Source organism: Gopherus flavomarginatus, chromosome 3, assembly GCF_025201925.1.
Source record: "Gopherus flavomarginatus isolate rGopFla2 chromosome 3, rGopFla2.mat.asm, whole genome shotgun sequence".
NCBI classification, from domain to species: Eukaryota; Metazoa; Chordata; order Testudines; family Testudinidae; genus Gopherus; species Gopherus flavomarginatus.
This window is the reverse complement of record NC_066619.1, coordinates 3,211,482-3,351,115: the sequence shown is the minus strand read 5'-3', so window position 1 is coordinate 3,351,115 and position 139,634 is coordinate 3,211,482. Positions and strand designations below refer to the sequence as shown.

General features: G+C 57.7%; 2 protein-coding genes across 7 annotated transcripts; both read left to right on the top strand.

The window, feature by feature from the left end:
- The first annotated feature begins 6,171 nt into the window (after positions 1 to 6,171).
- Positions 6,172 to 36,827, top strand: DCTN3 (dynactin subunit 3). The gene is given in 9 exon segments (XM_050943707.1): positions 6,172 to 6,598; positions 6,600 to 6,628; positions 7,773 to 7,859; positions 11,068 to 11,151; positions 12,148 to 12,206; positions 13,294 to 13,371; positions 17,114 to 17,229; positions 35,225 to 35,306; positions 36,569 to 36,827. Coding segments are annotated over 9 exon segments (672 nt in total). The 5' UTR covers positions 6,172 to 6,509; the 3' UTR covers positions 36,617 to 36,827.
- A 12,929-nt stretch (positions 36,828 to 49,756) lies between these two features.
- IL11RA (interleukin 11 receptor subunit alpha) lies at positions 49,757 to 127,259 on the top strand. 6 transcript variants are annotated; one of them, XM_050943628.1, is made up of 13 exons: positions 49,757 to 49,857; positions 111,301 to 111,400; positions 114,225 to 114,285; positions 114,667 to 114,854; positions 115,243 to 115,357; positions 119,611 to 119,643; positions 120,953 to 121,119; positions 121,351 to 121,514; positions 121,597 to 121,738; positions 122,453 to 122,548; positions 123,234 to 123,333; positions 125,239 to 125,321; positions 126,791 to 127,259. In XM_050943628.1, the coding sequence occupies exons 2-13, from the start codon at positions 111,301 to 111,303 to the stop codon at positions 126,805 to 126,807; spliced, it is 1,266 nt and encodes a 421-aa protein (XP_050799585.1). In that variant the 5' UTR covers positions 49,757 to 49,857; the 3' UTR covers positions 126,808 to 127,259. The 6 variants fall into 6 exon arrangements, with proteins under 6 accessions (XP_050799585.1, XP_050799588.1, XP_050799590.1 ...); XM_050943631.1 differs by lacking the exon at positions 49,757 to 49,857 and adding an exon at positions 79,923 to 80,119 and having other exon boundaries at positions 120,956 to 121,119; XM_050943633.1 differs by lacking the exon at positions 49,757 to 49,857 and adding an exon at positions 79,924 to 80,119 and having other exon boundaries at positions 114,688 to 114,854; positions 120,956 to 121,119.
- The last annotated feature ends 12,375 nt before the right edge of the window (positions 127,260 to 139,634 follow it).

Sequence of the window (139,634 nt, the reverse complement as noted above, 5' to 3'; positions counted from 1 at the left end):
CCCGGAGTCCCGCTCCGCGGCGGGTAATACACCCCGCGCTCTGGGCCGTGTCCGCGTGGGGAATTTCTGTCCCAGAGTCCCGCTCTGTGCCGGGTGATGCACCCCACGCTCTGGGCTGTGTCCGTGCGGGGAATTACTGTCCCCGGAGTCCCGCTCCGCGGCGGGTGATACACCCCACGGTCTGAGCCGTGTCCGCGGGGGGAATTACTGTCCCCGGAGTCCCGCTCCGCGGCGGGTAATACACCCCACGCTCTGGGCCGTGTCCGCGCGGGGAATGACTGTCCCAGAGTCCCGCTCTGCGGCGGGTGATAGACCCCACGGTCTGGGCTGTGTCCGCGCGGGGAATTACTGTCCCCGGAGTCCCGCTCCGCGGCAGGTAATACACCCCACGGTCTGGGCTGTGTCCGCGCGGGGAATGACTGTCCCCGGAGTCCCGCTCCGCGGCGGGTGATACACCCCACGCTCTGGGCCGTGTCCGCGTGGGGAATTTCTGTCCCAGAGTCCCGCTCTGTGCCGGGTGATGCACCCCACGCTCTGGGCTGTGTCCGTGCGGGGAATTACTGTCCCCGGAGTCCCGCTCCGCGGCGGGTAATACACCCCACGGTCTGGGCTGTGTCCGCGCGGGGAATGACTGTCCCCGGAGTCCCGCTCCGCGGCGGGTAATACACCCCGCGCTCTGGGCCGTGTCCGCGTGGGGAATTTCTGTCCCAGAGTCACGCTCTGTGCCGGGTGATGCACCCCACGCTCTGGGCTGTGTCCGTGCGGGGAATTACTGTCCCCGGAGTCCCGCTCCGCGGCGGGTGATACACCCCACGGTCTGAGCCGTGTCCGCGGGGGGAATTACTGTCCCCGGAGTCCCGCTACGCGGCGGGTAATACACCCCACGCTCTGGGCCGTGTCCGCGCGGGGAATTACTGTCCCCGGAGTCCCGCTCCGCGGCGGGTGATACACCCCACGCTCTGGGCTGTGTCCGCGCGGGGAATTACTGTCCCCGGAGTCCCGCTCCGCGGCGGGTAATACACCCCACGCTCTGGGCCGTGTCCGCGCGGGGAATTACTGTCGCAGAGTCCCGCTCCGCGCCGGGTAATACACCCCACGCTCTGGGCCGTGTCCGTGCGGGGAATTACTGTCCCCGGAGTCCCGCTCCGCGGCGGGTAATACACCCCACGCTCTGGGCCGTGTCCGCGCGGGGAATTACTGTCCCAGAGTCCCGCTCTGCGGCGGGTGATAGACCCCACGGTCTGGGCTGTGTCCGTGCGGGGAATTACTGTCCCCAGAGTCCCGCTCCGCGGCAGGTAATACACCCCACGCTCTGGGCTGTGTCCGCGCGGGGAATTACTGTCCCCGGAGTCCCGCTCCGCGGCGGGTGATACACCCCACGCTCTGAGCCGTGTCCGCGGGGGGAATTACCGTCCCCGGAGTCCCGCTCCGCAGCGGGTAATACACCCCACGCTCTGGGCTGTGTCCGCGCGGGGAATTACTGTCCCCGGAGTCCCGCTCCGCGGCGGGTAATACACCCCACGGTCTGGGCTGTGTCCGCGCGGGGAATTACTGTCCCCGGAGTCCCGCTCCGCGGCGGGTAATACACCCCACGGTCTGGGCTGTGTCCGCGCGGGGAATTACTGTCCCCGGAGTCCCGCTCCGCGGCGGGTAATACACCCCACGGTCTGGGCTGTGTCCGCGCGGGGAATTACTGTCCCCGGAGTCCCACTCCGCGGCGGGTAATACACCCCGCGCTCTGGGCCGTGTCCGTGCGGGGAATTACTGTCCCCGGAGTCCCGCTCCGCGGCGGGTAATACACCCCACGGTCTGGGCTGTGTCCGCGCTGGGAATTACTGTCCCCGGAGTCCCGCTCCGTGGCGGGTAATACACCCCACGGTCTGGGCTGTGTCCGCGCGGGGAATTACTGTCCCCGGAGTCCCGCTCCGCGGCGGGTGATACACCCCACGGTCTGGGCGTGTCCGCGTGGGGAATTACTGTCCCCAGAGTCCCGCTCTGCGGCGGGTGATACACCCCACGCTCTGGGCCGTGTCCACGCGGGGAATGACTGTCCCAGAGTCCCGCTCCGCGGCGGGTAATACACCCCACGGTCTGGGCTGTGTCCGCGCGGGGAATGACTGTCCCCAGAGTCCCGCTCCGCGGCAGGTAATACACCCCACGCTCTGGGCTGTGTCCGCGCGGGGAATTACTGTCCCTGGAGTCCCGCTCCGCGGCGGGTAATACACCCCACGCTCTGGGCCGTGTCCGCGCGGGGAATTACTGTCCCCGGAGTCCCGCTCTGTGGCGGGTGATACACCCCGCGCTCTGGGCTGTGTCCGCGCGGGAAATTCCTGTCCCTGGAGTCCCGCTCCGCGGCGGGTAATACACCCCATGCTCTGGGCTGTGTCCGCGCGGGGGATTACTGTCCCCGGTGTCCCGCTCCGCAGCGGGTAATACACCCCACGCTCTGGGCTGTGTCCGCGCGGGGAATTACTGTCCCCAGAGTCCCGCTCTGTGGCGGGTAATACACCCCACGCTCTGGGCTGTGTCCGTGCGGGGAATTACTGTCCCCGGAGTCCCGCTCCGCAGCGGGTAATACACCCCACGCTCTGGGCCGTGTCCGTGCGGGGAATTACTGTCCCCGGAGTCCCGCTCCGCAGCGGGTAATACACCCCGCGCTCTGGGCTGTGTCCGCGCTGGGAATTACTGTCCCCAGAGTCCTGCTCCGCGGCGGGTGATACACCCCACGGTCTGGGCTGTGTCCGCGGGGGGAATTACTGTCCCAGAGTCCCGCTCCGCGGCGGGTAATACACCCCACGCTCTGGGCTGTGTCCACGCGGGGGGAATTTCTGTCCCCAGAGTCCCGCTCCGCGGCGGGTGATACACCCCACGGTTTGGGCCGTGTCCGCGCGGGGAATGACTGTCCCAGAGTCCCGCTCCGCGGCGGGTAATACACCCCGCGCTCTGGGCCGTGTCCGTGCGGGGAATTACTGTCCCCGGAGTCCCGCTCCGCGGCGGGTAATACACCCCACGGTCTGGGCTGTGTCCGCGCTGGGAATTACTGTCCCAGAGTCCCGCTCCGCAGCGGGTAATACACCCCACGGTCTGGGCTGTGTCCGCGCGGGGAATTACTGTCCCCGGAGTCCCGCTCCGCGGCGGGTAATACACCCCACGGTCTGGGCGTGTCCGCGTGGGGAATTACTGTCCCCAGACTCCCGCTCTGCGGCGGGTGATACACCCCACGCTCTGGGCCGTGTCCGCGCGGGGAATGACTGTCCCAGAGTCCCGCTCCGCGGCGGGTAATACACCCCACGGTCTGGGCTGTGTCCGCGCGGGGAATGACTGTCCCCAGAGTCTCGCTCCGCGGCAGGTAATACACCCCACGCTCTGGGCTGTGTCCGCGCGGGGAATTACTGTCCCCAGAGTCCTGCTCCACGGCGGGTAATACACCCCACGCTCTGGGCTGTGTCCGCGCGGGGAATTACTGTCCCCAGAGTCCTGCTCCACGGCGGGTAATACACCCCACGCTCTGGGCCGTGTCCGCGCGGGGAATTACTGTCCCCGGAGTCCCGCTCTGTGGCGGGTGATACACCCCGCGCTCTGGGCTGTGTCCGCGCGGGAAATTACTGTCCCTGGAGTCCCGCTCCACGGCGGGTAATACACCCCACGCTCTGGGCTGTGTCCGCGCGGGGAATTACTGTCCCCGGAGTCCCGCTCCGCAGCGGGTAATACACCCCACGCTCTGGGCTGTGTCCGCGCGGGGAATTACTGTCCCCAGAGTCCCGCTCTGTGGCGGGTAATACACCCCACGGTCTGGGCTGTGTCCGCGCGGGGAATTACTGTCCCCAGAGTCCCGCTCCGCGGCGGGTAATACACCCCACGCTCTGGGCCGTGTCCGTGCGGGGAATTACTGTCCCCGGAGTCCCGCTCCGCAGCGGGTAATACACCCCGCGCTCTGGGCTGTGTCCGCGCTGGGAATTACTGTCCCCAGAGTCCTGCTCCGCGGCGGGTGATACACCCCACGGTCTGGGCTGTGTCCGCGGGGGGAATTACTGTCCCAGAGTCCCGCTCCGCGGCGGGTAATACACCCCACGCTCTGGGCTGTGTCCACGCGGGGGGAATTTCTGTCCCCAGAGTCCCGCTCCGCGGCGGGTGATACACCCCACGGTCTGGGCGTGTCCGCGTGGGGAATTACTGTCCCCAGACTCCCGCTCTGCGGCGGGTGATACACCCCACGCTCTGGGCCGTGTCCGCGCGGGGAATGACTGTCCCAGAGTCCCGCTCCGCGGCGGGTAATACACCCCACGGTCTGGGCTGTGTCCGCGCGGGGAATGACTGTCCCCAGAGTCTCGCTCCGCGGCAGGTAATACACCCCACGCTCTGGGCTGTGTCCGCGCGGGGAATTACTGTCCCCAGAGTCCTGCTCCACGGCGGGTAATACACCCCACGCTCTGGGCTGTGTCCGCGCGGGGAATTACTGTCCCCAGAGTCCTGCTCCACGGCGGGTAATACACCCCACGCTCTGGGCCGTGTCCGCGCGGGGAATTACTGTCCCCGGAGTCCCGCTCTGTGTCGGGTGATACACCCCGCGCTCTGGGCTGTGTCCGCGCGGGAAATTACTGTCCCTGGAGTCCCGCTCCACGGCGGGTAATACACCCCACGCTCTGGGCTGTGTCCGCGCGGGGAATTACTGTCCCCGGAGTCCCGCTCCGCAGCGGGTAATACACCCCACGCTCTGGGCTGTGTCCGCGCGGGGAATTACTGTCCCCAGAGTCCCGCTCTGTGGCGGGTAATACACCCCACGGTCTGGGCTGTGTCCGCGCGGGGAATTACTGTCCCCAGAGTCCCGCTCCGCGGCGGGTAATACACCCCACGCTCTGGGCCGTGTCCGCGGGGGGAATGACTGTCCCCGGAGTCCCGCTCTGTGGCGGGTGATACACCCCGCGCTCTGGGCTGTGTCCGCGCGGGAAATTACTGTCCCTGGAGTCCCGCTCCGCGGCGGGTAATACACCCCACGCTCTGGGCCGTGTCCGCGGGGGGAATGACTGTCCCCGGAGTCCCGCTCTGTGGCGGGTGATACACCCCGCGCTCTGGGCTGTGTCCGCGCGGGAAATTACTGTCCCTGGAGTCCCGCTCCACGGCGGGTAATACACCCCACGCTCTGGGCTGTGTCCGCGCGGGGAATTACTGTCCCCGGAGTCCCGCTCCGCGGCGGGTAATACACCCCACGGTCTGGGCCGTGTCCGCGCGGGTAATGACTGTCCCAGAGTCCCTGGCTCAGGCCGGCTCCCTTCACACTCTGACCTCACGGATTCTGCGGCTTCTCGCCCAGCTCCGTGGCTGCGTTGGGGACCAGACCCCAATAACTCAGCCCTGGGACAGGAGCAGAGCGCGCGGCCCCCCAGGAGCTCCCCCCGGCCCAGGCCGCAGAGCTCGGCCCCTGAGGTGGGGTCTGGACTGAGAGCGCAGGGCAGGCAGCAGGCACTGTTGTCATAGCAACACTAGGAGCTGGGGAGCAGGGCAGGCTCGGACATATCATCTCCATGGCAACACTAGGCGCTGCGGAGCAGGGCATGCTGGGACATATCTCCATGGCAACACTTGGCGCTGAGTGGCAGGGCACGCTGGGACTTATCAGCGGATTTAACCATCCCCCTGGCCTTGCTTCTTCCGTCACTTCCGCAGTGGCCTCGTTTCATTGGCTCTTTTGAGAACTGCCGCCCCCACTTCCGGCTTGCTGGTGTTGACAAGATGGCGGCGACCGCGGGGCTATAGGAGCGGGTGGAGGCGCTGGAGCGCCGGGTGTTCGGGGCCAGGGCGGCCCGCGGCCGGGCGGGCTCCTCAGCACCCCCCCGCCTGGCCTGTGTGTGACCCACCCCCCGGGACCATCCAGGGGCCCTGGGCTGGGCCAGCGGGGCCCGTTCCCTGCGGCTCGGGGCCGAGTGCCGGGGCAGGTGGCTGCAGCTTCCGCATTGGGGGTAGGCGCGCGGGGGGCGGGGATTGGCCCCCGAAGGACACACGGGGTGAGGCGCGGGGGGGGGATTGGCCCCCGAGGGACACGGGGGGGAGGGAGGCGCGCGGAGGAGCGGGGATTGGACTCCCGAGGGGTGCGTGGGGGGCAGCCAAGCTCTGGCTGTTTGTTCTTTAAGTCGCCAGGCCCTGTTCCCCCCCCCGGCTGCGGTTCTTCTCCAGCGGGCCTGGCTCGCTCCACTGCTGCCCTGAGCGAGGCTCCCCGGGGCACAGGGGAGCCCGAGAATAGTGCGAAGCCTTTTGTCCCAGTGCCCCGGACGGGCTGCCTAGCGCAGGCTGCTTCATTTACTTCTGAACTGCAGCCACCTCTGGGGTACAACCTGGGCTCTGTTTAGCAGCCTGTGGTGACGTTACGGAACCGTTCAGGCTGCTAGTTGAAATATGTTGTGTGTGAATGTCAGTAACTGAAACAGCTTTAAATATACTTTTTATCTTCTCTTCTTGCTGGCCTGTTCCTGACAGTTGAGTTGTGGGATCCTGGTTAGAAGTGTCACTTAATAATGGTTTGGTTTATAATACCATCTCTTTCCTTCCAGGCAGCAGATGGCTTGGTGAAAGTTCAGGTGGCTTTGGGGAACCTTGCAGGCAAAAGAGAGAATTAAAATTTTGTACAAGAAAAGTAAGTATTCATCCAGCAGTTGTGTTTTGTGTGTGTTTTTTACCCCAAGGGTTTAGATCCAAATTGAATTTTACACAGTTGTCTTCTTGGGTGGCCTGTCTGAGATCATTTGAGTTTGGTTTTGGAGTGGGTTTAAAAACAGCCCTCATCATTAGCTCCTTGGGAGGCAAAGGACTGAGTAGACAAGCTGGCATCTCTCAAGTGCAGTGCACCTCTTGAGAGGTGAAAGTAAGGAATCTACTTTGGTTTCTGTTTCGGTATCAGAGATCTAAAACCTAAAGATTCAGCTTTATTCCTTCCCTGGGACTGTGTGTGCTCTCCACTGTGATCAGATCCCCCTAGAAATCTGCAGCCCATCAGGCCTGGTGTCATCAGAAGGGAGTCGGACATGTTCAGTGTATGTCCACCTGCAGAAAATCAGGGGCTCTGATTGCTCAACAGGGAGAAATAAGTTCCAATGCCAATCAAGGACAACTGAGATTGCAAGCAACCTTGGGGTTTTTGTAACAGATGTGAGATGTTGCAGGAACAGCATGCTGTGCTTGGAGGGGACAGAGTGGTGGCACTTTAGCACACCCTCAGCCAGCTTCAGAAGGCAAGACTTGGGTGTGCAAAGGAAAGACATTTCAGAGGGCAGGGGAACTAGCAGGCCACATGATGGAAAGTGAGCACTTTGTGCCCTTCCTTTAAAGAATGGACTGTGAATTCTGCAGTTGAATTTAAAATTTGGCTAATGTGATACTTAGCAGGTTAGTGGCACCTTCTATAAATAATGGGTGTCTATTGGTGTTGGGCCATGTGTGTACGCACTTTAAATAAAACCAAACAAGGAAACTTAGAGGGGGTTGGTGCAGCAACAACTTTGTACTGTTAAGCTAAGCCATTCCTTTCTGATCCCCCACTGAGGATGCCTCTGCATCTTTGTACATTTGAATTGTTGTCTAAAATAGTTAGCTGGCTCAAATTTATAAGCTCATTCATGTGGTCTATAAAATGCTGTGAACGGTCATGGTACTGTAGAAGTAATGTAGCTATTGATTCTTTTTAACAACATCTTGTAGTAAGTAGGAAATTGTGACAAGCAGTACTTCCAGAACTAGTCACTTCTCCTCTCTCCTTCTCTGTCACCTACTTCTGATCTTAGTTGAAGATTTAATAAAATATCTGGATCCTTGGTACATTGATCTAATGGCTGTTCCTGATGCCATGAAACTGCAGTTCATCTTAGCAGGTACATCATGAAGGAGTATGCTCATTCCCCAGAAGCTCACACGACAAGTTGGGGGGTGGGATTTTAATTGAATGCAATTCATTTAATCTCTCTCAGTCATGGGCTTAGGACAGAAATGCCTCCTTTGGTGTCTAGTCTTCCTCTGTAAGCTGGCTAATGTTTCAGTAAAAGATCAGAAATGGAGAAAGTACAGTATGAATCGTACAGAGAAGAACAAGCGTGGTTCAGTCCCCAGGCTCTGGCTCCTGGCAAGCACTTGCCATGCAGCTGGCACAGTGGAGCCAGTGCCTGCATGAGGAGTGCTTTTCTCGCTATTGAAGGCCTTCCCTTAATGAGTGACCATGACTCATAGACTCTAGGACTGGAAGGGACCTCGAGAGGTCATCGAGTCCAGTCCCCTGCCCTCATGGCAGGACCAAATACTGTCTAGACCATCTCTAATAGACATTTATCTAACCTACCCTTAAATATCTCCAGAGATGGAGATTCCACAACTTCCCTAGGCAATTTATTCCAGTGTTTAACTACCCTGACAGTTAGGAACTTTTTCCTAATGTCCAACCTAAATCTCCCTTGCTGCAGTTTAAGCCCATTGCTTCTTGTTCTGTCATTGGAGTCTAAGGTGAACAAGTTTTCTCCCTCCTCCTGATGACACCCTTTTAGTTAGATACCTGAAAACTGCTATCATGTCCCCTCTCAGTCTTCTCTTTTCCAGACTAAACAAACCCAATTCCTTCAGCCTTCCTTCATAGCTCATGTTCTCAAGACCTTTAATCATTCTTGTTGCTCTTCTCTGGACCCTCTCCAATTTCTCCACATCTTTCTTGAAATGCGGTGCCCAGAACTGGACACAATACTCCAGTTGAGGCCTAACCAGCGCAGAGTAAAGCGGAAGAATGACTTCTCGTGTCTTGTTTACAACACACCTGTTAATGCATCCCAGAATCACATTTGCTTTTTTTGCAACAGTATCACACTGTTGACTCATATTAAGCTTGTGGTCCACTATGACCCCAAGATCTCTTTCTGCCATACTCCTTCCTAGACAGTCTCTTCCCATTCTGTATGTGTGAAACTGATTGTTCCTTCCTAAGTGGAGCACTTTGCATTTATCTTTATTGAACTTCATCCTGTTTACCTCAGACCATTTCTCCAATTTGTCCAGATCATTTTGAATTTTGACCCTGTCCTCCAAAGCAGTTGCAATCCCTCCCAGTTTGGTATCGTCCGCAAACTTAATAAGCGTACTTTCTATGCCAACATCTAAATCGTTGATGAAGATATTGAACAGAGCCGGTCCCAAAACAGACCCTTGCGGAACCTCACTTGTTATACCTTTCCAGCAGGATTGGGAGCCATTAATAACTACTCTCTGAGTACGGTTATCCAGCCAGTTATGCACCCACCTTATAGTAGCCCCATCTAAATTGTACTTTCCTAGTTTATCTATAAGAATATCATGCGAGACCGTATCAAATGCCTTACTAAAGTCTAGGTATATCACATACACCGCTTCTCCCTTATCCACAAGGCTCGTTATCCTATCAAAGAATGCTATCAGATTAGTTTGACACGATTTGTTCTTTACAAATCCATGCTGGCTATTCCCTATCACCTTACCACCTTCCAAGTGTTTGCAGATGATTTCTTTAATTACCTGCTCCATTATCTTCCCTGGCACAGAAGTTAAACTAACTGGTCTGTAGTTTCCTGGGTTGTTTTTATTTCCCTTTTTATAGATGGGCACTATATTTGCCCCCTTCCAGTCTTCTGGAATCTCCCCCGTCTCCCATGATTTCCCTTAGATAATAGCTAGAGGCTCAGATACCTCCTCTATTAACTCCTTGAGTATTCTAGGATGCATTTCATCAGGCCCTGGTGACTTGCAGGCATCTAACTTTTCTAAGTGATTTTTTGCTTGCTCTTTTTTTATTTTATCTTCTAAACCTACCCTCTTCCCGTAAGCATTCACTATGCTAGACATTCCTTCAGACGTCTCAGCGAAGACCGAAACAAAGAAGTCATTAAGCATCTCTGCCATTTCCAAGTCTCCCGTTACTGTTTCCCCCTCCTCACTGAGCAGTGGGCCTACCCTGTCCTTTGTCCTCCTCTTGCTTCTAATGTATTGATAAAAAGTCTTCTTGTTTCCCTTTATTCCCATAGCTAGTTTGAGCTCATTTTGTGCCTTTGCCTTTCTAATCTTGCCTCTGCATTCCTGTGTTATTTGCCTATATTCATCCTTTGTGATCTGACCTAGTTTCCATTTTTTATATGACACCTTTTTGTTTTGTAGGTCACGCAAGATCTCGTGGTTAAGCCAAGGTGGTCTTTTGCCACATTTTTCTATCTTTCCTAACCATCGAAATAGCTTGCTTTTCCCTCCGAGTCTGTCTGGCCTTTGGTCAGAAGTTTTGGGGGGTGGAGGGAAAAGAGGTGTGTTGCATTGTTGTCCTAAGTCTAGCAACAAAACGGCTCTTATGAACACTGAAGTGTGTATATACTGTGAAATTCGAACCCTATCCAGCTCTCACACAGGGGATCTGAGTCGCCCCTCTCCTGTGGTAGGTGTGTGTAACTCCATTGTCTCCAGTGGTGTTTCCCCCGATTCAGACTGGTGTAAGTGAGGGAGACTCGTGGGCCGTGAGGTTGACTTTTAATGGGACTCAACAACTGAGCCAATGAAAGAACAAAAAGCATGTGCTTTTTCCATCACTAGCTTAGTGAGGAACATCCTGGCTTCTGCTCCTGGTTCTTCCCTTTATGTACTGTGTGCCGCCTTTCAGCTTCTGTTTCCCTATCTGATAATACCTACCCCAGAAAAGGGTGGGGAGGTGTTTGCGAAAGGCACAGAGATCCTTGGTTGGAAGGTGCAGTAGTAATGTAAAGTATCGTTGCGGTGAAGTCTTTCTGCTGCATGTAGGTTTGATTGCCTTATAAGAAGGGGAAGCTGACCCAGGCCAAAATGGATAGCTCAGTGGTTTGAGCATTGGCCTGCTGGGCCCAGGGTTGTGAGTTCAGTCCTTGAGGGGGCCAGTTAGGGATCTGGGGCAAAAATCTGTCTGGGGATTGGTCCTGCTTTGAACAGGGGGTTGGACTAGATACCTCCTGAGGTCCCTTCCAACCCTGATGTTCTATGATATTTTTTTTTTCTCATCTGTGAAAAGCTGAAATAGTCTTTGACTTAAACTTCTCCTGTCTTTTAAACCAGAGGAGCAGTTTATTCTTTCCCAAGTTGCCCTTCTGGAGCAGGCGAACAACCTCCAGCCGTTCTTGGACAGTGCACACGTCAAAGGTAACGCATGCTCATCTGCAAGCTGCCTTTTCATAGCTGCTGTCCTGCAGTAAGTGAAGACAAGTGGCCTGTTTTGTTACCCTGGGCACTAAGAACAATGTGAAAATGCTGTTTTTAGAAGTTCTCTAGCTGTCTGCCTCAAATAACTGGAAACCATTGTAAGCGTTTCCAACTCTGACGAGTTTGCAATCTAAGAAGGCTGTGGGTGCTAAAGCAGTGCAGCAGCATGCAGAAGAAATGCAGAATGTGGCATGGTCATCATCTTCAGCAGCATGGGCGTGAATGTATCCTTCTGGCTACGATACTGCCACTGTACAGGTAGGCTGAATTTAAGTGACCCCAGAGCCATGTTATACTGGCAAGGCTGTTAAATATTCCTGAGAAGCTGGTCCAGTGAGCCAGTGTAATTGTGGAGGGGGGGGGGGAAATGGAGGCCAACAAATGCACACGTTACTCTACACAATTCTTAGAATCTTATAGGGGAAAAACTCAGTAGAACGTCTCCTTTCTAAGGTGTAGGTTCCTGTTCACTGAGTATCTCTGCCCCTTGCATGGTGAGGTCTCTGTAGTCTCCATGCAGTTGCTTACCAGTAATAGTCGCACATAGTAATCCAGTTGCCTGCTTCATACAAGTCTCTTCTGCATCTAATCTTCTGCACGGGACCCACCTCTCATGGCCCCAGAGGCAACAGAGGGGTGATCTTGGAACGTTGTTTTCAGTTGGTTCTGATCAGTGTAAACACAAACAACTAAAATGTTGGCATTTCACTTACTTAGCAGTAAAGTGGCAGTAAGCACTGTTGGTCCGGTGGCCAGCAGTATTTATCTTCAGGGCATTTCTGAGCTGTAATGTGCTTCTACTGACAAGAAATGTATTAAATTAATCCCAATAGAAAGATTTTAAATATGCTCTTAGACAGTCGTCTCTACTTTGGGAACTGCAATTCCTGGATGTCAAAACTAAGCCAGGACTGACTTTTGTTCTGTACTTTGCAGCTGCTCCTGACCATGCTGCCAAACTGCAGCGACTTGCTCAAATCCACATACAGCAGCAGGTAGAGTGAATATTCATCATGGTTAATCTTCAGTGGGCAGGGATGGGGCCTCTTGTTAACCGTAGGTAATTCGTGGGCAAGGATGGGGTAATTAGTAGCACAGACTAAAACCACTCTAGTTACGATTATCAGTATTTCTTCTTTCCATTACGTTGTTTTCAGTTTGTTCCAGGAGTCAGAAGAGATCTCTGCTCTGGAACATCTCAGTGTACAAATAGCTTTGGGTGGCTTTTTAAAAACAGCAGTGGGGCTAACTGCTAATTCCCCCAATACTAGGCCGAGATCCTGACGGCCTAGCAAGGCAGTGTGGCCTCCCTCCGACACAGAGCGGGAGAGACCACCACCACCACCCGAGTACAGTCCCCTTCCCAGTTCAGGTGGGTGGGAATTTGAAAGTTAGTTCACATAAAAAGAGCAGCTCAGTTTACAGCACTGGGTAAAGGGCCTGCCTCAAGCCGAATCCACTGAGCATATTGTATCTGATTCCAAGGAGAGAAAGGAGCATCTGCCCTGCCTTTCTTGAGACATTGTCACTGAGGCTGTGCTAGTGGCTAGTATATTTGGTTGCTTTTCTCTGACAGGAACTGATAGAACTGTTCCAAACAGAGCTGAAGTCACTGCGGTAAGAAGGATTTCTTGATGGTGAATTGATTCCCTACTTCAGTGGAGTTGTCACTGCCACTCTCTGGCTAAATGTGCATGATTATGTCCCCTTTTGGTACTGGTCCACCTGCAGGATTAGAGCTGGCTTACTCCGCTAAGAGAGTAACTCCTTCTACTGAAGCAGCACAGGGGCTCTTGCGGCTGAAGGTCCTGGGTTCTATCCCTAGTGATGACTGTGGTGTCCACACTAATACAGCCTCAGGTTAACCACAGCACTCCCAGTGCATGAATGCAGCAGGGGTCCCAGACACACAAGAGGTGGCCTGACAACTGGTACCAAGGAAAACTCATTCTCCTAAAAACGGAGACGATGGGGCAAGCTTGTCCATCCAAACAGAAAAGAGAGGCACAGGTGTATTTGCAGTCTCCTATTCTCTTTGAATGCTGAATGATGTCTAATATCTAGTTTTTCCAAATTTTCAAGGCAGGCAGAGTTGATTACAAGCAACAAGTCCAAGATAATGGAACATCAGATGGATTGACATCTGCACGCAGACATCAGGTCAGTGTTTGATGGCCTGCTGCACACAGTTAAAGAAATCGTGGGGAAGAGCTACACCCCAGGAGAGATGTAAGAGCCTGGAATTGTATAATTAGACTTTTCTGTAGCTCTCTCCATTCCCTCACACTGCTTCCTGCCATACCCTTCCTTGCCAATGAGGTCCTGTCACCACTTGCTATAGGCCTTTACTGATGGGATTTTTCAGAAGCACTCAGCGCTGCCCTGACACTGCCGCTATTGAAGTCAGGGGGAGATTGACCATAGACTTTGCTAGGAGCAGAGTTGCACCAGTGCAGAGCACTTTTGAAAATCTTACCCTGGGAACTTTCTCACTGCTGTGCCCTGACAGGAACTGAACACTCTTAACATTACCAGATGGATGGCACTATACCAAGGAAATGTTTAGGTTTTCACTTGTTTCTGGAAATGTATAATCTGGAGTTCCAAAGTCCTGCAACAGTTGGTCCCAAATTACATCTAGAGGCCTGAGGTGTCCCTTACAGGATAGCAACCATAATTACAGAGGCAGTGTGGTGTAGTGAATAAGGCATTGGATTGAGAGTCCGGAAAGCTGAGTTGTATCCCCAACCCTGCCACTGACTTGCTTTGTGACCGTGGGTATGTCACTTAACCTCTTTATGCATTTATGGTTCCATTTGTACAACTGCGATGACAATACTTCACTTTCTCTATGAAGTGCTTGGAAATCTTTGGATGGAAGCACTGTATAAGTACATCTTATACTAAGTGTTAGTGGGCTTTGGTTTTTAAACTTAACCCTCTCTTCCCATCACGGAAATGTGATCGTATGGATTCCTTAGGCTTGAAAGACCAATGTTCCCTCTAAATTTTTACATCTGAGTGCAGAATGAGTTTTGTTATGTGATGGAGGTGAGGTGTGATGGGGGAGTGGGCGAGGGGTTCAGAGTGTGGGAGAAGGTTGGGGTGTGGCCCCTCCCACTTGAATTCAAGTGGTTTGCATGAGAGGTGCTGAGGCGGCACACCTTGATTATGTAGAGTGGGGTATTTTTCAAAAGCAGCCTGCATTGGCTTAACTCTGCTCCCACTGAAATTTTCCCATTGACCCCAGTGGAGGGGAGATAAGTAAATGCCAAGTGCTTCTAGAAATCCCACCCAGAAACTTTATTCCTTCCTCAGATGCAGGTTTACTGACACAAATGGGAGTAATGGAATCAATTGTAATTTGAAAAGAACTTTGTCATACCTCCAACACTGAAGCTGATTATTTAAAAAAATAAATAACCCAGACAACACCACTGGCATTTGCTTTTTAACTCTTTAAAGGTGCCTGTGTAGAATTTCTGTTCATAATATTTGCTGTTACTTTGAACTAGCTTATCTTACTAAATCTATCTTCTTTTGAAAACACAGCTGTGTGCTATCACCCGCTCTGCCTAATGAAGCTATGTTTTATCAAAGGTTCTCTGTTAACAGCTTGTTTGATTGGGCATTCCTACTTTTGATGTCAGGATATGCTCGGGGACAGAGCATTGCTGGCATAAAACCAGCAGAGGGAGCTACAATACTTTTCAGGTGGTGGAAAGGTTTTTACTAGAGATGGTCAAAATTTCATACTTCAGAATTTGGAAAGCCTTTTTTTCTTGAAGTTTTTTGACATATAGGAATAAAATTGTGCAGAAATTCTGTTTTTTCTCTCCCCTCCTCCCCCCCCAAATTTTTTTTACTGGCTTATTTTTATACCAGACTTGTGCGCATTTGGTCCATGATGAGATGGAATTTTGCTTGATTATTCAATAGAAATCATTAAATCAGAGTACATTCCCCACCGAATTGAAGGTAGCACAGCTTTTTATGCTCACACTGTTTGTTTGATACTATTTCTTATAGCTGAAAACTTTGCATCAGAAGCAGTCATTTAAATTACACACCCCTTTGTGCTGGTAAAAAAGTGGCAATAGTAGTTACAACTAAATGGCAGCTCGAGGTACAAAACCATATAAACCTTGACGTGTACGCGTCTTTTACACTCCCAGTTCTTTTCTAGTAGACCGCAGAGATGATTGCCTTTGTAATTAGTGACCTTAAATAGGTTCTAATGTTTTAACCATTAGTAACCCTAGCACCCATTCCCAGGAGTGTGAGCGTCATAAGAGCCAAGTTTTACCCTGACTGACTTCCTTCGAAACTAGTTGAAGTGAATGCATGGCAGCTTGGAGCTGCTGCAGCAGGGAGAGGTGCCTGTCCTCACCACAGTGCCACATGTCCCAACTTGCTCCCTGCCCACCCCCTGCCTCTGTCCTCTCCAGGCCCTTGTGGCTGCTGTAGGGAGAGGCGCCTGTCCCCACTACAGCCCTGCACGCCCCAACTTGCTTCCCACCCACCCACCTCCTCCTCTGTCCTCTCCAGACCCCTGTGGCCGTGCGCTTACGCAGCCCTTGATAGCCTGCTGAGCAGCCACCCAGCTTAGAGGGAGCTTAGATTGTAGCCTATTGTCAAGGCTGCACAGCAGGCTATCAAGGGCCATGCACGCCATAGGGGCCTGGAGAGGACAGAGGTAGGGGGTGGGTGGGGAGCAAGTTGGAGCGTGCAGGGCTGCGGTGGGGACAGGTGCCTCTCTCCCCACCACAACTCTGGGGCAGCCTGCACCCCAAACCGCCTCCCACACTCCAAACCCCTCATCCCCAGAGCCTGCACCCCCAGCCAGAGCCCTTACCCTCCTGCACTCCAACCCTCTGCCCTAGCCCTGAGTCCACTTGCTAACCGCTCATCCCTGGTGCCATCACAGAGTCTACACTCCCAGCCAGAGCCCCCACATCCCAACCGTCTGCCCCAGCCCTGGGCCCCTTCCCACACTCCGAACCCTTGGGCCCTACCACCACCACACATCCCCTCCATATTGGTGCACATAACAATTCATTCTGCACATGGATGTAAAAAACTAGAGGGCACATTGGCAAGGATACAAATAGCATTGTGCACTTTTATGTAGTACCTTTACAAAGCTCAGTCTAATTACTCCTCCTTACTGACTATGTTCAAAAAGGATGTCGGGGATATAACCTATGGCTACATTTGGAATTTCAAAGCGCTGCCCCGGCAGCGCTGCGGGAGCGCTGCCCCGGCAGCGCTTTGAAGTGTGAGTGTAGTCAGAGTGGCAGCGCTGGGAGAGAGCTCTCCCAGCACTGCATGTAAACCTCATCCCTTACGGGTGTAGCGTGCAGCAGCGCTGCTGCCCTGATTACACTGACGCTTTACAGCGCTGTATCTTGCAGCACTCGGGGGTGTTTTTTCACACCCCAGTTGCAGTGCTGTAAAGTGTGAGTGTAGCCAAGGCCTAAGTCAGCAGAATCCCTGTCCTCTCCCCGACCACTTTGCCATGATGTGTCTGGTAATGTTATAACTTTTGAGAAGTATCTTTTTCCTCTGCGCTGATTTGACACCCTTGACCAAAGGTGAATGATGAGATCTTGATTTTCCTTACCAGTGTGTGACATCAACCCGCTCTGTATTTTTATCCATCATTTATACCATGCTAATCTCCATATGAGATTATCATGTGATGTTCTCGACATCCTGTTGTGAGATGAATTCAGTCATAAGATATTGTATCCACTGTTTTTCTTTGACTCCTAGGCACTCATACCACCATGAGGAACAGAGGATGGATAGACTGATGGTCTATCTGTGACATTAGAAATGCCTTGTGATCTGCTTGTTGCAGGGTCTGGCCTCTGTTAATCTGCTGATGTTTTAATTGCAGGTGCCACTGCTCATTCAGTCGAAATGTCGAAGACGTATGAACTTGGCAGAACAGAGGGGTATTGCTGGAGCCTATCATTCTTTTCCTTTGCAAACCTTCCAGCTACTATTTCACAGGTAGAGCACATCTGTCCACTTTGTGGATTCTTTTACACTGCTTTCAAATGTCCTCATTTAAAAACCTTCTCAAGAACCAGTTCTTCAGTGATGGACCTACAGAGTTAGCCCACTACCTAAGGATATGTTGAGGGGCAGTCAGATATAGATAATATGCATTTAGATATGCTGTTCTGCTGTGGATTAATGAGTCATTGGAGCAGGGGACTGGACCCAGTGTCACTGTGCCTCAGTGGGTTCACTGCTGACAGTGCCGAATTCAGGACAAACTGCTGTGAAATAGGGTAGACTCACCCCAAACTGGTGGTGGTTCTTATTGGATCATACCAAACCAGTAACAAAAGTAAACTTCTGTCTCGCCACACTGGTCAACAAGATGTCAAAAATAGAGTCTCCAGGCACTCCAGCCCTTGTCTCACCACCCAGATACTGGATTCTGTGATGAGTGGTTACCGAAAACCAATTTAATCAAATATAGGGTTCTTCTAATCTCAAGACACCAAGAGGAAGGTCCTGTGGTGAGGATAAAGGTGTTTGGAGGAGGCTATGGGGCAGTAGCCCAGGGAGTTTTAGCTGTCATGCAGCTATTACAAGAGGCACTATAGACAGCTGCAATCCACAGGGCCCTGGGCTGGAACCTGGAGTAGAGGGCGGGCCCGAGTTTCCCCGAAACCTCCCAACTCCTGATCAGACACAGGAGGAGTTGATCCAGATTGTGGGGAAGATCACTGAGGTGAGAAAATCTGCCAATAACCACAGGACCCACCAAGGTAGAGGAGAAACTTTGTCACTATATATACACATACACACAAATCATTGCCAAGTCCTTATATCAGATTTGTAGCAGTGATGGAATAGACTGCTGGCCTGTGATGTCTCTCTCTGGTAACGTCAAAAAAATTGGTAGGGCTTCAGTCCATAGTTCAAAATACTCCTTTCAGTTGTAAATCCACAGTCCAGAGAATCAGGGCAGGAAAGAGACAAAATGCAGATAGCTCGGGGGTCTTTTATATCCTTTGCCACATGCTTGGAAATGTACTGGCCTAAGATGGAGTCCAGGATCACATGAGCTTAACACATGTCCTTGCATAGCTTGATGACTCTCAGGGGGTAGCCATTGCCCATATTCTTGCTGAGGTGTCCATATGCCATCCATCTGAAGTGAGGTTTTTTTTACCCATAAAAGTTTACGCCCAAATAAAACCATTAGTCCTTAAGGTGTCACTGCACACCTTTGTTGTGTTTGTAATTACCTATACTGAAATTTCACTAGGACACTGGAGGACGGATAAGTACACACACAAGAAATGCTTTAGGATCTTCAGTAACCACAACTGGTTTAACATCTTGTCCAAAAGACAGCACCTCCATCAGTGCAGCACTAGAGATGGAGAGTGGATCGGTGTTGAATCAGAGAGAAATTCCTCTTAGGGTACATCTGCACTGAAAAACAAAACAAAAGCTACAGCGAATCTCAGAGCCTGGGTGTGACAGGTTCCCTGAGGTACAACCTGGAACTGAAGTACCACTAAGCCTTCTGTCCCATCAGTCTGGATTTCCTTTCACACTGAGATGCTGTGATGAACTGCAAACCTACTGCACTCGCACAAACATCCACAGGCTGGGACACACCCAGCTGAGTTACATGAATGCTTTTGCCAGCTACTCATGAACCAACATTAGAGAGGCTCCAGCCAGTTCTCCCAGCTCCCCAGTCTTGCACCCCTGAATTGTACCTTCTTACCCTGGTTAAAAGCCTGACCAGTTTAAGTTTATTACCCAGTCTTCCTCTCCCTCAATGGGAAAAGGACCTGTAGAAGTTTTTGTTAACTGAGCTTGGATTTTTTTTCCATGCACTTCACGCAAGGGCCACTATTTTAGGTAAAATATAAAACTGATTTATTAACTACAGCAAGGTAGATTAGTGATTATAAGTAATAATTGTACAGATCAAAGTAGGTTATACCTTAGAAATAAAATCCAAGCTGAGTTCTATAAACTAGACAGGATTTGAATCAAACCGTGTCTCATCCTGATGGTCTTGTTTCTTAATACACAAACGGGGATTCTCCTTTCCAGCTTGGGATCACCTTCCCAGTCAAAGGCTTTGTCCTCTGGGCATGTTTCCAGGTGCTGAGTTGGGAGGCCAAGTGATGATGTCACTTCCCCCTTTTATAGTTTCTTCTAGCTTGCTGGAAAGATCTTTGCTTATGATGTGGGCGGTCCAAGCTGCCCCCCAGTCCAGGGTCCTCCATTGCCTATGTGCTCCTTCTGAGAAGCCTCCATTGCAGGGGTCCCCAACATGGTGCCCACAGGTGCCATGGTGCCCACCGGGGCATCTAAGGGTATGGCTACACTTGCAGCTGTACAGCACTGGGAGTTAAACCTGTCTTCGTACAGCTGTGTAGTAGGGAAAGCGCTGCAATCTGGTCACATTGACAGCTGCCAGCGCACTGTCGTGGCCACATTTGCAGCATCTGCACTGGCATTGGGAGCGGTGCATTTGGGCAGCTATCTCAGCATTCAGGTGGCTGCAACGTGCTTTTCAAAAGGGTGGGGCGGAGTGTGACAGGGAGCGTGGGGGGAGATAGAGTGGATTTTTGGAGCTGACACTGTGTCAGCTCCCTGCCTTGCAAGTTCTGACCCTTCTCCACCCCTCTCTCACTCACTGAAAGCAAACAGCAGCTGTTTTTTTTTTTTTTTCCTCACAGACCAGATAAGCAGCTGGGCTGAAATGGACCCTTCCCCCCCGCCCCCCACCGCCTCTCTCTTCAAGTCAACATTAGCTGTGGGCCTTCCAAAGGGAGCCCCCCCTGCCTGCCTCTCACTCATTCACAGCAAACAGTAGTTGTTTATTTTTTTGATAAGCAGCTCCCGGAGCCTGGAGTTCACAACAAAACAGAGAGGCATCACAACAAAACAAGGAGAGGAACCTTCACCTAAAAGGATTATGAGGAATTTCCGGAGGTCAGTCACTGCGTAATAAGGTTACTCCCCGTTTACACTGGAACACCAGCATCTCAGCCACTCCGCAGCAGCTGCTGTTCTTCTCAGGGTGGTGGAGTACCTACAGCACTGTAGCCACGGAGATCCAGCGCTGTATGTGCCTTGCCAGTGTGGACGGGGAGTGAGTTAGAGCGCTGTGGGCGGTTTTATTGTGCTGTAACTCTCAAGTGTAGCCAAGGCCTAAGTGTGCCCGCATACTGGCTGGCGGACGAGCATCTGCTGAAATGCCGCCAATAAGCTGCGTCATCCAGAGGCGTCGCTGACAAAATGCTGCCAATTTTCGGCAGTATTTTGGTGGCGACTCCTCTGGATGACACTGCTTATCGGCAGCGATGCCTATTGACGTTGCCGCTTGTCGGCGGAATTTCGGCGGATGCTCGTCTGCCGCCATGGTCCTCCTTGGCTCACCAGATGAAAAAGGTTGGGGACCACTGCTCCATTGTATATAGTTCCTGAGGTAGTCCCTGAGTGTGTGGGTTCCTTTTAATGGGGCCATTAGCACTGTTTAGCTTCTCCATTGTTGTACCTGAAAGGTTGGTTGTGGGTGTTTCCAACTTCACAACGTAGTTTGGTGACACATAGCAAAACTTCATACAGAATTTCCCATACAGTGACAGCACATACAATCCTACAGGCTATTAATGTTCAACAGATTAGGACTTTTAGACTGATACCCCACAAGGCCTACTTTGTACAAAACATATAAGCATATCACTAAGGTAAATATGGGTGTGCCAGAGTGTTGCTTTGGGGTACAGAGTGTCACACTGGGTCAGCTGACTTAGCTCATGCTCCCAGGCTAAAAATAGCAGTGTAGATGTTCCCACTGGGGCTGGATCTCAGGCTCTGAGACACCCTTCCAGTTGTTGGGTTTCAGAGCCTGAGCCGTAATGTCTATGCTACTGTTTTTAGCTCAGTAGGCAAGAGGCCAAGTTAGTTGACCTGGGCTCTGAGACTTGGTGGTGTTTGGTTTAGTTCGTTCTTTTGCAATATAGATGTATCCTTACTGATTAACCAATCCCACTTGATACATAGATCTTCCCTGGAAGCCTCTGAAACAGATATTGCCCCACTCCAACCCTGCTTAGTTTGAAACTTTAATAAAAATAAAATAAAAAAGCAATAATTGAATTTGCAAACCCTCAAAGTATTCCTTAACCTGACCATTCTTGTGCTTGCTAGCTGATGTTATATCCCACAGAAGGTGGCTACCTGTCCCTTATTTTCAGAGATCCCTGATTCAGAGTCTGATGTTCCAAATCCCCAAAAATTCAATGTAGGGCACACTGTCTTGTGCTTCATCAGTGCTAGGACAATGACTAGCCACCGGGATGGAAATGTACAATTTTGTACAGAAGTAAGACATTGTAGGGTTGTTTCCCTTTAAAAATAAGATTCATCCTATACTTGCCATACAGTTTCCCTTTATTTCAGAATACTACAATACCACCAGCAGGGCATCCCAGATCATTACACTAGTCTGTTACGACAGGCTTAGCAAACATGGGGTGGGATGTCGTGTTTGCCACTCATTCAGTGCAGGCTGCTTAACTCAAGAAAAGGCATCCTGTGTCAGTAGCAGCTTTCTCTAACTTCTGGAGACTTCCATATGGCTCCCCAAATTCCTAGGCTGTTTTCTCCTCACCACGGTGATGGTTTATAAAGGAACAGTAAACTCACTGGGTGGACTACACCGTTCCCTAGCACCTACAGTGCTGAATGGAAAACATGGTTAAGAGTTTGGAGAGGATGTGGAAATCTCTGCTGAGAGGGGATTTCAAAGTGGTTAAACTGGCGGTTTTGGAGAACAGAACTGTATTGTGGGTGGGTGTGGGAAGGGATATCTGACACTGTCAGTTCCTGTGTGAACTTTGGTTTTAAGGGAGGCCCCTGGCTGAATTAACTGCTTTTGGCAAAGTCCCGCTCCCCTACCAGCATCCTAAGTTGCAGAAGACAGTGGTTCTGTGTTAGGATATAGATATTCAGGCCTGTCTGCAAAGGCCTGTACTTTCAGAATTTAGGTGTATTCTTATCACTTAGCTAGTTATAGAGGTATAAAAGAAAAAAGAAAAAATCACTGTCTGTGTAATGGCCTTCTCTTACTGTGACAGTCTGAAGCCTGGTTCTTCGGCTAAGCAGCAAAGGCAGCCATAAGCTGGGAAGTGTATGGTCACATCCTCACATTCCAAACTAGTCACATTGAAATAAGGTGCTATTGGGCTGTTAGGAACACAATCCTGTCCTGATATTTCTATCACCTCCAGAGAAAGGGAAGAGCCTAGAAGATATAAAAGGAAACTTAGTTTGATAGCGTCCTGTCTGGCAAGAACTCACTTATCAATAGAGACAGCTGGAAAACCCTTATGTCTGTGTAGATGTAGTTGTGAAATCCTCACTTCTGTATTGTTTTGTGTGTTTGCATGGTCTCTGTCTAGTTCTGTAATTGTTTCTGTCTGCTGTATAATTAATTTTGTTGGATGTAAACCAATGAAGGTGATGGAATATAATTGGTTAAATAACCATGTTACAATATGTTAGGATTGGTTAGTTACATTTCAGTAAAATGATTGGTTAAGGAATAGCTAAGCAAAACACAGGTTTTACTATATAGTCTGGAGTCAATCAGGAAGGTGGAGGGGGAATGGGAACAGGGACTGGGGATGGGGGAATTGGGATCATGTTTTGCTAAAGGGAGAAATGGGAACAGGGGATGGGAACAGGAACAGGGACACAGACAAAGCTCTGTGGTGTCAGCGCTGGGAAGGGGGACACGAAGGAAGGAAACTGGAATCATGCTTGCTGGAAGTTCACCCCAATAAACATTGAAATGTTTGTGCCTTTGGACTTCGGGTATTGTTGCTCTCTGTTCATGTGAGAAGGACCAGGGAAGTGAGAGGGTGAAGGAATAAGCCCCCTAACACTCTGAAGGGAACAAAAGATTTGTATGGCCATACTCAGCAAGCAGGTGCATCCACACCAACTTCAGAGACGACAACACATCAGAGTTGAATTTAGACTCTGTTCTTCTGTATTTCTACTTTTCTCCCTCAATCAGCCATCTTCCCCCCCACCCCCCACATTTTGTACCCAAAGCAATGGAGGGAAAGTGCGAAGAAGCTCGGCAGCTGGATTGTGACACCAGGTGACACCTTTGCCTGGGAAATGGACAGAGGCTGGGGAAGGAGCCAGTGGGAGGCTGGGTGAGATGGCTGGAGGGAGTTTCAGTTTGGAGCTGGCTGGGAAATGGAGAGGGGCCCAGACAGGGCTCGGGCCCCCCATGATGGACCTAACTGAAAAACCTGCAAAACCTGTCTTGGATGATGTTCCTGTCGTCTAAATAAACCTGCTGCTTTACTGGCTGGCTGAGAGTCACGGCGAATCGCAGGAAGCCGGGGGTGCAGCCCTTGTCTCCCCCAGCTCCATGACAGCCTTTCCACCAGTGCCGTTGATCCACAAGATACTGCTAAAGGTGAAGCAGGAGAAAGCAAATGTCATCCTGATAGCCCTGACGTGATCTTGCCAACACTGGTTCAGAGTGCTGCTGAGCCTTTTGTCAGCCTCCCCACTGCAGCTGCCTCTGTCCCAGAACCACTGCAATCTGCTGCATCTGAACCTGGTAGTGCTTCACTTGAAAAGCTTGGCTACTGCATGGCTAAGTTCGAACAGGTACTTTCTGCTGGTGTCCAATAGGTTTTTCTGGGCAGCAGAAAACCCTCCACAAGAGCAACCTACTTGACAAGGAGGAAACAGTTCATGTGTTGGGCCTCAGATTGGCACATTCGGGCTGAAGAGGCCCTGCTGCAGGACCTCCTGGACTGTTTGCTGCACCTTAAGCTCCAGGGCCTGTCGCTTCCTTCAGTCAAGGTCCACATGGTGGCCATTTCCCCTTTCCACCCTCAGTTTCAAGGCAGGTTGGTCTTCGCCCATTCTGTGACAGCGCGGTTCTTAAAAGGTCTGGAGCACTTCTACCTGCACGTCTGGGACCCCGTTTTCCCTTTGGGACCTGAATCTTGTGCTGTCAAGGCTCATGGGTCCTCCCTTAGAACCCTTGGCTTCCTGGTGGTCCCTTCTGCTTGGTTGCTGTAGCTTCAAGCCACAGGATGCGTGAGATCAGGGTACTCACCTTGGACACGGTTCAGTTGTTGTGCCTGCACCTGGCATTTCTGCCGAAGGTCATTTCCCAGTTTCATACTGGTCGGGGCCTGTGCGCTGGACCCCAGCCAATTGGGGAGCCCCTGGAAAAGTGGGCACCCCTGCACCCTGACCCGCTCCCGGAAGGAGCGCTGCAGGGCAGGCAGGAGGGAACTGCAGGTGGAATGGGTGGTGGGGGCCCCCACTTGCTCTGGCTCAGAGGCCCCAAACCTCTAATCCACCTCTGGCACCCAGCACCCTCCTCCCCAAGTGACAGCCCAGAGCCTGTTGTGTCCTAGCCAAGACTAGTGTCAAGCGAAGAAAAAATTCCTGCTTACCTGTTACCTGCTGTTTCCTGTATCAGAGGGGTAGCCGTGTTAGTCTGGATCTGTAAAAGCAGCAAAGAATCCTGTGGCACCTTATAGACTAACAGACATTTTGGAGCATGAGCTTTCGTGGGTGAATACCCACTTCCTCAGATGCATGTGACAAAGTGGGTATTCACCCACAAAAGCTCATGCTCCAAAACGTCTGTTAGTCTATGAGGTGCCACAGGATTCTTTGCTGCTTCTGCTGTTTCCTGATTCTGTTCCGGTAGTTCCTTGTGGTCCTGGTCTGTGTGTGTGGTTCTAGTTCTGCTGAGTGTCTGCAGGACATAGATATGGTGATGTTCTGGTTTATCTGTTCATACCTACCTGTATTGTTTGGGGGGGGGGGGGAGTCCCTGGCTTCAGGCCAATCTTGTGGGGTTTAACACCCAATTTGTTTGTACTTTGCTTATTGCTTTGAGATCCTGTTTTAATTAATACCTGATTGTTTATACTTCATATTGCTTCCCTAGTATCTTTAAGTAACTTGGTCACCACTGGTGGTAGATACGGTAGGGGGAAGAGACATGTGAGGTCGGGGTTTTGGTTGAAACATTAGCTCCCTGGGTGGAAGTTATCCATTTCAGTCTGAGCATAGAAGAGAGATGCCTAAATCTGAGCCATTCTTTTTAAGTGACAAATCTAAGGAAGTGCTCTGGTTTGAGGTGTCCTTAGAGGAGATTTAGGAGAGCAGCAGTCAAAAAAGCAAACAGTGTTGGGAATCATTAAGAACGGGATAGATAACAAGACAGAAAATATCACGTTGCCTCTATATAAATCCATGGTACACCCACATCTTGAATGCTGTGTGCAGATGTGATTGCCCCATCTTGGAAAAGATATATTGGAATTAGAAAAGGTTCAGAAAAGAGCAACAAAAATGATTAAGAGTATGGAGAACAGCTTCTGTATGAGGAGAGATTAATCAGACTGGGATTTTCAGCTTGGAAAAGAGACGGCTAAGGGGAGATATGATAGAGGTCTATAAAATCATGACTGGTGTGGAGAAAGTAGATAAGGAAGTGTTGTTTACTCATAAAACATGAACTAGGGGTCGTCAAATGAAATGAATAGGCAGCAGATTTAAAACAAACAAAAGGACGTATTTCTTCACACAACGCACAGTCAGCCTGTGGAACTCTTTGCCAGAGGATGTTGTGAAGACCAAGACTATAACAGGGTTCAAAAAAGAACTAGGTAGGTTCATGGAGGATAGGTCCATCAATGGCTATTAGCCAGGATGGGAAGGGGTGGTGTCCCTAGCCTCTGTTTGCCAGAAGCTGGGAATGGGCGATAGGGGCTGGATCACTTGATGGTTACCTGTTCTGTTCATTCCCTCTGGGGCATCTGGCACTGGCCACTGTTGGCAGACAGGATACTGGGCTGGATGGACCTTTGGTCTGACCCAGTGTGGCCGTTCTCATCCCACCCCTGAGTGTGCACCCCTCTGAATGACAGAGTGCTAGATGCTTGCTCACCTGGCTGTGCTGGAAGCTGGGGCAGCGCTTGGTTGGTCCAGTGAACCAGTCCAGCTAAGCCAGGAGTGGGCAAACTTTTTGGGCCAAGGGCCACATCTTGGTGGGGAAATTGTATGCAGGGCCAGGGCAGGTGATTGGGGTGCAGGAGGCAGTATGGTGTGTGGGAGGGGGTTCGGGGTGCAGGAGGGGGCTCAGGGCAGGGGTTGGGGTGCAGCAGGGGGCTCAGGATGGGGTTGGGGTGCAGGAGGGGTGCAGAGTGTATGAGGGTGCTCATGGCAAGGGGTTGCGGTGCAGGAGGGGTGCGGGGTGTACGAGGGAGCTCAGGGCAGGGGGTTGGGGTGCAGGAGGGGTGTGGGATTTATGAGGGGGCTCGGCGGGGTGCAGGGTGTACGAGGGGGCTCAGGGCAAGGGTTGGGGTGCAGGAGTGGTGCAGGGTGTATGAGGGGGCTCAGGGCAGGGGTTGGGGTGCAGGAGAGGCGCAGGGTACAGGCAGGGATTTGTGGGGGTGGGGTTGTCAAGGTTCCTTCCCCACTCTGAACTTTAGGGTACAGATGTGGGGACCTGCGTGGACACTTCTAAGGTTAATTACTAGCTTAGATCTGGTAGTATTGCCACTATCCAGAATTTTCAGTGTCTGGATCACTCCCTGTCCCCCCAAAACTTTCCCCTCCCTGGGTAACCTTGAGAGGCTTTACCAATTCCCTGGTGAACACAGATCCAAACCCCTTGGATCTTAAAACAAGGAGAAGTTAACCATCCCCCCTCCTTTCTCCCCACCAATCCCTGGTGAGTCCAGATCCAATCCCCTTGGATCTAAAAACAAGGAAAAATCAATCAGGTATTAAGAAAAAAAGGCTTTTAATTAAAGAAAAGAAAGGTAAAAATCATCTCTGTAAAATCAGGATGGAAAATACTTTACAAGGTAATCAGATTCATATAGCCCAGAGGAACCCCCTCTAGCCTTATGTTCAAAGTTAGAGCAAACAGAGGTAAAATCCTCTCAGCAAAAAGGAACATTTACAAGTTGAGAAAACAAAAATAAGGCTAACATGCCTTGCCTGGCTGTTACTTACAAGTTTGAAACATGAGAGACTGATTCAGAAAGATTTGGAGAGCCTGGATGGACTCTGGTCCCTCTTAGCCCCAAAAGTGAACAACCCCCCAAACAAAGAGCACAAACAAAGACTTCCCCCCACCAAGATTTGAAAGTATCTTGTCCCCTTATTGGTCCTCTGGGCAGGTGTCAGTCAGGTTCACTGAGCTTCTTAACCCTTTACAGGTAAAAGAGGCATTAACCCTTAACCATCTGTTTATGACAGGGGGGCAGGAGGGTTTTGGGCTCCAGCCCGATGCTGCTTACCTAAAGCAGCTCCGGGGTGGCAGCGGTGCGCACCGGGCCAGGCCAGACTCCATGCCCACCCGCCTGCCCTGTCCTCGGCCCCGTGCCACTCCAGGAAGCGCTGCAGCCCCAGGGGGGCGAAGGGATTTATATGCACTGTCCTTGCTGTGCCTCCAAGTACCTCCCCCGAAGCTCCCATTGGTTGTGGTTCCCTGTTCCCAGCCAATGGGAGCTGTGGGGGGCAGAGCCTGGAGCCAAGGGCAATGCATGGAGCCCCCTGCCTGGGGGCTGCAGGGAAGTGGTGCCAGCCGCTTCTGAGAGCGGCGCGGGACCCACGGTGCCATGGGGGGCAATCCCGTGGGCCGGATCCAAAGCCCTGAGGGGCTAGATCTGGCCTGCAGGCCGTAGTTTGCCCACCCCTGAGTTAAGCTGACAAGGGGGAGAGTGATTGTAACCTGGGCTCATTCCAAGCGCCCAGGCTCTGCGGCCGGGAGTTGTTCTAAGCAGAGGTCAGTAACCCAGCTGTGACAGCATGGGAATTTTCTGTAAATATTTTCTCTGAGTGCTGTGTGCACCCTGGGTTCCCCTGCGTGCTGCATTGTTAACAAAACGGTGGGGAAAGACACTTTCTTTGAGGTGTGAATGGGACCTAGCTGTCTCGGGCTTGGGGGCCTGGATCAATGGAGAGTCCATGAAGACAATGGCAAATCCAGGCACTGGGGCATCTGGTTCCAAAGCGGGGGCCATAGCACCGATCCTGTGGATTGGTGACGGAGGTGGGATGCTGAATGCCCAAGTTGCATTTTACAGTCAGTGACTTGCAGCAGTAAAACAAGGCTTGGCAGAGGAAACCGCAAGAACATGGCAAATAACCCCCTTCCTAACGGACATCACAAACCTGTGCAAGGGGAGAGAGTTAGGTATTGGGACTCTCAACAAGGTGCAGCTCACAGAGAAGGATGAGCAGGCTAAGCAGCAGGTTTCAGACCCAAGTGGGGCTCCAAGGGGAACTGAGAGTGACGGAGATGGCAGCAGCAGGGCATCCTCCAGACCACGTTCCCTGTCCAGCAGGGGGTCTTCACGACCCGGCTCCTCATCGACAGATCTGAGCTGGGTAGAGTTGGATCTGAAGCCAAGGAGCTAGAGGATTGGGAGGAGCAGTGATAGCATGAGGCGAAGCAGCGGAAGCATAAACAGGAGATGGAGAAGTGGAGGGGCAAGAGGACCCCCCCCAAGGGGGAAATGGGGAAGGACCAATTCTGCAGGGACCCTAGATACCAGATTGTTGTGCCAGTTTAAGGTCGAGAGGGATATAGATGTGACTTCACTGCCCTTGAGGGAAGGCCAGATTCACCTTGCGGACCAACTCCGCTGACTCACTCCCTACTTGGCCCCAAAGCCAGAGAGTTGCACAGCCAGAGGGACGGAGTGGACACTGGGTACTATGGACTGTTTAAAAGAGCTCTGCTGTCAGTTTGAGCTGACCCCAGAGGTGTGGAGGAAGAGGTTTCGGGGTATGCAAAAGACCCCGAGTCTGACCTGCATGGAAGTCACCACGCTGCTTAGAGAATCTCTCCACAAATGGGGTAAGGGTGCCGAGGTCACTGCGCTGGCACAGCTGTATAACCTGGGTGGGCCAGAGCAGCTGTGAGATCTGTCCTCGGGACCTGACAATGCGGTTAGTGGACAGGAAGCCCAAAGACCTGTGGAGGGCAGTTTGTGGGCCTTAGGTCTTGCTATGGAAAGAGGCCCAACGGGAATGGCCTAAGCATGGCTGGGGCAAGGGAACCCGTGGAGGCCGCCCAGAAGTGGGACTCAGGTAAACCCAGAGATGGGGTAGCGGCTGATGGAGGCAGACCTTCTCCAAGGGACTCAGGGACTGAGCTGTGATATCTGCAGGCAGACAGGGCATAAGGGGTGAAATGAGGTTTGACCAAGGCAGAGAGGCTGTATCATCCTCTGTGCCCCCAGGGAGGCAGCCTGGAGCTCCGGCTCCAGGAGTGAGTATGTGACATTGTGACAGACCTTTCAGAGGGAAGCAGGCACCCAGCCAGCTCCTTGGGGGCACAGGGGGTGGCAAAAGGGCTCCCACATGTCCTGTTGGACTCTCCTGGGCTCAGGCACATCTAACCCCTTGTGACGCAGTAGGAAGCGGGGGGGATTGACCTGAGAATGTCATAGACTTTCTGCATGGGGGATGGGAGAGCAAGGGATGACTTTATTTGAATGCTGACGGGCTGGGTGACCTGGGGGAGGGTCCCCTATGAGGAGCCATTCGCCCTGCCTGTGGCTCTGCTCCCTGGGCAGACAGGGGGGGTGGGAAGTTGGGATTCTCCAGAATCCTAGAATCCTAGAACTGGCAGTGCCATCAAGAGGTCATCCAGTCCCTTACACTCAAGGCAGGACTAAGTATTATCTAGACCAGGGGTTCTCAAATGAATGAGTCAGGAACCCTCAGGGGGTCGCAAGGTTATTATATGGGGTGTCGTGAGCTTTCAGCCTCCACACCAAAACCCGCTTTGCCTCCAGCATTTATAATGGTGTTCAATATATTTTAAAGTGTTTTAATTTGTAATGGGGTTGCACTCAGAGGCTTGCTATGTGAAAGGGGTCACCAGTACAAAAGTTTGAGATGCACTGATCTAGACTATCCCTGCTAGGTGTTTGTCTAAGCTGCTCTTAAAAACCTCCAGCAATGGAGAATCCACAACCTCCCTGGGCAATTTATTCCAGTGCTTAACCATCCTGACAGGAAGTTTTTCCTAATGTCCAACCTAAACCGCCCTTGCTGCAATTTAAGCCCATTGCTTCTTGTCCTAGCCTCAGAGGTTAAGAAAAATAATTTTTCTTCCTCTTCCTTGTAACAACCTTTTACATACTTGAAAACTGTTATCATGTCCCCTCTGTCTTCTCTTCTCCAGACTAGACAAACCCAATTTTTTCAATCTTCCCTCCTAGCTCATGTTTTCTAGACCTTTCATCATTTTTATTGCTATTCTCTGGACTTTCTCCAATTTGTCCACATCCTTCCTAAAATGTGGTGCCCAGAACTGGACACAATACTTTCGTTGCGGCCTAATCAGCACGGAGTAGAGCGGAAGAATTACTTCTCGTGTCTTTCTTACAACACTCCTGCTAATACAGCCCAGAATGATGTTTGCTTTCTTTTGCAACAGTGTTAAACTGTTGACTCATATTTAGCTTGTGATCCACTATGACCCCCAGATCCCTTTCTGCAGTGCTCCTTCCTAGGCTGTCATTGCCCATTTGTGTGTGCGCAACAGGGGGTACGTCTACACTACGGGATTATTCAGATTTTACATAAACCGGTTTTGTAAAACAGATTGTATAAAGTCGAGTGCATGCGGCCACACTAAGCACATTAATTCGGCGGTGTGCATCCATGTACCAAGGCTAGCGTCGATTTCTGGAGCGTTGCACTGTGGGTAGCTATCCCGTAGCTATCCCATAGTTTCCACAGTCTCCCCTGCCCCTTGGAATTCTGGGTTGAGATCCCAGTGACTGATGGGGCAAAAATCGTTGTCGCAGGTGGTTCTGGGTAAATGTTGTCACTCAATCCTTCCTCCGGGAAAGCAACGGCAGGCAATCATTTCGCGCCCTTTTTCCCTGGATTGCCCTGGCAGACGCCATAGCACGGCAACTATGGAGCCCATTCAGCTTTTTTTTACTGTCACTGTATATCTACTGGATGTTGCTAACAGACGCGGTACTGCAGCGCTACACAGCAGCATTCATTTGCCTTTGCATGACAGCAGAGACGGTTATCAGTCGTTCTGTACCGTCTGCTGTGCCATTGTAAATTGGCAATGAGATGACAGTTATCTGTCGTTCTGTACCATCTGCTGCTGTCATGGGTGCCCCGGCTGAGGTCGGCCGGGGGCGCAAAGACAAAAATGGGAATGACTCCCCAAGTCAATCCCTCCTTTATAGTATCTAAAAATGGTCAGTCCTGCCTAGAATATGGGGCAAGTGTACTAGAGAACCAGTGTACCAGAGAGCACAGCCGCTCCATGTCAGATCCGCAGAAATGATGAGCTGCATGCCATTCTAGGGGGTGCTCCTGCAACAACCCCACCCGTTGCTTCCCTCCTCCCCCAACCCTCCTGGGCTACCGTGGCAGTGTCCCCCCATTTGTGTGATGAAGTAATAAAGAATGCAGGAATAAGAAACACTGACTTTTTAGTGAGATAAAATGAGGGGGAGGCAGCCTCCAGCTGCTATGATAGTCCAGGCAGGACATTAAGCGGTGTGGGGGAGAGGAGCCCAGCATCCCGCTGCTATGATAGTCCAGGCAGTACAGAATCTTTTCTTTACACATGAAAGGGAGGGGGCTGATGGAGCTCAGCCCCCAGTTGCTATGATGAGGACGGTTACCAGCCGTTCTGTACCATCTACTGGGAATGACCAGGAATCATTCCTATTTTTACCCAGGCGCCCCTGGCCGGCCTCACCTGAGGCCAGCCAGGAGCACTCACGGGCTCATGAACAGGACGGCTATCAGTCCTACTGCACTGTACCGTCTGCCATCGGGGAGGGGAGGAGAGAGGATGCTACTGTTTACTGCTGCAGCACCGTGTCTACCAGCAGCATGCAGTATACATAGGGTGACATATAAAACAGTCAAGAAATGATTTTTCCCCCTTTTCTATCACGGAGGGGGAGGAGGGGTAAATTGACGAGACAGACCCTGAACCACCCCGGACAATATGTTTGACCCTACAGGCATTGGGAGCTCAGCCAAGAATGCAAATGCTTTTTGGAGACTGCTGGGGACTGTGGGATAGCTGGAGTCCTCGGTACCCCCTCCCTCCCTCCATGAGCGTCCATTTGATTCTTTGACTTTCCGTTACGCTTGTCACACAGCACTGTGCTGTGGACTCTGTATCACAGCCTGGAGATTTTTTCAAATGCTTTGTCATTTCGTCTTCTGTAACGGAGCTCTGATAGAACAGATTTGTCTCCCCATACAGCGATCAGATCCAGTATCTCCCGTACGGTCCATGGTGGAGCTCTTTTTGGATTTGGGACTGCATCGCCACCCGTGCTGATCAGAGCTCCACGCTGGGCAAACAGGAAATGCAATTCAAAAGTTCGCAGGGCTTTTCCTGTCTACCTGGCCAGTGCATCCGAGTTTGGATTGCTGTCCAGAGCGGTCACAGTGGAGCACTGTGGGATACCGCCCGGAGGCCAATACCGTCGATTTGCGGCCACACTAACCCTAAGCCGATATGATGATACCGATTTTAGCGCTACTCCTCTCGTTGGGGAGGAGTACAGAAACCGATTTAAAGAGCCCTTTATATCGAAATAAAGGGCCTCGTTGTGTGGACAGGTACAGCTTTAAATCGGTTTAACGCTGCTAAAATTGGTTTAAACGCGTAGTGTAGACCAGGCCTGATTGTTCCTGCCTAAGTGGAGCACTTTGCATTTGTCCTTATTGAATTTCATCCTATATACTTCAGACCATTTCTCCAGTTTGTCCAGATCATTTTGAATTTTAATCCTATCATCCAAAGCACTTGCAACCCCTCCCAACTTGGTATCATCCACAAACTTTTACAAGTGCACTCTCTATGCCATTATCTGAATCATTGATGAAAATACTGAACAGAACCAGACCCAGAACTGATCCCTGCGGGACCCCACTCATTATGCCCTTCCAGCTTGACTGTGAACCTCTGATAACTGCTCTCTGGGAATGGTTTTCCTTCCAACCAGTTATGCACCCACCTATAGTAGCTCCATCTAGGTTGCATTTCCCTAGTTTGTTTATGAGAAAGTCACGGGAGACAGTATCAAAAGCTTTTTTAAAATCAAGATATACCATGTCTACCAATTCCCCCTATCCACAAGGCTTGTTACCCAGTCAAAGAAAGCTTTTGTTCTTAACAAATCCATAGTGATTGTTACTTATCACCTTATTATCTTCTAGAGGTTTGCAAATTGACAGCTTAATTATTTGCTCCATTATCTTTCTTGGTACAGAGGTTAAGCTGACTGGGCTGTAATTCCCTCATGAGCAGCGAGTCCTATGGACCCATGGTGCCCAGGCACCAGGAATATTCCTGGCCTGGAGCCCAGCTCCAGCAGTGTTTGGGGCCAGGTCTCTCCCACACATCCCCTGGGCCATTTAAAACAGCCCAGGGCCCCCACTGACCACCAGCAGCGCAGTGGAGCTGAGCGGCTTCCTCCCTGCTCGCTCCACGTGGCTGCCAGTCCCTCCCTGCAGCCCCTGGGCGGGGTAGGTCTGTGTCTCACCCCAAGTGCTCCTGCGGCCAATGGGAAGCTGCAGGGGCAGTGCCTGGGGTTAGCAGCCTGCCCTGCCTAGGAGCCCCAGGTAAGCACTGCACCCTCCCACCCCCTCCCAGAGCCTGCATCCCCTCTCCCGCAGCCCAGAGCCAGCACCCAAACTCAGTCCCAATGCCTGCACCCCCCACCCCCTCCTGCACACCCACTCCCTGCCCTAGCTTGGAGCCTGCACCCAGCACCCAAACTCCCTCCCAGACCCTGCATCCCTCACCCCCTCCTGCACTCCCATCCCTTGTCCAAGCCCAGAGCCTACACCCAAACTCCATCCAGAGCCTGCACCCAGAACCCAAACTCCCTCCCAGAATCCAACCTCTCACCAATCCTGCACCCTAATCCTCTGCTCCAGCCCATGGCCTGCACCCCAGACCTCCTCCCCCACCCAAACTCCATCCCAGAGCCTGCACCCAGAACCCAAACTCCCTCCCACAGCCTTAGGCAGGTGGAGGGGTGGAGTTTGGGGAGGCGGGTTTTGGGCACTATTTTTGCCGTTTTCCAGTCTTCTGGAATGTCTTCCATCTTCCATGACTTTTCAAATATAATCGCTGATGGCTCAGATATCTCCTCAGTCAGCTGCTTGAGTATCCTAGGATGCATTTCATCAGGCCCCGGTGACTTGAAGACATCTAACTTGTCTAAGTCATTTTTAACTTGTTCTTTCCCTATTTTAGCCTCTCACCCTACCTTATTTTCACTGGTATTCACTACGTTAGACATCCCATCGCCACCAACCTCCTTGATGAAAACCAAAACAAAGACGTCATTAAGCACCTCTGCCATTTCCACATCTTCTGTTATTAGAACAGGAGTCCTTGTGGCACCTTAGAGACTAACAAATTTATTTGGGCATAAGCTTCCTATGGTACAGCCCACTTCATCGGCTGAATACAGCAGGAAGATATATATATGCAGAGGACATGAAACTGTGGGTGTTACCATACACACTCTAACAAGAGTGAGTGATCAGTTAAGGTGAGCTATTACCAGGAGAGAAAAAAACTTTTTGTAGTGGTAATCAAAATGGTCCATTTGCAGCAGTTGACAAGAAATTGTGAGGAACAGTGTGTGTGTGTGGAGGGCAATAAACATGGGGAAATAGTTTTACTTTGGGAGTGGATGGGTCATTACGCAGTCTTTATTCAAGCCTAGTTTAATGGTCTCCATTTTGCAAATTAATTCCAATTCAGCAGTCTCTCAATGGAGTCTGTTTTTTGAAGTTTTTTTGTTGTAATATTGCGACTTTTAGGTCTGTAATCTTGTGGCCAGGGAGGTTGAACTGTTCTCTGACTGGTTTTGAATGTTATAATTCTTGATGTCTGATTTGTGTCCATTTATTCTTTGTGTAGAGACTGTCCATTTTGGCCAATGTACATGGCAGAGGGGCGTTGCTGGCACATGATGGCACATATCACGTTGGTAGATGTGCAGGTGAATGAGCCCCTGATGGTGTAGCTGATGTGATTGTCTTTTCCCCCTCATGGGGAAATGGGCCTACCCTGTCCTTGGTCGTCTTCTTGCTTCTCATGTATCTGTAGAATGTTTTCTTGTTCCCCTCTATGTCTTTGCCTAGTTTGAGCTTGTTTTGTGCCTTGGCCTTTCTCATTTTGTCCACACAGACTTGTGTTGTTTGTTTATATTCATCCTTTGTAGTTCGACCAAGTTTCCACTCTTTTTTGAGTTCCAGATCATTGAAGATCCCCTGGTTAAGCCAGGGTGGGGTCTCTTGCCAGACTTATCTTTCCTACACAGTGCGATAGTTTTCTGTTATGCCCTTAGTAATGTCTCTGAAAAACTGCCAACTGTCTTCAGTTGTTTTTCTCCTTAGACTTGCTTTCCATGGATCGTACCTACCAACTCCCGGAGTTTGCTAAAGTTGCCTTCTTGAAATCCACTGTCTTTATTGTGCTGTTCTCCTCTTACCATTCCTTAGAACCATGAACTTGACCATTTCATGAGCACTTTCACCTAAGCTGCCTTCCACTTTCAGATTCTCAACCAGTTCCTCTCTGTTTGTCAAAATCAAATCTAGATCAGCCTGCAATGTTCTGAGTGTGGTAGAATATCTCATTGAAAGATGACAGGGCCAGAAAGTTAATTAACTCACAAACTGACCTGACCCATGGTCAAACTTTAGAGACTGGTTAGGAAGATCTGTAAATGAACAGAGCTTTGAAATCAGCCTGTATTGTTAGAGATAGAAGGGGAGATGTTTGCTCAGGTCTTGTGATGTACAGGGCCGATGAAAAGGGGGGAAGCTGGTACAAATTACTGGGGTCCAGTGGTCCAGAATGGGGCCCAGGGCCCGGCTTCCCTGGCTTCGTCAGCCCTGTTTAGCCAGTGCACCTTTGCTGGGAGATCCGAAAAAATTATTTCACCGGGGCCCGAACCCGCTCTCAGCGGCCCTGGTGATGTAAGCAAACAAGTCTTGTCTATTGCTATAGCTTTGATTCAAAGATAACAAAAAAAAAAAAGGAGTATTAGTATCTAGGAAGACACTTGAGGGAAACAGCACTATTGTCTATGTGTCTCTTTGAAGGTTGTGGTAACCTGTATCTGAACTGTTTAATGATAAATTACCCTGTGCTAATTGCCATGATGTTTGGGAGAAGGAAAGTTAAGCCTGTTGTTTTCTCAGGCCAAAAGGCTTAAGGAAATGTATAAAAACCTTGGGACACGATCCTTCTTTTCAGATCTGCTTTAAGTTTCAAGAGGGGGAAACCTTAAGCCATAAGGATTGAGATCCGCAGTCACTGTCTGGAATCACCCTGAACATGGACATTGGGCTATAACCTCTGGACTATTTCTAAAAGGACTTTTGGCAACTACAAGCTCATCTCTGCTGCGTATCTGAACCGCAGGAATTGAATTCAAGTCTGTCTGTATATTAATCTTTTAACCAACATTCTCTCTTTTTTCTTTTTTAATAAATTTTAGTTTAGTTAATAAGAATTGGCTATAAGCGTGTATTTTGGGTAAGATCAAAGTTATCATTTGACCTGGGTCTGGGGTTTGGAGAACCTTTTCTTTTATATGATGAAATAAGATTCTCAGAATTTATCATCATATATTTGACATGTGTGTCTGGATGGAGGCCTGAGGCTGGGCGCTTTATGGGAACTGTGTTATTTGGACTTCTGAGTAACCAGTGAGGTACACCTCTATCCCAATATAACGCTGTCCTTGGGAGCCAAAAAATCTTACCGTGTTATAGGTGAAAGTGCGTTATATCAATCTTGCTTTGATACAGTGAAGCGTGCAGCCCCGCCCTCCACCCCCGAGTGCTGCTTTACCACATTATATCCGAATTATATCAGGTCGCGTTATATCGGGGTAGAGGTGTAATACAGAGGCTGTTTTGGGCTGGCTTGGTAAATTGAAGTATTGGAATATCCACCAGCTTTGGGGGTTTGTCTGCCTCGTTTTGTTTGCAGTTCACCCTGACTGAGTGACCTCAGGTGGCACCCACAGGCAGCACCGTCACACAGCCTCTCCCCTGGTAGCTGTCTCCACCTTCTGAAATAAAAAATTGTCTCCAATACATACCAATAACTTGTTGGATAATCTGTACCCTACTGTGTTATTTTCCCAACAGATGTCTGGGTAGTTGAAGTCCCCCATCACCACCAAGTCCTGTGCTTTGGATGATTTTGTTAGTTGTTTAAAAGACGTCTCATCCTCCTCTTCTTCCTAGTTTGGCGGTCTGTAGTAGACCCCTACCATGATATCACTCTGGTTTTTTACCCCTTTTATCCTTACCCAGAGACTTTCAACAAGTCTCTCTCTTATTTCTATCTCCACCTCAGTCCAAGTGTATGCATTTTTAATATATATGGCAACAACTCCTCCGTCTCGTCCCTGCCTGTCCTTCCTGAGCAAGCTGTACACTTCTATTCCAATATTCCCATCATCCGTATTATCCCAGCAAGTCTCCGTGATGCCAACTCGGTCATAGTTGTGTTTATTTACTAGCATTTCGAGTTCTTCCTGCTTATTCCCCATACTTCTCGCATTAGTATACAGACATCTAAGCTACTGATTTGATTAACGCCCCAGTTCTGACTTCTCTCTTCTTTATTTCTGCTATAACAGCCCATGCTCCCACCAGATTCTGGCCCTTCTCCCAGGTCTTCATGTTTTTTACTTACCTGTGGGCTTTGGTCACCTGCCCCTGTTGAACCTAGTTTGAAGCCCTCGTCCCTAGGTTAGCCAGTCTGTAGCCAAGTATGCTCTTCCCCTTATTCAGTAGGTGGACCTGACGTCTGTTTAGCAGTCCTTCCTGGAACAGCATCCCGTGGCAAGGAAGGCAAAGCCCTCCTGGTAACACAGTCTTCGCAGCCAGGCATTCACCTCCAGGATGCATCTGTCTCTGCTGAGGCCCCTACCCTTGACTGGAAGGACTGAAGAGAACACAACCTGCACTCCCAGCTCCCTCACCCTTACTCCCAGAGCCCTGTAGTCATTTCTGATCTGCTGAGGGTCATACCTCACAGTATCATTAGGGCCCACATGGATGAGTAGCATGGGGTAGTAGTCAGAGGGCCAGATGATCCTCGACAATCCCTCCATAATGTCTCAGGTACGGGCCCCTGGCAGGCAGCATACCTTCCAGGATGCCATGTCTGGGTGACAGATGGGTGCCTCCATCCCCCTCAGAAGAGTCTCCAACCACCACTACCCTACATTTCCTACTAGGAGTGGTGGTTGTGGTCCTCCCAGCCTTGGGAGTCCATGGCTTCTCCTTCTCCTCTGGGGGTGATTCTTGTCGTAACCAGCAGCCAGTGTCCTCCCTGTATCAGAGCCATATCCTCCTCCCCGGTGGTGTGACAGCAATCCTCTCTAGCTGTATAGCGTTCTCAGCCTTGAAGTCTCCATATGAATACTCTCGCAGGATTCCTTGTGGGCTTGGAGGAAGCTCCTCTGCCCAGCCACCTCCTCCTGTAGCTCTCCCACCTGTTTCTTGAGAGATCCCACCAGCAGGCACCTCTCACACAGGATGGTCCCCCCAGCCTGGCTGTCTGAGAGTGGGAAATGCAGGCCACAAGTCTCTGCAAGTCCAGACCAGCATCTGGGGAGAGGCATCCACTGCTGGGTTGTCTGTCTGGATACCAGCGCAGGTGGAGGAGACAGGAGCAGCGTTGGCACTGGTGATATGGCCCTTCCTAACCACAGCGACTATATCACATCTCCCTCCCACAAACTCCCTCTCAGCCTCCCCTGTTCACTAGCTCCCCTTGGTCGCTTGACTCTGGCTTTTAAGGCCTTTTCTCTTAGGTCAGTCCTACCCCCTCGTTAATCACATGGTGGTGGGGGGGTGATCACAAAGCTGATGGAGGCTGATCAAAGATGATCAAGGATGATCCAGGGAACAAAGGCTCAAACAGGCTCCAGCCCCACAGTCCCAACTGACCCAGTAACTGAAATAACCTGAAAGAGAGAGAAAAACACAAAGACCCCAACAGACTCACTCGCACCTTCCAACACCAGCTCTGACATCACAGGCATGAGAACTAGGGCTGTGGGGTGGGTAGTAGGCCCTGGCTTTGGGGGGCGCTGCGTGGACAGGGGGAAGGGGACTTGCTTTCAGCACCCCCACTATTAAAAATGTTCCAGTGCCAGATGGGGGAACGCCTGTCACTTCAGGACAGGATCCCGGCCCGGCCTGTAATGGCCAAGGATGTGAATACAGGAGCCAGAAGGCTGCGGATGCAGGTGTCAGTGAAGACGCAAATAGCCCGGCTGGCGGGGAGGGGATTTCCCCCCGGCTGGTAACATACAGGAAAGGCTGCTAAGCCCAGGACACCTGCCTGTCTGTAAGCGGGGCCCTGGGCCTGGCGGGGCAGAGGATCCTTCCCTCCCCGCATCTCACACAGGCTCAGATGCGGTTGATTCTCATAGACTCATAGACTCATAGACTCATAGGTCAGAAGGGACCAATCTGATCATCTAGTCTGACCTCCTGCACAAGGCAGGCCACAGAACCCCACCCATCCAATTTTATACAACCCCTATCCCAGGATTGAGTTTTTGAAATCCTCAAAAATGGTTTGAAGACCTCAAGCTGCAGAGACACCACCAGCAAGCGACCCGTGCCCCATGCTGCAGGGGAAGGCGAAAAACCTCCAGGGCACCTGCCAATCCGCCCTGGAGGAAAATTCCTTCCCGACCCCAAATATGGCGATCAGCTAAACCCTGAGCATGTGGGCAAGAGTCACCAGCCAGCACCCAAGAAGGAGTTCTCCGCAGCAACTCAGTACCCATCGCATGCAACATCTCCCCGCAGACCATTGAGCAGACCTGTCTGGTGGTAATTCAAGATCAATTGCCCAAATTAACGATCCTATCATAACATCCCCTCCATATACTTATCAAGCTTTGTCTTAAAGCCAGGAAAGTCTTTTGCCCCTACTACTTCCCTCGGAAGGCTATTCCAGAACTTCACTCCCCTAATGGTCAGAAACCTTCGTCTAATTTCAAGCCTAAACTTCCTAATATCCAGTTTATACCCATTCGTCCTCGTGGTTACATTAGTACTAAACTTAAATAATTCCTCTCCCTCCCTAACGTTAACCCCCTTGATATATTTATATAGGGCGAGCATATCCCCCCTCAGCCTTCTTTTGGCCAGGCTAAACAAGCCAAGCTCTTTGAGTCTCCTTTCATAAGGCAGTTTTTCCATTCCTCGGATCATCCTCGTAGCCCGTCTCTGAACCTGTTCCAGTTTGAATTCATCCTTCTTGAACATGGGACACCAGAACTGCACACAGTATTCCAGATGGGGTCTCACCAACGCCGTATACAACGGTACTAACACCTCCTTATCCTTGCAGGAAATACCCCGCCTGATGCATCCCAAAATCGCATTTGCTTTTTTAACAGCCGTATCACATTGGCGACTCATAGTCATCCTGCTATCAACCAGTACCCCAAGGTCCTTCTCTTCTTCCGTCGCTTCCAACTGATGCGCCCCCAACGTATATCCAAAATTCTTATTATTAGTTCCTAAATGCATGACCTTGCACTTCTCACTATTGTATTTCATCCTATTTTTATTACTCCAGTTTACAAGGTGGTTCAGATCTTCTTGAATAGCATCCCTGTCCTTCTCCGTGTTAGCAATACCCCCCAGCTTCGTGTCATCCGCGAACTTTATTAGCACATTCCCGCTCTTTGTGCCAAGGTCAGTAATAAAAAGGTTAAATAAGATCGGTCCCAAAACCGATCCTTGAGGGACTCCACTGGTGACCTCCTTCCAGTCCGACAGTTCACCTTTCAATACGACCCTCTGGAGTCTCCCCTTTAACCAGTTCCTTATCCACCTTACAACTTTCATATTCACTCCCAGCTTTTCCAATTTAACTAACAGCTCCCCGTGCGGAACCGTGTCGAACGCCTTACTGAAATCTAGGTAAATTATATCTACCGCATTTCCTTTATCTAAGTAATCCGTCACCTTCTCAAAGAAGGAGATCAGATTGGTTTGGCACGATCTACCTTTAGTAAATCCGTGTTGCAATTTGTCACAATTACCATTGACCTCTATGTCCTTAACTACTTTCTCTCTTAAAATTTTTTCCAAGACCTTACATACTACAGACGTCAAGCTAACAGGCCTATAATTACCCGGATCACTCTTTTTCCCTTTCTTAAAAATAGGAACTACATTAGCAATCCTCCAGTCATACGGCACAACCCCCGAGATTATCGATCGCTTAAAAATTCTCGCTAATGGGCTCGCAATTTCACGCGCCAGTTCCTTTAATATCCTCGGGTGGAGATTGTCCGGGCCCTCCGACTTCGACCCATCGAGCTGTTCAAGTACGGCCTCTACCTCAGTTGCAGTAATATCCACTTCCATATCCACATTCCCGTTTATCATCCCTCCATCATCGCAAGGTTCCTCACTAGTCTTATTAAAAACCGAGGCAAAGTACTTGTTTAGATGTTGGGCCATGCCTAGGTTATCCTTAACCTCCATTCCATCCTCAGTGTATAGCGGCCCCACTTCTTCTTTCTTTGTTTTCTTCTTATTTATGTGGCTGTAGAACCTTTTACTATTGGTTTTGATTCCCTTTGCAAGTTCCAGTTCAATGCGGCTTTTAGCCTTCCTCACCTTATCCCTACATGTTCTGACCTCAGCAAGGTAGCTTTCTTTACTGATCCTGCCTTCCTTCCACTCCCTGTAAGCTTTCTGCTTTTGTCTAATCCCCTCTCTGAGTTGCTTGCTCATCCAGTTTGGCCTGCAACTCCTGCCCATGGTTCTTTTCCCCTTTCTCGGGATGCAGGCTTCCGACAGTCTCCGCAGCTGCGACTTAAAGTAATTCCAGGCCTCCTCCACATTTAAATCCACTAATTCCTCCGTCCAATCCACTTCCCTAACTAATTTCCTTAACTCTTTAAAATTAGCCCTCGAGAAGTCAAAAACCCTAATCGCAGATCTACATTTGTTTATCCTTCCATCTAGTTTGAACTGAATCAGCTCATGATCACTCGAACCAAGGTTGTCCCCTACCACCATTTCTTCTACAAGGTCCTCACTGCTCACCAACACCAAGTCTAAAATGGCATCCCCTCTAGTAGGTGCTTCAACTACTTGATGAAGAAATCCATCCGCAATCACATCCAGAAAAATCTGACCCCTATTATTCGTGCGATGGAGGGGGCCGGCTCACTGCCTGCCCTCTCTGGGGAAACTGAGGCAGAACTGAGACCCCAGCTGAGCGCAGGGAGAGCCAGGCAGGGCAGGACGGCTGCCAGGCAGGGTTGCCTTGTCCCAGCATGAGAGAGGCCCCAGGGTGGGGTGGGGGGGAGCTGGCAGGGGACACTGCTGGTAACAGGCGCCTGGTCAGAGGGTGGTCACAGCCATGGAGGGGTTCCCTTACCCAAGAGATCCCGAATCTCAGCCCTCCAGGAAGGGAGGCTGGGACGGGGCTCTGCCCTGGGGTGAGGGTGACAGGGAGCCCCCAAGAGGGGAGATGGGCTCCTGGCACACACAGCTCCAGGAGGGGTCTGCCCCAGATGATCAGAGCCCCAGAGATCTGGCTGGGGTAAGAACCAATGCTCAAGGAGTCACTCCCTATTCCACTCTAGGGGTCAGGGGACCCCAGGCTGCAGCCCAGACGGCTGACACATGGGGTCACTGCCCTCCTCACTCCCTGGCAGACGAGGGGAGGAGGCAGTGGCAGGACCCCAGCCCAGTTTCAAACCCAAAGATGTTGGGGTGGGGAAAGGGCCCTCCTGTGCCCCCTGCTAGAGCCACACTCGGACTCAGAGAGGACGTGTCACTGCTCCGAACCGTGTGGTTTTGGTGTGATTGGTTAGCAAGGCCTCTAAATAAACCTTGCAAGCGCCTGGTGGAACAGGTGCCAGGGAAATGGGAAAGATACTGTAGCAGCTGTGGCTAACATGGGGGAGTTGGACTTCCCCAGCTGTGACCTGAGTGTGATATAACATCTCATTGGAAGGTGACAGGGCCAGAAAGAGTTAATTACTTCACCTCACCGACTGACCTGAGCCATGGGTGAACCTTAAGGACTGGTTAGGAAGATCTGTAAATGAACAGAGCTTTGAAATGCAAGTCTGCATTGGGAGAGGTAGAAGGGGAGGTGTTTGCTCAGGTCTTGTGATGTCAGCAAACAAGTCTTGTCTATTGCTAGAGCTTTGATTCAAAGATCAAAAAAGGAATATTAACATTTAGGAAGACACTTGGGGGAAACAGCACTATTGTCTCTATGTCTCTTTGAAGGTTGTGGTAAGCTGTATCTGAACTGTTTAATGGATAAATTATCCTGTGCTAATTGCCAGGATGTTTGGGAGGAGGAGTTCAGCCTATTGTTTTCTCGGGCTGAAAGGCTGCTGGAAATGTATAAGAACCCTGGGACATGATCCTGCCTCATCTCAGATCTATTTTGGGTTTCAAGAGGGGGAAACCTTAAGCCACAAGGACTGAGATCCCCAGTCACTGACTGGAGTCACCCTGAATATGGACATTGGACTGTGACCTCTGGACTATTTTTAAAAGGACTTTTGACAACTACAAGATCATCTGTGCTGTGTATCTTCACCTCAAGAATTGAATTCAAGTGTGTCTGTGTATTGATCTTTTAACCAACACTCTCTCTCTTTTCTTTTTAATAAATTTTAGCTTAGTTAATAAGAATTGGGTGTAGTGTGTATTTTGGGTGAGATCGAAATTATACTTGGACCTGAGTATGTGGCTGATCCTTTGGGATTGGAAGAACCTTTTCTTTTATATGATGAGATAAGATTTCAGTAATTATCATCGTATCTGATGTGTGTGTCTGGACGGAGGCCTGAGGCTGGGCACTTTAAGGGAACTGCGTGGTTTGGACTTCTGAGTAACCAGTGAGGTACTGTAGAAGCTGTTTTGTGCTGGCTGGTAGATCTAAGTATTGGAATAATCACCAGCATTTGAGGTTTGTCTGCCCCGTTGTATTTGCAGTTCACCCTGATTGAGTGACCTCAGCTGGCCATCACACCAGCTCACTGGTTAATGTGATCCTGCTCAGTTCTGTCTCAGAGGGGAAGAGATGGGCCGGAATGGGAGTTTTTTATAAATATTTTGTATAACGACTGTGTGTGCCTCGGTTTCCCCTACGTGCTGCATTAGCGAGGTGGTGGGGAAAGGCTGTTTGCTCTCGGGGAGGCTATGACAAAGGTGTGAATAGCCCCTAGGTGTCTTGGGTTTGGGGGCCTGGGTCAATGGAGAGGCCGTGAAGACAATGGCAAGCCCAATCTGGTTCCAAAGTCTGGGCCATAGCCCCGATCCTGGGGATTCGTGACATTGACAGGGCCACTTTGCCCTCTACAGCCTCAGAGGAACCCCGTTACGGTCTCTGTGCTGTCCCAAACAAACCAGGCAGTGGCTGCCTGCGCTGCAGGCCGACCTTGGTCAGTTCTGGGCCCGGCAGCTGGTTCTGGCTCTGGCGAAGCCCAGCAGCACTTCCCGTGGCTCCCCAGCGAGTTCCCGTATCCCGCGGCTGAGCCCGGGTAAACGCACAACAACCCCCGCTTCCAGCGGCTCCACACATGGCACATGCCGCTCCCGAGCTTGGACAAGCTCCAGCTAGGGTCAGGCTTCTGCTGGCCTCCGAGAGCAGAGCTGCCAGCTCGGGGGAGACTGGCTGGCGGGGTGGAGATGACGGGGTATCCCCAACTGCAGGCAGCCCTGGGGTCAATGGGTGTCGCTTGGCCATTTCTCACCAGCTCTGTGCAGCCAGGCGTGCCCGAGCCCTGTCTGTTGGCACACTGCATGGGGAATGGCACAGCTCCACAGAGTTTGTCCATTCGCCCTTTCTTGGGGGGGGGGCTCCTGGCCTGAGCCCAGGGGCGAGGAAGAACAGAGCCCGGCTGTGGTGGACTCAAAGCTCTGGCAGCTGGAAAGCAGGGAGCTAAACCGAGATGGCACAGGTGCCCTGGCATTCGCCCTGGCCATGTACAAACCCAGCGTGGTCCTGAGCCAACCTCAGCCTTGGGGCCGTGGGAAGAGAACGCGGCCCCTTGAGCGTCGGAGACAAAGGCTGTGCTCGGAGACGGGAGAGCTCCAGCGCCTGGCCCCGCTGCGGGAAGGACCGACTCCCCAGGGGGTCGCTCCGAAGTACCCCGTCCAGAAGAGGGCAGCCGGGCACAGAGCCACCAGCTGGTGCTAGCAGCGATCGCCCCCGGGGCGCATATTGCATGGTAGGAGCTCTAGGGGCGGGATGGAGCTGGATGGTCACTGGCCTGTTCAGGGGGGAGCCAGCAGGGGGCAGTGCCCACTGCAGCACATCTGGCGAGGGCAACGGGGGGCTGGGTGGAGGCATAGACAGAACCCCTCTGCTGCGCTTTGTGCCAGGTGTGTCGGCTTCTCCCATCCAGCTGTGCCCCTTCCGGCTCGTCCCCAGGGCCCCAGAATACACGGCTTCCCCTGCCCCATCCTTGTTGGGGGGACCCCTGTGCTGGGTTCGGTCAGAGGCCGGAGGTCGCTAAAGAATGAATTTGGGGCTTGGCTCCCAGCCCTGGACACTGAGGCCTCTGTCTCCTGCCCAGACGCTGCATGGGCAGTGCCCCTGTCATGGCGCCCCGCCCCCAACAGTGCAGTGCCTGTGCTGTAGTGCACCATGTCCAACAGCGCAGTGCCCATGCCATGGTGCCCCGCCCCCAACAGTGCAGTGCCCGTGCCATGGTGCCCCGCCCCAACAGTGTAGTGCCTGTGCCATGGTGCTCCACCCCCAACAGCACAGTGCCTATGCTGTGGTTCACCATGTCCAGCAGTGCAGTGCCCGTGCCATGGTGCCCTGCCCCCAACAGTGCAGTGCCTGTGCCATAGTGCCCCGCGCCCAACAGCGCAGTGCCTGTGCCATGGTGCCCTGCCCCCAACAGTGCAGTGCCTGTGCTGTGGTGCATCATGTCCAGCAGTGCAGTGCCCGTGCCATGGTGCCCCGCCCCAACAGCGCAGTGCCCGTGCCATGGTGCCCTGCCCCCAGCAGTGCAGTGCCCGTGCTGTGGTGTGCCATGGCACAATGCCCCATGCCCAGCGGCACTGCCTGTGCAGAGATGGGCTGCAGAGTTCCACAGGCTGCCATGCCATCCGGCTCCGCAGCCACACAGCCCTGTGCCCGGGCTTCCCTCTCCAGCTGGGCAAAGGCTTCTGGGCAGTGGCGGAGCCCCTCAGGCTGCAGCTGAGTTGGACTGAGCAGGGCCAGGGAGCCGCTGGCTGGTGGGCCAGGACCGGCTGGGCAGGGACCCTGCACCAGTGGAAATGGACAGGAGCAGCCTCTTGCTGAGTGGGTGCAGCCACCCTCACACCAGCCCTTCATCTCCCCAGCAGCAGCTGCTTCCTGTACCCAGGGCTCCCCGGGTCCCAGTACTTGTGCTGAATCGACTCTGGGCCTTGAGCACCCTTCCCCCACCCGCCCTATCTGCCCCTCCCTGGAGTGGCTACTGCTCAGCTCCTCCAGAGGGGGAGTTTCTCCTGCCCTGGGCATGGCCTTCCTCCCTACTCCCAGCCCCTCCGCTTACCCCCCGGCCTGTAGCTCCCATCCCAACCCCGGCCCTGCTCCACCACAGGCCCGGAGAGCCCCCCGTCCTGCTTCGTGCTATGCAGCTGTTTCCATTGGCAACCCAAGGTCTGTGCCTCTTGGGCTTGGTCCCGGGGGTCCCAGCGATCCTGCCTGTCAGGCCCTGGCAGTGCTGCCTCCTGCAACAGCCGCAGGCTTGGCCCCCAAATACAGCCCTGCCTCTGAGCTCCAGAGCGCCTCCTGCAGGGCGCCTGCCAGCCCCCCAGCACCTGTGTCTGGCCAGCGGGGACCCTGCCTTCGTCTCAGCCACCCATTTACCTCCGTGCACTCTGCAGCTGGTACGTCCTCGAACGTATCACCTACAAGTGCTGCGTCCAGCACCTTCACTGCTCCAGACCCCCAGTCCCATGGGGCGGCCGGCGCTGCTCCCGGGCAGCCCTTCCCCTGGCCCAGCCTGCAGAGGCTTCGTTCTGCTCCTGCGCGGCTGGAGGTACCGTGCCCTGAGCCAGCTGGGAGCAGTTTCCCATCCTGGGGCCCTGGCCCCATCCAGGAGCAGGGCCAGAGGAGGCCAGCAGGGCTGCAGGAGAGAGGAGGCTGGGGTAGGGGGGAAGTTTTGTGGGCCCAGATCTGTCTGTCTGTGCCCCTGTGCCAGCCCCCCAGGCCGACCCTACAATAACACACCAGTCTGCAGAGAGCAGCAGGACTGAGCAATCCGGCAACAACCAGCCGTCCTGCAGTCCCAAGCGGCCCGGGTGCCTCTGGGTGCGTCTGCTCTGCAATAAAACACCCGCCACTGGCCCGCCGCCCAGCCCCGCCGTACCACGGCAGCGCTGTCAGGTCTGCGTATCTGGGGGAGGGTGACGGTGTAACTGGCTGGGTTCAGCCTCCCGCCTGGGCTGTGGAGGTCATGGAGCAGTGCCCTAACCCTGCTGTCCTCTCTCCTCCCCTATTTGGGGGGAAAGCCCCCAGGCTAGAACCACTGCCCGTCATGGGGGTCTCTGCTCTGGATTCCCGTTTGGTGTGTCTGGCTCGTTCAGCACATCACAGGCCCGGCCGTGCCCAGTGCGCGGCGGTGTGGCCCCCAGCTGCAGCTAATCCCCGCCTGCTTCTCCATGGCAGCCTGGGATGCTGGGGGGCTACCAGGGAGCAGGGGAGCTGCAGCCCCTTCCCCAGGCAGCTGCTTCCCAGGAAGGCTCCTGACCTCCGGTTTCTGCGTCTTGGAGGGAAGTTGGGTTTGGTGATTTGAGGTGCACCCACCCCAACCCCCACATCCCCCCAGCACAGCAATTACCAGTGATGCTAACGACTCAGACCAGCACAGCTCAGTCCCCCCACATCGCCCCACTACCCCCTATCCGGTCCCTCCCCTGCCCTGATGGCCCTGGAGCGTGTCTGGGCGCTCCGTGATGCGGGCAAGTGCTGGGTCGAGGGCCCTTCCCGGAGGACGCCCAGCTGCCAGTGCTATCAGAGCCCCGGTTTCCCCTCGGGTGGCACGGCACAGGGAGGGAGTGGGCTCTGCTGAGGTCCGGCCCTGCTGGGTTTAACAGCGTCTCCTCCAGCCAGGGCTGCGGTGGGTGAATAGGCCCCTCCTGGGGGTGGCGGGGACCCAGTTAGCAGCCCGTGGAGCCCTGCTCCAGCTAAGCGTCTGGCAGACAGCAACACGCCTGCTGCCAGGGCCCTTGGCAGACCTGCAGCCTCCAGTGCCCGCCCCCGCTCTTCAACCGTCCTCCATGACCTCCACAGCCCAGGCGGGAGGCTGAACCCAGCCAGTTACACCGTCACCCTCCCCCAGATACGCAGACCTGACAGAGCTGCCGTGGTACGGCGGGCCTGGGCACCGGACCAGTGGCGGGTGTTTTATTGCAGAGCAGACGCACCCAGAGGCACCCGGGCCGCTTGGGACTGCAGGACGGCTGGTTGTTGCCGGATTGCTGAGTCCTGCTGCTCTCTGCAGGCTGGTGTGTTATTGTAGGGTCGGCCTGGGGGGCTGGCACAGGGGCACACACACTCCTGGGCCCTGGGATCAACATGGGCCATTGCTGGGATGTGGGTGTCGCCGGGACGCGGCTCGGGGTGTCACTGGGACGTGGGTGTCGCCGGGACGCGGCTCAGGGCGTTGCTGGGACGTGGGTGTCACTGGGACGTGGGTGTCACCGGGACGCGGCTCGGGGCATCGCTGGGACGTGGGTGTTGCCGGGATATGGGTGTCGCCGGGATGCGGCTCAGGATGTTGCTGCTCAAAACTTTTTTGCTTAATATTTTTTTAATTGAAAAATGGGGATTTGACAACCGTGATGTTTTCACTGAAAAATCATTTTCATTGTAATTTCCAAGGAAACCAACAACATCCCCTCTCTCTCTCACACACACACACACCCATCCAGCCACCCACCCCTTTTAAATTGCTGCAAATCTCATCTTGTGTCCCACCCCCGGCACATTCCCCCGTGGAAGAAGCGGAGGGAAAGTTGTAAAAAGTGAGGAGGAAAAGTGGGATTTTGCCCAACAAAACGAAAACACAAAACCAAACCAAACCAGGTTGTGAAAGTTTCCCTCGAAACACCCGCGTTCCGAAACATGTCACACAAACCGAAAAAGCTTCATCACAACCCCGGCTCCGACGCCGCTTCTGTCCCAGCGGCTCCCGTGAGGCCGCGCCGCGGGGCGGGACCGGGGCCGGGGGCCGGGGCAGGGCAGGGGGAGCCCGCAGGCCCAGCCCCGCCGGGAAGCGCCCGGCCCGGATTGGCCGGGGCCGGGGGGTGTCTCCCATTGGGCTGCGGGAGCCCCCGCCCCGGGGCAGCGCCTCCTCCGACGGGCTGGGGGCGGCTCCCGGAGCCCGGCTGGGGCGCGCCGGGGGTCGGCGGGGGGCGCAGCGCAGCGAGAGCCCCGGAGCGGAGCGCAGCGCAGCGCAGCGCAGCGCGCCCGGCCGCCATGCGGCTCCCGGCCCGGTAACGGCGGGGAAGGTAAGAGAGCGGGGCGCCCAGACACCGCCGGGATGGGCGCGGAGCGGCCAGCGGGGACCCCCCGGCCCCTTTGCGGTGGGGCTGGCGCGGGGGCCCCCGGCGGAACACGAGCGATGCGCCGCTGTTTGTACTGCGAGCCCCGAGCAGCCCCCGCGGCCCGGCCCGGCTCGGCTCGGCTCCTGGCCGGGGAATTGGAGCCGGTCTCTGGAGCCGGACTCCCCGCAGCCCAGGGCTGCTCAGACCCGCCCCAGGGACAAGCCTGCGCTGCCAGGTGCCACTTGTGGGTCCGGAGCTGACCCAGATCTGACCCGCCCCGTGTTGGGGGTCAGGGCGGCAGGGGGCTCGTGGTGGGGGCTGGGGCTGCGGCCGGGGCTGAGTTTCGCTCCGACCTGCAGCGGGACCAGGACCAGAACCAGGACCAGAACCAGAACCACCGTCGCGAAGGGAAGCTCAGGGGCTAGTGGACCCCGGGCCCGGTGCTGCCACCCTGCTGGCTGCCACACCAGGGGCTGGCGTGGTATTGGGCTGGGCTCTGGACGGCGCCTCTCGGCCCAGAGCTTGGCCCGTTTGGTTTGCACCCATGACCCAGCGTGTTTGTGCGGGCACAGGTCACTGCGATGCCGTCCGCCTGGACCGGGGCTGCTGGGTGCAGAGGGACCCTCCAGCCAGCCCCGTGCTTTGGCCCACCAGTGGTTGTGAGGTGGATCCCGTGATGGGCGCCAGGCTTGGACCAGGGCCAGGGGGCAGGGTCTCTGCTGATCACGAGGCAGGGGTCCCAGCACGCAGTGCTCCCTGAGCCCCACAGGGCTGGGGGGCATCCCACACAGGGGCCAGCAGAGTGGGGGGCACTGGCAGAGCTCGGGGGGGGGAGCCTGGCACGGCAATAGCAGGGGGTCATGGCTCAGCGTTGAGGGACACTGGCACAGCTGGGTGTGGGATGCTGACCCCGCCCTTCCTCTGCCTTTGCCACTGTGCCCAGCTGGCCCCAGCTCTTCATCTTGCAGAAACCGAAGGGGGAAAATCTGACACGCAGATGAGTCCTGATAAGTCGCTTTTTCCCTGGCGGGTGAAGTCCTTGGGCTCGGTGGTGGCACAGGGGAAGGGCGCTTGGCTTGTGCGGCGCCGGCTGTGAGAGATGAGCGAGTGACTCATGCTGATGGAGACACTTGCACCCAGCCCCGGTTCCCCGTTGCAGCTGCCGGGTTTGTGGGAAGCCCCTGCACTCAGTTTAGCCTCCGTGACCCTCCTGCTGCAGAACATCCAGGAGCAGAGCCGGGCCCAGCCCTGCCTGGCAGCTCCGCTGTCTGTGCCCAGCTGAGCTCTGCCTGGGGGCAGTGCTGGCTCGGCAGAGAGCCCGGCTCCGTGGGGAACGCGTCCCCTGGAGAGCAGTACTGGGCTGGGAAGCAAAGGGCATCGGCATCCACCAGAACTGAGCCCAGGTTTCCACTGGGACATGTCATAGAATCACAGAATATCAGGGTTGGAAGGGACCTCAGGAGGTGTCTAGTCCAACCCCCTGCTCAAAGCAGGACCAACCCCAACTAAATCATCCCAGCCAGGGCTTTGTCAAGCCTGACCTTAACTTCTAAGGAAGGAGATTCCACCACCTCCCTGGGTAACCCATTCCAGTGCTTCACCGTCCTCCTAGTGAAATAGTGTTTCCTAATATCCAACCTAGACCTCCCCCACTGCAACTTGAGACCATTGCTCCTTGTTCTGTCATCTGCCGCCACTGAGAACAGCCGAGATCCATCCTCTTTGGAACCCCCCTTTAGGTAGTTGAAAGCAGCTATCAAATCCCACCTCATTCTTCTCTTCTCCAGACTAAACAATCCCAGATCCCTCAGCCTGTCCTCATAAGTCATGTGCTCCAGCCCCCTAATCATTTTCATTGCCTTCCACTGGACTCTTTCCAATTTTTCCACATCCTTTCTGTAGTGGGGGGCCCAAAACTGGACACAGGACTCCAGATGAGGCCTCATCAGTTCCGAATAGAGGGGAATGATCAGGTCCCTCAATCTGCTGGCAATGCCCCTACTTATACAGCCCAAAATGCTGTTAGCCTTCTTGGCAACAAGGGCACACTGCTGACTCAGATCCAGCTTCACGTCCACTCTAACCCCTAGGTCTTTTTCTGCAGAACTGCTGCCTAGCCACTCAGTCCCTAGTCTGTAGCAGTGAATGGGATTCTTCCATCCTAAGTGCAGGACTCTGCACTTGTCCTTGTTGAACCTCATCAGGTTTCTTTTGGCCCGGTCCTCTAATTTGTCTAGGTCCCTCTGTATCCTATCCCGACCCTCCAGTGTATCTACCACTCCTCCCAGTTTAGTGTCACCTGCACACTTGCTGAGGGTGCAGCCCACGCCATCCTCCAGATCATTAATGAAGTTATTGAACAAAACCGGCCCCAGGACTGACCACTGGGGCACTCCACTTGATACCAGCTGGCAACTAGACATGGAGCCATTGATCACTACCCGTTGAGCCTGACGATCTAGCCAGATTTCTGTCCACCTTACAGTCCAATCGTCTAGCCCATACTTCTTTAACTTGCCGGCAGTGTCAGGTACATTGGAGCCTGGGGGCTCCCTCTCCCTCCCCCAAACCGGAATGTCCCTGGGCATTAGCCATGGGCACTAGATTGGGAGTCTTAGGCCAAGTGCTGTGGGGGTGGGGGGCTGCCCCTTACAGGGGGAATGGATCAGAGGCACTGCAATACAGGGCACTCATACCCACCTCTGGGTGTGCACCCACTGAGTAGGGGCACGCTCCCATCTCCCCGGGTGCAGCTTGGGGGCCCCCATCTCACTCAGTGGGGCAGAAATCCCAGATCCCTTCCCCACGGGTGCCCGTATGCAGCTGGCTGACAGTGAATGGTTACGCTGCTTGTGTGATGGATGCGACTCTCTCCAAGTACCCGTGCAGCTGTTGTTGCCAGAGCACCTGACTGCCTCCCCGTTGCTGGCGCATTGCCCCGCAGGCAGGGCAGTGTCCCCCATTGTACAGACAGAAACCGAGGCACAGAGTAGATTAAGTGACTTGCCCAGGGTCAGGTAGGAAGTCTGTGGTGAAGCAGAGACCTGAATCCAGGTTTGTTGGGGCGCCAGTTTAGTGCCTCACCCACTAGCCCTTCCATCCCCCTGGTTTCCCCGGGGAAGTGCTGCACAGGGGAATAGCTCCCACGTCACGGCAGGAGAGGCAGGCCAGCGGTGGGAGCTGTCAGTGGCTCTGAGTGTCGTAAGTGCTCCTTCCCGCTCCCCAGCTGGTGGCTGAGTGTCCCTAGCAGAGGGCGGGGCGAGGTGTGAATTCGGGGGCAGAGGGTGAGGATGTGTTGTGCTCTGGCTGGGATCTGGGGGTTGGCAGTGGCTCTGGACGAGCTCAGGTGCTGGTTATGCTGGCACAATCATTTTGTGACGTGGTTCTCCAGGCAGCCCCCTCTGCGACCCGACAGAACCATGTTGCATACAGCGCTGGCGAGACGGGGGGCCCACGCTGGCGAGATGGGGGGTGGCATTGGGCCTCAGTCGGGATGAAGGCTGCTTGGATTGAGAGCAACCGCTTATTAACATCCCATCAGAAACTTGTCCAAAGTCTGATTTTGTGTGTGCACACGTGTGAATGCACAGGCCTATTGGGGGGTGTATTCCCGTGAGCACGCATGGACACGGACCCACATGGTGGGGGTGTATGCCTGTGAGCGCGCACGGTCACGGACCCGCGTGGGGGGGGTGTATGCCTGTGAGCACGCACGGACACGGACCCGCGTGGGGGGGGGTGTATGCCTGTGAGCATGCACGGACCCGCGTGGGGGGGTGTGTATGCCTGTGAGCATGCACGGACCCGCGTGGGGGGGGTGTATGCCTGTGAGCATGCACGGACACGGACCCATGTGGAGGTGCACATGCATAACCCCCCCTCCGCCGCAATGATTTTTCCCTGTGCTGTTCCGCTAAAGGAAAATCCCTCTCAGGGGAACTGGTTGGAGGCCGGGCCCACAGGACAGGGAACTTCCCTTGTTTCCATTTGCCCCAGCTTTGCACTTCCCTTTTTTTCCAGAGAGGAGTCTGAGCTGGGGGTGTCTGAATCTCAGGGTTTGGGGCAGGGTGACCAGACATCCTGATTTTATAGGGACAGTCCCGATTTTTGGGTCTTTTTCTTATATAAGCTCCTATTCCCCCCATCCCCGTCCCGATTTTTCACACTTGCTGTCTGGTCACTCTAGTTTGGGCTCTATCCATTCCAGAGACTTGGGCCAGGAACTAGGGTGCAGGCAGGGACTGCCCCAGATGCCGAGTACAATGGGCCGTGACCCGGCTGGTGCCGCTGCCCAAACCCAGCAGTAAGTAATGGCTGCTGGCTCTCCGGGGATCTCTGGGCTGGTTTTAGAGGTGATGTTTTCGTAACGAGAGTGACAATAGTTTGAACATTTTCCATCTGGTTTTGTGCTGTTTGTAAAACCAATCAAAAAACCCTTTCCGTGAAAATGTTCATTTCATTTGTAACTTTCCTTTTTTGGATGCAAAACCAAGACTCGTTCAGTTGTTAAAAGTCCGGCAGTGCTTAGGTTTCAAAGAAAAAGCAAATGGTTTGTTTCTTCAGAATCTCTTTGTGGGGAATTTGCCCGCTCTGAGGCAAACCGGGGACCCGGGGAGAGGGATGTGAAAATCGGCCCCTTCCCATCCAAACAGTGCGAAAACTCTGACACAGGCTCTAAGGCACATTTTCTCCACAGTGTGACACACGCTTCTGGGGGCAGGGGCTGTCTCTTTCTTCTGCCTTTGTGCAGCACCTCCTAGCGTAACTGCGGCACAACAAACAATAAAATGAATCGAGTTTCACCTGCACTCCTGTGGGAAGAGCTGCAGAATTTCTGCCTTTGCCCTTGTCATTCACATGGTGAGCCCAGTTCTCCCTCAGCCTCTCTGCACCCTGCAGCCACGTTTCTGTCTCTCTGCCCCCGTCACCCATGAAGGTGGGAAAATGTGCCGATGTCGGACAGTTGTTTCACTGATGGCCTGGCCTAGATGTTGCTGCAGCCAGGGGAAAGGCGCCTGTTGACTGCAGCGGGAATTGGACCAGGGTCAGCTCTAGACAAGACTGTGTGGGGATGTGACGAAGTGGGGCTGTTCTTAATGTTTCCTCTGAATACCTTGTGGGGGCCTCAGTTTCTGGCCGACACTCTGTCTTCGAGGCAACTAATGGCCCAGGCCCTTCCCCCTGCAAGGGGATGCTAAAGGTGTGGGAGAACAAAGAGATCAGGTGACCTTCTGGCTGGGAAAGAAACAAAGGCCAGAGAGGAGGGGCTGGAGGGGGTTTTAGTTTGGGGCTGGCTGGGGACGAGGAGTGAGGGCTGACGTGGGAGTCTGGCTCGCTGCGCCCCAAAGTGGACCCAAGTAAGGGGTCCGGTTCGCTGTATCTACAAGCTCTGTTTTAGACCCTGTTCCTGTCATCGAATAAACCTCTGTGTTACTGGCTGGCTGAGAGTCACGTCTGACTGCGAAGTGGGGGTGCAGGACCCTCTGGCTTCCCCAGGACCCTGCCTGGGCGGGCTCACTGTGGGAAGCACATAGAGGGGCAGAGGATGCTGAATGCTCCAAGGAGAGACCCAGGAGATGAAGCCGTGTGAGCTTCTTGCCCTGCAGACAGTCTGCTCCAAGGGAGAAGAGGCTCCCTAAAGTCCTGACTGGCTTGGTGGGGAGCAGTTCCAGAGAATCACCCGGGGACTCCGTGACAACTGGTGGCAGAGGTGGGATGTACTGCACCCCGTGAATGGTGCTGCTTGCAGTAAGTGACTGGGGAGCAGTAAAACAAAGGGGGGATAATGAGGACCAGACATGCTGAAGGCTCAGAGAGGGATGGTTTCAGGGAGCGGTTAACCTCTGGGAGCGTGTGACCGGTGAGAAGGACTGTTGGAGTAACGGGGTCTCCCTGAGGACTGCAGCGAGCAGTCTCAGGGGCGGAGGAGCTTGCCGCTTGACCCTCGGAGAGAGAAGGATTTTTGCAGTAGCAGGGTTCCCCTGGGGATTGCAGGAGCCGTCCCTGGGCGGAGGAGTCTGCAGCTCGACCCTGGCAAAGAGGTGGTGATCACGAGAAGGGCTGGCACACCAGGGGTTCTTCCTGGAAACCATGGGGGAGCCAAGAGCACACAGGCCTGTGAGTCCAGAGCCACTTGGGAACAAAGACACCTGTTCAGAGGGTGGCTAAGGTTAAGATGGGGGCTCTTAACCAAAAAAGCCCAAATTGCAGCCCTCCAAACTGGAGCACTGGGAAAAGACCCAGTCCCAGGCAGTTGAGCTGTAGGCAAGTCTACAGCTTGTGACATGAAGGGGTAAATTGTAACTTTGGCCTTTGGGTTGATGAATTTGGGGTCAACGAAGGATTGGTGGATAGCTGACACTTGTGCCCCCGTGTCTCTCCACGCAGTAACCTTCTTTCCGCCCACTCTCAAATTTTCCCTTCGCTCCAAGGGTATTTGAGAGGCATCTGGGCCTGGGGATCTTTGGTGTGATGGTGGTGTAATGAATTGCACTCGCATGGTGTTCTTTGGACAGTTGGCCTTGATATGTCCCAGTTCATTACACTTAAAGCATCTTCCGTCTGATGGGTCACTGGGCCGAGGTGAGTTACTGGAGACTGGTGAGGTGGAAGGGTAGGGTGTCTGTGGCTTTACTTGGGTGGTATGTGGGGTCTTTGGCTGTCCTCGGTTGTAGGGTTTATGGTCTGTGTGCCCCCTGGGGTAATCGTTCCCATTGACAGTAGCTTTCTTGCTTTCTGCCAGTTCCATCCATTTGGCTCCAATCTCCCCTGCCTCAGCGAGGTCTTTGGGTTTTCCATCTTGTATGTACCGTGTGATGTCTTCAGGAACACCATCCAAGAACTGCTCCATTTGTATGAGGAGGTGCAGTTCTTCCAAGGTTTGAATGTTGTTTCCTGTTATCCAGGCCTCATAGTTTTTTGCAATGTAGTAGGCGTGTTTGGGAAATGACACCTCTGGTTTCCACTTTTGGGTTCTGAAGCGCCGACGGGCATGATCTGGGGTTATCCCCATTCTGTATCTGGCCTTGGTTTGAAAAAGTTTATAGTCATTCATTTGCTGCTTAGGCATTTCAGCTGCCACCTCTGCTAAAGGTCCACTGAGCTGTGACCTTAATTCTACCATGTACTGGTCTTCGGGGATGCTGTACCCAAGACAGGCTCTTTCAAAATTTTCCAAGAAGGCCTCGGTGTCATCACCTGCCTTGTAGGTGGGAAATTTCCTGTGCTGTGGAGCAATAATTGGCGCCGGGTTGTTAGGGTTGGCTGGCACATGCAGCCCAGCTTTTGCCAACTCCAGTTCATGTTTTCTCTGTTTTTCCTTCTCTTCATTCTCTTTTTGGTGTTTTTCCATTTCTTTTTGGTGTTTTTCCATGTCTCGGCGGTGGGCCGCCTCTTCTTCTGCTTGTTTCCTTCGGTAGGCCACCTCTTCTTCTTCTAGTTTTCTTTTGTGTGCTGCCTCTTTGGCTGCCTGTTCTCTTTGGAAGGCTGCCAGTTTGATGCTTTCTTCCTTTTCTTTCATCTCCATCTCTTTTTGTTTTATTTCCAGTTGTCGCCTGTGTTCAGCTTCTTTGAATTGCTCTTCGGCCTCAATTTTTGCCTTAGAAGTCATGATTCCTGTTTTCTTGTGTTGGGGTGCCCTCCGGTGTTTATCTTCTGAACTGCAGGTTCTCTGTTGCCTCCTGAAGTCTGCCTAGCAACAGTGCCTTTAGCTAATCTTCAATGTTAAGTAAACCTGAAAAACCACTTTATTTGCATGTATATAGTGCTGGTATGACTCTCAATGGGAGTGCTATTGTGTGACAAAAGACTCTTAATAGCACCTTAATGGTTTCTTGCTTAAGATGCAAGCCACAAACTGCCAGAGAGAGCAGAAAAAAAAATTCTCTCTGGTTCCCTTTTAAAACCAACTGTTTCTCTCTGCTAAAAAGCCCTTAGCAGAGAAAAGAAAAATATAATATTCCTACCGGCTTCTGGATTCTGTCTATATCCCAACCGCTGCTACTCATATCATAACCTTAGTCCCAGATTTGGACCTTAGTGTCCAAAATATGGGGGTTAGCATGAAAACCTCCAAGCTTAGCTACCAGCTTGGACCTGGTACTTGCTGCCACCACCCAAAAAATTAGAGTGTTTTGGGGCACTCTAGTCCCCCTGAAAAACCTTCCCTGGGGACCCCAAGACCCAAATCCCTTGAGTCTCACAACAAAGGGAAATAATCCTTTTTCCCTTCCCCCCTCCAGGTGCTCCTGGAGAGATACACAGACACAAGCTCTGTGAAACTACACAGAGTGACTCCCCCTCTCTGTTCCCAGTCCTGGAAACAAAAAGTACTTTCCTCTTCACCCAGAGGGAATGCAAAATTAGGCTAGCAATTCAACACACAGATCTCCCCCTGATTTCTTCCTCCCACCAATTCCCTGGTGAGTACAGACTCAATTTCCCTGAAATTTCCCAGTAAAGAAAACTTCAACAGGTCTTAAAAGAAAGCTTTATATAAAAAAGAAAGGAAAAATACATACAAATGGTCTCTCTGTATTAAGGTGACAAAATACAGGGTCGATTGCTTAAAAGAATATTGAATAAACAGCCTTATTCAAAAAGAATACAAATCAAAGCACTCCAGCACTTATATTCATGCAAATACCAAAGAAAAGAAACCATATAACTTACTATCTGATCTCTTTGTCCTTACATTTAGAAACAGAAGATTAGAAAGCAGAACTACTTCTCCAAAGCTCAGAGAAAGCAGGCAGACAGAAAAACAAAGACCTCAGACACAAAATTCCCTCCACCCAAAGTTGAAAAAATCCGGTTTCCTGTTTGGTCCTCTGGTCAGGTGCTTCAGGTGAAAGAGACATTAACCCTTAGCTATCTGTTTATGACAGAACCCCAGGGGTATTGAGGTGGCAGAAGGGCACAGGCCGCATAAACCTTCCCACAAGCAGCCTGCAAGCGCCATCAAGCACAGTAGACCCACAGGAGGGCCTGAAACTGGACTGTCCTGGTGTAACTCACACCAAGGAATGGGAGAGATGCTGGGGCATCCATGGGAATGTTGGTGGGTTCGAACTTCCCCAGGTCACTGGCTGGAGTGACCTTGCTCAGTTCGGTCTCGAAGGGGGGAGAGATGTGACCAAGTGGGACTGGTTTTAACGTTCCCTCTGAATACTGTGGGAGGGGGCCTCAGCTCCGGCCGACCCTCTGTCACCTGGCAACTAATGGCCAGGCCCTTCCCCTCTGTAAGGGGACGCTAAAGGTGTGGGAGAACAAAGAGATCAGGTGACCTCCTGGCCTGGGAAAGAGACAAAGGCCAGAGAGGAGGGGCTGGAGGGGGTTGTTAGTCTGGAGCTGGCTGGGGACAAGGAGTGAAGTGCAGATGTGGGGGTCTGGCTCACTGCCCCCCAGAATGGACCCAGCCGAGGGGTCCTGTTCTCTGTATCTACAAGCTCTGTTTTAGACCTTGTTCCTGTCATCTAAATAAACCTCTGTTTTACTGGCTGGCTGAGAGTCACGTCTGACTGCGAAGTGGGGGGTGCAGGACCCTGTGGCTTCCTCAGGACCCCGCCTGGGTGGACTCGCTGTGGGAAGCGCACGGAGGGGCAGAGGATGCTGAATGCTCCAAGGAGAGACCCAGGAGGTTAAGCTGTGTGAGCTTCTTGCCCTGCAGACAGTTTGCTCCGAGGAAGAGGAGGCTCTGCAAAGTCCAGCCTGGCTTTGTAGGGAGCAGTCCCAGAGCATCACCCGGGGACTCTGTGACAGGAGAGCTTCAGAGGAACTGAAGACAGCTGGGTGCCTGGGCAGTGTCACAGCTGGTTAAACAAGTGCAAGGACGGCAGGTTCGAAGGATGCTTTCAAACGATCACACACACGTTCTGGGTTCAGTTGACTGTAGCCGCTCAGGAGAAATATCCAGGCATCATTGTGGGCTGCTCAGTGACGTGTGCAGCGGTGGACAAAAATGCAGGAAAGTTGTTAGGCCCCGCTGAAAGCGGCCTGGAGAATGCAGCTGAAAATATGGTGAGGCTACCCTCTAAATCAGTGGGATGCCCTTACATGGGAGAGCGTGTTCAGTTCTGGTCCCCTCATCTCAAAAAGGATAGAGCAGAAATAGAAACAGGCTGGCAATCATTTTTACTAGCCTGGAGACACTGCCTTAAGAGGAGCCTGGCAAAGACCAGGGCTATCACACCGAGCAAGGAGTGCTGTAGATGAGTACAGCGTGTGAAGGGTGGGGGCGAGTCACTGGGCGTTTCTTTCTACCCTGTCTTTTAACACAGGAATAAGGCGACATTCAGCAAAACTGAAAAGCAACAGATTCAAAACTGCCCCAGGACAATGTGTTTTTAAGTAACGTGATAAACCTGTGGAACTCACTGCCACAAGATATCGCTCCAGCCAAGAGATTAGAGCGACTCAAACCCTGAATAGTGAGGATAGTGACGTGTTGGGGAACCAAATCTATAGCTTAGGATACAAACCTACCACCGTCTGATAGGGTTAGACAGAAACATTCCCCAGATGCATGTATGGCATATGGTCGTTCTTGGAGTATGCCATATTCCTCCTAAGTGGGGCACTGGTGGGGGAGGGGACTGGGTCGGCCCCCAGTGAAGTCCATGGAATGGTATTCCTGCTTTGACTCACCCAGAGCTTTCTGCAGCACTTTCCTGTGGGGCTCAAACTCCACACAGGTTGTCTCAGCCCCGACATTATTAACAAAGTTCTTTGAGTCCCTGTTATGTGTGGGGAGGGGGGGAAGAGGATATAGGAACATAAGAATGGCCATACTGGTCAGTGCAGTGATCCGTCTAGCCCAGGATCCTGTCTGCCAGTAGTGGCCAGTGCCAGGTGCCCCGGAGGGAATGAACAGAACAGGGAATCACCAAGTGATCCATCCCCTGTTGCCTATTCCCAACATCTGGCAGGCAGAGGTTTAGGGACACCCAGGGCATGGAGTTGCAACCCTGCCCATCCTGGCTAACTGCCACTGATGGACCTGTCCTCCAGGAACTTGTCTAGTTCTCTTTCAAACCCAGTTATGCTTTTTTCTGCTTCTAAAAAGAGCGATTGAGTCGAGTTGTTTTTTCTGCACAATTAGCAAGAAGAGCAAAAGGACTCTGACGCCAGCCTGGGGCTGTGGCGAGCCCTCTGCTAGGGGGTGGCAGTTGAGGAGAACAGTGCTATTCTGAGTACTGAGCAGTGCGGGGGGGCCCATTTGGGCACGTTCCTATGCAGAGGACACAGCGCAGAACATTCCCGTAACGCTCCAGTTGGGGCATCTCGGCTGTTACCCATAAAAGCCCCGGTCCTGCCCTGAGCTGTGTGTGAGCTGGCGGCAGCACCTGGACTGAATTCATTCCTTGCAGGCTCAGGGCCCTGGGGAGTGGGAGTCTTTCCAGCGGCGCCCATGGATTTTGGATCCAGCCCCAGATCTGAGACGCTGCAGATGGGCATGACCTGCTCTCGCTTAGCGCCTCTCCCTGGGGTTGATACCTTTGTGCGTTCTCCAGGGCTTTGCCCTGTCTTGTGTCACGGCTCCCACCGTGCCCCCGTTTGCAGCCCCCCTGGGCCATCCGGTGCCATCAACTTTGATTTCCGGCCACAGTTCAGCTGAATAACTGATGGCTCGAGGCAGCCTCCAGCTGCACCCTAGGCAGCCTCAGGTTCCCGATCTTGGTTCCCTCCCACCTTGGGGTGCTTTGCCTGTTATCATGTCCTCTGAGTGCTTACCGACTGTTACCCTGACCCGAACCCCGCCTAGCTGTGTCTCTTCTCAGCTCCCTTGGCCTCTGCTCTGAACTCCCTCCAGTTTGTCCATATCCTGGGGTCCCGACCCAGCGCTGTATCTCAGGCCTGGGCTCGGCTGCCCTGTGATTTTGATCCTGGGTTTGCTGTACACACGTGGCTGGCCGGGTGTGAAGTCCAGTCTACCCTCAGGGGCCGACTGTAGCAGCGTCCCATGGGTGCAGCTGTACAACCTCCCCGGCCTGAGAGAAGTGACCCTGGAGCATGGACCTCACAGTAGTTGACTGAACATGCTTCAAAGAGCCCAGGTCCAGTCACCAAGTTTCCCAGACTCCACTCAGGAACTTCAGCCGGGGCCTCGCTGCAGCCCAGACGAATGCTTTAAACCAGCCGTCTCCAGCCTTTCTGTCGCAATAGCGTAGTCATGTTCCCAGAAGGTGTGGTGGGCGCCGGATGACCAGCCGCCGAAATGCCACCAAGAAGCAGCCGCATTTCAGCCGTGACGCTTCTTGGCATTGCCGCTTCTCGGCCGCGCTCCTCAGCGGCGGGTTGTCCGGTGGCCGCGCTCCTCGGCGGCGGGTTGTCTGGTGGAAGCGCTCCCTTGTCAGTAGGTGGGTGCACGTAAATGCACTGGCGGATGCCATGGCACCCATGGGCACCCCATTGGGGACCACTGCTTTAAAATGGCAGACAGTTGTAAAGCCTCCAGTGGAACAGAAACTGCCCAGCACTTGGCAGGGGAAGCAACATCCAGACTTCCAGGCTGATCCGGCCTGGCCCTTCTGGCGTGGCAGGTGTGGTGGGAGGCACACACAGGCGCTGGACCTTTTAAAGGAGCAGAACCGTTTTCCCCGGCCAACAACATTTGTAGTTGTGCATGAGAAAAGTCTCAGCCCCAAGGGACCCAGCAGGCTGCCTGGGTGAGCTTGTCTAGCCCCTTTCAGCGACTGGAGGTGCCCAGATGTTGATGGCCGTGCTGAGCACCATGGAAAAGCCCCAAATCCTCCTCAGTCACCAGAGAGGCCTTCACCCCGAGCCTGGAAGAATCCATTGGTCACTTTTTCTCTGTGACGTTAGTAGACTTCAGGGCAGGCCCCTCAGCATAGCCCAGGCCAGGGACCCGAGATCAAGTCAGCAAAGCTGCAGGCACCGGGGGGGGGGGGGGTGAGGGGAGGGTGTTTATCAGCTGGAAGATTCCTCATGGCTGCTGGCATTTCAGCCATCTCCGTCTTCCCAAACAGCCACATGCGGCAGCTAATGAACCCCGGGTGACCTGCCAGATGCTTTTCAATTGACAGGCGAAGGGCAGCAGCTAGATGGGTCCTGCAGAAGCAGCCTGTGCAGGCTCGGGCCTCGGGGAGGACAATGTAACTGAGCTCCTGGCGGAAAAAATATCGACGTGGTGACCTCATCCAAGAGCAATCTAAACAGAAGGTTCAGTGCAGCAGTGCTTGGGTGGGATCCTGCCTTCGCACACGTGTGAACCACTCCAGATTTACACCAGTGCCAGAGAGCAGAATCTGGCCCTTAGCCATCTTCCTGCTCTGTCCCAAGTTCCCCCCAGGTTGGCCCCCTTTGGAGCGTTTACTGAGGGTCGCCCCTCAGAGGAGAGGGAGCTTGGTGGGAGCGGCTCATGGCCAGCGCCAGTGGGAGGCTCTCCCACCTGCTGGGAGCGGGGCTCGGATCTGTCCAGCTTTCATCAGGAGAGGCCTGTTCTCTCCTGTCCAATACAGCCCGAGAGGGCACCTCCATCCGGCCTGAGCCTGGGGCGTCTATCGCATCTTCTCTCCGCACCCAGGGGCCAGCGCAGCATCGCCAACCAGCTGGGCCCCCCATCGACCCGCCTGGGCTGATCACAGGGTTCCCATGTGCCTCTTGGATCTCTCCTGTCTGATCGCTAATGGCTCCGAGGTCTCCAGCCAGTTTCCAGTATTCCTGGCTGTGTTTTCCTAAGGCCTTGCCGATTTGCAGGGAATGTCTCCAACCCCGCAGGGTCCCAGAGCCGGGCTCCAGCCCGAACCTGGGCGTCTACGCAGCAATGAAACAGCCCCGCAGCCCGAGTGGCTAGCCCGGGCCAGCCGTGGGCAGCTACTTACTGCATAGACAGACCCTTGGCCAAGTAGCCCTGAGTTGCTTGTTCTCCTGGCCTAGCCGCCGATCCTACCCCATGTGCACGGGTGTAGTCGCTGTGTTAGTCGTCCAGTCGCTGCTGCTGGAAATGGAAGGAAACCAGCTGTTTAACCCTTCGCCCATCGCTGAGGTTTTCTGTCATTGGCTTTCCCTTGCTGAGTAACGGGCCTGCCCCGTCCTTGGTCTTCCTCTGGCTTGTCGTGTACTCGTAAAGCGGTCGCTTGTCTCCCTTTGCGCCCCTTTAATCTCATTTTGGGCCTCGGCCTTCCTCATTTTGTCCCTCCAGGCTCGGGTTCATCCTCCGTAGTCCCCCACCCACCTCTCAGGATCGCTCGGGCCCCCGTCCTGCTCCAGCTCTGCGTCTCTCATCAGCCTGCTGAGCTTTACGGTGCCAGACGCAATTAGCAGCCTGTGTTCCCAGGCACTGCGTCCTCTAGAGAACCGTGTGCGTGTGACAAGGGCAGGGCTGGGATTCGGCTCGGGGGAATGGCTGCTGCTTTGGAGCTCCAGCACGGTCATCCCTCGAGTAGGTTAGTGTCAGCGCTGGGGGGGGCTAGTGTGAATGGGGGTGAAGCGGAGGTGAGGGAGGCTGGAGGCTGAGTGCATCTGTGGTTGTGGCACCTGTCAGGGAGCAGGGGTGTGTGTGTGTGTGTAAGTGTACATGGGGGGGGCATACAGGTACAGGAGGGGGTGGTTTGGAAGCTGGTGCCAGGTTCTGTCCCCACAGGCCGGTCCATGGGGACAGGTGAACTTCAGAAATTGTCTCTTACTCTGCTTCCAAATAAATTGACCTCAGAGCCCAGGTCATGTGACACCTTTAACAGCCCCTGCCCCCAAACCCCACCGAGGCACGTTCCTCCACCAAGGGGAGCCCTTTTGCGCCTCTGCTTCCCCAGCCCCATTCCGACTTGCTTCCTGCTCCAGGTTTAAAGAGACAGAGATTGGGACTGGTGCTAGGTTGCCGCGATGGTGCTTAGTTCCCGCTGTTGCTCTGATGCCAAGCGTCCCAGCTCTGCAGCCCATTGCAAACAGACGGGCAGGGCTGGGAGCTGCCCACCCGCCAACCACGCATCTGAGCGTGCTTAACCCCTGCACCCCATGTGCTGGTGTGGTCACCTGCTGCTGGGAGAGCCAGGGGGGCCCAGCAGGCAGCACTGGGCTGTCACGCAGCCTCTCTCTGCTCAGGCTGGGCGCTGTCCGACGAGGGCCGGTGGCACGGGAGAATGGTAGCCACAGCACTAGAGATGGGCCCTTGCAGGTGTGGCATAGCAGTGCCCCCTGCTGGTTCACCGCAGCACCGCCCTCAGAAAGTCACCACCTTCCTGACTTCTCTCTGATGTGAGCTTGGGGGTGCCAGCCCGTGCCCTCGAGTGGGCACTGCGAGTAGCCCCTGTGTCAGCATCCCACGGACAGTCTGCACGGTGCCCCGAAGGTGCCCAGCAGCACACACAGCTGGTCCAGACCTGCCCTTTCCCTCCAGCTTTGCCACGGGAGATCAGCTCCTGGCCATTCCAGTCCGGGCCTGCTCACTGCAGCTCTCCTGGTGCCCCTGAGCCCCCCACCAGTCCTGAGCTCCCTATATCCAGCTCTGCCAATGGCCCTTAGTCCCAACCCACAGCCACCCGGTTATTCCGGGTCCTGGGCCATTCACACACAAGCAGTACTGATCCTACCGGCTCTTACCTGGCTGGGACCAAACCGGGGAAGGGATGGTGGCAAGTGGTTCTCTTTGTTCGCAAATGGCCAAGGCAGGATTCGATCCCAGGTCTCCAGGAGCATGAGGCTCATCTGTTAATTGCTGAGGCACCCAGCACCTGCCTTCCATGGGCTGCTAAATGCAGCATTTGCCTTTTTAAGACTCAAGCTGTAACTCTGTGCAATTTCCAGGCAGGTCCTTCGCACGGGCCCGCTCAGCCGGGAGCCCCAGGTTGGGACACTCCCCGTGGTTCCTGTGGCCTCGTGGGCAGAGGAGAGCCGCGGCCGCAGAGACCAGAGAAAGGAAGCTAATTAAACCCTAACGAACACACGCTCCGGTGCCTGGAAGGGCCCTGAGAGAGTAGAATGAATCACACAGCTGGGCATGGCTAACGCCGACTTTCTCTGCTTGCCTGCTGTCCGGCCAATGCGTGGCCACCCTCTCCCCGGGCGGGGAGCTGGTTAGAGGGCAGGGCAGGGCAGCTCAGGTGCCGGCCCAACTGGGGCATCACTGGTGAATGCATGGCGAGGAGTTGGGACAGGCTGTTTCCACCCCAGGCTGTTCGCTATTTGTGGTGCATGGGGGCAGGTTTTGGGTCCCTGGCTGGGCACATGCCCCATGTCCTAGCGCGCTTTCCCCTGGGGGTTTGTAGCAGAACGGTCTGTTGATGTGAAAGCGTGGGGTCTGGTGAATATCTTCCACCCGTACCCAGGGTCTGTGCAAATGCTTGTGAATGCCACGGGCAGAATCCAGGCGTGAGCAGCTGCAGGCACCTGCATGGGGTTTGGATTCTGTCTGGACTAGTTCTAAAACGCGCCGGGAGATGCAGCATCTGCAGAGCCCAGGGCCAAATTCCCCCTGGGATAGGCCGTGCAGCGCGCACAGACTTGGCTATGGCTGCATGTGCAAACGAAGGCTTTGCCATCGAACGTGCCCTGGAGCAGGTGCAGTGGTGGTAGCTGTGCACGGGAGTGTGAGCACATGTGTGTTTGTGCATGTGCCGTTCCCAACGGACCATTGGCCCTTCGAGTTGTGTGTCCCCCCCTCTGTGTGCAGTGGGTCGACTCTGAGGGCTTGGCATTTAGTGACACACAAATCTAGCACAGAGAAGGGGGAGTTAGGGCCAGGGTGACCCGCAGGGCGGAGACATGGAGGCCACGGTGCAGCCTCTCGAGTCCAAGTGGCTGGAGCCCCCCTCCGAAGAGCCGATGAAAAAATCCACGGTCGCTCCACCACCTTTGCTGCATTTCCACAGCTCAGTTTGGAGGCTGTACAGAGGGCCCCGCGGGGGACCCTTTCCTTCTCAGCTGTGATTATGATTCTTTACATCTCGCCAGCCCTAGGTCGCCCAGTGCTTCGCCCAGCAGGTTACATATCCGTTTCACACGGGGGAAACTGAGGCACCAAGCTGATGGGAGAGGGGGCAGACCCAGAATAGAGCCCAGGCATCCAGACTTCCCATCCATTGTCATCCCCCCCCCACCACCAAGGTGGGCCGGAGTTGCTTCCTGTTGCAGGGAACAGCAGAGCAGGGCATTAGCAGCTCCCTGCGCTCCCCTGGGGCTGCGCTGCTCCAGAGAGGTCACGAGGCGGCCAGAGGTCTCTGCTCGCTGGTGCTCAGAGATTTACGAGTGTGCGCTGGGGCGCGGCCTCCCTGGCAGCTTCCGCTCCCACAGGAATCCATCATCAGCCCTGCACGGTTCCTGTCAGGCCAGGAAGCCCCCCCCAGCCATCTGCCCTTCGCACGCACCCCACCTCTCATGCTGCATGGCCCTGCAAAGCAAGCCCCTCGCTGCATCCCCCGGCAGGCTCCAGAGAGTGAGCAGAGTGGGGGTGTGGAGACGGAGAAAGGCAAGGCAGAGGGGGAGAGAGGCCAAGAGGGAGAAAGGGGGAGAGTTTGAGGGACCCTCAGCTGCAGCTTGTGAGATTCTCCTGCAACCTCCAGCTCTGCTAGGGAAGCTGGCAGAGGGTGCTCCTGAGAGCCCAGCATGTGGGCACGAAGCACCCTCCCCCCTTAGCTTGTGGAATGAGGTCCCCCCCGCCAGCATGGCCCAGGGCTTGGAGGGAGTCAGGCTACCATGCCCCCTTGGGTGAAGGTTTTGGGGGTGCCCAGGCAGGCCTCCTGCTGTCCTCCACCCAGCGTGGGCCCTGGCTCACTCCCCTCCAGGAGCTGGGCACATGGGGTGGGCAGGGAGGGAGTCTCCGGGCTAGGAGCAGGGGGCTCACAGCCTTCCCCAGATGTGACTTTATCTGCCTGGGGAATGCAGCCAGTGGCAGGACCCCGCTAGCTCCAGGGGCCACCTGCTCGCTGCCAGAGAGTTAATCCTCCAGCCTGAGCTGCTAACGTGGACACGTTCTGGGCCGCCGGGTGCAAAGGGAGGCAGGGTCCCAGCACTGCGAGCTGGGAGGTCCCAGTCTGTGGTCTTCCCCCCTCCCCGAAGGCTGGTGCTAGAGTGTGTGGGCAGGGAGCCCTTCTCTGAAGCAGGCACCAGAGCCAGCCTAGGAGCGGAGGGGGAGGTGCCCACCTCTGGGGAGGGGTACCCGAGCCTCTGGCATGGGCTTGAGGGGGGACACCCCGGGCACCAGAGAGCCAAGGGAGGATGGAGGGGGGCAGCACCATCCCACGGGCACTGTTGGAAGAGACCCCAGGGCCTCACCCAGGGACCTGTCCCAGTTCTGCAGTCTCGGGGCTCCATTCTCCCACCCGGAATCCTCTGGCTTCCATCCAGCCATGCCCCCCCCCAGCTCCATCCCAGGCCTGGCCAGGAGCCCAGGCTCCCCCATTCAGATGGGAAGGGAAGGTGCCAGCTGGAGGGGCTCTTGGGTCCAGAGCCAGGACCCCGGCTTTGTGCCTCAGGCACGGCTTGCCAAGCAGGAAAGGGCAGGGACTGTGCTGAGGGACCTGCGGCTGTTCCCAGCGGGGGGGCCAGGCACGGCTGGGTTGAGGGGGCGGCCGCAGAAAAGTGAGGCCTGGGGGAGTTCAGGGCTCCAAGGGAGGGAGAGGGGCTGGCCGGTCCGGATGAAGCACCAGCCGGGCCGCAGCTCCACGCTCTCGGTGCTGGTTTCGCTCAGCCCCGCGGGACAGACGTGTCACCCCAGCCGGTGGTGCTGGGCTCTGGCCACTAGCCGGCCCCTGGGCTAGCAAGAGGCTAAAAATCCGGGGCCCCTCGGAGGGGGCCAGCTTGGTAATATTTAAAAACCAGACAATCCAGCAGGAACCTCCCCTGCCCTCCCCCCCCCCCAAGACCCCGACCCCATCCAGTTCTCTTCCCCCATCCCCTGCCCCGGCTCACTACTCCCCCCGCCCTGGTCAGGTGGGACTCACCTGCTGGAGCCGGGGCTGGGAGCTGCAGCCACCTAGGGTGACCAGACAGCAAGTATAAACAATCGGGATGGGGTAGGGGGTAATAGGAGCCTATATACGAAAATGCCCCCAAAATCAGGACTGTCCCTATATAATTGGGACACGTGGTCACCCTGCAGCCGTCCGACGCAGGTGGGAGGTGGCCCCGGCTGAGTAGAGGCTGGCGCGGGTGATGACCCGACACCTCCCGTCCTCCCCTGCCCAAAGCAACCAGACATCAGGTGTCCGGTCAGTAGATCTGACTGGACACTGCTGGGTCCCCTTTGCGACAGGACTTTCCTGTTGAAACCTGGGCACCTGGCCACACTTGCCCTTCGTCCCCTCCAGCTAGCACGCGCTCCATGGCCCCTGGCCACCCTCTGCTAGCTCTCCAGATCCCTGGGGCAGGGACGCCCCACGCACCCCTCCCCGGGAGGCTGGGCCCTCTCCTGGAATCAGGCCCTGTCTCCCAGAGGCTGCTGAAGCCAAATGGAGATTTTGGGCGCTAACAGTCTGGTAACACAGCAGGACTAAGGCGGCTTCCTGCCTGCCCTGGCCATGGGCTGCTCCCGGAAGCAGCTGGCTCCATTCCTGGGGGCGGGGTAGAGGGTCTCTGTGTGCTGCCCCTGCCCTGAGCACCAGCTCTGCAGCTCCCATTGGCTGGGAACTGCGGCCAATGGGAGCTGTGGGGGCGGTTCTTGTGGTCAGGGGAGCATGCGAAGACTCCCTGGTGCCCCCCAGGAGCCACTGCCAGAAAGGTGTGTGCCTGTCACTTTTGGGAGCCGCTGGAGGTAAGTGCTGCCCCCTCACCCCCTCCTGTACCCCAGACCAGAGCCTGCACCCTGCACCCCCTCCTGCACCCCACTGCCCTGTCCCAGGCTCAGCCTCCCGGAGCCACTTCCTACACTGTGAATCCCCCAGCCCCAGGTCAGAGCCTGCAGCCCTCCCGCACCTCCACCCCGTGCCCCAGCCCGGTGAAAGTGAGTGAGGCAGGGGAGAGCGAGTGCTGGAGGGAGGGGGGCTGGAGTGAGCGGGGACGGGGCCAGGGTGTTTTGGGTTTGTACCATTAGCCTGTTGGCAAGTCGTGCGGTGCAGTGCAACTCTCCTGGAGCCCAGCCCTCTGCTCGAAGCTCATTTTAAACGCCCGCCGAACACTGGCGGCTTGTTCTCCCTGGCGCGGCGCCCGCGCGCGGGAAGGAATAGCTGTGGTGCAAAGTCCCAGCTGTGTCCAGACACCTGGGCTGGAGAGGGCGGGGTGGAGCCAGAGCCGGTATGTGCTAGCTAAGGGAATGGGGGGAGGACGGGGGGCGGGAGAGAGGACACACGGGGGGTGACGGGAACTTTACTTAAGACGACTCTTCAAAGTGATGTGCTTCAGCTCTTGCAGATGCCCCGGTGGTTGAACCTGGGCCAGGGGCAGGGTTTGGCCATCCTGCCACAGGTCCCTCATCCCAAAACCGGAGCATCCCCATGGGCCAGCCCTGGACTCCCTACGCTGGCAGGTGTTTTCCTGGAGCCCCCCCCCCTTCTCTGTGCCTCCACGGGCCAGCCCTGGACTCCCTACGCTGGCTGGTGTTTGCCTGGAACCCCCCCTTCTCTGTGCCCCCACGGGCCAGCCCTGGACTCCCTACACTGGCTGGTGTTTGCCTGGAGCCCCCCCCCTTCTCTGTGCCCCCACGGGCCAGCCCTGGACTCCCTACGCTGGCAGGTGTTTGCCTGGAACCCCCCCTTCTCTGTGCCCCCACGGGCCAGCCCTGGACTCCCTACACTGGCTGGTGTTTGCCTGGAGCCCCCCCCCCCTTCTCTGTGCCCCCACGGGCCAGCCCTGGACTCCCTACGCTGGCTGGTGTTTGCCTGGAACCCCCCCTTCTCTGTGCCCCCACGGGCCAGCCCTGGACTCCCTACACTGGCTGGTGTTTGCCTGGAGCCCCCCCCCTTCTCTGTGCCCCCACGGGCCAGCCCTGGACTCCCTACGCTGGCAGGTGTTTGCCTGGAGCCCCCCCCTTCTCTGTGCCCCCATGGTCCAGCCCTGGACTCCCTACGCTGGCAGGTGTTTGCCTGGAGCCCCCCCCCCCACTTCTCTGTGCCCCCACGGGCCCAGCCTCCTGGGAAGGGGTGCGCGGGGCTTCCCTGCCCGTGGCAAATACAAAGGGGCACGTTGACGCTCCTCGCTGGCTGCCTGCAGGAGGGTGTGGAAAGCCTACGGCACAGAGAGCCTTGGTCAGCCCTGGTGTAATGTCACTGACCGCCCTGGGGTCACACCTGCCTGTCACCGTTTTGCATTACCACCCGTGCTGGCTGTGACTGGGGTCCACGCCCCTCCCCCCGGATCCCTGCACTTGGCCTCCAGGCTGTCAGCACCCGGCTGGCTGACTGCATTGCTCCCTGAGAGACCCGAACGCGGGCGAGACCCAAACCCGGGGCCAAGCACAACACGGAGCTGGCAAAGGCTGTGCTGAAAGTGGCTCCTTTTCCATCCTCTGCCTTTGTCAGCAGGACACTGAGCTGGGGAAGCTGGGTTCTGGCCACTCCCCAGGCACGGCCGCTGCCAGGGCAAGGATTGGAGGGGCTGGGGGGAAGGAGCGAGTCGCTTACTGTGTGTCTGGGCCTAGAGGTCAGAGCAGAGGGGCTGGGAGCCAGGACTCCTGGGTTCTAGTCCCACCTCGGATGGGAGCGTAGTGCAGTGGTTAGAGCAGGGAGCCAGGACTCCTGGCTTCTATTTGTACCTGTGCCACTGACTCTCTATATGACTTTGGGCAAATCATCTCCGTTCCCTCTCCTGTCAGAGGGGGGTGATAATGCCTGACTTCCCAGGGGGAGCTGGGTGGGTTCTCTGCTCTCCGGTGCCCTGAGTGCCCTGGGCTGTCCTGAACCCATAGATATTAGCAGTGTCTGAGCTGGATGCCCAGATCATGCTGCCAGCAGCACCCCCCCCTTCTCTTTGGGTGTCCCTGGGGTGAGGAGGTTTTACAACCCCCCAGCAGGGAATCACCCCTCCCATGTAAGCATGGTGCGGGCACATGGGCAGCCTGAGGCATAAGGCCCCTCTCTGCTTGGAGAGCCCTGGGGGGGAATGCATTGCCTCCCTGCCTTGTGGTGGGGAGCGCGACTGCCTTCTCGTGGCTGGGCTCAGGGACAGGACAAAGGATCTGCTACTCCTACCCGCCTCGAGGTGACCGCCCTGGGCTCAGCTGGCCGCAGCCTGCACTCCCAGCTGGACGGCTTTACTAGCAATGGTGTGTTGCCTGCAGGAAGTGGGTTGTTACTCCTGCCGCACCAGCATGGGGCATCAAGCAGCGACCTGTGGACCCCCAGGTTTCGGGGGGCGCAGGGAGATCCTGCTCCAGCTGGCCACACCGGTGGCCCCTGAGTGGGGCTATTCCAGCTGCCTCTCCTGGTGACCCCACCTGCACCCCATGAGGTGAGAGGCCTTTTCACTTTCTGCTCCTGGCCAGGCCTGGGTTGGGAGGGGGCAATTCAGCTTGTGCTCAGCCAGCGAGACTCCCCGGCCGCCGTCTCCTCCAGGCATGCGGCGCGAGGGAGAGTGTCTGCGTCCGCGCCAGGCTCGTAGAGTCATCAAGTCCATGGCCAGAAGGGGCCAGTGTGGCCATTGAATCCGACCTGCTGGAGAACGTGGGCCAGAGACCTTCCCCCAGGACTCCCCAGAGCAGATCTCTTCACAAAACAGCCACCGGGGAGTTAGCAATGGTCAGGGATGGAGAACCCCTCGGTACATTGTTCCAATGGTTAATGACCCTCGTTAACAATGTGCCTGGATTTGTTTGGCTTCAGCTTCCAGCCCTTTCTTGCTCGCCATGTAGATTCTTATCGATCAAATCGCCCCGGAGCCTTCTCTGTGTCTGGCCTGCATTCTTGGTTCCCAGGTGTATGTAGGTTTATGTTTAGCTGTATTAAAATGCATATTATGTTGCTTACCGACTGACCAGGCCGCTTGGTATCAGTAATCCGCCCCCTTCGGTAGTCACCCCTTCCCTAACCTGCGGGTTCGTCTGTGAACGTTATCACTGAGGATTTGATATTGTCTGCCAGGACCCCACTGGAAACAGACCCGCTGGATGAGGATTCCCCCTTGTCACAGACTCACAGGTTGTGCCCACTCTTGGCCCTGTGCGGTCCCTGGGGGGACCCCCCTTCAGTGCGACAGCCCTTCTCGGAGTCCACTCTCTCTTGGGGCAACCTCCCGGAGCCGCACCTCTCTGAGCCTTAGCATCCCTGTCTCTTGCCATGGGCCCCCTCAGGGCGTCCCCTCGCTCTGGACCCCCCCGGGCCTCCTCACCCCTGAAGGGGTTGATGCAACCCTGTTCTTTAGCCTGGAGTGACACTCAGCCAGCATAAAACGGGAGGGTTTATTGAGAGTTGAACACAGCACAGGAAACTCTCAGGCCTGGCCTTCCTCAGTCTCCCTTGCATCCAGGGGGGATCTGCCTGCTCCCCCTCTCCAGCCCAGAGCCGCCCCCCCCTGCTTCCCAGCTGGGTATCTGATGCCCCAGGCCCCACCTCTGTCCTTGTCTTCTCTCCAGGTAAACAGAGTCGCCTGGGCCTCCTCTCCCCTTTTCTGTCCTCTGGCCCCTCTGGCTGGAACCAGCTGGTCAGGTCACCGGGGTCCTCTCTGTACAGCCCATTGTCCTCCCCCTGGCCAGAACTGGCTGCAACTCCTGAGCTGGATCTCCGGGTCCCCAGGTCACCAGTCGCTGGGGTCTCCATCCTCCAGGCCATTGGCTGGGGTCCCAAGTTCTGTCGCTGGCCCTCTGTAACAACAAACTCCCTCTCCCATCCGCTCGTTAAACCAGTAACACGCGGGGACACTGAGGCCCACCCCCTGACTGGAACTCACTGGAAAACCCAAGAGAACCACCCACTTTGTCACCCAGCTACATTTCAGGAAGGAGCCGTTCACCAGCTTTTACTCCATTTGCTGTGTGCTGTGGCTGGGTTCTGCCCAAGCAGTGCCGGAGGGTGGGGACGGGACTGGAGCAATCCCTCTGTGGTGGGACGATCTCCCTCTTGCTGCCCCGTTTGCAGGTATGAATTGGCTTCTTCCCTCCCCACCCCTGTTCCCACATCCCCTCCCCAGTGACATGCACCTGGGGCCAGGTTTCCCCCAGAGCTGAGTGCCTCCGGCTCCCAGCGGTTTTGGGGGGTGGGGGGAGTTGGGGGACAGGGAAGGGGGGGTCTCTGTTCTCCTCCCAGCCCACACCCCCCCAGCCCAGGTGCCGGGCATGCTAGGAGATGGAAGTGCTGCAGGACTCGCTCCGAAACAAGGCTGCCCTTTTACAGCCCCTCACGCCCCGCTGCCAGCTGGGCCCGGTAGTGCCAGGGCTCAGCCTGACAAGGAACCTCGGCCCAGTCCTGGGGCCCAGCAGGGGAGAACGTTATTTTTCTCCTTGGTTTTTAATAGCTGTTTTCTGTAGCCTAATTGGCTTGGCTTGAGCGGCTGCCAAGGCAAACGCACCTGAGGGAAGCTTGCTTTACAATCTGCGTCCGCAGACTCCCCCCTCCCAAACACCAGCTGGGCATCTGGCCTCTTTTAGAGGGGCCGGGTGGGGGCCGGCCTTGCTGATGGGGGGAGTGCTCCCGGCGCCACAGCAGCTGTGTGCGTCCCATGAAGGGCCATCTGTGTGAGGAGGCGAGAGGCCGGGGCTGCGTCTGGGCATGTGCCAGGACGGTGGTCATGTGGGGGTCGTTCCGGAGATGAGGCAGAGCCGACACCCCGAGCTGAGAACAGATCCATAGCCTCGCCCTGATTTTCACATCAGGCTGATCCGTCCCCCAGGCTGTCGCAGGGCTTGGAGCAAGAGCAGCAGGAATGTCTCACCCAGGCGTAAGGGGCAGTTCTCCTGCTGTCTGCACGCAGGTACTAGGTACCTCCGTGCTGGGCGGCATCGGCTCTACAGCCAGCTGGGGGTTTATAGGCTCGTCCGGCTGAGCGCACGTTTAGGGTGGGGAACTGCTATTGAAAATGGGGCCCCTTGCAGCCCCAACGGGAATCTGGGCCCCGCAAAGCCTCCGCCACACCTAGGCAGGAAAGGGGGCTGTGTAATGGGCCAGGCCAGAGGCCTGCTTTCCATCACCAAATGCTCACTTAGGCTGAGCTCGCTGGGGCAGGATCCCTGCCTAATCTCCTGCCATGTCCCTTCTGGCACAAAGCACATTTGGGGCTCAGCGAGTCATTTCTTCTTCTTATTGAGCAATGGCCACCTCTCGGTGGCTCACTGTGGGCAAGTGACTTAGTCGCCCCGTGCCTCGGTTTCCCTATCTGTGTCCTGAGCATGGTCCCCCGACCCTGCTTGCAGAGTGACAGGCTGACTAGATGCACTTAGGTTTGCGAATCCCTTGGAGGCCCGAGGAAGGGGGAAGCACCGTGCAAGCTGCGGCAGCCTCTGGGCGAGTGGCTAAGTCTCTGCTCCTCGTGGAAAGCTGTGAGCGGCCTGGGGCAACGCAGGAGCATTGTCTGCTGCCAGATACTCTCCCCACACATTGGGGGTGGAGGATAGTGAACCTGCAGAGAGTGCGGCCTGGCCCGGCTTGAATCAGTGTCCGAGGTGTTGGCTGTGGATCAGGGTGCTCTGCAGATCAACTCCTGGACCCCCCTGGGTCTGTGGGATTTGGCAGGAACCCCAGGGAGCACTGCCTGCCAAGCTGCCCATCCTGCCCCTGCTGGGAGCAAAGAGCCAAGGAGCGTAACCCGGAGTCAGGGGTAACCGAGCAGCTCTGCTCACACAGGTCTGATTGCAGGACTGGGGCCGCAGCTGGCCCATGCGGTGCTGCTCCCTACTGGGCGAGAGTGTCTCCTGCCCCATCACATGCATGTCAGCTCCTGCCCTGGCTGTGCCCCCTCTGTGGAACATGGTGCGTGCACCCTCACGTGGGGCCAGGTTCCCTCTTCCTGCTGGCTGAACATTAACACTCCGTACAACTTTCCAAACAGGTCGTTCCCCGCCGTCCTGCTCTTGCCCAGCCTGTCTGATAGCCTGGGGATGTTCTCAGACTGGAGCTTGCAGCTCCCACGGGGAAGCCAGAGATGCTTGGGCTCGAGGGGGGGGCTGGATCTACAAAATGCCTGCGTTCTTCCTGCAGTGTTTGTGCAGTTACACACCATTGCAATCGGCTGCAGCTGATGGGGGTCAGAGTGCGTGTGAGACACCAGTGGAAGATAAAGGAGCTACTACTTCTGCTAGCTACAGATAGGCTCCTTTAGCTCAAGTGTTAGGGGCCCTTGTCCCTGCAGCTGATGAGAGCTCAGAGCAGGTTTCCAGCCCCACTGCCCCCACGTGTGAGGAGGTTTCTGTAGCAATTGTACCTGTTGTGCGCAGCATAAGGAACCTGATTTTTGTTGTCCAAAGCTAGCGCTGGGCAGAGACCAGGAATTCCGTCGCGTGGAGGATTTGGAGATTTTGAAACTCGGCTTCATTTTGAACTGGAGCAAAACGTGAAAACCTCGACATTTTCCAGAGGGAAATTTAAAAACAAGTTTTGGTTGATGGAAATGTTTCCTTTTTAACCCGTTGTGGTTATGCCCCTGTTCTGAGACGCGCCGTCGTGTAAAATCAGCCCGTTCACAACGAGCACTGGGAATGTTCCAGTCTGCACATGTGGCAAGGAGACGGTAGAGACCAGCTGGGGGAGGGAAAACCTTTGATTGGACCAACCTGTGTTAGGGAGAGAGAGAAGCTTTCGGGGGTATGCAGAGCTCCTCCTCAGGTCTGGGAATTGAGCTGTTTGCTGGCCACTGCACCTCGAATGTCTCTTGCAATGCAGGTGAGCAACGTCCGCTGAGCGGTCCCTTCCCCCTTGCATTGCGCGGCACGGCGCCGCGTACCTTCCTGCGGGTCCCAGGCCACTGCACCTCAAATGTCTCTTGCAATGCGGGTGAGCGACATCCGCTGAGCGGTCTGTTCCCTCTTGCACGTACATTCCCGCGGGTCCCAGCGCCGAAGAAGAGCTCTGTGGTGCACGACAGATTGTCTGGGTATGAAAGATCTCACCTCGGCCCCCTTGTCTCTCTGATATCCTGGGCCCAACACTGCTACTCCAGCCTGGCAGACAGAAATGGGACGCAGGCCTTGGTTTCTGTTTGCAGAACCATGTGGATTTGGCAGCAGCCGCGTTTGCAACAGGATGGGGACCCGTCGGAGCTTTTCTGACTGAGAGGCCCCCTGGCGCAGGGTGATTCTTGAGCCCCGGGTCCGTGGCACTTGCTTCCCATCACACCTTCCTGTGCCTCGCTCCATGGCTGCACAGCTTGGCCAGGGACTCTGCTGAGCGGGAGGCATCCTGCAAGGAAGTGGTGCCGGTGGATTAACTCCGGTAGCCATCGCCCCCCTTTTTTGTCATGCTGGTAAAATCACCGAGGATAGGTTAAGTCAAGGGACCCCGGAGGGGCTGCACGGTGCTGCCAGGCTGCTGGAGACCAGGGCGGGGCAGGGCTGGAGGCAGGGCCCTGTGCCCAGGGCCAGCAGAGCCTGCCGCTGTCAGTGCCCGACTCTGACTGATTCCTAGCTCTGGGAGTGGCCATTAACAGTTCGGAGGGTGCCCCAGGTGCCCTGCCAGCTGCGCCCACCCTCAATCCTCTGGCCACTGGCAGAAGCAGCTCAGTAGAGGATCTGGCCAGCCCCAGGCTGCTGGCATGTGGGGACAGAAGAGTGAACCTGCCCCCATTGAGGTCACTGGGGATGGGGGTGCCTGCCGGATTGGGCCCTATGTCCACCCTCCCTCTCCCTCTGGCTGACATGGTGATTATGGCAGGCGGCCACAGGCAGCATCTGCCCACGGCTGGCTCCTGGCACGGACGCTGCGCGCTCAGCAAGGCGGTTGCCTGGGCAGCTTGGAGGGCGAGAGCTGAGTGGTGGGGAAGGGACGGTGCTGAAGGCCATGGAGGAGGCACCGTCTCAGGCGCCTGGTCTCAGCGCTGCAGATGTGGTCCCTCCCCACCCTGCCCTGGGCTCTTGCTTCCCAGGGGGCACTGGCCCTGCATCCCGGGTAGGGCTGGGCTGAGCAGCGAGGACCCCTTTGTTCCCCCACCCCTTCTGTGACACTGCCTGCCCCGGCCACCCTCCTGCAGCCTGGGCAGCCCCCATGCCTGTGGACTTCAGTGGGTGACAAGGGTGCTCGGCATCTGTCTAGCCACTGCGCTGTGTCCACTCCCAGGAGGGGTTTGGGAATAGGGGGGCGGGTACTGCAGCCCTGTGTCGTTCCACCTCTGCCTGATGACTGGCCCAGGTTGCTGCAGGAGCCAAGGAGCTCATGGGTCCTAGCTGGCAGGGTTGGTCCCCAGCAGCCCCCAGAGACCCTGTGTGTTTGGGGTCGAGGAGGGGTGTATTTCACCTGGCCTCGCAGGTGCCCAAAGGGGCTTTGTTTTGAAAGGGAGGGACAACACATGGTCGGCTGCAGGCTCCCCTGTGCCCCAGTGCTGGAGGCCAGCTGTTTGGATTGGAGCCACCTCTCTCCAGCGTTTGGCTGACCCGGGAGCCTTCGTGCTTGGAAGGGAGTGGAGGCTGTTTGCCAGAAAGCTTCCCAGGCCAGACCACGGCTCCTTCTCCCCTGCCCACTGGTGGGGGAAGTGCCATGGGGCTGGCTGGGGGCAAGGCACGGTGGTGGGCAGGCGAGGGACGAAGGGCATTCCCCTACTCCTGGGTCCCGGGCGTGCCACCGGGGCAAAGTGGAAGGTGGGTTTGTAGTGGGATTTATTTAGGGCTCATGGCTCCAAAGGAGGCAGCTAAGTGGGGGCTGAGTGTCACGGAGTGTGGGGGAGTCCGGCCCTGCACCCCTCTTCCTGGGACTCACAGTGACTCTCAGCCAGCCAGTAAAACAGAAGGTTTATTAGACACAGGAATGCAGGTTACAGCAGAGCTTGGAGGCCCAACCAGGACCCCTCAATCGAGTCCTTCTGGGAGTTCAGGGTGCTTGGATCCCAGCATAGGATCCCCTGAATTCCCCCACCCAGCCCCAAACCGAAACTGACCAGCCCCTCCTCCAGCCAGCCGATTCCTTTGTCCAACTTCCCGGGGAAAGGTGCTGACACCCTCCCCCCCACCTGGCTCAGGTTACCGGCTTAAAAATCCTGTCCCTCACCTAAAGACACCCCTGGCTCTCCCATCCCCACACAGACAGACCCTACTGCATCATACTGAGGAATTGGCGTAGGTGGGAATCAGTGGCTGGGCACAGGGACATTGTGTGGTTTGGGATTCCTCCTGCCCTGGTACCCTGCTCAGGCTGCAGACGCTGCCTGGCTGGCTTGTGAGCCCCATCACGGCCCCAGGGCTGGTCCGGGCACTCACCAGCCTTCCCATGACTGTCGTGAGGCAGGCCAGTTTGCCATGCCCAGGCAGTGCCCGCTCTCAGCCTCCTGGAGCACCGGTACCCTCATCCCCAGGCGCATCTGCAGCCGGCTTGGCAAACTCTTCATATACTGAGGGCCGATGATGGCCAGGCCCGCTACTGACACTCTCTCCTGGCAGGGTTTGGGGGTCTGGTTCAGATCCATTTTGGAGCCATCTCTTGTTGGGGTTCCCAGGCCTGCGTCTCTCCCTTCTCCTGGCGGTGGAACATTCTCCTCCCGCTCCCTGCAGGGGGGCTGGAGGAGCTCTGTCCCGGGTCCCAGAGGTTAATGAGGGGAGGGGCCCATCCCACACCTGGAGCTCCCGGGCGGTCCCGGCAGGCGGTGCCACGCATGTTTATCCCACGGGGAGCAAGAGGGGGCTCACTGCTGGACCAGCTCTGGGCCCCCCATCTGGCTCCTGGGGTCCGCACCGCAGAGCCCCCGCCGGCCCCGTCCACCTGGCGACCTGCGGCTGCTGGGGACTGAAATCTCCCCCCTCCCCCTGCTGCTGAGCTCTTACTTTGCTGCGAGATTATTTTTAGGAATTTCTGGAGCGTGCGGTCGGCATGGCTGGGGGCCGAGGGGCAGGCGGCCCGGGTGGGAGAGGGGGCGGGAAGAAGGGTTTTTTTTTGTTTGTTTAGAATAAAAACTATTCCCAGCTGGCAGCGACTCCGGGCTGGACTGCCAGCCGCGCTCGGTGCCTGGTGTGCAGCTCTGCCAGCGCCTCGGGTTACCGCTGGGAAGCGAGAGGCTCCGGTTCCCTGCAGCAGGGCCGGGGGGGCAAGCGTGAGAGGCTCCGGTTCCCTGCAGCGGGGCTGGGGGGTGCAGCGCGAGTGGGTTTCTGGTGCGCGCTGTCGAGCCTCCCACTGCAGGCAGGGGGAGAATCGCCCCTTTTCTCCGCCGAGCGCCGAGCTCGGGGCCGGGGCAGCCCCAGCATGGGGAGCCGAGGCCGAGGCAGCTGGCTCTGAAGGTAGGCTGGAGGGGTGGGGAGCCAGCCTGGCGTAGGGGTGGTTGTGCTGGGCCCGGGGCACTGTGTGCGGAGGAGGCTGCTGGGGGTGGGCCGGGGGGGAGAATAGTTGCATATATGAGACAAAGCCCCTAATCTCAGGATGGCCCGATAGTATCGGGACGTCAGGCCACCCGAGTGCTTGTGGGCTGGGGCTGCACAGATGTCACTGCCCAGCCAGGCTGCCCGGAGCGCCCTGGCTCTGACTGGGCATGAGGGGAAAGCTGATTTACGCCCCGGCGACTGGAACCAGCTCGGGGGGTTGCTCTGGGTTTGCCCCGGGGTGACTGGATCAGGGTTGGGCTGGGGCAGGGGGAGGCTGTTGTGGGTTTGCCCCAGTGTGACGGGATCAGGGTCGGCTGCAGGAGGGGTGTTCTGGGTTTGCCCCACAGTGACCGGAACCGGGTTGACGGGGGAGGGGGACATTCCGGATTTGCCCCGGCTGAGTCCATGGGTGACTCCGGCCATCCCCTGGGTGAGTGTCACTGTCTCAGTGGCCTGCCCCAGTGAGAGGGATGGGGGCTCTGTCTCTGCCACTGGGGGTCATGCTCTGTCCCTGGCAGGCTGCCCTCCCCATGCAGTGTGAGGGGGGCAGGGGGCCCCAGGTGGGAAGCAGCCATTCTGCAGCTCAGTGTGATGGGGAAGGGGGCAGCAGGGGCTGGGTGGGGACCCAGCAGCAGTGTAAATGCCAGTCTGGCTGTATACACGCCTTCACCAGCCTCCTGCAAGGCTCTCCTACTCTGCCTCCCATCCGAGCCCTCTCCTGGTGCCACCCCAGTGCCTCCCTATGCCAGCTGTGGGTCTGGCCAGCCACGGGCTCATTCAGATTTCCCCAGCTGCCTTGGGAGCTCATTAATCTGTCTGCCTTAACATTTGTTGGCTGCTTATGTCTATTGTCTTCTATTTTTGTCCGTGCCCGGAGCCGGCAGGATGGAGGCCTTTGCTAGCGTTCACAACAAACACAGCCCTCTCACCCCATCGTGTCCTGCCTCTGGGGGAGCCCTGAGGCAGAGAGGGGATTGCCGAGGGACGTCCTGCTTGCCCCCGGTGCCAATCCGGAGTCACTCTGGTTTAATGCCGGTGTACCTCGGCTGACTTCAGTGGAGTAGCTGAGGTGGGAACTTGGCCCCTGTCCTGTCCTGATGGTGATTGTATGAACCTTGTCCCCATCATGGGTTTTCCACTGGAGCCAATCATGTGTGGGGCCAGGTCCTTAGCTGATGTGAACCAGCCACACTCCAGCAGGTCCAGTGGAGAAGTGAGCTGAGGATCCGGCCCTGGTGTCATTGCTGCAGGGGGTAGCAGACGGCTTGACAGAACGTGGGGCGTGCTCCGCCAACAGTCAGTGGGTGAGCTCTGCCAGGTGTGCCTGGCTGGGGAGACGAGGGACTGGCACCCCTCTGCCACCTCCCTGCTCTCTCCCTGGGGAGATCAGAACAGCTGGTGCAGTCACTGTGCTCTGCTGGTTCGTGTCACCAGGGCACCGCACCAGGGAGTGGCACAATGTGCAATCCAAGCGGCGTCCTTCTCCGGCCGGTTCTGCGCTCGGGCACGCTCTGTGGGCAGCAGCGCTGGCAGCTGGGCAGTGCCCCTCGGCAGGGGTTTACAAGCCGTATCGGAGCCAGGAACTCGGCCGCTTGCGGGTCGCTGGATGTCACCATTGCAGGGGATTGCTGCTGGCTCCTGCCCATAGGACAGGACTTGCCTGCGCTGCGCAGGCTGGGTGCTCCAGAGTGGCAGCAAGAAGACAAGAATGGTGGGGGAGGCTTTCATGAGTGAGATACGAGTCCGTACGAAGGGATTTGGGGCTTTCTTGTTCTGGCAGTGTTGGTGTCCTCGCCGGCCGGGCTCAGCCCATTCGGGGGCCCTACGGTGTGAAGGGAGCTGGGGGCCCCAGAGACGCTCTCTCGGTTTGATCCTAGCAAGGGGTGCAACTCTGATCCCAAAAGCCAGGCAGGAGCGACTGTCGCCTTGACTCGCCCTGTGCTTGTTCCAACAGAGGGGTTGAATTTCTCAGAGAGCTGGGGTTCAGAGCCGTCTCTGGGGGACACACACAGACAAACGAACAGAAGCCGTTCTAGTGCCTTCCCGTCGTTCCGAACCCCCGTGGACTCCCCTGTCCCTAGACATGGCCCACGGCTGGGACGGGGCAAGGGGCTTTGCTCTGGGCATGGCAACACGCACGCCACATGGGTAATTCGGTGTCGTTCCGCTCTCTGCTGATTGCCACCAGCTTGGGATTGGGGTTTCTGCCCCCGTGACTCTGCTGGAAATGGACCGAAGCTGGCGGCAGAATGACGGGGAGCAGGCAGCAGGCTCCAGGTCCACCCCTTTCACCTGAGCTCTGCTGCATCTGTTCTGGGCCCCTGCATGCCAGGCCCACTGGGCCAGGAGGGGTCAGCCGCTCGAGGGGAGCCACATGGCCGGTGGGGGCTGCCCGAATGCTCTGGTCTGGGTTATGCCTTGGTCCCTTCTGGCCCCAGCACCCAGCCGCTGCAAAAGCAGGCAAAGAAGTGGCTAGTCCTCGTGCGATACCTCGGTGGGAGCCCCCACGCCAGAACACTGCTGCAGGGCTGGCGGATCCGCGTGGGTGTTGGCTGGGGATATTCCTGGGAGAAGCGCTCCACTTTGACGGGAGAACGACTGGAGCTAGATCTGCAGTGGACATGTGGGCACAGCTCTGTCAGCTCCAGCACATTCACACCCGCTGCAGAACTGGCCCTGGCTTGGTGGGCAGATGCTGGGGCACACCGGGCACCAGGCTGCTCTGGGGTCACTTGGCTGCAGGCCACATGGCCGTACCTGGGCTCCCAGCTCGTGCATGGCTCCAGGGCTCTGCTGTGGTGTCACGGAGTCCCCGGGCGATGCTCTGGAACTGCTCCCCACAAAGCCAGGCAGGACTTTGGGGAGCCTCCTCTCCCTTGGAGCAGACTTGTTCAGGGCAAGAAGCTCACACGGCTTCACCTCCTGGGTCTCTCCTTGGAGCATTCAGCATCCTCTGCCCCTCCGTGCGCTTCCCACAGCGAGTCCACCCAGCGGGGTCCTGGGGAAACCACCAGATCCTGCACCCCCACTTTGCAGTCAGACGTGACTCTCAGCCAGCCAGTAAAACAGAGCTTGTAGATGCAGCGAACTGGACCCCTCGGCCGGGTCCATTCTGGCGGTCAGTGAGCCAGACCCCCACATCTGCACTTCACTCCTCGTCCCCAGCCAGCCCCAGACTAACAACCCCTCCAGCCCCTCCTCTCTGCTCAGCCCCTTTCCCAGGCCAGGAGGTCACCTGACGTCTTTGTCTCCAACACCTTCAGTTGGCACCTTTGCAGAGGAGGGGCCCAGGCCATCAGTTGCTAGGAGACAGAGTGTCAGGCATTTACGTGCACTGGCCCTTTGCTCTGCAGCAATCACATGCCCTTATTCCAACACCTAGATATTAAGAATTGCATAGGGGACACTGAGGCACCAGCACAGTATTCAGAGCAAATATTAAGAACATTCCCAGTTCGTCACATGTGGCGCTCGGAGCAAGGGCAGCATTTGCAGAGTTTTTCTTGATTTAATTGGCATCTTCATGGGGGGGAACCGTTTCCGTTCTAGGGCCGGTAACTCGGGGGAGCATTAAAGACAGGCCATGCAAAGGCAGTGCCGAGGCGGGGAGGAATCTGTCCCCCCTAGACATTTGGGGTTGGTGTCCAGGGAGAAAGCGACGGGCGCGAGGCTTGCTGGACCATAGGGGTATTGCTGGGGGGTGACGGGCACAATCTGACACATGTTCCATCCTGGCCGTGACTGGGCCAGTGAAAGGAGCATCCCTCCTCCCGAGAGGCAGGAGGTGGTAAGGCCCCCTGGGCCCCGCTGGGGATCTGGGCCTGGGTCCTTTCCAGGAGCACCGAGGAGAACGAGGGGGTTGGGTGGGGATCAGGTTAAGCCCCAACCACCTCCCGCCGGAGCTCTGCAGCTGTGAGGGCGAATTGGAGTTTGACCTGGTGTGAGTCCTCACAGCTCCATGGGGTCAGGCCCAGGCTGGTGGACCCGCAGCGAGACATGCGCTCACTACCCCCCCAAGCCCGGGCTCTGTGCGTAGGTAGGACAGGGCGCGCACCCCTGCTGCACTGCGGGTCAAAGGCTTCCCGCAGGCGGAAGGCTTGTTCGGATCCCCGTCTCGGGCGGGGCCGTGTCCAGGATGGTGTCCATGAGCTCTCCATCGCCCCAGGGCCCCAGTGGCTCTTTAAGGGACACCCCTCCCATGGGTTTGTTTCTCTTTGGGACCCACAGCCCGTGAAGTGCTGCATGAGGTTCTTTGGTTTGAACTGTTCGCTTGCCGGGACGGCTCATCCCTGAGGCGTAAGGACCAGAGGGGCAGATCCCCGACTCCGGTGCAGAGCGTGGGGGGAGTCAATGGAGATCTACACCTGAGAGGGCGGCCCCCGGGTTGGGAAGCACTTTGGCAGCTGTCGGGGTAGCCAGGCCCAGGATATGGTTCTAGCTTATTCTCAAGGTGCTCTGGGGCTGTCTGATCTCCTTCGTCCAGGGCCGGGTGCCCTCGTCCCGCAGTGCAGGGCTGAGAGACGGATGGGCCCGTGGGGACGGGGCTTTCCCTGGCCAGCTCGGAGACAGAAGCGGCTGCGGGAATGTTCCTGGCGTTGCTCCGAGCGAGGTGCAGCCTTTGATCTGCGTCTTGAGCAGCGAGTAGCTTTGATCCCCGTGTCCTGGGCTGGCTCAGACGGGCTCTCACCAGCCAGTTGGGCTAGAAGCCCATTGGCTTCTTGGCTGCAGCTGCAGCCACAGCCAGATGGTGCCCGGGTGCATTTCACCAGGACGCCCCCCCAGGGCTGAAGGCCCCATCCAGGCTCATCAGTGCGTGGGTCCTGGTTGCCTGGCACTTGGCACCCAGCCCAGCCTGGATCCCTCTGCCATGACGAGGGTGCCGCGGGCGAGACGTCACCCAGCACCCAGGGTGGCTGACGCTGTGTTTGCAGGCCGGTGACCCTGGTGGCGGCAGGCCCGTGCCAAGCATGCAGGGGGAGAAGCTGCCAAGCCCACTTGGCTCCCTGTGCCGCCACTTCGCTGGGTCTGCCCTAGACCACCCTCGGGGAGAAGTGGCAGCAGGGAGCTTCGGAGGCCTCCATGGCGCCTCGGCCTGGTTGGCAGCGGTCTCTCTCCTCACCCCAGTCCCTGAGCGTCTCTTCTCCCCCCACCCCCGCCCAATCTCTGCCTGCCTCTCCTTTTCGCTTTGAAGAGAGACATCAAATGAAGAAAAAAACCCCAAGCACAGAGCACTCAGTGCAGTGGAAAGTTGGCCCGACCCTGGTGCCTCCCCCAGGAATCCCTGCCATCGCCTTGCCAGGCCACTGCGGGGCACGGCACAGAACGAGTGTGTGTCTGTGTGTGCATGCATGTGTGCGTGCACGTGCCCATATGCGTGTGTGTGTCTGTGTGTGCATGCATGTGTGTCCGTGTGCGCACGTGTGTCCGTGTGTGTCCCTGTGTGTGTGCGTGTCTGCATGTGTGCGTGCCCGTAAGCGTGTGTGTCTGTGTGTGTGCATGCATGTGTGTGTCTGTGTGAGCACGTGTGTATGTGTGTGTCCCTGTCTGTGTGTGCGTGTGTGTGTGCACACACGCCTGTATGTGTGTGTGTCCCTGTCTGTGTGCATGTGTGTGTGCACGCATGCCTGTATGTGCGTGCGTGCGTGCGTGCCTGTATGCTTATGTGTGTCTCTGTGTGCATGCATGCATGTTTGTGACTGTGTGTGCACGCGTGTATGTATGTGTCCCTGTCTGTGTGTGCGCGCTCATGTGCGTGTGTTTGTGTGTGCATGTGTCTCTGTGCATGCGTTTGTGTGTGCATATGTGGGTGAGTTCGTGTGTGTGTCTGTCTCTGTGTGTGCACGTGTCCGTGTGCATATGCATATGTGTGTGCACGTGCATGTCTGTGTGTGTGCATGCGTCTCTGTGTGTGCGCGCATGTGCATGTGTGTGTGTCTCTGTGCGTGTGTTTGTGCATGCACGTGTGTGCGTGTGTGTATTTGTGTGTGTGTGTTGTGTGCGCACGCGATGTGTTTCATCATCCTCAGCAGGAAACAAAACGAGCAGCAAACGCAGCAGAGATTCTGGGCAATGGATGGGGCAGAGCAGGGCAGCGGGTGCCGATGGGCCATGCCAGGGGCCATGTGCCGGGAGCAGGTCCTGCCCATAAGTGCTGGGCGTTTTGAGGTGCTGGCTGGTTCAGGCCCCCCAAGAGGTGCTTGGGGATCAGGTCTGCGTTTAGATAGGCCCAAGGAAATCACAGACACGCCGTCTGGAAGGGATCATTTGTAAAGAGAGATGCAAGGTTCCATTCCCCTGTCCTCGGGCTTGGCAGCCAGCGGGAGCCTCCCGATGGGGTGACACTGCTGCTTGTGTCCGAGTGGCCTGCAGGGGGTGCTGTGTGGCGTGGCATTCGGGAATAAGCCAGGACAGTCGGGCTCGCGTCGTTTGAAAGGGGTCAGTTCTTGTGGAGGACCATGTTAGCAGCTCCCCACCTGTGCTGGGATCAGCTGGGACCGGCGGTGTGTGTCCAGCCTCAAACCTTCCAAAATCATGAGTCGAGCCCTCCAGAAATCACGAGACTGGCTTGAAAAATCATGAGGTTTTGGGTTTTTTAAGTAATCTGCTTGGGGGTCTGGTCAGTTGTCCTCTGGGCTTCGAGGATGTAGGGGTCACATTTCCTAGCTTCTCCCTGCAGCCAGGAGGGCTGGAAACTTCATGCAAGCCAAGGGTCTCCTCGAATCCCAGGACTCCGGGAGGTGAGGCTGTAAGACAACTGCCCCACACTATGAGGCTTGTGAGAAAACCGCGAGTGAGCCACGCTGATCTGGACCACGCTCAGCTCAGCTCAGCTCTTGCTGAAGCTCCGGGAGCTTGGCTGGGAGCAGCTAGGCGAGGGGTGGGCCAACCTTTTGGCCCAAGGGCCTCATCGGTGTTGAAAAACTGTAAGGAGGGCTGGGTAGGGAAGGCTGTGCCTCCCCAAACAGCCTGGCCACCGCCCCCTATCTGCCCCGACTGCTCCCCTCAGAACCTCAACCCATCCAGCCCCCCTGCTCCCTGTCCCCTGACCGCCCCCTCCTGGGACCGCTGCCCCTAACCACCCCCCCACAACTCCACCTCAATCCAACCCCCCCCGTTTCCCATCTCCTGACCGCCCCCCGGAACCTCTGCCCCATTCAACCGCCTCTGTTCCCTGTCTCCTGACTGTCCCTCTGGAAGTCCCTGCCCCTTATCCAGCCTCACCGGCACCTTTACCATGCTGCTCGGAGTGGCAGGACTGGCAGCCACGCCACCAGGCCCAGCTAGCCATGCCACTGCCCTGCGCAGAGCGCTGCTCGCGCGGCAAGCTGAGGCTGCAGGGGAGGGGCCAGGGGCAGCCTCCTGGCCCGGAGCTCAAGGGCCAAGCAGGACGCTCCCTCGTCTGAGCTAGGCCAACGCTGGGCCCTTCGGGCAATTCCCACCCCCTTTACTCCAGCCAGCCTGGGCTCTTCTGTGCTCTCCAGCTCCCTGCTGGCAGGTTTTCCCACTGCGCCTGCTGCCCAGCCGGCACCCGGCAGATGTCTGCACGCAGGAGTATTGTCGCTGCCGCCAGCGCAGATCAGAGCAGGCAGCGGGCGGCCAGGGCTGCTGCTTGCGTCTTAGCCCAGCTTTCGCCTGCATCACCCAGCAGGGCTAGAGGTAATGAGCGCCCTGCTCACCAGAGCTCTGTGCCACGCTGGGCTTTGCCAGGGTGGACACTCGCCAAGGGCCAGGCAGCCCCGTCCGCGCCCAGTCCTTCCCTTCAGAGCAAAGCAAGGGATACAGAGCAGTGGGGGGCAGGGGACCGCACAGGCTGGTGCCTCGAGGCTCGAGTCGCCCCCGGCCAGCAGCTTGGCAGCTTGCCCCAGCTGGGGTGCCAAGGCCACCCCTCGGCTGGCTGGATTCAGCATGGGGGCGGGGGAGGAAGCTACTTGGACCCACTCTAGCCTCCAGCTGCATGGAGGGTGTTGGGATGGGAGGGGCAGCTGGCTCCGGCTGTCCCCCTGGCGCCATGCAATGGAAGAAGGTGACCCCCCCCCCCCGCCGACCTTCCCAAGGCACCACAGTGATTGTGTGTGCCCCGAGCATGGCTTCCCACACCCGGGGAGGGCTGGGAGCAGCTGCTGCATTTCAGCTCAGAGCCAGCCCCGCCTGCCGTGGCAAGGCCGGGCCGGGCTGGGGTGCGGCCGGTCATGGCCAGGAGAGCTCCCCGGCTGCACCAGGCCGTGGGCAGCAGGCGCCTCTTGCTCTGTAATTAGCAGCAGAGGAATCCACCGAGCAGAGGAAGAAAGTGTCCCATTGTTTCCCCTGCTGAGGCCTGGCTCTGCGGCTGCCGGGCTGGGGACTCCCTTTGCTGGGGATTAGGTCATCGCTGGAGCAAATCTAGACGTGGGGCATCTGTATCCGGCCAGCTGCATCTCTCCAGACACACCTCTGCTGCTTCTGTCTGTCTGTCTATCTATTTATCTATCTATCCCCACCCACCCCATCATCTATCTATCTATCTATCTATCCTGTTTTATCCTGCCACCCATCACCGTAGTATCTAAGCACCATCCACACCAAACTCCACAGTGGATCCCTTGTGAGCTCCGCCGGGGGGGCGGGGGCAGGACTTTCTCCTCCTTTGGAGTACTTCTGCCTGGGGAAGGCTTGTGGGTTTCGCTTTGCTCACCGACATTCTGGTGGCTGGTGGATGGGGCGGGCGAGGGATCAGCGTCGCGGGGGCCATTCGGGTAGAGGTGATGAAGTCGTTTGTATGTAGATTTGTGGCTGCCAAGTTTTGTGCAGCTTCACGGGTGGCATTTGATGCCAGTTGTTCGTAATTAATGGTGTTAACTGTCTTTAGTCTATTGATTGCCTGTTTGCCCGGAGGGGAACCTGCCTGCTATTCCCAGTCCCTGCTTTGCGGGAAGGCTCTGCGTGGGCAGACCCTGGCCGCTGTCCGTAGGGTTCAGACGTGTCTCACCCTTTGCAAGTGCTGGGAGCCCCCTGAGCTGCAGGCTTCCAGCGCTGAGCTCCCTGGCAAAGCGCCCTGAGAGCGGCAGAGGCCAAGCCCTGTCGGTGGAGCTGGGTGTTGTTGCTTGGGCCATGCTGGGTTCAGAGCTGCGGTTGCGTCTGCACTGAGCCCTGGCTCAGCCCTGGCCCTGCAGGCTCTTGGGGTGGAGGCACGGCACAGCCAGGGGCAGGGTTTTGCCTCGTGCAGCTTTCTTGAGGCTGCGGCTCCTCATGAGCTCCGGGCTCCTGTCCTTGCAGCGGGGAAAGAGCTTTTCGATCTGGGAGCTCTCTGCCTCATGACTTTGAGCTGGGCCTCTTCGGGCTGGGTGCTGCTGCTGAGGGTGGCAGCATCGTTCTGAGCTGGCAGCAGCTGCCCGGGGCTGCCTGACGGGGGCGCTGCGCAGAGCTACGCTGGGGCTGTCGTGTGTAGCATTCGCTTCCATCTCAGCCCCGCTCCCTTCCCCGGCGGGGGCCTGGAATTGTGCGGTGTCCCAAAGCCCGGCAAACTCTGGTGATGGCGGGCACGTCAGGCCGATACCAGGACAGGTGCCTTTTGGCTTCAGTTTTATGGTCTGGGCCCTGAGACCCCACCAACTCATTTCCCGCAGGCCCCTCTGCAGCCACCCTGCCCGCTTGGGGAAGGCCCCTCCCCAGGGTTCTCCAGGGGGCTCTGAGCACAAAGCCCTCTCCCTCCTCGCTGCTGGGGCCGGGCCAGGGGCCGGGAGCTGCCAGCCAGGGCAGCCAGCACCAGGGCCGCGCCAGAGGAGCCGGGAGAGGCACAGAGAGCTGGCTGTTCTGAGCCGCTCCGGCTCTGCATGTGGCCCCGCACTCCAGGCTTTCATAACCGTGCCCTGCGAAGTATGCGCTGACACCGGGGCTGCCTGCCACATGGCGTTTGCCAGCCCGTAGCCCTGGTGGGGGGGACTGAAAGGAGAGAAAGCAGCCCTCCCCCCTCTCCGCAGCAACAGGGGCAGAGCGGCTGGCATGCAGAGAGCAGGGTGGGGCGCCGCACTCAGACGCTGGCACAGGGCTTCCCATGCTCTGTCTCTCTGCCCCCCACAAGGCATGTGCCCTCTCTGGGCTCCTCCTGGCGAGGGGAGGCACCGCCTGGTGCCAGGCCGCTGTGCTGGCTGGCTGTGCTCGGGGATTAGCAGCCAGCTCCAACCCAGGCCCGGTTTCCCTCTCTCCGTCAGCCTTTTTTCATCCCTTGGCTCTGGGCTGGTTCCTAGCTGGGGTCGGTGTCACCTCCGCAGGCCCTTGCCCTGTGGGATTTCCCTGCTGGAATCCGCGGGCTCAGCATTTGTCTGGGGCTTGGCATGGGGATGTTGCCTTTGCAGAGGCCCCCCCCGATCGGGTCCCACCAGGCGCTGCCCAGACCCAGCCGGTCCCTGCCTCAGAGAGCTCATGGTCTGCGCAGCCAGGGAGACAGACGGGAACAGAGATGCGGATGGTGAAAGCGAGCGCTTGCTGTGCAATATCACCGGCGCCCATGGTAACCGATTCAGGGCTGGCTACGGGAGGGGGAATCCTCATCGAATGGGATCCTGGCGGGATGCCGCCGGGCTCGGTCCTAGGCCTGATGCTTTTCAACATCCCCCTGCCCCGATCGGGCAGTAAATATAACCCCCCTGCTGGTAAGACGTGCGGCTGGCACACAGACTGGCGGAGTGGCAAACAGTGACGAGGCCAGGCAGCCACACTGAGCGATCGGGGTCGCTGCGTAAGCTGGGCCTGTGAAAAGCGAAGCGGGTTAATACAGCCAGGCGGAGTTAAACCTCTGTCTAGTTAATCAATGAGCAGATTGAGATGTGACTCGCTCACTGCATCGCCGCCTTCACCAGAGGAAACCCTGGGCACTGACGGGCGCTCGAGTATAGCAGAGAATGGCTGGACAAGAAGCAGCGGCTGGAAGCAGAAACCAGACAAATAAGAAACAAGGCCCAAATGTGTAACCAGAGGAGGGGGGGGGTGTGACTAACCATTGGAACAGACTGCCAAGGGGCAGGGCAGATTCTCCAGCTCTTTCTGACTTCGGACCCAGCTGGAGGCTTTTCTGGAGGGTCTTTAGCCAAGCCCAAGTGTTTGGGCTCAATACTGGGGTAATGGTGAAATGTGAGGACTTGCTCAGACTAGACAATCTTATAGTCCCAGCTGGCCCTCGAATCTCTGAATTGCTGGCATGGTTCTGTGTGTAGCTTTCAGCTTGTATCTGAGTTCAGAGTGGCGGGGGGGTTGCACCCCCCCCACGTACACACATTGTGTTGTGCTGAAAATAGCAAGTCTCCAGCAGGGGGTGGGCCCACAGGGGAGGGGTTCTGGGGAAGTTTCAGTGGCTTTTGTGGTGAAGCCAAGGGCCCTTGGCACCCAGTGACATATACAAAAACTCATGAAAAATATTTCCTGCCACACAACCCCAGCGCCATCAAAGCAGTGCCAGCCTGGGCCTGCCTCGGGGACCTGAACTAGCTGTCTCAGCGAGGCAGGCCAGGCCAGTGATGGGGCAAACCCCACTGTGGGGGCTGCCCCCTGTACCCACTGCCATCTGGTGAATGGGCCCGTGAGCTCTTCTGCTGTTCTGTCCCCTGGGAGCTGCAAGTGCCTTCGGCCACCAAGGAGTTAACCTGAAGGGTTTTCTTTGTCTTAACCTCGCTAAGGCCTGAAACCACAGCAATACCACCCAGCAATTGTGGTTTCACTGTTAGGTAATCTCCAAGCTACAGTGTGCGACACTGCATCTGAGCTCTCGATCTGTGTAAATCCCCGGCTGAACTGGCCTGCCAGGTGATTAGGGAGCCGGGGAAGGGGATTAAGAAGAGAGTGAAAACTTCATCAGTACTCTGTGTGCATGCACAGACTCTCCCCAAAGCAAAGCAGCTTGGCTCGCTGAGCGACAGCCCCATCGCATCATTGACAAAAGCCAGGCACTCGGCAGCAGGAGAACGAATAGCTCCAGCCATCCTCTGTTATATGCCCAAAGAAATACCCTTGGTGTAACCACTATACAAATGCCCATTTTGTCACAACACAACAACCTTAGCTCTGGCCCAGGGGCTGGTTCTGTTGGTTTTAAATCCTGATTTCAGGATCTAACGGTTTGATTGTGTGGATAGCGCCAGTTGACATGTCAGTTGTCGCTAGAACGTTTTTGGCAGAGGTCTGGTCACTGCTGTGTCTAGAGAATAATGTTTGGCCCTGTGGTTTAACAGGAAAAGCTTGTGCCAGTCTCAAGAGTTACAGACGAATTCTTTACGCATGGAGCCAGCATTGGAGGCTGCCGAAGGATTTTGTGTTGCACGTATACTGTGAGATGAGTGACAGAAGGGCTAACATACTGGGCGTTGTGTTGTGGGGAAATAGGCATTGTGGTGCATTGTGGTGCTGCAGGGAGGAAAAATGGGTTTGTGTTGATCGTCTGCATAGGCGAAGGTCTATGCCCTGAACCATCCATCCAGGCCTTTGCCATTAAATGCTGGAGTGTTTGTGTGAGCTGATACAGAAGGCTGTTGCTGTCATGTAGCAACCTCATCTAAGGTTTTTTTTATATGGAGTGTTTTGGCTTTTCCCAGGTTTTTTCGCGTGTTGCATTTTCTGGCGCGTGTGGGTAAACGTCCAGCCGCCAGGGCCGTCTGAGAACCTAGCCAGAGAGAAAAATCGATCCTTTCTGGACTTGCAAGCACTTCTCACCTTGTCAATACACGAACAGAGCGAGCAGGGCCAGCCAGCCCCTAATGGCCGCTCTGCTGTCTTTAATACATGGCTGCGCAGCCTGCAGTGTGTTTTTCCAGGCGTGCCATTCACCCAAATCCAGAGCTGTTTGCTCTAGAATTCTCCAGTGCAATTCTCACTCGGCCAGGGCCCGTCTCCTGCCAGATCGCCGTGGCCTGCCCCTCACGTGGGCGGCCAAGCTGTACAAAATGAAGATCCCACCTTTGCAGGGTTGCCAACTTTCTAATCGCACAAAACCGAACCCCTAGCCCTGCCCCCTGCCCCAGCCCTTCCCCAAGGCCCTGCTCCGGCTGGGGGTGCAGGCTGTGGGATGGGGCCAGGGATGAGGGGTGCAGGAGGGGGCTCTGGGATGGAGCAGGGGGTTGGGACACGGGAGGGGGTGCAGGATGCGAGCTCCGGGAGGGAATTTGGTGCAGGATCTGGGAGGGGGCTGGGTCATGGAGTTGGGGTGTGGGAGTGGCTCTGGCGTGTGGGGTCCGGGAGGGAGTTAGGTGCAGGAGGGGGCTCAGGCCTGGGGCAGGGGAGTGGGCTCCAGGTGGTGCTTACCTCAGGGGGCTCCCCGGAAGTGGTGACATGTCCCTTGGCTGCTAGGTGGAGGGGTGGCCGGGGGGGGGGGGGTCTGCGCACTGCCCACACCCGCAGGCATGGCTCCTGCAGTTCCCATTGGCCACAATTCCCAGCCAATGGGAGCTGCAGAGCCGGTGCTTGGAGAGTGCGCGGAGCCCCCTTGGCTGTGCCTCTGCTAGGAGCCGGAGGGACGTGTTGTCGCTTGCGGGGAGCCTTGCAGAGCCAGACAGGGAGCCTGCCAGCCCCGCACCATCCAGACTGTTAACAGCGCTGACCGGGTCCCTTTTCGACCGGCCATTGTGGTTGCAGCCAGGCACTTGCAGCCCGACACATTGGTTTGGTTTAATAACGGGGCGGTGGGTTTTTGACATGCTTTTGTTCTCCTCCTGCTCCATAACAGCTCGCCCGAGTTTGCTCAAACCTTCCATGCCCTGGGCACACACAAACCTGGGGATTTTCAGCCCAGCAGGTGTCTTTTAGGCAGTTCAGAGCAAGTGAAAACCCAGGGGCTAGCGTGGAGGGTACTGGGGAAACCTCAGCAGGCCAGCTGGGCTGCAGCGCGACACAGATGTCGGAGCCTGGTGCACACGTGCTTGGTGGCGCCTCCTACAGTTCAGAGGTTGCTAAAGCAGCCCCCGGTTTCCAGGCCCTCTGGATTTTGCCCAGCGTCCCGCCATTGGACAGTGGCAGCGCGGCGTCAAGGGCAGGTTTAATCTGTAACTTGCAAGGACTCTGGGTGCTGCCCGAGGAGACAGAAATACAAACATCGCTGGTCACAGCTTGTCCAAATAAATCCCGAGCAGGATGTGGAAAAAGAAAATCCTGGCCTGGGCGGACGATAAACAAACAAGCCAATAATAAACTGCATCGAGTAAACCCCGGCCCGAGTCGAGCCCCCCGGGGGCCCTTGCTGTGCTCCAGGGCAGGAGCAGCCCGGCCCAGCCTGCCGGGCCAGAGGGCCAGCGGGCGCCGGCAGCACCAGCCGTGTGATTTTCTGCAGGACAGTCTATCCTGCTCAGCGCGGTGCTGGGGCCTGGAGGGATCCTGGCTGCGAGATCCATTAGCACAGTGCTGGAGCTGGGTTCAGAGGCCGTTCTCACCGCGGCACTGCGGCTCGGCTCAGTTCCCCTGCCCTGCGAGCTCCCCATGGTGTAACTCGAAATCAGGCGCTTCTGGGGCTGGCATCCTGCTCCGGTGCTGCTGGGGCAGGGCCAGTGCAACCATTTAGGCGAACTAGGCGGTTGCCTAGGGCGCCAAGATTTGAGGGCGCCAAAAAGCGGCGCCCCCAAATATTTTTTTAAATGGTTGCAGCCGCTGCTGCTGGAGAGGTAATCTGAGCTGCCTGCGGCAGCAGCTGCCTGCAGCTGGCAGTCCAGGGCGCCCCGGGGTCAGCGCGCCGCCGCGGCAGCCCGGCAGCCCAGGGCGCCCCCGTCAGGGAGCCGCCGCGGCAGCCCTGCAGCCCACGGCGCCCCCGGGGTTAGGGAGCCGCCGCGGCAGCCTGGGGTGCCCCCGGGGTTAGAGAGCCGATGTGGCAGCCCAGCAGCCCAGGGCGCCCCCGGGGTCAGGGAGCCGCCGTGGCAGCCTGGGGCACCCCCGGGGTCAGTGCGCCGGTGCGGCAGCCTGGGGCGCCCCCGGGGTCAGTGCGCCGGCGCGGCAGCCTGGGGCGCCCCCGGGGTCAGTGCGCCGGTGCGGCAGCCTGGGGCGCCCCCGGGGTCAGTGCGCCGGCGCGGCAGCCTGGGGCGCCCCCGGGGTCAGGGAGCCGCCGTGGCAGCCTGGGGCACCCCCGGGGTCAGTGCGCCGGCGCGGCAGCCTGGGGCGCCCCCGGGGTCAGGGCGCCGGCGCGGCAGCCTGGGGCGCCCCCGGGGTCAGGGCGCCGGCGCGGCAGCCTGGGGCGCCCCCGGGATCAGGGTGCTGGCACGGCAGCCCAGAGGTTCAGTCTGACGGAGGGCTGCGCTGACCCAGGGGAATCCCTGAGCTGCAGGCAGAGGCTCAGAATCCCTCTCCCTCCCAGAGCAGGGGCTCCAGCCTCTGCAATTTTTCTCGTTACCCGGCTGGGCAGAGCTGCGCAGCTCTGCTTAGGGCACGTGGCAGGGGCCCTGCGACAGCGGCGCAACACCAGGGCCTCAGTTTCTGGAGGAAAGCGGCGGCTGCCCCCTGGCTTAGCCTCCACGTCAGCCCCAGCGAGGGGCACAGAGAAGAAAAGAGCCTCAGCAGTGGTCTGGTGGAGCGGAGGAAGAAAGAGGACCCCAACGCTCATGCATTGGGCAAGGTAAGCAAGTGCCTCCCCACAGGTCGGCCTCAGGTGCCTGTGCTCCTGCCCCCTTGGTCCTTGGCTGGTCCCTGCTCCTGCTCCCCTTGTGCCTGGAGGGTTGGAGAGAACAGCAGCCTGCAGAGCTGAGCTGCCCCAGTGCCCCCAGGCACCCCCCGACCCCATCCCCCCAACAGCCCTGACCCCCCAGCTCCGAGCCTAGTCCTTCTGAGCTGGAAACCCCCTCGACCTCATCCCCCCACAGCCCTTACCCCCAGCTCTGAGCCCAGCCCCTCTGAGCTGGACACCTCCCTGACCCTATCTCCCCACATCCCTGAGCCCAGCCCCTGTGAGCTGGGCACCCCTGAACCTAGAGCCCAGCTCCCCACCCAGCCGTTGGCAACAACAGCACCACCCCCAGGCAACAACAGCCCATTGGTACCAACTATCACAATCACCTAGCAACTGCCCATTATGTAATTGCAAATGTATACAGACTATTACAGCTTTTAATGTTTTTAAATAATGTATTTAGTGTATTTTCTAATTATTACAAATTAATTTTTGAATGTATTTCACTAGTTATTTTTTACATTTCCTAATACATGTTACTATAGTATTGCAAATGTTTTATGGAAGGGGCCCCCGATTTTGCTTTCCCCAAGGCCCCCTGAATCCTCTGGGCGGCCCTGTCTGAGTTTTAAGCCCTGCTGCTGTGTTTTGCCTGCAACAGGCAGGCCTAAGCCTGTGAGTGACCCCCATAGCAGCTGCCTGAAGAAGTGCTTGGGGGAATCCTGCAGAAGGAGCGTGATATTTGTTTGAGTTCTCTCCTCATGGAGGCTGTGCTCCACTTGGTGCAGGACAGCAGTCTCAGCAGGACTCTAGGCCCAGCACCTTGCCTCAGTTTGTAGATTTGTAGTGCATCCACCACCGGGCTCAGTCTGGCACCGCTACCCCTCACCAGTGCCCAAGAAGCAGTCAAAAAAGTTGGATGGACTGGTTAGGTTAGTTGTCGTGCTGTTGCTTGACCAGTGTAGAGACCACTGAATGCATAATATTCCTCTATGATGTTCTGTCCTGAGCAAAATTGGCATGTTATGAGGTAGTGCCTGTGAGGGACAGGTGTCTGTTTATGTATCCAGCCATCATGTCTTAGGTCTTCTTGGGGGGGAGTTTTTCCATCCTGCTTTCATTGGTGACATCTGTGATGCTCTGGTAGACATCTATGAAGACAATACTCTGAGAGGATCATCTGCCAATACATCACGAGTTGATGCAAAGGCTCTTACAAAAGCCATTTCTAGTTTCAAGTTTCTTGTTTCTCTTGTTTTGTGGTATGACATATTGTGTGAGATCAACATAACTAGCAAACAACTTCAGGCAAAAGAATTTGATATATGTGATGCCATTAATCAACTTGGAGAAACCAAGAAGTTTCTTGTGGGCCGCAGAAGTGACGCAGCCTTTGAGAAAACATTGGTAGATGCAGGTGAACTTGCGGAAGAGTTGGATATACCGGCACTTTTTGAACCAGATCCAATCCGTATTAGAAAGAAGAGGGAGCAGTTCACATATGAAGCAGATGACAAACCTATTTATGATCCGAAAGAAAAATTCAAAGTGAACTTTTAATTTGCAGTCATTGACACAGCAATACATTCGGTTGAAGAAAGATTCACGTTGATGCAGCAAATTAGTTCAGTATTTGGCTTCATATATGATGTTTACAGTTTGCAAAATAAAACACCAAAGCAAATTATGGAACATTCCTTGAATCTGGAGCAAGCTTTGCAACATGGTGAATCCAAAGATACTGATGCCTTTGACTTGTGCAGTGAATTGCAAGCTAGTGCAAGACGAGTCCAAAGGAGTTCATCACCCCAAGATGTATTGAACTTCATATGGGAAAATAAGCTGACAGATAGTGTCCCTAACACAGTTATTGCTCTTCGCATCCTCTTGACTCTCCCAGGTTCTGTGGCCAGTGGTGAGCGAAGCTTCTCCAAGCTCAAGTTGATAAAAACATACATGCGAACATCAATGTTGCAACAAAGACTTGTTGGGCTATCTACCTTGTCACTAGAACATGACATTGCTCACAGCATTGACTTGGAGGAACTTGTTTCTAAATTTGCTAAACTTAAAGCGCGGAAACATAAATTCTAAATTATAACATGTTACTCTGTGACCGTGTATTGTGTATAATGTATGTGATTTTTGGGGGGAGGGAAGGGCGCAAGATGGAAGTTTTGCCTAGGGCGCAAAATATCCTTGCACCGGCCCTGCGCTGGGGGAAATCCGGGGGCACTCAGGCCAGACCGACTCTTCAACCTGGGCTGTGACAGAGGTCAGGCCAAGGGCTGGACTTACGCTGACCTGTATGGGGTGGCCACTCGCACGTTCCCGGCTGTTTGGGTACTTCCAGGAACCGCCTGGGCCTGCCCCTGCCGGCGTGACTGACCCCCACCTGCGTGAGCTCGGACGCACGGTGCAGGCGAGATCCCGCCGTTGGGGGCGGAGTGGGGTGCTCTTTAAAAGGGATATCGAGTTGCTCTGGATTGACTCCGGCATTAAGGAAATCTGAATCTCCCTCCACCCCCCTCTCCCTTGGCCTCTTGAGACAGTGAGCATCAGCCCCACTGGCCTCGTGGATTTCATGTGGGTCCTGAGTCATGTTTCGGTGCCCGTGCATGGAGCCTGGCCTGCCTGCTGCCATCCACCCGCCTCGCGCGCTGAGCCCAGGAATCTGTGTGTAAACAAACACTCCAGCCCTTGGGAGGGGAGCTGCCTGTTGTTTTTTCCATGTCAAACTATTTCAGACATCTCGGTGCTCTGCCCTGCTCCCAGCTGGGGCCGGCCAAAGGGAGCACGACCTCGCTGCCTGCTCAGGGCTCTGGGCGGTGACTGGAACCAGTCGGAAGTTTCCCACGGCAAACGCTGAGACGTTTCCCAATTCCTATCGATTTTGGAGCGTTTAGACGGGAAATTATCAACACTCTTTGTGTTTCTATCCAGTCCAGGGGGGTTGTTCCGTGGGGACATTGACGTCCAGTGGCCATTGGGTCGCGTGCATGTGCTTGGCCAAGGCTGAGTCAGTGTTTCTGAAGTGAACCGTGTTTGGAAATGTCACCGTTTTGTGCCGAGTAGGGCCCTGCGGGATGGAAGGCTTTAGTTGCGCCAGCTGTAGCGTGGAGCTCTCTGCGTTGAGGGGGGATCCCGCTGCACGCTGCTCTCTGCACAGCGGGAGCTCTGGGAGTCACGTCCCCACTCTGTGCCTCAGTTTCTCTTCCCACCCTGTGCCTGTTGTGATAGTTACGTGTGTATACTGTGTGTTACTAGCGCACAGGGAGGATGATTTTGCTCTGAGCCACTCCTGTGCAAAAACGCTGTCCTTGCACACAGGAGACATGTAATTGTCGTTAAATGACCCTGACTGTCTGATTATAACACTCGTTCCTTGTACTCCACTTGCACTCAGAGGCCCCTGTGAGGCGTGAAGCCAGGTGCTGTACGAACACACAATACAGACAGCCATGCTCCTCCCCTCCCTCCCCCCCCCTGCAGCTCACAGCTGCAACAGAGGAGCCAGGCAAAAGCAGACATCAGAGAAATGAAACCTCATCAGTGAAAAACACGCCAGTCACATCTTTTTCTAATTTCCGCCCCCACCCTCCACCTCCCCCTCCACACCCCCGGCTGCTCCCGCCAACCTGCTGTGCCAGGACTGCAAAGCAAGATCCTAGAGGGATTGCGTCCTCCAGTCCCATTTGTACATTGCCACCTTTCAGTGGCCCCAGTCCAGATCCTGCCCCGAGGGAGGAGTTTGGGCTGATCGGTGCCTCTGGCCGCCATTGCAGGGGACCTATTCATACTAAGAAATCCAGGCCTGTCTGGATGGAAGCCTGGATCAAGCAGAAAACTTGTGAGAACAAACAGTACCAATTTCTAGCCACTGGTCTGTGTGTGGCGCCGGGCGCCGTGGGGTCCGTGGCTGGTGGTCCAGGGCAGGCCCACACCATCGATAATAAATTGCGGTGTCGTCTACGCTCTCCTCTTGCCCCGAAAGCTGTCCCCGTCCTGTAGGCACTTTGGCATGGCAGACACTTCTCCGTAACGGCTGTGCAAAGGGTTAATGGCAGCCGGGGCTCCTGGCGCAGGGCTCCTGTTTCCCAGTAAGCGCTGTGGAATGGCCAACGCACCATCAGCTGTGCCGCCTGCCCCCAGCCAGCACGCCGATTCCCCGGCCTCCCGGCGTGAGTCATGGGGCACTGCGCCACTCGCACTGTTCACGGCCCGGGAGTTACAGGCCAGCCAAGGCAGCCGGCCAAGTTCCAGAGAGAGACTTCCATTCAGTGCAGCCTCCGGCGCCTCCCTCCCAGGGACCGACCTTTGCCCCGTGCACGCCCCGGAGCGGCCTGGCAGACTTCCGCAAGGACCTCCCTGCCCGCCTGCTTGCCCCCGCCCCTGGGAGCCGGCTCTGACACTAACACAGCCCGTTTCGCTAGGAACAGAGCACAGTGTGTCCCGGGAGCTTTTCTCCTCCCCTGAGCTGAGCTGTGTGTCGGTGATATTTGTATGTTGTGGAACTGAAGGCAGGGCCTGGGTCCCTGCCTTGCTCAGCTCACGGTCCGACCAGCCGTGACAGACACAGGGCAGGAGGGCAAACAGAGGCACAGGGGCGGGGACAGGTCTGAGGTATGGAATCAAGTCGCCTGATGCCCAGGCCAGTGGTCTGCCCACTAAGCATCCTTCCCCGTGAGGAGCTCATTGCAATGTTGCTGTGTCTGCTGGGAGCCTCTCCATGCACCTCGCCTGCCCTGTGGGGGCAGAGGCAGCCAGAGGCCCCCAGCCAGCCTGGCTGGCGGTGGGAAGCGGGGACATTTCCCCTGGGTTGGATTAGCTCACGTGACAACATGTTCCCAACACGCATGTTCCACGTGCGGTGAACAGTGATGGATTTGGGCTGCTCTCCTCCCATGGCAGAGGGGGGCTGGGCCAGGACAGACACTTGAGCTGCTGATCGCTGCAGGCTGTGCCCGGGTGGCAGGGAGAGCCAGAAACCCACGCAGAGCCACACGGGGCCAGAGCCGAGCCTTCCGCCGCCCTGGGGCTCCAACCGCTTCCCCTGGGCAGCCCCAACTCCCGTGTGGGTCGGGCAGGGCCCAGGCGGCTGCGGCTGACTAGCCTCTGGATCGTGGTGCCCTAGGAGGCGCCGGCAGCGAGTGACCTGATTGATGGGCCCAGAGAGTCAAAAGGGGTAACGTGACCCTGAAGCTGTCGGGGATCAGTGTCAGACATGGCCCAGGGCTTGGAGAACCGAGCTCGGCCTGCCAGCACCCTGGCAAACGGCCCGAAACAGACGCTCACCCGACTAGGCTCCAGCCGCAGCCTGCGAGTTGCACGTGTCTTGGTGGTGCGTCTGCTGCGGCTCTGTGCAGCACATGGTGTAAAACACAGGCTGATTTCATTGTTAACCAAGCTAAGTTACTAGCCAGTCAGGAAGCTTTTACTATCTTATTAACCAGTTAAGTTATGAACATACTTATTTGCCGTGAGAATCTCATCTCGTTCCCCCCTTCGCTGTGGAAATACAAATCTAGAGCATGGGAGTAAATGCAAGTGAATTCCCGCTGGGCTGACACCTCTGGGAATGTTGATCCCGAACCGCTGAGATCTGAGTCGTGCTGTCTGGGCCTGTTCTCCGAGAGAGGGAAAGGCAGGGACAGGGCTGAGTCCTGGCTTTCGTTCTGGCAGCGCCTTGGCCTGGCCACTCCTGGCTGGTATCGGACGGTGCTGGCTGCCCTTCTGGGCAATCGGGAAGTTCGTTAAGGTGGCTGGATCCCGTTTGCTAGAACCAGACAAACCCACCCAAATGGGAGAGAAAAGAGGAGCAAAGACAGAACCTGCAGCGTCCGTCCCTGGCCTTGCGACCCCACTGACTGGCCCCAGCGAGACCTGGCCATGTACCGACCGGCACAGCCTGCGAAGGTCCTGGCACCCGGCTGCCTCTCTGTTCACAGGCTAAACCAGGTGCTCATTAGCCCGAGGCAGAAGAGGCAGGGCCACCCGGGGGGTGAGGGGGAAAGTGGGGCAATAGGCCTCATGCCTGGCAGGGGCCCCCACAAGAGTTTTTCGAGGCCCCTGGAGCGAGGTCCTTCACTCGCTCCAGGGGCCCCCGAAAACTCTCGTGGGGCCTGGGCCCCTGGAGCTTCATCCGCCCCGGGTCTTCGGCGGCAACTCAGCGGCAGGGGGTCCTTCTAGCCTGGAACCTATCGCCCAAGTGCCGGGTCTTTGGTCACAATTCGGCGGCGGGGGGGCCCCTGCTGCCAAAGACCCCAGGCCCCCTGAATCCTCTGGGCAGCCCTGAGACGGGGATCGGAGCGAGAAGTGTGGAGGGAGGAGTGAACATACAGGGAGGGGGCGCATGTGGGATTTAGGGGGAGGTGGCGATGACATCTGGGTCCCTCGCTCTGGCCCGCGCCGGTCAGGACGTCTCTCAGGACTAGGGTGAAGAAGGAGCCTGGTCCCAGAGACAGCTGGGGTGGGAGGCGGGTGGTGAATCTTGCTCCTTCTCCTTCTCTGACTTGTCAGTCGGCGCCGCCCGTTTCTTTTTGAGGACCCCAATGGGCGTAGCGGGGCAGTTACATTGGTCCCCTGTTAGGCCTGGTCCCAACGCACCTGGTCTGGGTCTTTGATTTCTGGGCTGGGGGTCCTAGCGCAGGCGGGATCCTGGCATTGTGGCCATGGCCTTTGTGTTTGGAGTCACGACTCTCGCCCGGCTGTGTGAACCAGCCCCTCTTCCCCATGCCAGGTGCAGCCCCCTGTGCCCCTCACCTGCTCTCCTTGTGCGGTGACGTGGGCACCTCCACCGCCTATTTCACAGTGTTACCAAGCAACTTCGTTTACGGGGCCAGGCCCGGGGGCCGCTTTGGTCTCATGGGGTCCCCGTGCCCCAGCATCTGCCCAGTGAGGATGTGCCTGTGTCAGGGTTCGGCCCTGGCGCTGGGGGGCGGCAGGCCAGGCTGTGTGCCGTGGGGGTGAGGGCCTTGTCCCGACCCTCTGCAGGGGGCTGACCCAGGAGACGGGAGGAGGAGGCAGCTGGGTGCTCTGTCCCTTGGGGCAGGGAGCCATAGGGGAGCTGGGCCAGACTAACCCTGGGCTGGGGGGATTTTCGGGGCTGGGCCCCGATTCTCTATATTGCTCACAGCAGCTGGACACTCAGGCCCCGACCCTCAGAGGTGTTTAGGCTCCGAACTGTCCCTGAAGCCCAAGGGAGTTAGGAGCTGGGCCGCGGCTCCTTGCCCTCAGACACGATGCGGAGAAGGCCCCTGCTGTGCGGCTTGTCCCTGGAGCTGAGCTGACCCAGTCGGCTCGGTCCCCTTCCCAAGGCGATGGGGAGACCCTGGAGCCCTGTTTTCCCATCCCCCCAGTGCTCCGCAGAGATACTGTGTCCTGAGAGAGGGGCCGGCGGGGGGCTGGACCGCAAGCCGAGCGGCTCTGTGGCACACGGGTAGCATTGGCAGGAGCCATGGCAGAGGCCTGTGACATGCCACGCTGCCAGGGCAGCTGTTGTCTCCTAAGCTCCTGGCTGGGGGTGTGGCATGGTGCCACGGGCATGGAGGGGGACCCACACACCAGGCAGTCGCGGCGTCTGTGCCCGGGCTGAGCTGGTCCCAAATACGGCACGTCTCTGGAGGGCTCTCCCACCTTGGTGCCTGGCTGGCCAGTTCCCGAGGCTCGGCTGGGCAGGGAGGGGCAGGTGGCCAAGGCCCGGCGCGGCTCTGTCCCTCCATCGCAGCTCTGCAGGGAACTGGAGCCCCTCACACAGGCCCCTTTCCTGGGGCCAGCCGGGGGCTGGTGACGGGATCCCTTCGCCCAAGGAGCGGCTCCCGCTGGGCCCTGCAGCCAGGCAGAAAGTCTCCGATCCTCAGGTCCCTGTCTGGGGCAGAGGCCGAGCTCAGGGCCGGCTGGTTCCTGGTAGCCGGAGTGTGCCGGCCCCAGCCCCGGCAATGGGGTGACTCCAGAGCACAGGAAGGCAGGGCATGAGCACAGCCCCAGCGCTGGGCCCCCCCAGCCCCCCTACTCTCCCCTTCCCAGCATCCTGCAGGACAGCGTCCCCATCCCCACCAGCTCAGGCACCCCTGGGTGCTGTCTCACCCGCTCCTCCTCTGCCTGTGGGACCCCTGCGGGTACCGGCGCAGCGTCCCACCAGGGAGGGGGGCACAGAGGCAGCACAGAGACCTGCCGTTACCCTCTCCAGTGGCAGCTCCATAAGCCAGCTCCCTCGGGACGCTGATGGAGAGATGGGGGGGAACCCATCATTCACATGCCTGCTTCAGCCACAGACCTCTCCAGATCTCCTCCTCCCCTGCAACTCGCTGGCCATGCTGCTGGCCGGCCCCCTTGCACCCCCGTCTCCTGCTCTGCCCCCTGCCCCAGAGCCCTGGCCATCCGGGACAGGCACAAGGGGTGACCCTGCCATCTGAGCCGGCAGCCAGTCAGAGCCAGAGCCAGCCGGGCCTGCACAGCCTCTGGCGATGGAGCCGTCCCGGCTGGCTCAGGGGTGCCACCCGCCTGGGAGGTGCTGGAGATGGGAGTGGGCTAGACAGATCTCTCTCTGGGGGTGTGTGTGTGTGTGTGTTTGTGTGTGTGTGAGAGACAGAGAGAGAGAGAGTAGGTGCGATGCAGTAGGGTCTGTCTGTGTGGGGGATGGGAGAGCCGGGGAGGACTTTAGGTGAGGGACAGGATTTTTAAGCCTGTAACCTGAGCCAGGTGGGGGGGAGGGTGTCAGCACCTTTCCCCGGGAAGCTGGACAAAGGAATTGGCCGGCTGGAGGAGGGGCAGTTCAGTTTCGGTTTTGGGCTGGGTGATGGGAATTCAGGGAATCCTATGCTGGGATCCAAGCACCCTGAACCCCCAGAAGGACTCGATTGAGGGGTCCTGGTTGTGCCTCCAAGCTCTACTGTAACCTGCATTCCTGTGTCCAATAAACCTTCTGTTTTACTGGCTGGCTGAGAGTCACTGTGGGTCCCAGGAAGAGGAGTGCAGGGCCGGACTCCCCCACACTCCGTGACAACTGGTGGCAGCGGTGGGATATACTGCACCCCGTGGACGGCGCTTCCTGCAGTAAGTGACTGGGGAGCAGTAAAATGAAGGGGTGGTTAACCCCTGGGAGTGTGTGCCCAGTGAGAAGGACTTTGCAGTAACAGGGTCCCCCGGGGGATTGCAGCGAGCGGTCCCAGGGGCGGAGGAGTCTGCAGCTCGACCCTGGCAGAGAGGTGGTGACCTCAAGAAGGGCTGGTGCACTAGGGGTCCCCCTGGAAACCGTGGGGAGCGGCGAGCACCCCGGCCTGTGAGTGGCCAGCAGGAAGATGTATGCCAAGCGGCGCAAGTGCGACCTGCTGGAGCTGTGCAAGCAGAGGGAGCTGCGCCCGGGGAGACTCACGAAAGACCAGCTGATTGCCCAGCTGGAGCAGGGAGACCGCTTGAATGAACGGAGCCCTGTCTCTGAGGGAAGCAGCCGGGCAGATGCAGCGCAGGCACCAGTGTCTGTCCCCGCTGGGAGTGGTCAGCCAGCGGACGAGGGCTTCCCGAGACCCCCCCTTCCTAGGCCTAGGGGAAGGGCGGGGAGGAGGCCAGTGAATACCGAGGGCACCGTGACCCCGCCGACCAGCAGGGGATCCTCCCGGAGAAGCTCACCCCCCAGCAGGGGATCCTCCCGGCGAAGCTCACCCCCACTCAGCATCCGTGGAGCGCAAGCAGCTGGCATGGGAGAGAGAATTAAAACTGAGAGAGCTGGAGGATCGTGAGAGACAGAGGGAACATGAGGAGAGACAGAGACAGCGGGAACTGGAGGAGAAAGAGTGACAGCGTCAGCATGAGCTGGAACTGGCGAGGCTGAGGGGCAACGAGCCCCCGGCTGCAGTGAGTGGGGGGGGGGGCCCAGGACTGCGCGGAGCTTTGAGAAGTGCATCCTGGCCCAGCGTAAGGAGGGGGAGGACATGGATGACTTCCTGGATGCCTTCGAGACGGCCTGCGAGCTGCACCAGGTAGCTCCGGCAGACAGGCTCTGGGTTCTCACCCCCTTACTGGACCCCAAGGCCGTGGCATTGTACCGCCAGCTGGGAGAGGAGGAGAAAGGGAACTACGAACTATTCAAGCAGGCCCTGGGCGCGAGTTTGGGCTGACTCCTGAGATGTACCGGGAGAGCTTCCGGAGTCAGGATAAAACCCCTGAGGTCTCATATCTGCAGCTAGCCGTCCGCATGGAGGGATATGCCAGCAAGTGGGCAGATGGGGCCCAGACGGAGGGGGACCTGGTTAAACTGCTGGTACTGGAGCAACTGTATGAGCGGTGCCCATCCGACCTGAGGCTGTGGTTGAGGGACCAAAAGCCAGAGAACCCGTGACACGCAGGGCGGCTGGCTGATGAGTTTGTGAAGAGCCGGTCGGGGGGTGGCAGGGAGGAGTTTCAAAGGAACAGGTCCACTGCGATGCAGAGACTCCTCCCTGCCACCCCCCGACCGGCTCTTCACAAACTCATCGGCCAGCCGCCCTGCGTGTCGCGGGCTCTCTGGCTTTTGGTCCCTCAACCACAGCCTCAGGTCGGATGGGCACCGCTCATACAGTTGTTCCAGTACCAGCAGTTTAACCAGGTCCCCCTTCGTCTGGGCCCCATCTGCCCACTTGCTGGCGTATCCCTCCATGCGGACGGCTAGCTGCAGATATGAGACCTCAGGGGTTTTATCCTGACTCCGGAACCTCTCCTGGTACATCTCAGGAGTCAGCCCAAACTCGCGCAGCAGGGCCTGCTTGAATAGTTCGTAGTTCCCTTTCTCCTCCTCCCCCAGCTGGCGGTACAATGCCACGGCCTTCCTGGGACCTCCCAAAGGGGGAATAGGGAGAACCCCCTCCCAAGGGGAATGCCCAGCGTCAGGGACAACCGACTGGTTCGAGGGGACCAATGGGACATGAGCTGCTATCAATGTGGCCAGAGGGGCCACATACGGTCCCAGTGCCCCAGGCTCAAGGACAGACTGAGCAGACCGACCCTACACCAGGTTAACTTGGTAGAGACCCAGCCGGATGAGGGGCAGCGTTCACAGGAAAGGGGGGCTGGCTGCGTACCACCTGCAAAGGAGAGAGGAGGGGCCCAGGTCAGCTCCTCTGGGGGGCTGGATGCTCCAGGCTCCGGGTTTTTGCTTTACAGGGTGGGCGCGGGGCTGCCTCTCCGGAGAGATTGCCTTGTTTCCCTGGAAGTAGATGGGAGGAAGGTCACTGGGTACTGGGACACGGGCACAGAGGTGATGCTGGCCCGGCCCGAGGTGGTGGCCTCAGATCGGATGGTGCCCGACACCTACCTGACCCTGATGGGCATGGGCGGGACCCCATTCAAGGTGCCCGTGGCGAGGGTACACCTGAAGTGGGGGGCCAGGGAGGGCCCCAAGGACGTGGGGGTACACCCACATTTTCCCACAGAGGTGTTAATGGGGGGAGACCTGGAGGACTGGCCAAGCAATGCCCGGGGTGCCCTGGTCAAGACCCGTAGTCAGAGTCAGCGCAGGGCACTGCGCCCCAACAACGGGGAAGGTACTCTGCCTGAGGCGCAGGACCCTAACCTGGTGGGGAGCGGAACGCCCAGGGACACGGCTCAGAGAGGCTGCGGCCTCAGACCCAGCCAGCGAGAGAGAGCCGGTCCCCTTCCCTGTCCCAGCTGCTGAGTTCCAGGCCGAGTTGCAGAAAGATCCCTCCTTGCGCAAGCACAGGGACCGAGCTGACCTCCGTGTGGTACAGACCATGAGGAGAGGCTGCAAGGAGAGGTTCTTGTGGGAGAAGGGGTTCCTGTACTGAGAATGGGCTCCCCCAGGGTAAGTAGAGTCATGGGGGATCAGGAGGCAGCTGGTGGTTCCCCAGAAGTTTCCCCACAAGCTGCTGTACCTGGCCCATGACATCCATCTCGCAGGGCACCAAGGGATCCAGCGCACCAGGCAGGGGCTGCTACAGAACTTTTACTGGCCTGGGGTCTTTACCCAGGTCCGACAGTACTGCCAATCCTGTGACCCCTGCCAGAGGGTGGGGAAGGCCCGGGACAAGTGGAAAGCGGCTTTAAGGCCTTTACCCATCATAGAAGAACCTTTCCAGAAGGTGGCCATGGACATAGTGGGACCTCTCAGCAAGGTGACCCGGTCAGGGAAGAAATACATCCTGGTGGTGGTGGATTTTGCCACTCGCTACCCCGAGGCGGTGGCCTTGTCCTCTATCGAAGCCGACACAGTGGCAGATGCGCTGCTGACAATTTTCAGCCGAGTGGGGTTCCCCAAGGAGGTCTTAATGGACCAGTGGTCCAACTTCATGTCGGCCCTGCTCCGGTCCTTATGGCAGAAATGTGGGGTCCAGCACAACTGGGCCTCAGCGTATCACCCCCAGTCCAACGGGCTGGTGGAAAGATTCAACGGGACGCTAAAGATGATACTAAAAACATTTATGAACCAGCACCCGCAGGACTGGGACAAGTACTTACCTCACCTGCTGTTCGCGTACAGGGAGGTGCCCCAGAAATCTACCGGGTTTTCACCTTTCGAACTGTTGTATGGAAGGCGGGTAAGGGGGCCCCTAGACCTGATGAGAGACAAATGGGAGGGGAAGGCCGCTCCCGAGGGAGAGTCAGTGGTGGAGTATGTCCTGACCTTCCGGGAAAGACTGGCCAAGCTCATGGGCCTGGCCAGGGAGAATCTGGCCCGAGCCCAGAGGAAGCAGAAGGTCTGGTATGACCGCACGGCACGGGCCCGCGCCTTCGCCACTGGGGATCAAGTGATGGTTCTCATCCCCGTGAGGAAAAACAAACTCCAGGCTGCCTGGGAAGAGCCCTTCAAGATTGTCAAGCAACTAAATGAGGTAAACTATGTGGTGGAGCTGTCAAACTGGGCACATCACCGTCGGGTGTACCATGTGAACATGATGAAGCCATACTATGACAGGGGGAATGTGGTGTTGGCCGTGTATGGACATTGGGAGGAGCAGAGAGCTGACCCTTTAGTGAATCTATTCCCTGGGACAAAGGCTGGTTCCCCCCTGGAGGCGATTCCCCTCTCTGATCAGCTGACCCCGGGCCAGCACGCTGAGATCAGAGGGGTGCTGCATCTATACCGACAGCTGTTTTCCAGCCAGCCTGGACACACTAATTTGACAGTCCACCGGGTGGAGACCGGGTCACACCCCCCTATAAGATGCTCCCCTTTTCGGGTCACTGGGAAAACTGCCCAGGACCTAGAAAGAGAGGTCAGGGACATATTGGCCTTGGGGGGATCCAGTCATCCTCCAGCCCTTGGGCCTCACCAGTGGTGCTGGTCCCCAAGAAGGACGGGTCAATCCGGTTCTGTGTGGACTATCGAAAGCTCAATGCCATCACCGTATCTGATGCCTACCCCATGCCCAGGCCTGATGAGCTCCTAGACAAGCTGGGAGGCTCTCGGTAGCTCACCACCATGGATCTTACCAAGGGCTACTGGCAAGTGCCGCTGGACGCAGATGCCAGGCTGAAGTCAGCCTTTATCACCCCTCTTGGGCTCTATGAGTTTCTGACCCTGCCCTTCGGCCTCAAGGGAGCACCGGCCACCTTCCAGCGCCTGGTAGATCAGCTACTGAGGGGGATGGAGAGTTTTGCCGTGGCATATATTGATGACATCTGCATCTTTAGCCAGACCTGGAAGGACCACATGTTCCAGGTTAAACAAGTGCTGAACCGACTCCGGGAGGCTGGGTTAACCGTAAAGGCTGAGAAGTGCAAGATGGGGATGGCTGAAGTATCTTACCTGGGCCATCGGGTGGGGAGCGGCTGCCTGAAGCCGGAACCAGCCAAGGTGGAGGTGATCAGAGACTGGCCTGCTCCCCAAACCAAAAAGCTGGTCCAGGCCTTTATTGGGATGGTGGGGTACTATCGAAGGTTTGTGCCCCACTTTAGTGCCATGGCCGCCCCCGTCACTGAGCTGTGCAGGAAGGGGAAGCCAGACAAGGTGGTCTGGACAGAGCAGTGCCAGCAGACTCTCCGGGCGCTGAAGGAGGCTCTGGTTAGTGGCCCAGTTCTAGCAAACCCAGACTTTGACAAGCCCTTTATGGTGTTCATTGATGCCTCAGACACGGGACTAGGGGCAGTGTTAATGCAGGAGGATGAAAAGGGGGAGAGACACCCCATCGTGTACCTGAGCAAGAAGTTGCTATCCCGGGAGCAGAACTACGCGGCTATCGAGAAGGAATGCCTGGCCATGGTGTGGGCCCTTAAGAAGCTAGAGCCATATCTCTTTGGGCGACACTTCACCGTGTACACTGACCACTCTCCCCTGACCTGGGTGCACCAGATGAAAGGAGCCAACGCCAAGCTCCTGAGCTGGAGCCTGCTCCTGCAGGACTATGACATGGACGTGGTCCATGTGAAGGGAAGTGCCAACCTGACAGCGGACACGTTGTCCCAGAGAGGGGACCCTGAACTTCCCCAGGTCACTGGGCAGAGTGACCCCGCTCAGTTCAGTCTCGAAGGGGGGAGAGAGGTGATGGAGTAGGGGCTGTCTGTGTGGGGGATGGGAGAGCTGGGGATGTCTTTAGGTGAGGGACAGGATCTTTAAGCCTGTAACCTGAGCCAGGTAGGGGGGAGGGGGTTAGCACCTTGGCCTGGGAAGCTGGACGAAGGAAGGGGCCGGCTGGAGGAGGGGAGTTTTAGTTTCGGTTTTGGGCTGGGTGAGGGGAATTCAGCGGATTAAGCTTCCTGGACCCCCAGAGGGGTTTGATTGAGGGGTCCTGGTTGTGCCTCCAATAAACCTTCTGTTTTACTGGCTGGCTGAGAGTCACTGTGGGTCCCAGGAAGAGGGGTGCAGGGCTGGACTGCCCCACACTTGGTGACAGTAGGGGTATGTGTTCAGGGCCATGTGTCTGTGGGTATTCAGGGCCGTGTGTGTGTGTGTGTGTGTGTGTGCGTGTGTTCAGGGCCGTGTGTGTGTGTGTGTATAGGGCTGTGTGTTCAGGGCTGTGTGTGTATGGAGGGCTGTGTGTGTGTGTGTGTGTGTGTGTGTGTGTGTATTCAGGGCCGTGTGGCTGTGTGTGTGTGTGTGTGTGTGTGTGTAGGGCTGTGTGTGCGCATGTACGGCTGTGTGTGTGTGTGTGTGTGTTCAGGGCCGTGTGTGTGTGCGTATGTGTGTGTGTTCAGGGCCGTGTATGTGTGTTTGGGCTGTGTGTGTGTGTGTGTGTGTGTGTGTTCAGGACTGTGTGTGTGTAAGGCTGTGTGCACACAGGGTTGTGTGCGTCCATGCCTATGTGTGCCTGCTGCCCTCTGTTTGATTTCCCTGGGACTGATCTGATACACAGGGAAGCCCGGGACCCTGGCTCGGCGTGGGGCTGTTTCCCGCAGGGTGAGGGCTCTGGGACAGGCAGCCCTGGCCAGGGCCAGCCCCGTTCCTGGCCAGTGGTTGCTGGAGCCCAGCCCTGGCCGGTGCGACCAGAGCAAAGGTCTGTGCGTGGGAGTGGCTGGGCGCAGGGGACTCTGCGCTGGGGTAATGGGGTGTTTTCTCTACCCCCAGATGTGCGCTCCCACCCCAGGCCTCAGAAAGGTGATGGTGCTTCTGGCTGCAGCCCTGGTGTCGGCCTCGGTCGCCGTAGGGGAAGACTGGCGAGAGGAAGGTGAGTGGGAGGAAGGCTTGGCTCCTACCAGCCATGCAAGCCAAGCACAGCACAGCACTGGCCCCCACAACCCCCCAGGTGGGCGCTCAGTAGGACCATCCCCAGTTTACACGTGGGGAAACTGGGGCACGGTAAATTTCCCCCCGGTCCTGGAACTAGTCAGGGTCAGAACCAGGATGAGAAACCTGCTCAGAGCATCCACCCTTGTGACCTCCCAGCAATGGCCAGGCTGCTGGAGGGGGGGCCCAGCGTGGTCCTGCTTTCAGGCTAAATAACCCGGCAGTTCATCCTCTCTTCTATACCAGCTCTGGCGGTGCCCCTCACTCCCGACCCGCAACCCCCTGTTATCCCAGCCTTGGGCCTCCCCTTTCCTCCGCCCCCCCGCTCAGCTGTGCCGGTACCCCTCACTCCCGACCCGCAGCCCCCTGTGTCACAGGGTCCCCGGGCGATGCTCTGGAACTGCTCCCCACAAAGCCAGGCAGGACCTTGGGGAGCCTCCTCTCCCTCGGAGCAGACTGTCTGCAGGGCAAGAAGCTCACACGGCTTCACCTCCTGGGTCTCTCCTTCGAGCATTCAGCATCCTCTGTCCCTCCGTGCACTTCCCACAGCGAGCCTGCCCAGGCGGGGTCCTGGGGAAGCCAAAGGGTCCTGCACCTCCACTTCGCAGTCAGACGTGACTCTCAGCCAGCCAGTAACACAGAGGTTTATTCGATGACAGGAACAGGGTCTAACACAGAGCTTGTAGATACAGCGAACCGGACCCCTCGGCCAGGTCCATTCTGGGGGGCAGTGAGCCAGACCCCCACGTCCGCCCTCAGCCAGCTCCAGACCAACAACCCCCTCCAGCCCCTCCTCTCTGCTCAGCCCCTTTCCCAGGGCCAGGAGGTCACCTGACGTCTTTGTCTCCAACACCTTCAGTTGGCACCTTTGCAGAGGAGGGGCCCAGGCCATCAGTGGCTAGGAGACAGAGTGCCAGGCATTTAGGTGCACTGGCCCTTTGCTCTGCAGCAATCACACACCCTTATCCCACCACCTAAATATTAAGAACTGCATAGGGGACACTGAGGCACCAACACAGTATTCAGAGCAACATTAAGAACATTCCCAGTTTGCCACACCCTGTTATCCCAGCCCCAGGCCTCCCCTTTCCTCTGCACCCCGCTCAGCTGTGCCAGTGCCCCTCACTCCTGACCTGCAGCCCTCTGCTGTTCCTCTCCCCACCCAGCTCTGGTGATCCCCGCTGCCCCACCTCCGCTCTGCTTTCCTGGGCCAGGACCCTCCCACGGCGGCTGCGGGGTCTGGCCAGTGTCACTTGCTTTTAGGGCCCCTTCAGTTCCACATTTGTAAGTAGCCATGTTGGAGTGGGGAGGGCTGTGGGAGAGGAGACCTGTCCCAGGGCAGGGGATTCCCGGGCAGGGGGCTGGGCTCTGGGGGAAAGGGGATGGGAGGAAAGAGGTCCTGGGGCTGGGCTTGGGGCGGGGAGGGAAGGGCTCCCAGGGCGGGGGGCTCCCCAGGCGGGGGCTGGGCTCTGGGGGGAGCGGAGGGAAGGAGTCTCGGATTGTGGGCTGGGCTCTAGCGGGGGATGGGGGAGGTCCTGGGGCAGGGGCTCCCCAGGGGAGGGTTGGGCTCTGGGGGACGGGTGGGAAGGTGTTATACAGACAAAACTACACAGGATCTTTTCAGGGGGCAAGACAAAGATGCTACATTTATTATGATAACAATTTGATTTATGACCAATAACTAATATCTTAATCCTTATACACACACATTATACCTAATACACACACACACGCGCGCACACACACCTCCCAGACGTTTTGCAGCTGCTGCATAGTTACTAGTCCTGGACATAGCTTGAGTTCGTGGCTTGATTTTGCAGCTTGGGTTCATAGCTGGTGGCGGTAACTGGCCAGGAAAGCCAGGGTGCAAGGACGAGCTGGGTCTCTGTTGGGCCTGCACCGATGCCCTTCCATGTTGGCAGCAGAATGTTACCGTCCAAAATCTCCCATCTCACCCATCCTTTGTGTAGGCTTGAGTTTGAATCCAGAGTTTCTAGGTCTTGCTGTGTCAGGCTGCCTCTGGGTTTGGTGACTGATCACCCGTCAATTGCAGGGGACTTTCACCCTGGGACCTGGCTTTGATCTTCCTTCCGTTGTACCTGTTCTGTTTAGGGTGGACTCTTCTTACTTTGTTAGGGCTCTTGTCTGCATCTTCAGCCGGTGGGGTTTGAACTCTGTTTCATCAGGACAGGCTGGAGCTGGAGGTTGAGTCCATCATCCATCCATACCTCAGTCACACAGCTAAACTAAACTAATAAGATTACAGCAGGTTTGCAAAAATGAAGATTGGAGGAAGCTTTTACAAAATGGAGCGAGTGTCTTAAAATGGGGTTTGAATTACACTATTGCAAACGGTGAACAGAAGTTACAGTGTAGGCAAGTGTAATGAATGGTGAACAGAAGTTACATTAATAACGTGGCAAAGGATCCTGTGGCACCTTATAGACTAACAGATGTTTTGGAGCATGAGCTTTCGTGGGTGAATACCCACTTCGTCAGATGCATGTAGATTAATAAAGTGAACAATTAAAAACAATTTCATTTATCAGTTCTACAAAGGGGTCCCGGGGCAGGGGATCCCCAGGCAGGGGCTGGGCTCTGCAGACACCCCCCCTCAGCTCCTGCCTGAGCGTGGGAAGCACGGGGCAGCAGCATCGCCCTCTGACCTGCAGGTCTGGCTGGTCTCTGCCTCCCAATCAGCCCCTGGAGCCGCCCCCTCTGCCCCCCACGGCACCTGCTCACGCTCCGCTCTGTGCCCGTTCCAGGTGTGCAGTATGGCCAGGTGGGAGCGGACGTCATCCTGTCGTGTGCCAGCCCCCCCGGACGGTAGGTCCCCTGGGGCGCGGGAGGGTGCCCGGTTCTGGGTCCAGATCTGCTCACACCAGGGCTGGAACGGATCCAGCTCCAGTGGGAGGGGTGGAGGGGGGACCCCGACCCCAACCCCCCAGCTCTGCCGGTACCCCTCTCTCCCAACTCGCAGCCCCCTGCAACCCCAGCCCTGGGTCCCACACCCCCCAGCTCTGCACTGCCCCTCACTCCTGACCTGCAGCCCCCTGCGACCCCAGCTCTGCCAGTGCCCCTCACTCCCAACCTGCATCCCCTGCTATTCCTGTGCTCTCACACCAGCCCTGCTGGGTCTGGACATGGCAGTGCCAGGTGCCAGCGGTTCTGCCCTGGAGCCAGGCCCTCTCTCTCTCGCTAACCAAGTGCCCAGCCTCTTGTCCCCAGCTCGGAGGTGGAGTGGCGGCGGGACAGGGCGGCCGCGCTCCCAGAGGGCTGCATCCTGCGGGACGGCGACCTGCTGCTGCCACAGGCCGAGCTTGCTGCGGGAGGAGCCTACAGCTGCCATGACGGGACCGGGCAGCTCCTCCGCTCCATCTTCCTCTGGCTGGGCTGTAAGTCAGCTCCCAAGCGGGGCCCCGGGGGGCAGGGCTGGGCACAGGGATGCCCCTTCTGGGACCTGACTGGCCCAGCTTGCTGCTTTCCGTGCCATCGGGAGGCCGGTTGTGCTGGGCGTGGGCTGCCTGCTCCCTGTGTCTGCTCCATGGCCAGGGGATAGGCCTCAGCGGGCAGCGCCCCCCCATCCGTTCACCTCGGCACCCCCATGGGCGCCCTTGGCTCCATCCGGGACACTGGTACCCAGCCCAGTGCTGTTCAGCACAGCGCCCCCTAGTGTCCTCTCACCACAGTACAGCCCAAAGCCCAGGGTGTCAGGGCGGGAGGCTCTGGTTTGTTGGGGGCCCCTGGAGAGTCCCCTGAATGTCTCCTCCCCTCCGGCACCAGACCTGCCCGGGATCCCGTCCGTCACCTGCCGAGCTTCTGACTATGAGAATTTCTCCTGTTCCTGGACACCCAGCGTGGAGACGTTCCTCCCCACCAGATACATCACCACCTACCGGTAGGGCTGGGCCATGTGTGCAGAGTAGGCAGGGGGTGGATGGGGAATGCCACTCACTTTTGGGCGTTAGCCACGGCGGCCTCGCCCGGCCTCAGCTCGGGGAACACCTTCAGTTCTCCCTGCAGACGGGATTCCTTGTCACGTCCTGGCCTCACGCGCTGTGCAGCGTTCCTACACACTGTGCTCCACCCCAGACTTGGCTGCAGTTCAGGGGAGAGGCAGAGTCCAACCTTGTTTATGCAGATGAGATGAGGGGGGCTGTAAAAGTATTGCTGATGAATGGCTCCGAGTTTGGCTGATTCTCAAGGCGCCTGGAGGCATTTTGTCCCCAGGAGTGTTATGCTTATAAGAAGCACATGGGAAAAGGCAACACGCTGTATGTATTGAAAATACATCAGTTAGCATCTGCCTTTAATCACACACACACACACACACACACACACACACACACACACACACACACACACACACACACACACACACACACACACACACAGCCCTACTCTCTCTCTCACACACACACTCTCTCTCTCTCTCTCTCTCTCTCTCTCTGTGCAGATGGTTCTATAGTTCCCAGTCTCTCGTAGCTCCAGTCACTCTAATGGCTGCTTAGATTGTGCAGGAGAGAGGAGCTGGCCTCTGTCGGTCGCAATCCAATGCTCTGAGGCTTTGCAGGACTGAACCCAGAGTTCAGTGGCAAACACCCCAGCTTTATACCTGTAAATGCTCATTTTAGTCTCTGGCTTTTGCATTGTCATTCTGTAATTATTAGTCCTTTCTTAGGGTTTTCCACTGTTATCTCTGATTCTTGTCTCACCTTGGGGGGGGGGAGGCGGAGCGTTTGCCTCACCTCTGAGGTTGTCAATGCTGCTAACTCGTTTAGCATCACAGACAATGGATGTTTCCTGCTGTCTCTCCAAGTCTCTCACTTCTTCCTGTCCATCTGGCCATCTGGGATGGCTTTTACCATGCCCCCTCCTTTACTCACCCCAAACAATTGCCCAGAGGATTTCAGACAGGATCCACTCTGGAAAGGGTTGTATGGTTACTGAAGGGATTACAAAAGAACTTTACACAACCGTTTGCACTGCAGATAAGAAACAAGACCTTCTAGCAAATACTGCAATGAAAACTTAGCCTAAGACCAAAGGTACCAAAATCAACCATAAGGACTGTTCTGCTCTGTTCCTGCCTTACCATCAGTTCAGACACAGGCAGCCTTGCTGATGTGTTTTTTCCAATGACCCAGGATCGTTCCTTGCTGCTTTCCAGTTAGGGTGGCAGCAGAATCCAACCCAGTCATACCGCACAGCAATACACTGAATACATACGACATGATTATCCTGAATCCCTCATCCTATGTTACACAAAATACAAACAGGAGGGTGAGGTGGTTTTGCAGATGGGCTGAGATCGGAGTGACTGAGGTTTGCCGCCTGTCACTCAGGAAGTGCTTTGAGGCCCGCACGGATGACAGGCATTGGGGAAATAGAAGAGAATCGTGTTTTTCATTATCAGTTCTCAGTGATCCGACAGGGATTCTGTGAACCCAACCCTGCTTATTAAAATAGGCCAAGTGGCGTTTTCTGGCGGCTGCTGCAGGGCGCATGCTCGAGGAACCTGTTTCCTTCAGTTAAAACAACCCCAGAGCTGGGGATTCGTGGCCAGGCGCCTGGAGCCGGTTCAGTCCCATGCCCGGAGTGCGGCTTTCACGAGGCAGAAATCCGGCCCAGGGTGGCTGCTGGCACCGGTGGAAGTCAGAGCTGGGAAGGTCCTGTTCACGGCCCAGCGCCATCACCCCGCCCCCTGGAATGCTGGCTGGGCGAGCAGAGCGCTCCCCAGGCAAACCGCGGGGGTGGGTTGGGTGGAGAATCTGCACGAGGATCAGTTTGGAAGCGAGGATGGAAAGCACTGGGAGTGCTGGAAAAGGCAAAGCCAGGGAGTGGCCGAGTGCCTCTGGCTGCTAGTGTGTGAATGAAGTCATTCGCCAGAACCGGAGCAGATAGATCCTAGGATCATAGACTAGCAGGGTAGGAAGGGACCTCAGGAGGTATCTAGTCCCACTCCCTGCTCGAAGCAGAACCAATCCCCAACTAAATCATCCCAGCCAGGGCTTTGTCAGGCCTGACCTTAAAAACTTCTAAGGAAGGAGATCCCCCCACCTCCCTAGGTAACCCATTCCAGTGCTTCACTACCCTCCTAGGGAAATAGTGTTTCCTAATATCCAGCCTAGACTTCCCCCACTGCAACTTGAGACCATTGCTCCTTGTTCTGTCATCTGCCACCACTGAGAACAGCCGAGCTCCATCCTCTTTGGAACCCCCCTTTCAGGTAGTTGAAATCAGCTATCAAATCCCCCCTCACTCTTCTCTCCTGCAGACTAAACAATCCCAGATCCCTCAGCCTCTCCTCATAAGTCATGTGCTCCAGCCCCCTAATCATTTTCATTGCCTTCCGCTGGAGTCTTTCCAATTTGTCCACATCCTTCTTGTAGTGTGGGGCCCAAAACTTGACGCAATATCCAGATGTGGCCTCCCCAATGCCGAATAGAGGGGAACAATCACTTCCCTTGATCTGCTGGCAATGCCCCTTCTAATGCAGCCCAAAATGCCGTTAGCCTTCTTGGCAACAAGGACACACTGCTGACTTATATCCAGCTTCTCTTCCACTGTAGATAGATAGTGTCACAGAGTCCCTGGGCGATGCTCTGGAACTGCTCCCCACAAAGCCAGGCAGGACTTTGGGGAGCCTCCTCTCCCTTGGAGCAGACTGTCTGCAGGGCAAGAAGCTCACACGGCTTCACCTCCTGGGTCTCTCCTTGGAGCATTCAGCCTCTCCCCTCCGTGCGCTTCCCACAGCGAGCCCGCCCCAGCGGGGTCCTGGGGAAGCCACAGGGTCCAGCCCCCGAACTTCGCAGTCAGACATGACTTTCAGCCAGCCAGTAAAACAGAGGTTTATTCAATGACAGGAACAGGGTCTAAAACAGAGCTTGTAGGTGCAGAGAACCGGACCCCTCAGTCGGGTCCATCCTGGGGCCCAACAAGGCAGACCCCCAAGTCTCCCTCACTCCTCGTCCCCAACCAGCTCCAAACTGAAACCCCTCCAGCCCCTCCTCTCTGGGCTTTGTCTCTTTCCCGGGCCAGGAGGTCACCTGATCTCTTCGTTCACCTTTAGCATCCTCTTTCAGGGGGAAGGGGAAGGGCCCCAGCCATTTGTTGCCAGGACACAAAGTGTCGGCCATCTATGCACACTGGAGACTTAAGAACTGCATAGGGGAAACTGAGGCACCCACACAGTATGCAGATGAAACATTAAGAACAGTCCCACATCGTCACAGTCCCTTCACGGGACATCACCAGCAGCCAGACGGCCCGGGCCAGTGCCATGCACGACGGGGTCTTCCCCGGTGGGGCCCAGGATTCCCAGACTTGCCCCTGGGCATGTGGACGTGTGATGTGACTGAGGTTTGGTGCTGGGGCCAGGGCAGGGCTGTCGGGGGGCGAGGAGGCACCAGTGGGCTGCTTGTGGGGCAGTCATTCCTCTTCACTGCTGGGCACTTTGCCAAGTGTCACATGCATGCTTCCCTCAGCCCAGACATGCAGCCACCTCTGGGGTGGAGCACAGCAGCTGTTGTCAACATGGGGCAGCTCCACACCGCTGTTTAGGCTGGGAAGTGACGAGAGACCGAGCGGGATCCTTCCCCCCGCCCGCTGCCCCCACGAGTCCCACCTGGGATCCTGGTGCTGACAGCTCTGCCCCCGGCTTTTGAGCTGATGTTCACGGCTGCACGGTGCAACGCTGGCTCTGCCCTAGGAACTGGCAGGCTAATCCTGGTACAGACCCAGGGGTCTGGCACATCTTGAGGCAGTGCCAAGCTTCCAGGTGCGCAGCACTAGTGACCCTGGTGTGCAAGGGACGTGGCCAGTGTCACAGCGCCCCCTAGCGCTGCACTGTGGCCTGGGCACCTGCGTTGGCTCCGGGGGGAGAGCGCCCCCTGCTGACTCCATCCGGCCTCCCTGCAGTGCCCGGGGGGTTCCGCTGGGCGCACGGTTCTCTCCCGCCTCTGGGCACCAGGACCAGTGACAGCTGGAGCCCCCAATGCCAGCTGGGTGCCACACAGCCAGCGGTGCCCTCTCCCATCCCACCTCTGCCCCTGGTCCTGGCCCCCTGGCTGGGTTTGCTGGCACGTTTCCAAAGCCCCTTCCTGGGCCCCGAGACTCATCGGCTGCCTTCCCGTTTCTCTCCACGAACAGGAAGAAATTGCTGATGGGCGACGAGAAATGGAGGTAGGACCCAACCCCTCTTCTCCTCGCTACAGCCTAGTCCGGACCCTGCCTGCTCGCAGCTTCTGAGGGTGCGCTTGCCCCGGGATGGCTGGCATGGTGCCAGGACACTGCTGCGCTTGCTGGGATGCTCTGAATCCACGCCACCGTGTCTGTGCTGCCCAGTGCCCAGCCTGGCATGGCATAAGCAGAATTAGCCAGCGCGTCCGCAGTGAGGCCGGGCACGAACCCCGACCCCTAGGGCAGGCGAGGGATGGGGCTGGGCAGGGGAACCTGCCTGGCACTGCCCACTCTACGGGGGGCTGCAGACTCTGGAGCAGTTGGAGCACCCCCTCCCACGATCTGAGCTCCTGGCCAGGGACTCAGAGACCCCCCCTCAGTCCTGGACCCACAGCAGCCTGGCCAGCCCTTTGCCAGGGGCCCCGGCTCTGCCCACAGCCAACAGCCTCTGCCCAGCACGAAGCTGCTCACCCCCGGCCCGCCGTGTCCGGCCTGTGGAACTGGGTCTCAGCCTTACAGCCAGAGCCTGTCTGCGCACGGCCCAGTGCCCCCCCGATCCAGCCCCCACACATCACCCTGCAGCCCCCGTGGGAGGTTCCAAGCCGATAAAGATCCCGGCCCGTTTCCTGTCGTGCCAGCGCGTGAGAACCACGGCAGCTCTGCCCAGCCCACCTTCCAGCCACCGGAGGAAAAGGGGCCTGGCCGGAACTGCTGCCCCGGCCCTCCTCTGGGGCTCCCCACACCATGGCCCTTGCCCCATCCTCAGAGCACCCCGTCCCATGGCCTCTGTGCCCTGCCTTCCCTTTGCTGCTCTTCACTGGCTGCAGCTCCCAGGCCAGCTGCTCTGCTGGGCGCAGGCATTTGGGCCCTAGACCCTGTACTAAGGTCCGGCTGTCAGTGCACGGGCTGTATGCATGAGTGTGAGCGTGCCACGCACGGGCCAGCCCCTCGCAGGGGTGTGCCTGCACCTGGGTGCCCGTGTGGCTGCCAGCACAGCTTTGCACGAGGGGCTGGTGAGCAAAATGTGTGTGTGTGTGTGTGTGTGTGTGTGTGTGGCAGGGCATGCCGGGGCACGGGGTTACCTGGTACATGCCCATCCAGACTGGCTGGCCCAGTGCTTTGGTGCAAGGGGGCCCGCTGTGCCTGCAATATGGGGGGCAGTTGGGACATAGGCACCCCCAGCTTTCCTGGTTTGCAATGCAGGTGCGTGGTACTTCGGGGCCATGGCTCAGGGGCCTGGGCACCCCGACCTGGCTGTGTTTGCCAGCTCTGCCTCAGCCACCCAGCACCGACTGCCCTGTGCTCTCATCAGCAGGACCCAGAGCAGCCAGGTGGGGCCGTGCGTGCAGGACCCCGGGCGCCCGCGCACTTGCACTGTGCCCAAGTGTGAGTTCTGGAGCTCCTACCGGCTCAACATCACCGAGGTGAACCCGCTGGGCTCCAGCTTTCGGCTGCTCGACGTCACCATGCAGGCCATCAGTGAGTGCCACCCCACCCACCCCCGGCCCGGCCTGGCAGGCTGCCCCATCGGCAGGCCGCTCCGTCCCCCTGGGCTGCGGCTGCCACCAAGGGGCCGAGTTGTGCTGAGTGGGGGGTCTGTGGTGGACTGGGCTGAGGGTGCCGGGGTCCTCCCCTCCCCACCCCGGTAAAGCCCCCGGGGGAGCCCAGCGGTGTGGGCTCACAGTGCTGCCCATGTCTGTCCCCGTCCAGTTAAGCCGGACCCTCCGGAAGGGCTGGTGGTGGAGCCGGTCCCGTCGGCCCCGCGGCGGCTGCGGGTCCGCTGGCAGTACCCGGCCTCCTGGCCCAAGGAGCCCCACTTCCAGCTGAAGTTCCGGCTCCAGTACCGGCCCGTTGCGCACGGCTCCTGGTCCACGGTGAGTGCCAGGGGCGAGGGGATTGGGGGGGAGCTGAGGCTGGCTGGCCTCTTGTCCGAGCCTCTGCCCGCTCCCTGCCCAGGTGGAGACCGTGAACCTCTCTGAAGTCATCACCGACGCCTTCTCCGGCCTGGAGCACGTGGTGCAGGTCGGCGCCAAGGACTTCCTGGATGCCGGCAACTGGAGCGAGTGGAGTGCCGAGGCGCGGGCCACGCCTGGCCCAGGTGAGGAGGGGAGGCCAGGGCCAGGTGAGCAGGGGCGGCTGGGCCAAGGCCAGGTGAGGAGGGGAGGCCAAGGCCAGGTGAGGAGGGGCGGCTGGGCCAAGGCCAGGTGAGGAGGGGCGGCTGGGCCAGGCCCAGGTGAGGAGGGGAGGCCAGGGCCGAGTGAAGAGGGGTGGCTGGGCCAGGGCCGGGTGAGGAAGGGCGGCCTGGCCAGATTAGAAGGGGAGGCCAGGCCAGGTGAGGAGGGGCAGCCGGGCCAGAGCCAGGTGAAGAGGAGTGGCTGGGCCAGAGCCGGGTGAGGAGGGGCGGCTGGGCCAGGTGAGGATGGGCGGCTGGGCCATGGCCAGGTGAGGAGTGGCTGGGCCAGGGCCAGGTGAGGAGGGGCGGCTGGGCCAGGTGAGGATGGGCGGCTGGGCCAGGGCCAGGTGAGGAGGGGCGGGCGGACCAGAGCCGGGTGAGGAGGGGCGGCTGGGCCAGGTGAGGAGAGGCGGCCGGGCCAGGGCCAGGTGAGGAGGGGTGGCTGGGGTGCTCGGGTCAGGGCTGTAGGGATGGGGCAGGAAGGCATCTCTGGGGACTCTGCCAGGGGCCAGTACCCTAAGCTTCTCCGGGGGCAGCGCTTGTCACTGTGAAGGTCTTGCAGCCCCCCGCCTGCCCTCCCCCGAGCCTGGTACGGCCCCCGGCCCAAGTAACCTGCTTCTCTCCTGCCCTCGGTTGCAGGCCTGACCGTGGCGCCAGGTGATGAAGCCACTACTGACGCCGGCCTGGAGAGCCCGGCCGAGGAGCCCTCGCTGGCCCCCAACCCTGAGCCCATCGGTGAGCGGCCCCCTCGCGGTGCTGTCAGGGAAGGCTACTGGGGCCCATGCTGGAGGCAGGGGGCTGTGAGGGCGAGATCCCGGCCCAGCCAGTGCAGTGGGCAGCGCCTGGCACCCTGGTGGGTGAGAGCCTGGCAAGGTGCCGTGCCCACACCTGTCCCGCATAGATTGAGATGCCTGGGGGCAGCGAGGGCAGCCCTGGAGCCAGCGTGCAGACTGGCCCCCTTCTCTGGGTGCCATGGGGCGAGCCCATCTCCACGCTGCGGGGACCCAGATCCCCACCGGTTGCACCCACCTCACCCCCGCTGGGCCCGCCAGCCCCTGGCCTCTGTCCCCTCCCTGCCACGCACCCTGCAGAGGGCATGGCGGGGTCAGCCTGGGAGCCAGGTGGGCCTTGGGGGAGTTAAGGACACCCAGAGCCTGGGGTGGGGACAGGCTGGGCGGGGGCATGAGCACCCGGGGTCTGAGGGGTGAGGAGCTGCCCAGGGCAGGGGGAGCTGCAGGGGCTGAGGTTCGCAGTGAGGCAGCCTGGCTTGGCAGAATGAGCCACCCGTCAGCATGGCACAGAATGAGCTGCCCAGCCGCTGTCCCTGGGAATGGGGCACGTGCTCCTTACTAAAGGCGAGGCAAGTGGCTGGGGTGCCCTGGCATCCCCTGGCAGTGACGTCCATCCCCGCTCCCCGCAGATCGCAGCGACCCCATGGAGAAGGTGGCCATCCTGATCTCACTCGGCATCTTCGCGTTCTTCATCCTGGCCGTGGTCCTGGGCATCGCCAGCACCGTCTGGTAGGTGCCCCACGCCCGTGGCTGGGATGGGCCCTTCGGGAGCACAGGGCGGGCAGGGGCAGGGGTGCTGGGCTCACCCTCTGGGCTCAGCCACGATGCGGCCGTGTCCCCTCCACCCGCCGGTGATGCCATGGAGCTCTGCCCCACATAGCGAGGGCAAGAGAATCTGCCAGCCCCTGTCCCGCATCCTCTGATCAGCAGTGAAATGGTTAACGGTGATCCCACCGGCTTCTCCACACGCAGCTCAGCAGTGAGCCCCAGCCCCCCACACCCAGCCCTGCCGGGGCCCCTCACTCCTGACCCGCAGCCCCTGCTCTGCTAGCCCTGTGCCCCCCACACCCAGCCCTGCCGGGGCCCCTCACTCCTGACCCGCAGCCCCTGTTAGCCCAGCCCCAGCCCCCCACACCCAGCCCACACCCAGCCCTGCCGGGGCCCCTCACTCCTGACCCGCAGCCCCTGCTCTGCTAGCCCTGTGCCCCCCACACCCAGCCCTGCCGGGGCCCCTCACTCCTGACCCGCAGCCCCTGCTCTGCTAGCCCTGTGCCCCCCACACCCAGCCCTGCCGGGGCCCCTCACTCCTGACCCGCAGCCCCTGTTAGCCCAGCCCCAGCCCCCCACACCCAGCCCTGTGCCCCCCACACCCAGTCCCGCTGGTGCCCCTCACGCCTAACCTGCAGCCCCTGCTTTCCCAGCTCTGTGCCCCCACATCCATCCCCGCCGGTGCCCCTCACTCCCGACCCGCAGCCCCTGGGCTGCTCGCAGGCAGTCGGTCAGGCGAGCCGGGTCTCTGGGTGGTTTTTTTGTAGGAGAAATAGGGCAGCCAAGCCCTTCACCCCAGTGGGCAGGGCCCTTGGCACCCCGACGTCCGCAGGCACCAGCAGCGGGCGGGCTGAGGACGAGCACCCGGCTGGAAGGAGGGCAGAATGGGGAAGCTGGCTGTGGACGAGGGGCTCCAGGCTGGAGCTCTCAGCTTTGCACTGATTCATGCCAGGCCATGGGCACGTGGCAAGGGAGGGTGGCACCACTAGGGAACCCCTCAAGCTGGAACTGGCCAGGCACCGCAGGGACGCAGCCTGAGCTGGCACTGCCCAGCCCCGCTCTTGGCTCCCAGTTCCCAGTCCTCTCGTGTGCATGTCTGTCGTCACCCCACTGCCAGCCGGCTGCATCCCAGCACCCCTAGCCCAGGTCCTGCCATGCCCCAGGCCTGCTGCGCTCGGTAGGGCCAAGCTCGGGGTGGGGGGACGGGGGCCTGGCTGGGAAAATTGTCTCTGGGCTATAGTGGGAGCCGGCGATGGGTCTGGATCCCTACCAGGCTGAAGTGCCCCCTTCCCCGGGGCCATGTGTCCGGCTGCACCCCTCCTTCCAGCCACCCCTCCTTGCTGGTCACCCCACATGCCAGGGAAACCCCCATGTGCCCCAGGGTCACTGCACAGCCAGGGACCACCCCATGCTCCAGGGTCACCCCAGATAGTCACCCCACAATGCGAGGGAAACTCCCCCCATGTTCCCCAGAGTTACCCCACATCCAGAGTCACCACACACATGAGGAAACCCTCTCCATGTGCCCCAGGGTCACCCCACACCCCAGGGAAACTCCCCCCGTGTTTCCCAGAGTCATCCACACCAAGTCACCCCACATGCTAGGGACTCCGCCGTGTGCCCCAGGGTCACCCCACACCTCTGGGAAACCCCCCATGCTGCAGAGTCAGCTAGACCCCACTTCCCCGGGGTTGGTGAGCCGGGGGGACACTCCTGGGTACCGAGTGCCAATCCTTGTAAGGGGTTATGGAGCAAGGGGTTGCAGCAGCTGGCCGGGTGCCCTCTGGGCTGCGGAGGGCCTGGCTGAAGCTATGGCCAGTGTGTGGAGACCCCTGAGCGCCCACAAACCCTCTGCTCTGCCCCCAGGCTCCGTCTGAGAAAACCCAGCAAAGACGAGACCAAGAAGCACGACTTCCTGGCAGCTGCCGTGCACATGAGAGCCCTGCCCAGTGAGTGATCTCGGGGTCCGGGGGGAAAATGGAAGGGTGTGGGGCTGTGTCCGGGGGGGGGGGGGGGGGCAGGGCAGTGTGCTGGTGGGCAGGCGTGGGGCTGTGTTGGGGGAGGAGCGTGGGGCCTGTGTCAGGGGGATGTGGGGCAGCCTGCTGGCTGGCAGGCGGGCATGGGGCTGTGTCGGGGGAGCGTGAGGCTGTGTCGGGGGGGCATGGGGCAGCCTGCTGGCTGGCAGGTAGGCGTGGGGCTGTGTCGGGGAGGTGTGGGGCAGCATGCTGGCTGGCAGGTGGGCGTGGGGCTGTGTCGGGGGGGTGTGGGGCAGCGTACTGGCTGGCAGGTGGGCGTGGGGCTGTGTCGGGGGGGTGTGGGGCAGCGTGCTGGTTGGCAGGTGGGTGTGGGGCTGTGTCGGGGTGTGGGGCAGCGTGCTGGCTGGCAGGTGGGCGTGGGGCTGTGTCGGGGGGGTGTGGGGCAGCGTGCTGGCTGGCAGGTGAGCGTGGGGCTGTGTCGGGGTGTGGGGCAGCGTGCTGGCTGGCAGGTGGGCGTGGGGCGGTGTCGGGGGGGTGGGACAGCATGCTAGGTAGCTGGCATGGGGCTGCACAGGGGGAGGGCGTGGGGCAGCGTGCTGGCTGGCGGGCAGGCGTGACGCTGTGTCGGGGGGCGTGGGGCAGTGTGCTGGTTGGCGGGCGGGTGTGGGGCTGTGTTGGGGGAGGGCTTGAGGCAGCATGTGGCTGTGTCAGGGGGGCATGGGGCAGTGTGCTGACTGGCGGGCGGGTGTGGGGCTGTGTTGGGGGAGGGCTTGGGGCAGCATGTGGCTGTGTCGGGGGCATGGGGCAGTGTGCTGGCTGGCGGGCAGGTGTGGGGCTGTATTGGGGGAGGGCGTGGGGCTGTGTTGGGGGGGCATGGGACAGTGTGCTGGCTGGCGGGCAGGTGTGGGGCTGTATTGGGGGAGGGCGTGGGGCTGTGTTGGGGGGGCATGGGGCAGTGTGCTGGCTGGCTGGCAGGCAGGTGTGGGGCTGCACAGGGGTGCTATGGGACCCCACGGCTCTGGGTGGGGGAACAAACTGGCGCTGCGTGCCATGGCATGGAGTGGCACGGTGCAGCGCGGAGCTGGCATAGGCTAGCAGAGGGTGGCGCTGGGCTCTCGGGCCGTGGGGACAGGGCAGCGTGTGGGCCTGTACAGCCGGGTGCGGGATGTCAGGACGGTGCAGGTGAGGGGGGCAGGCAGTGGCATGGGGGCATGGCATGGGGGCAGGGAGACAGGGCTGAGAGGGTGGCAGCGGGTTGCTGGATCAGAGCTGGGATGAGGCCGGGGGGCAGCATCTGCATTGGGATTGGGGCCGGGAGGCCAGGCACTGCCCACAGGCAGGGCGGTTCTGGCTGACTACGGGCATGGGGCAGTGCCGATCAGTGGGGCACGGGAGGTCCCCTGATCCCCTCCCCCTGCAACCTCTTCTCTCCCTCTGCGCAGAAGCCCAGATCTTGTAGCAGGACCTGCAGACGCTGCCGCTCGCCCGCCCCGCCCAGGACTGTGCCACCCGCCCCTGCCAGCGCCGCGCCCGGACCCCAGCACAGACACTCGCTGGCGTGGAGGGAGACAACACCCGGGAGCCGCAGGGACAGACAGCGGGGTCGGTGCCATGGTCCGTCCCTGCGCTGTGGGTGCTGCTGCTGGTGCCAGCGTGTGGACTTGAGCTGGATCCGCACCCGATGGGGACTGGCCTGGGGGCTGAGGCGGGGGCAGCGCTGGGGCGTCCACGGAGCTGAAAGGGGGCACGGGGACCCCAACCCAGCCTGCTCTGCTACCAGGTGTGGATGGTGTCCTGGAGGATCCATGGACATTGGGAGCCCGGCTGGGGATGCCAGCTGGCGTGTGTGGGTGACACTGATCCCTCCTCACCCTGAACCCCCACCCTCCCGTGGCTGGGAGGTCTCCCCCCCCCCCCCGCCCCCGGGCTTGTCCGGTCCCTCGGGGCAGCGTGCCGGGATCCCAATAAAGGGGGTTGTGACAGCGGGGTCCAGGCTGGCTCTCTGTGCCCAGCGCCACGGGGGCAGAGGCAGTGGGGGCTGGGCTGGTTATTGCTCGACCCCCCGGAAGAGAGGTCTGAGGGGGGGCCACCTGCCCGCCAGCCTTCAGGCCCCCACATCAGCCCTGCCGCTGCTTGTTCCAGGCACCATAGAGGGCCCTGGCGCCATGGGGGGTTGCTTTGCCCTGACAGCTGGGCCCCAGGGGAGGTTTGATGGGGCCCCCTGCCAGCCAGAGGGGCTCAGGCAGGGGGGCAGCAAGGGTGTAGGGGGGTGGCCAAGGTGCTGCCTGAATCCAGTCTCCAGCCGCCCGGGACTGGCTCCCACGTGTTGGCACTTGGCTGGGGCTGCAACCAGCGGCCCCAGGCCACAGTCATATCCAGATGGAAACTGCCGGAGCTGAGAGCTGGCGGGGAGCGTGGAGGAGCTGGGGGGCAGGAAGTGGGACATCAGGGCTCAATTCCCCCGGCTCCTCTGTCTCAGCACAGGCCCAATGTGGGTCCAGCAGCCCCTCATGCCCTGTGTGTGCCAGGTGCCAAGCCCCATTCGGGGGGCCCTGGCACGGGCTCTGGGCACAGTGTCTGGCTGAGGTTGGACGGGGTCTGGGCTGCCCGGCCCTGCCGAGAGCGGAGGCCTGGGCTGGGTGCAGCACCTGGCAGGCGTCGGGCGCGTTTCTAGAGCTGAGGAGGGGGTGGGCACCCCGGGAAGCCAGGGTGAACATGCAGGGTGCCCGTCCTGGCGCACACCCTGGGAGTGGGCATGGGGCACCACTGGAGGGATCCGCACTGTGTATCTAGGGGCCCCCTTGGGCCGGGCACCCTCAGGCTCTGCAGCTCGTTAACACACCCGGCTAACTGGGGCAAAGCCAGGGCCAGACCCAGGATGCTGGCTCCCCCTGCTGGCTCTGTGGTGGCATTTCACAGGCTAACACCATCCTGGCCACGTGGCCACTGCCCCAGCAGGCCACGGCTACCCCGAAGGCAGGTTTGCCACCCCTCCTGGGGGAAAGGCTGGGTCGGGGGGCTCTGCGCTGGCTCCAGGAGCCTGGTTTGCTGCTGTGTTACAGGCAGAGACTTCCATGGGCACTGGCCGGGGGGCACTGGGGACAGGGCACTGCAGAAGCCTGGGCTTCCCAGACAAGGGCAGCTCCCAGGCTGCTGCGCTGGGCAGCACAGTATGGGGAGGAGGTGAGCAGCCCTCAGAGGTGAAAGAACAGGTTAAGGACCATTTAGAAAAGCTGGACATGCACAAGTCCATGGGTTGAGATCTAATGCATCCCAGGGTGGTGAGGGAATTAGCAGATGTGATTGCAGAGCCATTGGCCATTATCTTTGAAAACTCATGGCAATCGGGGGAGGTCCTGGACCACTGGATAAAGGCTACTTTAGTGCCCAGCTTTTAAAAAGGGAAGAAGGAGAATATGGGGAACTACAGACCAGTCAGCCTCACCTCAGTCCCTGGAAAGGTCATGGAGCAGGTCCTCAAGGAATCCCTTTTGAAGCACTTGGAGGAGAGGAAGGTGATCAGGAACAGTCAGCATGGATTCACCAAGGGCAAGTCATGCCTGGGCAATCTGATTGCCTTCTCTGAGGAGATCACTGGCTCTGTGGATATGGGGAAAAGCGGTGGATGTGATGTATCTTGACTTTAGCAAAGCTTTTGACACGGTCTCCCACAGTATTCTTGCCAGCAAGTTAAAGAAGTATGGGCTGGATGAATGGACTGTAAGGTGGATAGAAAGCTGGATAGATCATCAGTTTCGACAGGTAGTGATCAACGGCTCCATGTCTAGTTGGCAGCCGGTATCAAGCGGAGAGCCCCAAGGGTCAGTCCTGGGGCCGGTTTTGTTCAACATCTTCATTAATGACCCGGATGATGGGATGAATTGCACCTTCAGGAAGTTCACGGATGACACTGAGCTGAGGGGAGAGGTAGATACTCTGGAGGCCCTAGTAACCTAGACAAATTAGAGGACTGGGCCAAAAGAAATCTGATGAGGTTCAACAAGGACAAGTGCAGAGTCCTGCACTTAGGATGGAAGAATCCCATGTACTGCTACAGACTAGGGACCGAGTGGCTAAGCAGCAGTTCTGCAGAAAAGGACCTGGGGGTTACAGTGGATGAGAAGCTGGATCTGAGTCAGCAGTGTGCTCTTGTTGCCAAGAAGGCCAATGGTATTTTGTGCTGGATAAGTAGGAGTATTGCCAGCAGATCGAGGGATGTGATCATTCCCCACTATTCGGCACTGAGGCCACATCTGGAGTACTGTGTCCAGTTTTGGGCCCCCCACTGCAAGAACGATGTGGAAAAATTGGAAAGAGTCCAGTGGAGGGCAACAAAAATGATTAGGGGGCTGGAGCACATGACTTATGAGGAGAGGCTGAGGGAACTGGGGTTATTTAGTCTGCAGAAGAGAAGAGTGAGAGGGGATTTGATAGCAGCCTTCAGCTACCTGAAGGATTCCAGTATCAGAGGGGTAGCCGTGTTAGTCTGGATCTGTAAAAGTGTCAAAGAGTCCTGTGGCACCTTATAGACTAACAGACGTATTGGAGCAGGAGCTTTCGTGGGTGAATACCCACTTCGTCAGACACAAGCTCATGCTCCACTACGTCTGTTAGTCTATAAGGTGCCACAGGACTCTCTGTCGCTTTTTACTTGAAGGGGGGTTCCAAAGAGGATGGAGCTCGGCTGTTCTCAGTGGTTCCTGATGACAGAACAAGGAGCAATGGTCTCAAGTTGCAGTGGAGGAGGTCTAGGTTGGATATTAGGAAACACTATTTCACTAGGAGGGTGGTGAAGCACTGGAATGGGTTCCCTAGGGAGGTGGTGGAATCTCCTTCCTTAGATAATGACAGGTTTCAGAATAGCAGCCGTGTTAGTCTGTATCCACAAAAAGAACAGGAGTCCTTGTGGCACCTTAGAGACTAACACATTTATTTCAGCATGAGCTTTCGTGAGCTGAAATAAATGTGTTAGTCTCTAAGGTGCCACAAGTGCTCCTGTTCCTTCCTTAGAGGTTTTTAGGACCCGGCTTGACAAAGCCCTAGCTGGGATGATTTAGTTGGGGTTGGTCCTGCTTTGAGCAGGGGATTGGACTAGATACCTCCTGAGGTCCCTTCCAGCCCTGATAGTCTCTGATTGACAGGAGTGTGGCCCCTCCCTGCCAGTGCAGGGCATTCAGGTGCGGTTGGTGGGGAAGGACAAGACTGCACCCCATGCCGCTGGGTCAATCCTAGAGCCCCTCGAGTGCTCACGGGCAGGGGTCTCTCCCTAGTCCCAGTGCTGACTGTTCCCCAGCCCCCTGTGCCCTGCCGCACTGGGGGGAGCTCGCCGCAGCCAAGGAAGCACTAAGCAGAGACACGGTGGGCATGGGCATCGCCTGGGGCATGTGGGGAGGGGCTCTCAGGTGCCATTGGCTCCTTGGAGAGCTCGCCAGAGTCCCTCTCAGCCAGCAGCTGGGCTCCAGCCCTGAGCATGGCACTCCGAGTCACCCCTTGTGCCTGGCCCACCCAGGCACCCCCCAGGACCCAGCTCTGCACCGTGCCACGAATGCCTCCCCCACCCCAGCCCTGGAGCTGCCGCAGCGAGAGAGAGCTGGGGGGGCAGCAGCCTGCACCCCAAACCCCTCATCCTCGGCCCCACCCCTGAGCCAGCACCCCCAGCCAGAGCCCTCACAGCCCTGCACCCCAACCCTCTGCCCCAGCCCTGGGCCTGCTCCCACACTCTGAACCCCGCGGCCCCACCCCCGCCACAGGAATTTTGTTCTGTGTACCAATATGGAGGTGAGGTGTCACGGGCTTATCTCACAGGGTCCTGCCACACGTCACCGCCATGTTGCTGCACATAACAAAATTCACTGCGCACCTGGGGGGAAGTTAGAGGGGTCGCTGGGCACAGCCCCCTGCAGTGGTGCCTCACCCTGGGCTGGGTGGCCGCGTGCCAGAGAGCCCTCGCCAAGCTGGGGGGTTCAGAGGGGAGCAGTGACTGGCACAGGGGGCTGCAGCATTCTGAGCAGAGGGTAAGGCAGCGACTGGGCTTGGTGCCACGAAACGGGGAGCTGTTCCTGGAGCCCCAAAGGGCGACGCTAGGAGAACTGGGGGTCCCTGCAGGGATTAGGCTGGCAGAGGCTCCTGAGGAGATGTGTGTCTGTGTGTGTCTCTGTGCGTGTGCACACGTGTCTGTGTGCACGTGCATGTGTGTCACAGCACCCAGCACTGTGGGGCCTGGGGCCAAGCCGTGCTGCTGCACTAGGACTGATTTGGTTCTTTAAAGGTTGCAGGTCCGAGGGGGAAGCCACATGCCACGTGGCTGCAGCTGAGCTTTGTGCAGCCAGATCCCTCCGCCGAGCACGTGTGGCGAGGCGGGGAACGGCGGTGAGCACACGTGCGCTGCCTTGGCGCGGGCTCCGGCACACCCAGCATGCTGCCACCACATGCGAATTCCTGCTCCCGCCAGGCCGAGGCCCTCCCTACGCGTGCACAGAGCTTGGCTGGGGAGTGGTAAGGCCAGCACTGGCCCTTCTTCCTGCCCCCCGGGCTGCTGCGGCCACTCCCTCGGGGCTCCAATGCCCCCCCATCACCAGCCATGCCCCCCCATGTGTGGAAACCCTCCCTAAACCCCCTCCTCGACCACACCTGCGCCATGGGAGGCAGGTCCTGCCAGGGGCAGATTCCCCCCCGTTCGTGTTTAGCCCCCTCACTCATGGCCTGGCCACGCTCCAGCCTGCCAGCTCGCCGGGGCCGGGGCCTGGCTGGAAAGGCTCTGTCAAGCCTCAGTACACGTGGGGGCACCGGAACTCCACCCTACTAGGCCTGCTGGCCCCTGCTCAGACACCAGCAGCCGAGCCTTGTTCCCATGCAGCTGGGACTGGCTCGGAGCCTGACACCCCTTCCTGGCGGCCAAGCTGCTTGGCTTATAAACATGTAGCGTGAGGCCCCCCAAGCCCCGTCTGCCTGAGCCACGTGTGCATTTCTCCAGGCCCATAGCACTGTAACCGACAGGGCTCGGCAGCAGGCACGGCCCAGCGGGACCCCCGCTGAGTCTGGCACAGGGGCCCCGTCTGGCAGCGTCTGCAAAGTGCAAGCAGCCCTCAGCCCAGGGGAGGCAGGCTCCAGTACAGTGCGTGGGGTAAGCCCCCTGCTCTGAACACGCCAGGGTTGTGCCAATTTGTGCCAGCTGAGACTCTGCCCCTGAGCATCTCGGAGCCGAGGTCTGTGCGCTTGGCTTGGGATGAGCCACGAGCACTGGGCGTGGATGGTTTGGCAAGCTGTCCTGGGCCCCAAAGGGGGCAGGTTCTGCCCAGCGACACCAGTGCACCCCCGCAAACCCCCTGAGCACCATCGGGCCAGGTTTTCAGCTGGGACAGATCCCATGTGCTGGCTCCCAGCTGCACCTGGTGTGAGCATGCTGGGCAGCTTGGCACAAGAGCGGTCCTGAGGACCTGCCTACTTACCCAGCTGAGCTCCGCAGGGCCACTGGGAGCACCCCGCTCGCTGGGGAGGGTCAGGAGCCGGTTCTGCCCGAGGCTTTGGGTCACAAATGGGCCCCACTCAGCAGCTGGTTATGGCGGGGTCCAAATCTCGGAGTTGGCCCGCGAATCACTGCTCTGGCAGAAGGTTGCTTCAGAGTGCACTAGCCCATCCTTGGCCTGCCTTGGGCCTGCGACGGTCTCGGTCCTGGGGCAGTCCCACTAGCCAGCCAGAGGGGCCGGTTTGCCCGCTGGGCCCGCGCCATTTGAACAGCGGTGGCTAGCCAGTGTGGCGTCTCTACTGGTGCCTCGCAGACAGGCAGCTGTCTGGCCAAGTGCACACTGAGGGCAGGGCTGGAGTCGGGCCCACCCGCCAGGCAGGGAGGGCGCTGGACCGTGCGCTGCCCAGCTGGCACCATTGGCTTTAGGAACGATCTCCTGGCTGCCCCAGCCTTGTACTTTCCCTTCCCCAAATGCCAGTTTTACAGCTGTGGGCTGGTGCCCTTTCCCCAGTAAGTGACACGGTGGACCTGGGGGGGTGGGGACAGCGTGTGCCTCGTGCCCTGGGCACACACAAGTCCTGTGTTTCGCTGCAGAACAGCTATGGTGGCAGGGCTGCCTGCCCGGCTAACCCCGGCGTGGCGGGGCCGTGCGGGGAATGGTGGCCAAGCCCTGGGACCCTGTCACTCCCTGCCGGTCCTGCTGGCTGAGCTGAAGTGGGCTTCCTGTCCTCAGGAAGACCTGGGCTGAGACCCCCCACCCCAGCCTTCCCCTCAGGCCACTAGAAGCCCAGAGATGGGACCACGTGGGCAGGACTCACACCAGAGACCAGCCAGCCTCTGGCCATCACCCCCCAGCCGCCCGTCCTCCATGCACAGGAGCTCAGCCCATCCCTGGCAGCTAGCTCACAGTGGCACCGGGGCAGGGATTGGGCACTATTCCTCTGCCCCGCCCAGCACCACACCAGCCCTGGCCCAGGGCCTCAGCCAACTCGGGCTTGTTTAGGCAGCCGCCGTGAGCCCAGCTCACACTGCTGTCCCCTCCACCCCCCATGGGTGCCCAGCTGCTCAGTCAGCTTGTGCTATGCCCAGCACCGGGAGACACAACCCCCCGCCTGCCCCGGAGGCTGATGGGCGGCTGGGTGAGCAGGCCAAGCGCGGGAGGGGGGCCGGCTCTGGCAGGGGTCCCAGCATCTCCCTGGAGGAGGCTGGAGCGTAGCTGGGCTCCAGGGCTGACCATTGGCCTAGCAGAGCGGGAGGCTGTGGTGGGGAGCAGCCCCCGGCACCTGTGTGAGGGGGGCACGGACTCGCCTGGTATATATCCGCTCAGGGCGCTTTGGAAACGTCCCATTCGTAAGGGGCAAGAGGAGAGACCTGAGCAAGCCCCATGGGGAGCGGGGGAGCGGCCCAGAGACAGGGCACTTTACCCTGGACCCAGAATAACGTCGAGGACCCGAACAGCGGCTGATGCCCCTGGCCCAGCGCCGCCCGCTCCTGGAGCAGGCAGGTACTGCAGCCCTGCATGGGACGGCTCAGAAACTATGCCCAAGTCCTTGCACGAGCTGTGGCGTCAGGTGCTTTAATCCTGGGGGTGCCATGGGCGGTGGCTCGAGGGGGCAGATGCTGCGCTCATCAGGGTCGGTGGAGATGCAAATAGAGGCGGCTGGGCCAAGTGCAGCCGCACGGGTCTGCGTATAAATCTGGGGAAGGGGCTGGGGCCTGCTCGCCCCCGGTCACAGCGAGCTGTAAGGAATGGGAAGAGCCATTAAAGCAGCCCCAGTTCTGACCCCTCCCTGTCGCCAGCACCCCCCTACCCCAGGCCCCCCCTCGGGCCCGTTCCCAGCCACCCGAGTCCTCCACATACCCCTTCTTATGGGACACACACCACACCCTGTGCACTGGGGAGGCTAGTGCAGGGGCATGTCCCCAGCTGGGGGGGCGGCTGTAACCCCTCCTCTCCGCAGCACCTCAGAGCTTGCCTCCTCCTGTTAGACCTGCCTCTGCTGGCCTGACGAGCTCGTTAATAAATATGTCCCATGCTGGTGCTCTCAGACTGGGATCAGGTCACCCCATAACCTTCCCTTTGCCCAGCTAACCAGACTGAGCTCCTGGGGTAACTCACTCTAAGGCAGGTTTTTCAAACTTTTCATCATCCTCGGGGCTCTTCTCTGACCCCCCTCCAATCTCTCAACATCCTTCTGGAACTGTGGCCACCAGGCCAGGACCCAGGATCCCAGCAGTGGTAGCACCAGTGCCAGGCACAGAGGGAAAATCACCTCCCTGCTCCTACTGGAGATTCCCCAGTTTACGGCCACAGGGTCACACTGGGAGCTGCTGTTCAGCTGATTGTCCACCCCAGCCCCAAATCTTTATCAGAGTCGCTGCTTCCCTGGGGAGCCCCCATCCTGTATGTGTGGCTGAGGGTCTTTGTTCCCAGATGGCTACATTTGCACTGAGCTGTATTAAAACGCACAGTGGGGGCACACTGCGGGAGGGCAGCGATCTGGGGAGCTGCTCCCAGCCCTGTGCCCCACAGCCCCCCTTCGGGGACAGAGGCCTGGCTAGTTAGTGCCAGGGCCAGTGCAGTCAGGTCGCTCCAGAAAAGCCCCATGTCAACTTATTTCACACTGGGGTCACAAGCCAAGCCAAGGTGGCCTGCAGTGTGCCCCTGTGGGGGGTGGGAGCAGGTCGCCCCTGCCCCCCAGGGCAGCAGCCCCCTCCCTCTTGGGAGCTGCTGTCCAGCCCTCCAGCAGGGCTCTGCTGGGGTCTCGCTTCCAGCTGCCACTTGGGGAAAGCCTGGACACAGGGCGCTGGCTGGGTCCAGCAGGGTCAATGCTACCCCTTGCCCTGAGGCCTTGGCTACACTGGCGCTTTCCAGCGCTTCAACTTTCTCACTCAGGAGTGTGAAAAAAACACCCCCCTGAGCGCTGCAAGATACAGCGCTGCAAAGTGCCAGTGTAAACAGTGCTGCAGCGCTGGGAGCTAATCCCCACGGGGAGCTGGAGTACGTGCAGCGCTGGCGCCGCGACCACACTCGCACTTCAAAGTGCTGCGCTGCTGCGGGAGCGCTGTATGGCTGTAAGTGTAGCCATACCCTGAGTCTGCCCTTCCCCTTGTTCCCTGCCTCCATCCCCAGCGAGGAGTCACCTGTGTGTGTGCGGGGGGGGTGTAGGGCCAGGCAGTCACTACGTACCCCTTCACGGCTGCACCTGCTTCCCTTTCCTCCACATCCGGAGCCAAGGAAAGAAGTAAAAGCAGCCCCAGTAGATCCTGGAAAATCCACAGGCAGGAGAAAGCGATGTTATTATTAGCTGTGTTATTGTAGGGCCTAGTAACCCCAGCCATGGACCAGGACCCCCCTGTGCTAGGCAATGTACAGCCACAGGGCAAAGACGGACGCTGCCCCACGGAGCTTGCAATATATGCATGGTTGGATGCAGGTGCTGACATCTCTTGAGCTGTAGCTAGCTAGATACTATTGGATGGATGGATGGATGGATGGATCAGTGGGTGGAGCTGGCTGGATCAGTGGCGGAGGGTGGAGCTGGATGGCACATGCTCCCCCTGCACATGGTGAGTGTCCCAGATGCTGGCATCCGAAGCACCAACCCCCCTGGGGCAGGCAGCCTGCTTTGCAGGGCCAGGAAAGCCCCATCGGTGTAGCCTGGCTTGGCACTAGCTGGGCTGATGATGACCGTGCACAGAGCGCTGCAGGCTGCAAGACCGCGGACAGGACGGGGTGTAGCTAGCAGTGACGGGGTAGGATTCTGAAAGGGAAAACCCAGGCTGCCTCTCAGGGTGCACGGCCCGAACACAGGCTGGAGTGAGCTGCAGCCCCTCCCCCTCCCAACAGGAACAATGGGGTCCCCCGCCTCTGGGACAGCTAAAGCCCAGCTAGACAACACCCATCTCGCTACAACAGGGGTGAGGCAGGAGACAGACTGGCTGTGCTAGTGGAGCTGGGATCTGTGCCAGCGCCCCATGGCTTGCACATTACTGCGCATTCCCTCCGTCCACCTGGGCCCCCAGATCGGCACCCAGCCCCGTGGTGTCGGTGCAATGAGTAGCCATTGTGATGAAGTGGGACTGTTCTTAATGTTTCCTCTGCATACTGTGTGGGTGCCTCAGTTTCCCCTATGCAGTTCTTAAGACTCCAGTGTGCATAGATGGCCGACACTTTGTATCCTAGCAACAAATGGCCGGGGCCCTTCCCCTTCCCCCTGCAAGGGGATGCGAAAGGTGTGGGAGAACAAAGATCAGGTGACCTCCTGGCCCGGGAAAGAGACAAAGCCCAGAGAGGAGGGGCTGGAGGGTTTCAGTTTGGAGCTGGTTGGGGACGAGGAATGAGGGAGACTTGGGGGTCTGCCTCGTTGGGCCCCAGGATGGACCCGGCTGAGGGGTCCGGTTCTCTGCACCTACAAGCTCTGTTTTAGACCCGGTTCCTGTCATCGAATAAACCTCTGTTTTACTGGCTGGCTGAGAGTCACGTCTGACTGCGAAGTGGGGGTGCAGGACCCGGTGGCTTCCCCAGGACCCCGCTGGGTGGACTCGCTGTGGGAAGCGCACGGAGGGGCAGAGGATGCTGAATGCTCCAAGGAGAGACCCAGGAGGTGAAGCCGTGTGAGCTTCTTGCCCTGCAGACAGTCTTCTCCGAGGGAGAGGAGGCTCCCCAAAGTCCTGCCTGGCTTGGTGGGGAGCAGTTCCAGAGCATCGCCAGGGGACTCTGTGACAGCCGTAGTGACCCCTCCCTGCTGATCACACCTGCCCCTGGCTCGCTGAAAGCGGCAGACCCTGCACCCTCCGGGCTGTGACAGTATCTCCACCACCGCCCCCGCCCCGTCCGACAATGGGCTAGCCTTGCGGATACTCACTCCTCCTCCTCGGGCTCCCCCGGCAGCTGCCAGCGCTCTGCCCCCGACTCTTCCTTCCCCACCATCAGCTCTCCTGCCTGAAGAACAGAGCTCTCCTAGAGGGGCACCAGGCGCCTGGTAGCAGCTTGAGGCGCCATCTCCCCCGGCCGCACCATGACCCACAGAGTTTAGCAGGGGCCCAGGGCTAAGCTCTGTCTGTCCCTGCAGAGTGCCCGGGACAGGGCAGAGCACGAAACAGGTCTGGGGGCAGCTCCACTCCCTGCTTGGAGGAGAGTGAGCTGGTCCGTGGCCTGGCCGGAGAGGCCTTGCTGTCTGATAGCCCCATGGTTCATGGAGAAGGGGAAGGGGCTGCCAGGGGTGCCCAGCTTGGCCCCGCTCTCCTGTGTCGATGCCAGGCAGGCGGGCTGCCAGGAGCACACCAGTCCCAGCACCAGTCCCAGGTTGGGGGCTCCTCCGAGATGTTAGCTGGGATGAAGGTTTCCACTCACGCACTGCAGAGCCGCGTCCATCGCTCGATAGGCCTCCTGCGGGCCACGCACCAGCCTCTGCAAGGACGGGACCTTGGTCAGGATCAGTGCTAGGCCCCTGCACCAGGGTCAATGAGCGGGGTGGGGGGAGGAGGATAGCTCCAGGGGCCCAGCCCCTACAGCCCACCTATACCCACCGTGCCAGAGCCCCGGGCAGCCCAGCTCAGGGAGACACAGCCCTGCCGGGGACCAGCTGCCAGCTAATGGCCAGTTGCCAACAGGGACAGCTGCCAGCTAATGCCAGGGCACTCGTGCGGCGGAGGGTAGGGGTAACACCTCACCCTGAGCACTGGCCACCCTCAAACAGTGCTGCCATGAGGGAGCAGCAATGGCTGCAGGGAGGGGCCTGGCGGCTGTTGGCAGGAGGAGAGCTGGACTAAACCATGCTGCTTTCACGGTGATGCCCTGGGTGGGGGTGGTTAATCCTTGTTTTCTGGGGTTTGACCCCCTTCCTCCTCTGGCGAGGCCGGTCTCTGCGAGGCCTCCTGCCAGCCACCTGAGCCAGGGGAGCTTACGCTGGTCGGGGCACCTGGGCTTCGCTCCCTTCCTCCCCCACCCCCTCGTGATCAGGGATGGGACATGGCTAGCAAAGTGGCAAGCCCATGAACCCTGCAGCGACTTGCCCGGCTGCCCTCCAAGCAAGCCCTGAAGTTTGCACCCCAGCCTGCTAAACCCCAGGAGGGATGCTCAGGTTCTGCGGGCGTTGTTTGGAAAGCGAGGTGTTTGGGGACCCAAGAGCTCAGCGTATTCCACTGCCTGCCGGGTTCTGCCGAGGGACGGGGTGAAACGCAGGGTCGGCTGGCTCTGAGCTTGTGCCGTGCCCTCGCTGCACTGCCTCTGCTGGGTGACTCCTGAGCCCTCCATGGTCCTGTCCCCCGGATGCTGTCACCCTCTTCCGCCCCATTCCACACCAGTGCTTCCCCTGCCTTGGGGTGGCGCTCTGTCCCCTCTGCCTCTGGCTGAAACGCCAGCTTCTCCTCGAAACCGCTCTGGAAGAGTTGAGGCTGAAACAGAGTGAGAAAAGCTTAGAGTCCCGTCCCAGGGGGCCGGGGGGCCGGCCCGAGCAGGGACAGTGGAAGAGCGACCCCGTCCGCCCCCAACCCTACCTGCTGCTCTCCTGCCATCAGCTGCTCCTTGCACACCCCTCCCTCCACCAGCTGTCGCACCAGCGTCTTCTGCTGCAGGGAAAGGAGAGGCCATGGCCGATGAGAGCCAGGCGAGGGCAGCGGGGACAGGGCTTAGACACTCATTGGGTGGGTGGGATTGCCTGAGCCTGCGTGGGCATTGCTCTTTCTGTGTCACAGCCGCTAGATTACATGGCTGGTTGGTAGGTATCACCTAGCTCATCTAGACAGACAGACATTTCTCTGCCTCGCTTTGCCTGCCAGCCTCCCTCGGGGCGCCCTTTATACAGCCAGAACAAATG

Excerpts from the sequence above, each read along its gene's own strand:
- IL11RA (XM_050943628.1), top strand. The coding sequence starts at position 111,301 with ATGTGCGCTCCCACCCCAGGCCTCAGAAAGGTGATGGTGCTTCTGGCT. Across the intron at positions 111,401-114,224 it reads GGAAGACTGGCGAGAGGAAG|GTGTGCAGTATGGCCAGGTG; the intron begins GTGAGTGGGAGG and ends TGCCCGTTCCAG. Across the intron at positions 121,515-121,596 it reads CGCACGGCTCCTGGTCCACG|GTGGAGACCGTGAACCTCTC; the intron begins GTGAGTGCCAGG and ends CTCCCTGCCCAG.